Raw genomic sequence first — 144,179 nt, forward strand, 5'->3', positions numbered from 1 at the left:
CAAATTTTTCTGGCTACTTGTAAAGTTATACTTCACCATCATGTATTAAAGCAAGGAATGTGCCTATAATTTTGTGAGTGTGGATTGTTTACTCCAAATTTACTGGCTCACTTAGTCATTTGCAGTAGTGGTGCTGTCATTGGTTCTGGGATATGAGAGAGACAAGATAGGTGAGGTAATATCTTTTTTATTGGAGCAACTTCTATTGATGAGAAGACCAAGCTTTTGAACTCCACAGAGCTCTTCTTCAAGTCTGTAAAAGGTAATCAGTGTCACAGTAAATCCAGGGTGGAACAGATTGTTCAGCATAAGGAGTTAACACATGTTGCAAGAAACCATTCAAAATCTCTTGCAAGTGCATTTGGTATCTGCAGAGCAACATTCTATAGATGCAGTTGTAAGTCTAATAGCCCTTACAAGGCTTCCTCTGTGATATTATGGATATCCTCCAATTCACTTTTGAATCCATATTTGGGGCACTGCATTATGATGTGTTTTGATGGTTTGGATGTTCTCACCACAGTCGCATGAAGTGGAGTTTTTTGATTTTCCACTTGGGCATCATCAAGTAGCTGCATCTTCCATGGCTTGTTCTGATGTGGTTCAGAGTGGTCCGAAGTCTGCATGGCAGGTGGAAACCGAGAGGGCAGCTTGTTGAGTTAGTAATAATGTGCTTGTTTGGAATGGTAGACGAGATCCAGACACTTTGCCATTCCCTGACCAGATCCACAGACATGAGGTGGTCACGTGGTCCATAGTGATTTTTGCAATTTCAGACATTGTTGGGGTATATTATTCATAACCTGCCGGATGGGAAGTTCTGGGTAGTCTTCGGCATGTGTAAGTTCTCGTGCTATGTCTCAATGGATAGCTGGAGGTTTGACGTTTGCAGATGCAGAAAGCCACAGTAGAGTTGTTGATTTTAAAGTTCTCATAATGATTTGCATAGTCTGATTCAGCTGCCTATCCAGAAATGGGGCATGGCAGCTTCTAGTCCACATGGTGCACAGTACTCTGCAACTGAGTACACCAGGACCAACGCCAGTGTTTGTAGCACTGGGACACCTGGATCCCCAGTTTGTTCATGCTAACTTTTGAATAATGTTAACACGAGTCTTTGTTTTAGTTGCTACTTTCTTTACCATTTAACTTTACTGTACCATTCGTAATGAAACGGGTAATTAACATCTCTGCAGTCATAGGATAAAGGAGAGTTCGTGTAATGACAGTGTTGTAATGAGATATAAAACCTGTGTGTCTCACTGAATCTGTGATTTTTGGTGTTTAGCAGAGTTATGAATTTAAGCTCCCAGGCTTGTCTTGAAGGCATTGTGCAGGTTTCTTTTGAGGATGAGGACTGATAGGGCGGATATGGAGTGATTGTTTTGTGGAACATGTTTGACCATGGGTATTAGGGGTTGTCTTTATCATTTTTCTGTGAGAGATCATTTGAGAGCATAGTGATTGTCTCATTTCATGCATGTAGTTGTTATTGGGTCATTTGAAGCACTGGGTAAGGTACACCACATATTGTGATAGGCATGTGTAGGACCCATGGATCTTGAAAAGTGTGTTGTTTGGGGTTTTGGTCATTGTGGCAGTGGAGATATGGCTACAGGTTTTGCATCTGTTGTTCTGGCAGGGTCTGGTGCTGCTTTGATTTGCTACATCTTGGCCTGGGAGGAGCTTGCGTCTGATGGCAAGGTTGTGGTGTGTTTATTTGAAGGCCAGAAAAGGGGTTTCAGGAAATATTTCTTTCAGGATGTAGTCCCCATCAAGCATGGATAGTAATTGTTTGATGATACCCCATATGGGTTCCAGTATAGGGTGGTATGTGACAACAAGGGTGTTCAGTAGTGTTTTGTTTTTCTAACATATTTTGCAGCAGGTTCTCTCAGGGAATTAGGGTGGCCCGTTTCATGATGTGATCTGCTTCTCTGGTGAAGTGTCTTATAAAGTGTGTTAAGGTGTGTACCTCAGACTTTCTCCTTCGAGCATATTCTGTGGTATCCGAGTGCCTGGCTCTAAATAACAGATTTCTTGGTGTATCTGGGGTGGTTGCTGGATCTGTGAAAGTAGCTGTGGTGATCTGTGGGTTTCTTGTATATAATTGTCTGTAGGGTTCCATTGCTGATGCTGGCATGGGAGTATTCTGGAAAGAGTTTGGTGGGTGGGTGGGTGTATGGTAATGGTGGTGGTTGAAATTGTGGTGGAAATCCAAGGGTGTTTAAGTCATCTGATCAAGGGACGAAAATATCATTTCAGGTCTATCATCAGTTTTGTGTTGCATTTTTCCAGAAATTCTTCCTCAAGGTGGCCCAGCAAGAGGTTGGCATATTGGGGAGACACCTTAGTACCCACGGCTGTTCCCATTGTTTGGACAAAGTGGTTGATTGTTATAAACTGCTGCTGTAAGTATTATATGTAATCAGGAGAGTTGGTAAACCAATAGTCTGACGCAGATTTCCTGTGTGACATCTGGCAAGTCACTTAAGCTCTCTGTGCCTCTTTCTCTTGGGTACAAAATGGAGAGAGCTCTCCCATCGGCATAAAAAAACCACCTCTGCCAGCAGCATAAGCTATGTGGGTGGGAGAAGCTCTCCCACCCACATAGCACTGTGGCCACTAGCACTTTTGCCGGCCGAACATATGTCACTCTGAGGGATGGAATAGTCACACCATGAGCGACATAAATGGTAGTGTAGACATAGCTTAAGGCACCTAAATTTGGGGGTTTCTGAGCTTAAGCACCTTCGTGGACCTGGCTCTTTGTTCTGTACAAGGAAAGGTTTTGTTACTTCAAATCGTTGTGTGGCAAACTTTCAAAAGTGGTCTCTGTTGTTGGGTGCCAACTTTAGACAGCTAGAGACTGATTCTGAGAAGTGCTGAGTATGTGTAGCTCTGATTGACTTCAGCTGTACTTGTGAGTGTTCAACACCACCTCTGAAAATGAGGCTGAAGGCTGTCTCAAGGTAGGGTCTCAAGTTACCCAGAGTTAGAGGCCACTTTTTAAAATTGGTCCTGTATATCATTTGAAGATTTGAGTCATAGGATTGGGCCTACCATAATCAGGAATGGATCAGCATCCTATCCAAGGAGGGGCATTTGAATTACTTGACTGTCCTTTCCAAGGGAAGAAAGTGGCACACCAAAGAAGTTCCCACAATGTTTTATAGTTTCACTCTTCTTATTTGGTACCAAAGATGGTCATGAAGTAGTTTTGACCGTTTGGACTCACATGGCTAGTTTTGGCTGCATTACCTTTACCAAAATACTGTAGTATTACACAGTACCAACCCTAACCCTTCAGTAACACTGTAGGCAGAGGCCCTGTCTACACGGGAACTGTGTTAACATTTCTAGCAAACCATGCTTGAATACACTTAAATGCAGGCTCCGTGCTGGGCTTTAACTTGACCTTTTTAGCACATTAAAGGCAGCAGCCCAGAGCATCAAAGATATTTAGGTTCCTAAGTCCTATTGAAATCAACAGAAGTTTGGGGCCTGAATACTTTTGAGGAACTGGGCCTGCATGTCTTGTCTACACTAGACTTTTGAACATGTTTTAACACCTTAGGGCTTGTCTGTGCTAGAAAGGGTATAGCTATACCTGCCACTCCTCCTAGTGTGGACCGAGCTTATACTGGCAAGAGTTGTTTCGCTGGTATAATTTATACCAGCTCCCCAACCAAAATAAACTATAGAGGCAAAAAGACTTTTTTTTCCTAGTATAACTGTGTCTACACGAGGGCTTTTGCCAGCATGATTGTCAGTTAGGCTTGTGATTTTTCCCATACACACCCCTAACCAACACAGCTATGCCAGCAGAACTTTTAAGTGTAGACCAGGCCTCAGTCTCGATAAAACCATCTGGTCTACTCACAGTGTTTGTGCTAGTTTAACTATTGAGGTAGTGGGTGCAATTTTTTACCCAAATAGGACTATACCAAGTATATAAAGCCTACGATGTCTTGAATTGGTATAGCCTATTCCCCTTCCCTTATGGAAATAAGCTATAGTGGTAAAAGTACTCTTATACTGGTATACCTGTCCACTTGAGGGGTTTGTACCACTAAATACTGGTATAGTTAAAGTGGTACAACTTGTGTGTAGACAAGACCTAAGGGTGTTTATCAATAGGAACAGTACAATCCACTAGGGCCTGGTTTACACTTAAAACTTAGGTCAACATAGCTACAGTGCTCAGGGTTATGAAAAATCCACACCCCTAAGTGCCATCGCTACACTGACCTAACCCCCAGTGTAGACACAGTGAGGTTGATGGAAGGATGCATCTCTTAAACCCTTAAACTCAGGGTTTGAGTAATACATATTGCTTAGCACGGCCCTCTGTGCAAAGGTGAATTTCACCCTGAAATGGCTCTAGTAATATCACTGATAATGCATACAGATCCGGGATTCTATATGAGTATTTTTTATTTAAATATAGGGACGATTTTCATACAGTGGCCTACATGCAAAGAGGAAGCTACCTTTTTCCCTTCACAACTGCAGCATGTAAACAGCAGTCCTGTTGGCTTTCTGTGCTCGACTGTTTGCATCTGCATTTGCAAACAGCATTACTGTTCTCATCTACATCTACATTTTAACAAATATTTCTAATCACAATGACCAAACTAGGATAGTTATAGAAAAATATCCCTTCATAAACATTACATAATGCTAGAGGAGAATCTTCTTAATTGGCACTCTGATGGAAAGTGAAATATTCGAATTAAGAGACGAGCCTGATAATCAGGGGTTTGTGGGAATACATTGTCTTGGGAGAGATCACTTTTTTTATTTCCTGAGTCACTTTTAAAAAAAGCTTTGTAGAAAACATTTAAGAACTATATTAAGGTACAATCAACTCATTTAGTAGTCCATAATAGAGCACTGACACAGCCTGAAGTGAACAAGGGCCCCACTGTAGGAAATGAATCCCAGCAGATGCTAATTCACACCTGTAAAGTGCTGTGAATAGAGTAGTGATTGTAGAATTCTCCCTTCCTTCTCCCTCTGATTGACCATTAAGGGGTTGAACAAATTTGTAGTGATAGCAGCTTAATGACCTATTGAGGAAAACTTTAAGTGGGAATTGACGCAGGAATGGAGAATGAACAAGCGAAATATGATGCTTCAATTCCTGAAGCAGCAATCAAGAAGCAGTGTGGCTGCAGGGGCCAGGGAAAGTGCTAGTGGCTTTGATTTTTGGCCCTAGCTACGCTATTAATACATCTGTGTTATACAGCCCAGTTTTGCTTCTACAGCGTAATAGATGTAACCATACTTAAGGAATCTCACTAAGGCTTTGACATAAGAACTGTGTTTGTTCCAATTGTACTAACTCTCTCCTAGCTGTGTGTCCAGCCTATACATGCACACTGGGGGTGTGTAAAGGCCCTTCACTGGGCCTCAATCCTCAGAAAGCCTCAGGGGTGCTTAAATCAAAGAGAGGCTCAAGGCATCATTTTGATCTGAATACGAAATCTCCCAAAGCTCTGGGTGTCCAGATGCAGGGGCAGAGTTGGGCAAACATTTTCAGACAAAACCTCTTTTTGCTGAAAAATGCAGATTTGAGTTGACAAACACATTTTGTGAATTCATGTTCAATTTGCCAAATTGCTTCTGTCAAAACACCCCTAGAATGTCAAAAAAGAATTAAAATGTTTTGTTTCACAATTTTCAAAAACAAAATATTTTGATTATTTGATTCAAAATTAGTTTGTTTCAAATTTTACTTCAATTTTATTTTAAACAGTTAAAAAATCAAAACCAAAATATTTTATTTGCTCCTCAATGAAATTTGTGACTTTTCAGTTTGCTGAAAAAATTTAAACATTTTCATTTTGAGTTGACCCAAAACAAATTCTCCAGCTCCTCCAGTTCAGCCAGCAACCCGAAAAATCAGTTATTCTCTCAGCTCTATTACAGGGGTTCTTATCTCCAGTTTTTAGATTGACTAATGAACACCCACTCTGTCAGATGTTATAGCTTATGCTTGTACATCAACCTAGACAATTCCACTATTTTAAAAAATCCCAAGTAACTAGCTAGCAATTTTCGTATAACACATACTCCAATTAGCAAACCATCTCTTTGATCTAAATGTAGTTAAAGTATAAAGTGGGTGGGTGTACAACTTGTTGAAAAAACATTACTCAGAGTAGTTATCAGTGGGTCACTGTCAGATTATGGGGCTGTATCTAGTGGGGTCTCACAAGGGTCTGTCCTGGGTTCAGTACTATTCAATATTTTCATTAATGACTTGGATAATCTAGTGGAGAATATGCTTATAAAACATACAGATAATACCAAGCTGGGGCGGGTTGCGAGCACTTTTGAATTCTAATCCCATTTCCAAAGGATTGTGACAAATTGGAGAATTGGTCTGAAATCTACAAGATTAAATTCAATAAAGGCAAGTGCCTGGTCCTGCATTTAGGAACAAAAAAATCAAATGCACAGCTACAAAATGGGGAATAACTGGCAAAGTTGTAGTACTACAGAAAAGAATCTGAGCATTATGGTGGATCTGGGGGTTATAAATTGAATCTGAGTCAACAATGTGGTGCAGTTGCAAAAAGAGTTGATATTCTGGGGTATATTAACATGAGTGTCATATATTAAGGGCTGTTATAAAGAAGACAGTGATCAGTTGTTCTCCAAGTCCATTGAAGGGAGGACAAGAAGTAATGGGTTTAATCTGCAGCAGGGGAGATTTAGGTTAGATATTAGGAAAAACTTTCTAACTATAAGAGTTTCTAAGATCTGGAATAGGTTACTAAGTGAGGTTGTGGAATCCCCATCACTGGATGTTTTTAAGAATAGGTTAGACAAACACCTGTCATGGATGGTCTAAGAATACTTAGTCCTACCTCAGTGTGGGGAAGGAGGGCTGGGGCAGGACTAGATAACCTCTCATGAACCTTTCCAGCTCCTCATTTCTATGATTCTACACCTTCAGGAACAAGGACAGAGTAAGTAAATGCAAAAATACTGCTAAACAAATAGGAACTGTCTCTTTACATTGTGGCAGTTTACAAGCCCAAAAGGAATGAATCAATACCTGTTGACAATATAAAGCTTACTATTTATAAATGGACTGTGCCATGCAGCCACTGATTATCATTAGACTAATTGAAATAGGACTAAATAAAGCTTCTACTCTGTGTCTGCCTATGTGCTGTTTATCAATAAAGAACTAGCGTTCGGTAATTTCTTTAGTACTATATGCTTCTTTATCACGAAGTCTGCCTTATTTATTGGTCTCTCTCTAGTGACTAAACCAAACTGCATCAACAATGCATGAATTTACTTTCCTGTTTTTCTTAAATTTGTTAAAAGAGCAAACTCTTTTCCATTAATTGCAGCATATTCCTTCAGCTTTGGAATTTCAAAATGGAAAGGTTGCTTAGGGGACGGCATAGGGATATGTATAAATCTGAAAACACATTGAACTCAGAGAGTGAAATAAATAAATGCTCTCTCTGCAAGAGAGCAGTTAGTTTCCAGTAGGAGAACCTGAATCTCACACAAGCTGCATCAGTGTTCGCCCTGTACCACAGATCCTAACATATGCAAAGTAACAAAAACATACCAGCAAACTGCAATGTCTCTGGTACTTCTAATTGCCATCTTCTCCTGTTGCCCTCTCTAGTGTTCTCAAATATGTATAACACCTACTTCTGCTCAGTAGCAGAGATGGTCAAGAATTCTTTGATTAAACATTTTTCTGTCAGGAAATGCCAGTTTGTGACAACTGAAACATTTTGCGTCAAAGGGTCTGTTTCAACAAAACTTTCATCCGGAAAGATTTCTCAGGTCCAGGATAGAAGTTCTACTCAAATCCAGAGCGAGCGGGTGAAAGCACCTGCCAGCAGTTAAGGCGCACAACTGGGATGTGGAAGACCCAGGTTCAGGTCCCTGCTCCAAACCAGGTAGAGCAGAGACTTGGAGCTCTGTCTCCCACATCCCAGATGAGTGCCCTAACCACTGGGCTATTTGTTCTTCTCCGGTCTCTCTCTCATATTTTTCATTAAAAAAAATCTCTTTCATTCCAGTGTGAAAAAGGAAAAAATTCAAAAATTTTCCAGGGACAGGAAAACAGTTTTCCACCCAGCTCTGCTCATCATTTGGCATTAGGAATGATAGCTGCTGATCCACCTCCCTGGTACCATCAGCTCCCCACCCCCGCTGCACACATAGGCTTAGCAAAGCCTCATGTGTGAGGTCCATGCTAGAGGGAGCAGTGGCCAAGCCAAGGCCCTGTGGAATTTAGCTTGTTTTGTCAGCAGCCCCCCTAGAGTCTCAGGGATCTGCACAGTCTGGTGGGAGTCCCTAGTAGTTCAGCTCCAAAGTAGAAGCACTGACAGGGCACCTTGGGGGTGCTCCTGGTGGCCAGAACCAGTGCGGGGCACAGGGCCTTGGTGCAGCAGGCCCTGAACCCTTTTCCATGGGAGAGAATTGGGCAGGACAACAGGAGGGAAATATTGCAGCGGTTTCTTTCCAAAAAGCTCTGTCCTGTGGTTTTTTTATGTGGTGGGGGGAGATCTGGCCCCTTGTCTTATTAGAACAGCTGGTACACCGTGGCATTCCTACTCCTCTCTTCTGTAAGTTATCATTACTTCTGGAGCACCACCGGCGTTCATGGCATCCTCTAAGCCAGGGGTTCTCAAACTTCATTGTACCGCAACTCCCTTCTGACAACAAAAATTACTACATGACCCCAGGAGGGGGGACCAAAGCCAAAGCCCAAGGGCTTCGTCCCCAGGTTGGAAGCCTGTAACCTGAGCCCCACCACCCAGGGCTGAAGCCATCAGGCTTTGACTTCAGTTCTGGGCCGGGGGGCTTTGAGCCTGGGTGGTGCAGCTCAGTCTTCAGCTTCAGCTTCATCCCCAGCAAGTCTAATGCCAGCCCTGGTGACCCCATTAAAATGGGGTCCTGACCCAGAGTTTGAGAACAGCTGCTCTAATCGGTGAGGGGTGGCAAATACAAAGCAGGTCCCTGCCCCAGGAGCTGACGTACTAAAGACACCAATAATATCTCTCCCTCACTTTTATTTTTTAAGTGAACCACTTTGTGCCTCAGAGTAAAAGAACGTACATTGCATGGAGCCATCCAACCAGTCACGCATACCCAAACCTGTCAAGTCTCAGGTTCATTTCGTGACTTGTTTCATTGTACTGTTAGAAAATGTGGCTATACCTTCTACTTCTCCTGCTGTGTTAGTCCCATCCTCACCCCTATATTCCTCTGCATCTTTTGCTGCTGAAACTTCCACATAGGGAAAGCCAACATAGGGAAAAAAACAGGTTAAAGAATATTTAGATAAGTTAGATGTATTCAAGTTGGCAGGGCCTGATGAAATTCATTCTAGGGTACTTAAGGAACTAGCTGAAGCAGTCTCATAATTGTTAGCAATTATCTTTGAGGACTCATGGAAGATGGGTAAGATCCCAGAGGACTGGAGAAGGGAAAACATAGTACCTATCTTTAAAAAGGAGAACAAAGAGGACCTGGGGAATTATAGATTAATCAGCCTAACTTCAATACCGGGAAAGATACTGGAACAAATTTTGAGAGATCAGTTTGTAAGCACCTAGAGAATAATAGGGTTATAAGGAATAGCTGGCATGTCTCAAGAACAAATCCATGCCAAACCAACCTAATTTCCATCTTTGATAAGGTTACTGGCCTCGTGGATGGAGGAGGGGAGCTGTACAAGTGAAATATCTTGATTTTAGGAAGGCTTCGGGGACAGACCCAGATGACATTCTCATAAGCAAACGAGGAAAATGAAATTACTATACGGTGAATGCAAGACTGGTTGAAAGACTACTCAAAGAATAGTTATCGATGGTTCACTGTCAAACAGAGGATGTATCTAGTGGGGTTTCACAGGGGTCTGTCCTAGGCCCAGTACTATGCAATATTTTCATTTATGACTTGGATAATGGAATGGAGAGTATTTATATAAAGCTGGGAGGGGTTGCAAGTACTTTGGGGGAAAAGATTCATATTCAAAAAGACCTTTATAAACTGGAAGATTGGGCTAAATTCAACAAGATGAAATTCGGTAAAGACAAGTGCAAAGTACCACACTTAGGAAAGAAAAACAATCATATACTCAAATACAAAATGAAGAATAACTGGCTAGGCAGTAATACTACTGAAAAGGATCTGGGATTATAGAGGACCACAGATTGAATATGAGTCAACAACGCGGTGCAGTTGCAAAAGAGACTAATATCATTTGGGGAATATTAATAGTGTCTTATGTATGACATGGCAGGTAATTGTTCTGCTCTACTCAATACTGGTGAGGCCTCAGCTGGAGTAATATCCAATTCTGGGTGTCACTCTTTAAGAAAGATATAGACACACTGAGGAGAGTCCACAGGAGAGCAACAAAAGTGGTATGTTTTAGAAAACCTGACCTATTAAGAAACGTTAAAAAACTGGGCATGTTTAATCTTGAGAAAAGAAGACTGAAAGGTGGACCTGATAACCGTCTTCAAATATGTTAAGGGCTGTTTTAAAGAGGACAGTGATCAATTGTTCTTCATGTCCACTGAAAGTAGGACAAGAAGTAATGGGTTTAATCTGCAGCAAGGGAGATTTAGGTTAGATATTAGGAAAAACTTTCTCACTGTTAAGGTCTGGAATAGGCTTTCAAGGGAGGTTGTGGAATCCCTCTCTCCGGAGGTTTTTAAGAACATGTTGGACAAATGCCTGTCAGGGATGGTCTAGGTATACTTGCTCCTGTCTCAGTGCAAGGGACTGGACAAGGTAACATCTGCCGGCTGGAGCTGAGCCCTTGCCAGCTTCGGGACACAGGGGGAGTGAGGGCAGGGTTTTGGGGGCGGAGTGTGGGCCGGGCCATGGCCTGGGATAGGGGATGCATAGCCTCCCCTGGCTTTCGATACCCTCTGCCCATGTTAATAACATAGTAAAAGTGCCCTGATTGGTTAATAACTTAGATTTGTTATTAAATCGCATGTTTTAATATGCCTGCAAAGAGCCACAGGACACACATTAAAGAGCCACATGCATCTCAGGAGTCTCAGTCTGAGTATCACTGATCTAGTCCAATAGCCTGCCTCTGACATTAGTCAGCATCAGATGAAAGTGCAAGACACCCTGCAATAGGCAGATGTGGGATAACTTACCTCCAGGGAATTTTCCTCCTAGCCCCCAATAATTAGTGCTTATGCCCTAAGGCAGGAGAATTTATATCCTTTTCAAAACTCTTCTTCTTCTTGTTGTTGTTTTTAAACATATTACTGTTCTATCTGGGTATTCTTGTTATCCATAGAAATGTTTGATCCTTTTCTAAAGTCTGCTAAGCTCTTGGTTTTAATGGCACATCTATTTGCATGGGTCAAGGTGGGCTTTTCAGGGGGCATCAGATTCTGGTTAGAGCTGAAGTTTTATGTTGTGCTGGCAGTTTAATTTAATGTAATTTATGGCAGGGGCACTTAGATGTCCACTTACACACACACACTTTTTTTTAGGAATGGTGTCCCTAGCCTCTGTTTGCCAGAAGCTGGGATTGGGTGACAGGGCATGAATCATTTGATTATAACCTGTCTGTTCATTCCCTTTGGGGCACCTGCCACTGTCCACTGTCAGAGGACAGGATACTGGGCTTGGTTGCCCTTTAGTCTGACCCAGTGTGGCCGTTCTTATGTTCTTAAACCTAAATAAATCAATTTCCAGTGGCAATTAGTGTCACAGACTCCTTGTGTGTTGTGTGAAAGTGAATTTCTTTTAATCAGTTTTGAACTTGCCAGTTTCACTGAGTGTCCCCTTGTTATCAGTTGATGTGACAGGATGAATAGAAGATCTGTCTACCTTCTCCAAAATGCAAGTAGCCACCTGGGTCCTCCTCCATACTGGGCTCCAAGAGTTGCTACCACTTCTGCAGCTGGACCATAATTTTATGAGCAAAAAGGCTAATGTAGATATCCTCTAAGCATCAGAGCCAGGACATGGAGCCATGAACTGCTGCTTCACAACACACTCATTCCATACCTCTCTGATACCCCAGTGAGATAGACAAGCTCCAAAGGCTCACTGAGGGAAAACTGCTCACGCCAGAAGCACCTGCTTCAGTTTCTATACCAGAACAAGCCCATATTGTCCATGTAAATAATGGAGGTATATTTACAAGCCACTGGCAGTTGCACAGGATGCCAGCTGTTTCTCCCAGGGAGTTTGACAGGATCCCTGGTGAATTCTAATTCTGATCAAGGTCCTAAATCTAGTATCATGAATCCCAGGGACAGGAATACCTGAATGTGATTGGGCAGAAATTCCTTTCTCTCAGCTTCTTTGGACTGAGGGAAAGCAGCTGAACCATAATGGTGGCTCAGCAACCAAAGCCAGGTGGTTTCTTTAACCTTAAAATAAAACCAATGATGGGAATGCATAAGAGGCCTAGCGGGGTCAGAGAGGGAGTTGGTATGTCATGTTACAAACAGTAACTGCTAATGAGAAGCAAAGACTGAGTGCTAGAAAAATTAGACTTTGCTATGGACCATGGGTTTGTTTGTTAACTGCATGAGAGCAAACAGAGCTGGGGATTGTGGACTATATTTTAATTTTAAAAATGCTGCATCATGAAAAACTAAAAATAAAACCAGGAACATGAAAGGCTTTTTTAGCCTGGAACTTCTGCCAAATGAGTCTGGCCTGCTGGGCTGACCCCTGCCTTTCCTCCCAGACCTGCTAGTGTTAAGACAAACATTGGAACACCAAATAGTCAGAGGGGGAGGAAAACATAAGGAACAAAATAGCTGTCTTTTGCAGTTTCTGTTTTCTGAAGCATAAAGATATATTAACTAGAATGTCCTAAGTCTATACTCCCTCCCAAAGAGAGAAGCAATAAAGAAATACTAACAAGCGTGTCGTATCTCCACTGAACATAGATTTGCACTTTCCCAGTTTTCCCCATCTTGAACACTCATTGCGTTCTAAGTAGCTTCATATTTTCTGAAATTTCTATGCACAGTCAGCAACTATGACTTGTGTAGCAATTAACTTCCCTTTACAGCTCATCATTCATGGTGGTGAAGATTTGAATTCTCATACTGTTTCATGTGGTATAAATGCAGATAAAAGAGTTTGGAATGATAAGCTTCCACTAATGGAAAGTGCTAATACTGGCCCCACATAGAGGTAGGAGGCAACAGTAATTAATTGTCCCCTCAGGCTTGCCCTACCTTGCACCCCATTTGCCAGGGGCCCTTGCAGCAGCTGGATCGTAGGAACTCCTTGGCCATACCTTCTCCCTCCTCAGCATACCCTGAACATGCCTCTTGCACCAGGGGCTCCTGTGAAGGGAGGGAAATTTATAGCATGCAGCTCTCACTCTGTACCTGATGGAAACGGTTCTCTGTCGGGAACTGTAGAAGGAGCACTGTTGCTGCCCAACCACCCTCTTGAGTGTGGTGCAGCTGTGGCTTGCCTCAGTTTCCCCTTCAGCAAGTTAACAGTGAGATCACTTATACAGCCGAGTCAGGGAGAAGCAAGACATTCGACAGCAGTATATCTCCCTTTAGTAAAGCCTTCTGAAAAGAGAACTTATGTGGTGGTTTAAAGGCTCTTATCTTAGAGCCCAGATAAAACAAATTCTCAACAAAAGAATAAATAGATAAAACAATTCAACAACAAAAGTCTCTGGGTTTCAACTGCAGCCAGGACCGGCTCTAGGCACCAGCAAAGCAAGCTCCCCTTTATTTTATTTATTTTTTTTTTTTTGCTTGGGCAGTTGCGCTCTCGGAGCTTGGGGTGGCAAATTTTTTGCTTGGGGCGGCAAAAAACCTAGAGCTGGCCCTGACTGCAGCTTCTGCTGCTGTTAAGGCCACAAGCTTCTCCACTGCCTGGAGAGCTCTGCAGTCTTCCCCCTGCTTGCTCAGGATCATTCTCAGGTCTCCCTGCCCACAAACCTTTGCAGTCCACTCACTATCCCTGCCCTAGAGCACAGCTCCTATCTACCTAGTTCAACCTCCCTGGAGCTTCCCTCCTCTAGAATTTCCTCTTTTCTCAGGAGCTTTTCCAACTGAGCTCTCCTAAGGGCAAGTTACATTTAAAATGCTGCATCATAGAATAATAGAATCATAGAAGATTAGGGTTGGAAGAGACCTCAGGACATAGGCGCCAACTTCCTCTCGGCCCTGTGGGTGCTCAACACCTCCCACCCCAGGCCCTACTCCTGCCCCACCCTTGTCCCGCCCCAGTTCCACTCCTTCCCCCAAGTTCCCATCACTGCCCCACCTCTTTACCGCCTCCTCTCCAGAGAACGCCGCATCCCCACTGCTCCCGGAAAGTCCTAAGTGCCGCCAAACAGCTGTTAATGCAGGGGCAGGAAGTGCTGGGAGGGGGAGCACCGGGGACATGGTGCACTCAGGGAAGGAGAGGGCGGGGGGAGCTTGGCTACCGGTGGGCGCGGAGCACCCGCTAATTTTTCCCCGTGGGTCCTCCAGCCCTGCAGCACCCACGGAGTCAGAGCCTATGCCTCAGGAGGTCATCTAGTCCAACCCCCTGCTCAAAGTAGGACCAACACCAACTAAATCATCCCAGCCAGGGCTTTCTCAAGCCAGTCCTTAAAAACTTCTAAGGATGGAGATTCCACCACTTCCCTAGGTAACCCTCCTAATGAAAAAGTGTTTCCTAATATCCAGCCTAGACCTTCCCCACTGCAACTTGAGACCATTGCTCCTTATTCTGTCATCTGCCACCACTGAGAACAGCCGAGCTCTATCCTCTTTGGAACCCCCCTTCAGGTAGTTGAAGGCTGCTATCAAATCCCCCCTCACTCTTTTCTTCTGCAGACTAAACGAGGCCAGTTCCCTCAGCCTCTCCTCGTAAGTCATGTGCCCCAACACCCTGATAATTTTCGTTGCCCTCCACTGGACTCTCTCCAATTTGTCCACATCCTTTCTGTAGTGGGGGGCCCAAAACTGGACGCAATACTCCAGATGTGGCCTCATCAGTGCCGAATAGAGAGGAATAATCACTTCCCTCAATCTGCTGGCAATGTTCCTATGAATGCAGCCCAATATGCCGTTAGCCTTCTTGGCAACAAGGGCACGCTGCTGACTCATATCCAGCTTCTCATCCACTGTAATCCCCAGGTCCTTTTCTGCAGAACTGCTGGTTAGCCAGTTGGTCCCCAGCCTGTAGCAGTGCATGGGATTCTTCCGTCCTAAGTGCAGGACTCTGCACTTATCCTTGTTGAACTTCATCATATTTCTTTTGGCCCAATCCTCCAATTTGTCTAGGTCACTCTGAACTCTATCCCTACCCTCCACCATATCTACCTCTCCCCCAGTTTAGTGTCATCTGCAAACTTGCTGAGGGTGCAAACTATCCTATCATCCAGATGGGGTACTCGGCTTGATACTGAGACATTGAGCCGTTGATCACTACCTGTTGAGCCCGACAGTCTAGCCAGCTTTCTATCCACCTTATAGTCCATTCATCAATCCATACTTTTTTAACTTGGTGGCAAGAATACTGTGGGAGACCATATCAAAAGCTTTGCTAAAGTTAAGATATATCATGTCCACTGCTTTCCCCATATCCACAGAGCCAGTTATCTCATCATAGAAGGCAATCAGGTTGGTCAGGCATGACTTGCCCCTGGTGAATTGATGTTGACTGTTGCTGATCACCTTCCTCTCCTCCAAGTGCTTTAAAATGGATTCCTTGAGGACCTGCTTCATGATTTGTCCAGGGACTGAGGTGAGGCTGACCAGTCTGTAGTTCCCCAGGTTCTCCTTCTTCCCTGCAGCTGTGCCGCAGTAAGCTTAAGGGAATATGCTCCTATGCCAATGGGAGAGCTCTCCCACCAATGTAGTTAATCCACCTCCATGAGCAGTAGTTATGTCAACAGGAGAAGCCCTCCTATCAACAAAGCACTGTCTACATGCAGAATTTTTCCCACCCCCAGCAACACAATTATACCAATATAGGCCTGTAGTGTAGACCTGGCCACAGCCTTTCATCAGGCCCAGCTGCTCCTTGCTTAATTAACTGCCTTCCAGCTACTTAGGGAGTTAACTAGTAGGTCAGTGTTGGTTCATTCTCTTCAATGGAGCCTGTCTCCAGTAGACTGGGCACCTGATTCCCTGTAAAAGGCCAGCCCTGTGACAGACACAAATGAACTGGGGCCCCATTATGGGTGGCCTTCTGAACTGAGTAGGTTGCAGAAGGCTCTGGATACTGGCTATGCAGCTGGGGAATCTGTTTATGAAACACACTGTCTTGCTGCAGAAAGGTATTCTAGCAAGTTGAAGAAATGCCAGGGTGGGAGAGGGTAAAGAGAACAGCTCATAGAACAGAGCTCCCTATACCACTCACACCCCGGAACCCGTATCTTGGACCTGTTTTACCCTCCCTCCCCAGCTACATTGCCTTTAAGACTCCCACAATCCAAGGGATAAAGCAATCCGCTTGCACAGCCTTCTCTATACATTTTAACACCCCATATTTATTTTTTTTTCTTATAGCCAGAAAAGTGAGTTGAATATATTTTGGGTATCCATTAAGGTAAACCCCACATGGTTAACAGTGTGTAACATAAAGATGTATAACACTGGATTGTTTTAATTTCAGAATTTTCCCTCATTCCACCTTATTTTTACTCCCCATATTTACTTTGTTCCTGAGGATGTCAATATTTAGAGAGCCAAATAAAAGATCAACATATGAATTCATAAATGCAAAAGGACTGTTATTGCCAATAAGATGAAAAAGGGTATAAATAGCGTTCTAGAAAATTATTTAAAATCAAATCTATTTTGTGGGAAATAGGCAATTGGATTGACCATTCTAATGGCAAAGAGATTATGCTGGTTGAAATTAGTATATCCAGATTTGAATTTTCTTATCAAGTGAAATAAACACACAATTTGCTGAGCAATTTGATGTTATCCAAACAAAGTTTGGCTGGAAAAATGGTTTGACAATAATTATTTTCACACAAACAGTGCTATAAGAGACTGAATTTGAACTTTTGGAATGAGTTATGTTATACCTATTTTTAGTGATCTCTGTATTTCAAGATTCCTCTCCCAAATTGAGAGGAGTTCTAGCAAGATTTGAATGTGACTTTATTTATTCTTATGTTTTCAGATCATACAGTGAGTCTTAGGCCAGATCTACACACCAAATTACTGATGTAACCAAAAGTGTGTTTTGAACTCAGTTATATTGGTACTAAGTCCAGTGTGGATGCTCATAATTTGATTTAATCATGGCTTATATCAGTTTAGTTGAGGGGAATTCCTTACGGACATAAACTAAATAGACATAACAGATATAAACTGAATTAAGGGGGTCCTCACAAGGCTTTGCACCCGTTTAACTAAACACTCCTTTAGTTAAGCCGCTGCAATGTCTATGTGAAGACCAGGCCTCCAGCCCCAGGCCTACAAACCGTTCATGCAGGCAGGCCTCTTTGCCTGCATAGAGCAAGTATAAGATCAAGGCCTTATTGAGGTACACAAGGCTATGCAGACACTCTAATTTCAATTTAAACCAGTTTTATTTCTGTTTTGCTATGCTTACGCTACTTAGCCTATGTTGTCATAGCCCCTTAGTGTGGATGCATGGTACGCTGAGAGAAGGAGTTTTTCTGCCGGCGTAAGAGGAACATTTCGCTGAATGATGTTAGCTATGTTGACAGAAGTGCTCTTCTGTTAACATAGCTGTGTCTACACTGGGGGTTTTGTCACCATAGCTGTGTTACTGGGGGGCGGGGTCCTTTTTCATACCCACCATCACCCTGGGCGGCAGGTGAAGCTTCCCCTTGGGGAGACTAGCCCCTGCCCCGTCTCTTCTGACTGAGGCCGCACCCCCCACTCACTGCTCTCAGCTGCCCTCCCCGTAGTCCTTGAGGGGGTGGACACTGAGAGCTCGGCTCCAGCCAGGGTCAAGCTCTCAGCCCTGGGCCAGGACACCATGGCAGAGCTCTCAGCCCTAGCCAGAGCTTCAAGCACGGATCCCCTCCCCAGTTCCACACACGGCCCCGCACCCATTCTGCCACCACTCTGCCTCTTTCCCCTGAGGCCCTGCCCTCCGCTCGCTCCTTTCTGCCCCCGAACCCTCCTGCGGCCCCAACACCAGAAAAGCTCTGGGTCACAGCGGAGAGTCACAGCTCCTTCAGCCCTGGGGCCATGGGGAGATTTTTCTGGGGTCCCCAAATTCTCCGGGGCCCATGCAGTAATCTGTGTCCCCCCCGGCCCCTCCCCGGTGGCGCAAGGTTTGAGGGGGCTCAGCCTCCCCCAGCCTCCGTTATGTGCCGCCCATGCCCATCACCAACATAGCTATGCTAATATAAGTTTGAAATATGGACCAAGCCATAAGAACTGGTTTAAGCTAAACTGCAATAAGCCACTCCTAAACCAAAACTAGTGTCCACATAGGGCTTTGCTCTTATTTAAAATCATAGTTTTGGTTAAAACAGTGCAATGTTTTCATATACGCAAGCTCTTAGTGTCTTATCCAGCCCTACTATCTCCTGTCTGCTCCCACCCAGGGAACTACCCCTCAATTAGTCATAAAATTATCATAAGACTTTAGTTTATTTAGATTTATCAAAAGATAATAAAGATGCCTGTCCTAAGCTCCAGCCACATTTGACAATTAAACATAAAAATCTGCCAAGCAAACAATGATGAAACCTGCAGCAACTGACCAACCGTCACAGCAAAGGGAAAAAATGTAGGGGGAAAATATCCCACCCTCCCAAAAAATCAACTCGCAAGCAACATCTTCCCAAATGACAACAGGTGTCAGATTGCCTTGGGATCCCTTGGCGATTTTACAAGATTACTGGTCAAGGATATATACACACCACAAAACTCTGAGCTAATAATATATATAGATGGGTGGCTGCCAGATATGCAGACTCAGAGTTACAGAAAAGACAAGAGCTTCCAGATAAAACTGGGGGTGTTTCAGAAGAATTTGGGACATACTCTAAGGTCCCAATCATGCATTGAGCTCCGTGTGGACACAGAGTTCTACCCATGCTGAGCTCATTGCGGGATTGGGCCTAAATGACGGACAGATGGCTTGAGATTGGTACCTTGCACCAAGTGTGGCTACCTCATTTAGGATTTGAGAAAAGAGATCATTCAGATTCAACAGAGACCAAAAGAACATACATTTCTCTTTATTATTGGTAAAGTCCAATTCTCAGTGTATACTAAAGATAAAAGATGACTTAAATAAGTTAAGTTTCAGAGTAGCAGCCATGTTAGTCTGTATTCTCAAAAAGAAAAGGAGTACTTGTGGCACCTTAGAGACTAACAACCTTAGAGATTAACAAATTTATTTGAGCGTTCCACTGAATGCATCCGATGAAGTGAGCTGTAGCTCACGAAAGCTTATGCTCAAATAAATTTGTTAGTCTCTAAGGTTCCACAAGTACTCCTTTTAAATAAGTTAAGTGGCTGGAATGTACTTATTGGACCTGGCTTTTTTGTCTGTGATGATACTCTCTATATGGAAAAATTGAGAAGTATAATTCTTGATGATTTTGTATAACTGTGTCATTAAACAACCTAAAATAAACAAAAAAATGCTTTTAGAAAGCTTGTACCATTTCTTGTTCTTGTTACAACCATTTGTCACTTTCTGTCCAAGACCCACTGATGTTTTCTATGCACCAGAAGGGGTCATCATACTGTAACTTATTCCTTGCTAAGTTCATCTAAACACAAACACTGTCAATAGTTCCCTACATCAGCCTCTAGGGGGAACTCAGTCTCCAAAGCCAGGCAAGATTGCGAAAGGGTTTTTGTCATGTAATTTAACAACTGCTATTGCATGCCTGTTCATTTAACCTTTATATCCGATACTGCAGGAAGAGGGATGAACAAATTTAAGACATTGACATTATGTATACTACAGCAATCTTCAAAGACACCCTCATCTCTTTACAAAACTTGAATACATGATTCATGTCCAATAACACTAAACCTTATATATGCGGCTTTGTTCACTGGATCTACAACATATAAAAATTCATGGGCACTGACGTGTGTGCATATATATTAAAACATTAAAGTTAACAGGAGTACAATGAACCTATGTTCATTGCTCAAGGAGGATGATTTACAATGGTTAGGGGAAGCATACCTTTGAATTTCCTGCCTTTTCTGAGACTAAAAATCTCAGTTGTAAAGTTGCATTGTAGTCACGTACCTTGGACACCAGTCCTGAGCTTGAAGTAAAAATCTATTCAATTTTGTAGCATATCAAGAGCCTGCTGATTCTCTTGATGGCTGAAAGAAGGAGACGCTGATGATGATATCTGGAATATCTTCACACCTGTAAATATGGCTTCTACTGTTTGGTAGCAAGGAAAGGCAACACTTGAGTCAAAAGGTGGAAGAAATCAACAATCAGAAGACTCCTACTATAGAGAGCAGAGACCCTGTTACCCAAGGCCCACAGACAGCCAGGAGGAGGAAGGGAGACAAAGGCCTTGTCTACATGGGAATATGCACCAGTTTAACTTAAATCAGTTTTTAAGCCAATATAGTTAAGCCAGTGCAAAAGGCTGAGTAGACACTCTTTGAATCCCTTCACTGGCTTCCCCTTTTCTATAGCATCAAACATTCACTTTCAAGGCCCTTCACAGTCAACCCCCACCATACCTATCATCTTTTATTCTCTCTAAAGCTGTCAATACCCGCCTCCAGCTGGCCTGTGATGCCAGTCTCAGCTGCTCGCTTGTTACATTTTCTAACATCTTCATGCTTTCTCCCAGGCTGCCCTTCACAGCTGGGTAGTGTTCCTTGTAAAAATCTGCAAAGCTACCTACCTTCAAATCCCTCCTCAAAACTCCTCTGCCAGGATGCCTACCCAACACTTGATAATAGGTAGGCTGCCAGTGTGCAAAGAGCACTGGCTGTCACACTAAGCAGTGCTGTCGTATTGTTTCTTTGTAGTCATCCGTCTGTCTGTACCCATCTGCTATCTCTTGTCTTGTACTTAGATTGTAAACTCCTTGGGGCAGAGACCTTCTTTGGGATGTGTTTGTACAGCCCTGAGCACTATGGGGTCCTGGTCCATGATTATACAAATTATAAATAATAGCCATAATTTTTCAGTTTAATTTAAACCTGTTCCTGGTCAATGTAAACCAAATCACTCTTACGCTGAAATAAGTTTCCACCTATTCTGCTTTATCAATTTAAATTCACATCTTAGGTTATACCAGTGCAAATTTCCTGCTTAGATAAGGCCACAGAAAAATCACTCTTCTGACTCCCAATAAGATCTGCAGGAATGATCTTAAAAAAATTCACAACTGATCTCACTGCGAAGAATCTAACTGCAATGAAATTGACAACCTGTGCACTCCTAATATCTGGGCCAGTTATGTCTTCTAAAATCCAGTAATCCAAATATGCCTTTTAAAAACTAACTACACAGACTTTAACTGGATTCTTTGTTTAGCTATCCTTCAATCTGTTAACTCCCTGCTGTCCAGAGAGTACTTGGCAGGATCAGGGCCTAAATTAGATTTAAAACAGCAGGGTTACAATATAAAAAGGACATGATAAGACAAGGTAAACATGGAAGATCATGACATACTATTGTGTTTGAACCTATTCTGTTACTAGCACTTAAGTTTTAATTAAAAAAATTAATGCCTGGGACAGTGTCCAGAAAGAGGGCTGAGGTGGATTTAGCAATTATTTTGAAGGACAGATAAAAGACAAATGACTCATAAATGAGAAGATAGCAAAGACAGTTCAGCAGCTGACCTAGGTCTGAGGAAATCCCATTGCTGGCTCTTGGTTTTTTTAGCTTTCAGTATTAATTATTGTATCACTTCACACCAGACAGTGCTTTTCATGAGGGAACTCAGTGCATTCTTTTGCCATGTGGCGCACTGGTGTCCTGAGCAGTTATTGGTGATGTGGACTAGTTCAAACCTACCATTCTGACAATTATTCCGATTGCTATGTTGTTACATACGCCTATCATCATGGTATCTGTCACAGCTGTGAATGTCCTTTTTGAAGCTTTCTTACCATTTAATCTTCTCTTTTACACATCTACGAGAAATACAACTGTATTTAGAATCCCCTTGGATTGCAATTCAGGAATTAAGGAGAGCCTGTGCAAGGCATCTGCCATATAATTAATTGTTCCACGGCCTTCTTTTTGGGCATAAACTGAAATCCGGATACTAAACAATGTTACTACTATAAATGATTCTTTACATATTTTTAAATAATAATTAACTAATGAAATTACAAGCCCAAAGAGTGGGGGTATAGGGAGGAAATAAATTAAATCTCAGATATTGACTTTTACTTATTAAATATATCAATTAGAGTTCTATCAAATTTACAAAGAAAAAGTTTGAATTTCACCAATTCCCTCTCTCTTGGGTATTTCTAAGGCACCTATCACTGTGATTTCTAATCACCTACATGGAGATCATTATTACTTTTGACATAGATGTCAAAGGTTAGATATAAGGGGGAAATATGTCTTGAATAACACATGTCCAGCCTTTAATTTCTAATAATCTAGGAGGAGTTCACTCTGACTTCAGTACCCCTAAATTATAGTTATGGTGATCTATACCAAAGTAGCAATATTGATACCTAAGGAAACCTACTAAAGTCTAAGACTAGAAATAAAAATCTTAGCTATCAAACAAGAAACCTTTGTTGAAATTAAGCCTCAATCTTTTGAATATTTATAGTAAACAGAAGTGTTTATAATATTATTTTTTTTCTAGCAACCCATCAGGTTTATAGCCATCAGTCAACTCAGATTGTGCATACTGAGAGTAGAAAGATCTCCTGCATGACTGTCACAAATATAACCTTGCTGTTATCTTTTGAAGCCTAGATCATTGTTATCTCTTCAAATACAAGGAAGTCTTTTTCTCTTTACACTGATTGAACTGTACCAAAGATTTACCAGGTATTCTCTATACAGCTTTTAGATAAACATTTTTTTTTATCTGTAGCATCCACACTATTTAACAAACTGTTACTTATTATCAGGGACAACAGAAAGGCTAATGGAATGTTGGCAAAGCCTGTGACAACTTTGTGCCAAATATGTGGAATTTCTGTAAGTGGGGAAGCTGGATTTTCATTTTCTATTCTATTTGGCCTTACTCTTATTTTAATATTGAATTTCTGAATGCTGAAAATGTACCTGGTGCTGGACAGACCAGAAGGGAGACAGGAAGTTTAATGTTTAAAAAGGACAAACAAAATAATACTCCAGAACAGTGGAGCAGGGTGAAAGTATAATGGTACCAGAATGTTTTTCTTAAAGGTGACCTGCAAAGGACTTTTTAAAGATGGCGCTTGTACCTCTGTTTGCTTCTTCATGATATATAAAAATGGTATGAAAAAATTTTTTTTTACTGTTTTCCCTCTTCTGCTTGTTTTGTACTTTGGAAATATCAGGAATATCAAATCTGGTCTTCTGTAGCTTTGCTGGACGACATCCCTGGGAAGTCTTGGGTGCGTATTGTGATCTCTAACACCTTAGTTTATTGGAGTGAAGGTACTGAATCTTTGTGCAAAATGTTAATCACTGAAGTTAAAAAGATGTTAACAAAAACAAACTTTAAAGAATCTAAGTGCTCTTCTACACATAGTTTTGTAATAGTTTAACTACATTTGTATTTAAAAAAAACAATTTGAGTTAAATCAGTGCAATCCCCTATTGGGGACACTTCACACTGGAGGCTGGGTCACACCCAATTTAAATGAGTTGTTAATGCCAATTTTTTTTAAATCAGTAGAAAACTATGTATAGATAAGTCCTGAGGGGGGAAAAAAAACCCTCCTACCCCCAACCCCTCTCAGTTTCTCCATTCACACACTTGATTCTTGTGATGTCATAATTTCATTAGTACTACGGACATAGCTTTCCAGCCTTGACACAGTGTTACCTATTCTCATTATATTTGATGTTTTACTTAAAGCCCCAGCAGCTAGTGACAAGTCATGAAGTGAGAATCACACCTTTAATTAAAAAAAAAAAAAGTTTCTAGCCTTCATGGTTGTGGAGAAAAGCTTAAAAATACAATCTGAATGCACTCCAGAGGCTAAAAACCAGAAGGCAAATAAAAAGAATCCCAAATGTATTGTTTTTAAATCTTATACTTTTGACTCAATCACATGATTCTGAGGGGCTTGAGTGAAAATTTTTGAACATCTGGGTTTGGCAACACTGTAGGGGCCTGAATAAGCATGTAAACAAATAAAACAAAAATACCTTCTTCCAGACCTCCTCTATGCATCATATACAAAAAAAGGATACCAGCCCTTTTCCCTCCTCACCTTTCCAGAGCACCTTAGGGTAAATCTTCACTGGAGACTTAACTCAGGGGATCAACACATGGGCTAGCTTAGCCTAGGTGTGAGCAATCACACTGCAAAGCCCTACTGGAGTTCCTGCATCCAGAACTGGTGCAAGCACATTGTGGAGGCCCAAAGCAGGAATATTGTTGGGGCCCCCGCCACAAAGTACTGAAACAGGCAAGCTCTTATAATAAACAGCAAATAGGGGACCCACTTGAGCTACGCAGGGCCCTATGCAATTGCTTAGTCTGCTTATGCTTAGACTGTCTCTGACTGCATCCTCACTGGTGCTGCACTTCCCAAGGGGTGTTGCTAATGCTACTGGGGGCATTACCCACAGTTCTTTGTCCTGCAGTGTGATAAGCCACTTTTGTGGGAAGGTGCTGGAGGATAACCAGCACTCAAATGGTTTAGCCTGCTTCCTCACTGCAAAGGTTTTAGCCTGCAGCCCCAGATGAGCCAGCCAGCCTGCGTTAAAAGCACGACTAAACTTGGGTCAGACGGTTGTGTGTGTGGATGGAAGGGGTTTGGAGCAACACCCAAGTAAGACCCTGAGTTAACTCCACAGTGAAAAATCTACTCTTAGATTATGCTTTGCTAAGAAAACTAACATTTGTAGATTTCAGGGGGAAAGCGTGTGAACCTAATACCAGCTATCATTAGAGAGTTGTTCAAAAGTATTAGTGCAAGCCTACTCTAAAAAGTGACTATGTACAATGGTATCACCTTGCTCAACAGATCGGACCATGTAGAACAGACCCCTGTGTGTGTTTAAAGAATAGCTGCATACCTTAGTGACTGAAATAAAACCCTGGTATTATAAGCACTTATGTATGTGCTTAACTCCATGCAAATGAATACAGCCATTGGATTCAGTCAGAATACCTGTGTAGATAGGCGTTTGCAGATAAGGGTTTAAGATTTGACTCCTTTTGGAACTGCAAAACCAATTCGGTTCATAAATTCAGATTACAATAGGTTCAAAAATGAAGTGTCTTTTCTGCCGCTGGACCACATTTTGTGTGAATCCCACAAAACCCTGTGATTTGTGACTTCAGTATCCAACCCTTTTGTCTGTCCAACTTTTTATAAACTGAAGTTGCTGAGACTAGGAAATGTTGTCCTCTATTAACAAACAAACAAACAAACAAACAAAATCAGATGGAATATTTTATCATTTGCAAGTTTTAAATAGGCAGCATTGTTACCATGGAATGTCTTTTCAAATGAGCTGAATTTTAGGATACGACAGCTATCTCAAGCTGTGCTTGACACATGCTAGATATTTGTTACTTTAGACATAAATGGACTTGAGTTTATATCCCAATGAGATGCAAAAGGGGATGTGTGCCTTGTAACAGATTCAAACAACACTGCACCAGTCATTCTCTCACAATTTTCTATGCCACCAGAAAGGCTAGTTTTATTCTTTTTAAAGCTTATTCTGGAGTAAACATTAAAACCTATTTGTAGAATGGAAGTTATAAGAATCTATCTTTATTTTTAACACACTTTTTGTGTAATCTTGTTAGGAGCTGTGCAGCTAAATGACCTCAGGCCATGTTATAGATCTCACAAGCCAAACCGGGTCAGGTGTTCAGGTCAATATTTGCATGGGAGACCACTAGGGAAAATCCAGGATTTTTAAGAAGCTGTATTGATTTTGACCTTGTCCTTTCTACAAAAAGGTATGTTTTTACTCAAGTTAAAATCCAAATGAAGGACAGGAACTTGATCTCCTAAGTGCTAACTCATGTGAAAACTACAAACTGCTCTGTCTTTCTTCACCAGGATTATACCTCAAGTTAGTTAACTCAAGGGAACTAACTCCAGTTAAGAATACACAGTTTTTCTATAGTGAAAATAAGGCCTTCATGGGTAGCCCTCTCAATAGCTACACTAGGAAAAGAAGAAAAGGAGTACTTGTGGCACCTTAGAGACTAACAAATTTATTTGAGCATAAGCTTTGTAAGCTACAGCTCACTTCATCAGATGCATTCAGTGGAAAATACAGTGTGGAGATTTATATACATAGAGAACATGAAACAATGGGTGTTACCATACACACTGTAACCAGAGTGATCACTTAAGGTGAGCTATTACCAGCAGGAGAGCTGGGGGAGGGGGAAAGGGGAACGTTTTGTAGTGATAATCAAGGTGGGCCATTTCCAGCAGTTGACAAGAACTTCTGAGGAACGGGGGTGGGAATAAACATGGGGAAATGGTTTTACTTTGTGTAATGACCCATCCACTCCCAGTCTCTATTCAAGCCTAAGTTAGTTGTATCTAGTTTGCAAATTAATTCCAATTCAGCAGTCTCTCGTTGGAGTCTGTTTTTGTATTTTTTTTTTTTTGAAGAATTGCCACTTTTAGGTCTGTAATGGAGTGACCAGAGAGATTAAAGTGTTCTCCAGCTGGTTTTTGAATGTTATAATGCTTGATGTCTGATTTGTGTCCATTTATTCTTTTACATAGAGACTGTCCAGTTTGACCAATGTAAATGGCCCCTCTGCCATGACAGGCTGAGGTAATCAAAGCTGACACACACGGGATTGCAACCTCAGGTCTGTGAGTAGCAGCAGTGTATGATTCTAATTTGAGGTGGTGATGGCCTGAGACCCTGATTGAGTGGGTCACTTGAAACCAGGAAGTTGCCAATTAGCCAGGTAACTGACACATAGACACATAGCCTGAGTCACAAGCAGTGTTGCCAACTCCCATGGTTTTATTAAGTCTTGAACTATTTGGCATTTGTCTTAAAGCCGCAATGCCTGGACTCAGGAATACAGGGCAAGCTCAGCTTTCATTTAAAAAATGTTTCCAGCTTCCACGATTGCAGAGAAAAGCCTGAAAAACGTGCCCCAAATGCCCCCCAGCAGGAGAGAAATGCAGAGTCTAGGTTGGGGGAGCTGGGAAGGAGACATCTAGACATCCTGCCTGGATACTGAAACTAGGGGTACAGGGTGCTGCAGCACCCACTGGCTTGAAGTGGTTTCCGTTATACACAGGATTTACAGTTTGGGTCAGTGGCTCTCAGCACCCGCACTATACAAATTGTTCCAGCACTTGCATGTGCTACAAAAGCCTGGCATTGCCACGGGCAGCTGCAACTCTTCCACCTCCCTAGGAGACCGCCATGCACAGCGCGCTGTGTGCACGCCACCGGCAGAGTGGGCTGGGCGACCCACAGCACAGCACAATGCGGCTCACAGAGACTACAAGACCCAGGGTGCAACGCGGCGTATAGTCTCGAGGCTCCAAGCCGCACTGCATGCCGGGGGCTGTAGTCTCCGCCGCTCGCTACTCCGAAGGATTACGCGTTATGCAAATTAGGCGCCCCTCAAATTAGCATAAAGCCACAGCCGCGGAGCCGGGCCTGAAGCAGAGGAGGCGTGTTCGACACTGTCACATGCCTCGCGAGCCGCGCTCTCCGTCACTCAGCAACGGCGCGTGCCCCTGCTTTCCATCCCCCCTCCTCGCGCTCGTCACGGAACGTCCCTTTCCCCCGCCCTCTCCCCCCTGCTCCCCGCGAGCCGCCGCCGGAGCCGCCTCGCAGTAGCTGGGAGCCGCCGCCGGAGCAGCCATGGCCGAGAACGCCGCCGCCGCCGCCGCCGCGGGCCTGGAGAACCACCGCATCAAGAGCTTCAAGAACAAGGGCCGCGACGTGGAGGTGAGTCTGGGCCGGGCCGGCGGGTCCCGCTCCCGCCGGAGCCGAGCTCGGCCGCGCCGCCTCCTCCTCCCCCTCCTCCGCCCCGGGCGGGCTCGAGGGGAGGGGCCCGCACCCCGCTCCGAGCCGGGCGGCCGGCGGGGGCGCAAGGAAAATGCCCTCCGGGTTTTTCTTCTCCGTCATGCGGGCGCGGCCTGGGGAGGGAGTAGGGAGCCCGGCAGGGGGTGCGCGGCCGGCCGGCCGCGCCTCCCATCGCCGCCCCGCCGCGGGCCTGCAGCCGCCCATGGCGGCCGCCGTCTCCTCGCCCCACGGCCGGGCGGAGATGGGGGGGCTGGGGGCGCGGTCGCGCCGCTCCCCGCCCCGGCTTGTTCCACATGGGGCTGTGTGAGGGGCTGGGCCTGCCTGGGCAGGCGGCGGGATGCGCCCGTGTCCGTGTGGCCCCCTCCTCTCCCGGCTAACCAGCTGCCGCCTCCCCTCCCTGCCCGAGGCTCAAAGGGATCGGCGGCGCTTGCAGGGGCTGGACAATGGGGCTGGCTGCCTTTTGTGTCACCCCTTCGGGTAGTAACAACACCCCTTCCCCCAAACACCCGGCCGCAGGTCCCTCGCACGTCGGGGCTGGTGCGAAAGGCTGCTCTCTCAAAGGTTGTAGGCCTGCCTAGGCCGGGCTATAGGGGCCAGTGGCGAAATTGCAAGGGCCGCTCCCACACTCAGCTGAGCTTTTTTATCACACACATGGTGATGGTCGCTTGCTTTCACTCCCAATTCTTGCTTAAATCCCCCAGTCTTTAAAATGACACCAGAAGGTTCTTGAAATGACGGCAGTAGCTTAGCAATGTAGATCTGCTGAGAGTCTCCAGCTGCTTACATCAAGCAGCACAGAGGGATATCCTTCCTTAATCCACCTTTCAAATCTGAAATGCTGTCTCTTTTACAAAGGTAACTGAATCCCCGAGGATATTGTTTAGGTCTTTTGACTCCACTACCCTTCAATACCATAAGCACCTTTTATTGTAGCCACTGTGAAAAAGAGGAGAAATTCTGAGGGGCTGACATCTGTCCTTTTCTAGCTAAAATAATGAGGAAAATATCTCTCTGAAGTGAAAGTTAATCTAGGATGAAAAAGGGAATGGTGAGCCTAAATATACTGTTAAAGTATTTTGACTCCATTTGAGTGTGTTCCTCAATTATGTTGCTGTATTTGATGATTATAGTATTTAAATAATCCAAAATAGACTTTGAATTTACACCCTTTTAAGGTAAATTTTGAGTTGGGGCAGAATTCACACCCTTACTACTATTGTTTGGGTGGAGGCAGTGCTTTGCAGACCTGGTTTAACAGGAGCCATGTCTTTGTAAAGATGACATTCAAATTGTAAGCTAGTCTTATCTTAATTTCTGTTCAAGTTGGTGGTGGTAAATCTCCCTTGCACACAATGCTCTTTCCATGGAGAATGCGATCTTTTTACAGAAAGGCTTTCTCTCTCCATTTTTGGGAGACAATTTAACAGTGATAATTAGATTAGCCAAAAATGTCCCACCCTTACACCTAGTAATTGGCCTCTGTCTTTTGTTTTTTTTCCCTCATTTTCAATCTTGGGCTGTATTTTTTTTGTTTGCCTCTCCCTCTGTCTTTTTCTTTTTCTTTCTCTCTCCCTGTTGAGAATACTGGCTTTGCTTCAGCAGTGCTGATCTTAAGCTTCTGCCTTCCCAATCACTGGCCTGACTGGTTGAAGAGCAAAGCAGGGGCAAACAGAGCAGTTTATGCTATGTGGGGACCCTCAGTCATTTAAAATTGCCTGATATGCAGATGTGTTTGAAACTGACCACTGCTGAGAGGGGATTTGAGGGCTTGTCTGTATGGGGAAATAGGCAGGCATAGGAATAGTTATACTGGAATAGCTACAGTGGAGTAACTCCCTTATGTGGACACACTATTCTGGAATAATTACTGTGCTTTGGAAGCCTAGTTATTTCAGAATACAGTCAGTGGAGTTATACCAGAACAGGCTGTAGAGACAAGCTCTGAAGTCTTACTTTTCAAGGTGATGGGTCACACTGCTTAGCGCTTGTCAAGTCGAAGGGTGCAGCCATGGTAAGAAAAAGGGTGCTTAGCTTAAACCTGGTAAGGAAACCTGTTTCAGTTCAGCATTGATGCACATACCTCAAAAATATCCTTCTTGAAAGGAAAAGTATAGAAGTATGTAAAAGTTGCTCATTGACACAATTAATTTAAGGTTAGAAGTGTGTTTTAAATGAAACTTAGAATCTGATGGGGGTGGGGGGGCAAAAAGAATCAAAATCCTAGAACATATGGCTTGTTTTTAATGTCCATGTTCCAGTAACTTTGTCATTCTTTTTCTCGCTGTCCAGCGTATCTATCTTGAAGTAAACAATAGAGGTATCCTTTTTAATAGCTCTACCTAGCTAGCTATTAGGCTACCAGAATATCCAGGAGATTATTTTAGAAGAATAGTCCTTGTTTTGCCCCAAGACATTATGTACTTACTATCTGGTGATGCTGATGGATTGAGCTGTTTCTGAATAAAAGGTACTGTTTTTTTTACAGGGATGTTCCATTGATTTGATAAACTCTATGCTATACTGGGCAAAGCAATAGAGCTCTGTGTGGGACTAGCGTAGAGAGCCCTGCAGCAGGACTGAGATCCCACAGGACCTGCTGTTATAGTGGGAATGGGATTAAAAATAGTACCACACAGGGCTCTACAAAGCAGTTGTCTCCGATAAGATTGTCAATCTGGTAACTGATATGGTTGAGAATTATTTGGGCTTTGGCAATTGTACTACAACAGAGATGTCCTCCTTTATAGGAGATATTAAAAAAAATTAATGCTCATTGCTGTAGATAACTTTAAGTAAAGAATATCTACTAAAAGCATGATCTAAACTGTTGACCAAGATACTCCATAGCAATTTGTCATCAGTTTGATGGTTACTGACTTCTTTCTGCTAACCAGGCTTGAATGAATGTAGAGTATATTGTTTAAGTAACCCTCTTCCTTTAGCTTCTATTCAACTAATATTATTGAATACTGTAAAATCACTTTTGGTCAGGTACAAAATGTTCTGGCAAACCAATATTCTTTTGTCAAATTATAATTAACATTGATATTTTCACTGTTGGATCTGCTATGCTGTAAAACCTCTTCTTGTTATAACCTGAGTAGTCCTTACACTTTTTTTTTTTAAGGGAAGAATCCTTCTATATGCAAAAGGACTGGTTCTGTTGTACAGCAGGGCCAGGTCTTTGAGAGAGAGCACAGTGGGACTATGCAGTATCCTGTGTACCACAGAGCCAAGTTTTGCAGTCCCACCTCTGTAGGAGAAAAGAAAGGGATATGTTGGTGAGCAGTTGTGTGGCCAGTGGATTCATGAACTGTACAGTCCGCTGACTGCAAAAGGACGGACCACTGGACTGCCCTGGTTCCAGACTTGGGGAAGAATTGTCTCCCTACCCCTGTGCTGGCTGCCCGTGAACACAGCCAATCTACTCAAGCTATGCCCATGGACTCAGAATTTCAACCTATGTGTAGTACTGTTAATATCTCAAAAAAAGTGGTCCTTCCACAAAATGGATTAGTAACAGTCTAACACCAAATTGTAACCATGAAATTAACGTATGTTCTTTGTTTTATAAACAACAAAAAACCTTAATTGTTGCAAATTGCGCTGTGAAGTACTTTTTAAACATTCTTTTCAGTTTTAAAATATATAGGAAAAGACTCAGATTTTCAATTTCTCAATATATGAGCAAATGCATGGCGTTTGCTTGTGAGAGCCTGCAGTGATGCAACACTTAAGTTGTGTAAGCCTTTTTTGGAGTTTGTAACTTTGCTATTTAAACTGGGCATGTCCTGTAAAGTCTCAAAACCACTTAAAAGGTATGTCTACACTAAAAGCATTACAGATGCAGTGCTGCAGCTACTCTGCTCTAGTGTAGACAAACTCCTCCTGTTGCTGTAACGTGTTTCTCTTGCTGTAGTATATCCACCCCCTTAAGAGGCAGTGGCTAGGTTGACAGAAGAATTCTTCCTTCGACCTAGCAGTTTTTATACTGGGGCTTACTTAAGTTGACCTAAGTTTTAGGTGTAGGCCAGGCCTTGTACTAACAAAGTAATATAAAGTACAAACTGTGATATATTTTAAGTACAATCAAACCTTTTAATTTAGAAAAGCAGTTATAAAACATCAAGTGGACACTGAAATTGCAACTAAACTGACTTTTTAAAAAAATGCAATTTTGATGTTGAGGTTTCTAGTTTGCTCTCTACCTGCAACCCCTGCACCTGTTCCCTCAACCCTATCCTGTCCCAGCTGCTAACTTCCCTGACTCCTGTCAATCCTTTCTTGCCCTGCCTTAACTTCTGGCCTGGTTCTGGTCTGTTACACTCATATTTTTGTTTAGAGCCATAAATAGCACCCATGCACAGTCTCATGGTGTCCTGCCAGTTATTTAAAATTACAGATCACACCATTTCAGTTAGCTCATCCCTTCTACCAACAAGCAGTCATAAATAAAAACATACAAAAAAGAAAACCGTTAAAAGAAAGTTACGTAGGTTGCAAAGTAAAATAACAAAACAACCCTTCCTACCCCAAAGTCAGGAAATGTGTGATCTGCAAGGTTGCCCATGCACCCTTCTGTGTCCATCCTGCACATTCTATGTGAGGTGGGGAAAAAGTATGTGATCATGTAATTAAAATTGTTACAAAGCATTACATAAGAGGCGAGAATTAAGGTTGCATAGGCAACTATTTAAGGCATTTCCTAACTTTTGAGAGCTTGACTTTGCAACCTAAATTTTTGTAACTTTGGAGATTTTAAAAATGTCTCTGCCTTTCTCATATACAACTGTAACAACCCAAGTCACGAATCAGAAGCATTTGAACCCTGAACTATCTGCCCTGCAGCACAGGTTTCTACCACTTGAGCTACATGATCCACTACATTAGGTGGTAGCAGGAGATGGCTACTTTCCTGGGGAGGGGAATGAGCTGCTGGTGTTACCCCCAGAGTCTGGGGGTAGGAGTGAGTAGGAAGAGATTGGTACGGCTGCATTTGGGACTTACAGAGGAGCTCAGCTCTCTCCCCCATACCTGGAGTTCAGGGATTTCCTTTTTCATACAGTGGCTCCAAGAAGGGGCTGGATTGCAGGGGCATGGGAGTGTAGCCTAGAGTAGTTAAGCACTGTAACAGGTTACCTAGGGAGGTTGTGGAATAGCTCTCAAACCTGTTCTTAAAAACTTCCAGTGACAAACACTTGTCAGGGATGGTCTAGATCAGGGCATCTCAATCTTTCTTTCTGAGCACCCCGCATACATGCTATTAAAAACTCCATTGCCCAGCTGGTTTTCTGCATATGAAAACCAGGGCCGGCGTTGGGGAGTAGCAAGCAGGGCAATTGCCTGGGGCCTCATGCATCAGCACCGGAATGGGAGGGACAGGGGGGCAGGGGACCATGGTCCTCCCAGTTTTTCAAAGTGGATGGACCTGTCCTGTCCACTTTTCACCCCCATCCTTCCTTCCCCCGGAGGCCAGGGGGAGGGGTGTGTGTGCTGTGCTGCAGACCATCTATCTGAGAGCAGCGCCTGGCCCATGCCCAGGGCAGGTGGAGGGTCTGCATCTCCTCTCAGCTGCCTGACTGCTCAGCTCTTACAGTGGCCAGGCTGTGGTTCCGATGCCTTGTCCTCTGGCTGTAACTGAGTTGCGGGGGGAGCTGTGAACCCTCCATCTGCCCTGGGCGGGGGCCCAGGGGCTGCTTTCAGTCCCGCCCCCCTTCCCCCCCCCCCGACCCTGGGCAGGTGGAGGGTCCATGGCTCCCAGCCCACTCTGGCTTCTGGCTTGGCTGAGGGTGGGGCTTCAGGCAGAAGGGGCAGGGGTCCTGGCCCATAGCTGGCATCATGCTGCAGGTGCCCCCCTGCAAAGCTACATTGCTCAGGCTTCAGCTTCAACTGCGAGTGGTGGGGCTTAAGGCAGGGGCATCATCCCCATATGGGAGGGCCTTTGCTTTCAGCCCTGGACCCCAGCGAGTCTAATGCTGGCCCTGTTTGGTGGCCACACTGAAACCTGCTTGTGGCCTTCCAGGGGGCCTCAGATCCCTAGTTGGGAACCACTGGTCTAGATAATACTTAGTCCTTCCTCAGTGCAAGGGTGTGGACCAGTTGACCTGTCATCCCTTCCAGCCCTATGTTTCTGTGATTCTCTCTCTGCCATTGTTCTTATGACTCTGCTGGTTTCTAGGTGTTCGCAGTGTAGTGTCTGCTTCAGCTGTTGCAACTTTGGCAGCTGTATGGGCCCAACTCTTCAGAATGTTTGCTCATGTTCAGTTATTTTGGCATGCTGTCAAAATTTTCCTGCTGATCGGGGCAGTGTCAATTTTTTACACCTTATTAGTCAGCCAAATCTGAACAGAATTTCATGCAGTAAATGAAAGGTATGTCTCTAGATCAGGGTCTCTTTTTCTGCCAAATTTCAAAAGCCTTCTGCAAGCAGTGGAGATGTTAGAGCTTCTAAAAAGGGTTGTAAGAGTATTTTATAATGGAAAGTGTTAAGCAAATAAGTATTGCTACTAGTTTCCCATATAATAACACTCCCACACATGGGAGAGTGAAAAGCACTAGCCACTGATTCTGGCCTCTATTATGTTAAGGGGAACATAGCATCATTACTTCAGCTGATCGCAACTGATACAGTACATCGTCTCAGAGAGAGCCTATCTCATGTTGTTCCCAGGGCAGTCGGCGTAGATCCCAGAGCACAGGTGTCGTGTGCTCTCTAGGACAAATTGTCAAATGAATGGCTGCCCTTCTATACCCATTCCCAAATAGATTTAAAATGTAGTCCTATGTAGAGTGCATCTCCAAACATACTGTGGTCTGCTCAATCTCCCTTGACTCAAGTCTTCAGGGTGGCTTTTTGAGGAATGGATAGACAAGAATATGCTTGTATTTTGAAAACATGGGGCTAGAAGAGAGCAAGAGGTTAGTGAAGGATAGCTCTTCAGGAGCTGCTTCTCTGGAATAATTCACCCAGTTCTAGTCTACCTCACAAAACAGCTAATAGAACACAGTGGAAAATGTTTAACTTTTCTGCTAAACTAAAATGTTAAACTTCATGGAAGTCAAATCTGCTATACAGTGGAGTCGCATCTTACATGGGGGTTAGGTTCTAAAGTCAGCGCGTAAGGCGAAAATTACGTATAGTCAAAATTACTCTTGAAAAATCCCTTAAATCGCCCATAAAGTACAGTATACACTCCATCACATTAAGATTGGGATCAGCATCCATAGTGCTATGTATCTGAGAACATAAGCCTTCTGTACATGGCCTTGAAACAGCGAATCACTCCTTGGTTGGGAGGATGGAGGGGGTATTGTGGGGGAGAAAGACTACTTCAACATTGTTATGCACAAACTGGAGTGACGCAGAGTGGCCAAGAGCATTGTCTACGATCAGCAACACTTAATGCTGCCATCACCCAAGCCGCCTTATTTGGTTGCCAGAACACAGGCAGGAGATTTTTGTTCTTGCCTTTTAGGGCACAGGGATTTGCAGCTCTGTAGAGCAAGCCCAGCTTTATTAAATGCCCAGTTGCATTGCCACAAAACAGTCACATGGTCTTTAGCTGCTTTGAAGCCAGGGGCTTGTCTTTCTGATTTCAGAGTGTAAGTGTGGTTTGGGCATTTTTTCCAGAAGAGTCCAGTCTCGTCAGCATTAAAAATTTGTTCCAGAAGATGGCTCTTTTCTTCTATGATTTTCTTTAATTGTTTGGGGTAGGCTTTTGCTGCCTCTTCATTGGCAGATGCAGTTTCACCAGTAGCCTGCACGTTTTTGAGGTTGAAGCAGTTCCTAAAACTGTTAAGCCAACCTTGGCTTGCTTTGAATTCCTTCTCATTAGAAGGCTGTCCCTCTTTGGCAGGAGGTTTGAACAGCACGTAGAGGCTAAGATCCTTTTCTCGCAACATGTTGCCATCGATAGGCACATGTTTATGGTTCATGTCTTCCAGCCATAAGTTTAATGTCTTTTCAGTCTTCACAAAAGTCTTATCACGCTCCTGGCTCGTCACCTTAGTAGTTATTGGAGCACTTGATGCCATGCCTTGATGAATTTCTCTCTTGAATCTTAATTGCATAGATGCTAGATTCGTTGCGGTCATATCTACGCCTGGTGTTGGAGACCAACATACCACATCAATAAGGCTGACACAGCCAGTTTTTCCTCCAGCTTTGGAACAGATTGCTGTTTCTTCAGTTGAGCACCAGATGAAGTAGTTGGCTTGTGTTTAGGGGCCATGTTGTACAAAAAAAATACGCACAGTATCTTTAAACACTAGAATCGCACTCAGTGTGGCGAGATGCTCACACTATGAGAGGCACATGGGAACTGAGATCGACTGAGGGAACAGCAGATTCACATCTCTCATCTTACGCTCACTCACGCATATGGTCATTGGGTGGAATGGTGGGCAGAATCGCCTGCACTATTTACAGGTATCTTTTTTCTTTTTGCAGAGCGCGTATAGTTGAATTCGCATAAATTAAATACATGTATGATGTGACTCACTTGTACTTTCTTTGATTAAAAACATTTCAAAAATCTTATGTAAACATTACTTTTTTCAGTATGTTTAAATACTACTTTTCTAGATTTGCTAGAGTAAGATCTTTGTCAGTTTTTTTCTGAAGCTACAAGTGAGCATCTTCAGGTAAAGGGAAACAGCCCCTCATAATGTGCAATGGTGTGAACTGCATGGAATTAGTTGAAATATGGGATTGACTAAATCAAATTCTTCACCAGTGATTGACTAACTCTTGGTAGAGTAGTGACAGAGTCTTAAAAAAAGCATACTATATAACTGTAAAGGGTGGAAACGTCAAGTTTCTAATGACATAGCATTTGCTTCTAAATACTGGCTGGTTGTACAATATCCATCTCTAAATCTCATTCCAGTTACTCTTGCTTTTCTCTTTATTACCCACTCAGTTCTAACAACTTTAGCAGCTACTACCTCTACCATCTGGAATGCCTCTTAAGTGTAAAAATTAATCTCTAACTCCATTAGCACCCTTTTTTGGCTGGGAGACAGAGTTGTCAAAATTAGTTTGGGGAAAATGAGGTAGTAATTTCTTTCAGGACCAAAAACTGTTTGGACCATTATTATTACAGTAGTCCTAAAAGGTCCTAATCATAATTCTACAGCAACTCTCTCAAATTCTTAGGAAGATAAAGTCCCTATTCCGGAACACATAGAATCTAAAAAGACACATGTACAAAGAGCATGAGAGAATATGCAGCAGACAGGTAAAATGGTCAGGCTGATGGACATGTCATCTTCAGTTTTTTTTTCTTGCTTAATTTTGTTTGTTGGTGTTGTGAGGCCAGGAGTGGGGTGAGTATGACAGGAAGGGAAGTTGTCTGGGGCAGGAGCTGTTTTCTAGGTCAGGGGTTCTCAACCTTTCTTTGAGGCCCTCTCAGCATGCTATTAAAAACTCCACAGCCCACCTGTGCCACAACTGTTCTGCATATAAAAGCCAGGCATTAGGGGGTAGTAAGCAAGTCAGTTGCCTGGGGCCCTGCATAGCTAAACTGCTCAGGCTTTGGCTTCAGGCCTAGGTGTGCTTGGGGAGGTGGGGCTTTGGCTTTCTGCCCTGGGCCCCAATGAGACTTATGCCAGCCTGGCTTGGCGGACCCCCCCCCCGAAACCTGTTCACAGCCCACCAGGGGGCCTTGGACCCCTGGTTGAGAACTGCTGTTCTAGGTTACATGTCTGAAGTGTCTCACACTGTGGAACTCTGATACTCGACTGGGGTACCTAGGATCTACTGTAATAGTATAAGTTACAGGCTGGGGGAGAGCAATGGTCTCTGGCTGGGCTTTTCCACACCTCACTGTTAGGGGAAGTCTCTGCACTTCTTGGGGCTGCTGGCTCTGCCTCTGCAGGTGTTGGTGTGCTTCCCCCAGCTAATGTGGCTAGGGTTCTGGGATCACATGCCTACTCTTTCAGGACAAGTAAACTTCTCCAACCATTTTGAAACTTTCGATGCAAGTACAGCGTGGCTACTAAAATACAGCAAGCACAAAATACCACCTACATGTTGCACAGACATTTGTATTACATGAGTCAAATTATTTGAGCATTTCTCATTGAATCAATCACCTTCCACTGAAAATTTATTTTCCCCATATTCCATCACTTCTGTGGCTGTTTTTGATAGTGACTTCAACTGCAATTCTGTGTCCATGCTTTTTTATACTGGTGATTGTCAAACTACAGAACAAATGGTCCTCTGAGATAATTGGTGGAAGTTAACACTACTCTTAGTTATGTTTCTTTCTGCTTGCAGACTTGGTTTCTATGTGATAGACTGTCTTTGCAACAAGATCTCAAAGGTTATGCTTTTCAAGAAAATATGGAAGCTTTGCAGTATCGATGTACTCGAAAATTAATAAAAAAATTTCATTGTTGGGTTCCATACTCAGTAACGGATATATCCTACTTGTTCAATTTGTTGGGATTTGACAGAAAAAATTAATTTGAAAATCTTGTGTATCTTCACCAGTAGTAAAGTTTTCATGGTCCTGATCATGCCTTCAACACCTATGTAATCCTTTAGTCTTCAATGGGCATAATCTGAAGACCAGTGGAGATCAGATATTACTGTGATACCTTGCCTTGTGGGTAAGGTTGCGGGGTGGGATTCTGGAGACCTAGGTTTGATTCCTGCTCTGCTATAAACATCCCTTGGACAATTCACAATCTTTCTGTGCCTCAGGTACCCATCTATAAAATGTTATAATAGTACTTCATAATGCCCCTCTGAGATGTAGAAGATAAACACAGTAATAGTGGAAAATACAGTAGGTGTGTGTGTGTGTGTGTATGTATTACACACACAACATGAAAAATGGGTGTTGCCATACCAACTGTAATGAGACCAATTAATTAAGATACGCTATTATCAGCAGGAGGGAAAAAAAACTTTTGTAGTGATAATCAGGGTGGCCCACTTCAAACAGTTCACAAGAAGGTGAGAGTAATAGTGGGGGGCGGGGGGAATTAGCATGGGGAAATAGTTCTTAATTTGTGTAATGACCCACCCACTCCCAGTCTTTATTCAAGCCTAATTTAATGGTGTTCAGTTTGCAAATTAATTCCAATTCTGCAGTTTCTCGTTGGAGTCTGTTTTTGAAGCTTTTTTTGTTGGAGAATTGCGACTTTTAGGTCTGAAATTGAGTGACCAGGGAGGTTCAAGTGTTTACCGACTGGTTTTTGAATGTTATGGTTTTTGAATGTTATAATTCTTGATGTCTGATTTGTGTCCATTTATTCTTTTGCATAGAGATTGTCCTGTTTGGCCAGTTTACATGGCAGAGGAGCATTGTTGTCACATGATGGCATATATCACATTGGTAGGCTCGTTCACCTGAACATCTCTGATAGTGTGGCTGATGTGATCAGGTCCTATTGTTGGGTCATATTAAAGAAGTTCTGTATTAAAATCACAAATGAGTTTGATTCCCCATAGTTTAGGTTCCAGGGTATTACTAATTAAGAGGTCTCTTGGTTTTTAGTACTGTTTCTCTCCCTCTGTGTGAAACTTGCAAGCTGCTAATTGTGTTAGTACATTCTAAGATTGAGTCTGTTCTCAAAGCAATTCTTTGTAACAACTACTCACACAGAGAGAGACTCAAAGCAATAGTCTGTAACAACAGAAACAGCACCCAGAGACTCCCCGCCCTTTTGTTGTATTCATCTCGCTTTGTTAACGGTTAAATAGAGGATGGATGCTTGGTGTGGATAATAACTGAATGAATGAGCAGGGAATTGCCAGCCTAAGAATCCAATGTCCATCAGCTGAAGAAGGCGTCAAGTGGAAATAACCAGAGGACCCCCTGAGGGCAGACTGGAATCCACCCAACAGCCTCAAGAATGGGAGAATCAAAGAACAAGATAACATCTGGCAGCACGGAGCAGTCAGGAATGTGCCATCTGTTGATTCAGCAACAGCATGATGAAGCAATTCCCATAGACTGGCATAGGAAGAAATTCCTATAAAAATGGACTCTAGAAAGTGAGAACTTTGGGGTCTGATTCTGCAAACCAACTTCCAGGAGCATCAAATGAGCATCTGACAAGGCCCTGCTCCCTCCTCATGTCCAGGCCACCTGGCTGGCCAATGGCTTGGCATGAGCAACTCTAAGGCTAGTAACTATGATAACAACCTTGCAGAACGTGTATGTGTGTATGAATGAGTGAATAAATATGAAATTGAATGGAAGTTATAGCTATAACATAACTGCTTACTATGATTCTTTCAGTATTCACAATAAATGTGGCATTTTGACTTTTCCCCTTTAAGATCCTGCTGGTTTTTATGTTATTGGTATAACACTATGATGTCCCTTGAATAGATATGTGGACAGAGTTGGCAATGGGCTTTGTTGCCAGGATAGGTTCCTGGGTTAGTGTTTAGGTTGTGGTGTGTGGTTGCTGGTGAGTAGTTGCTTCAGGTTGGGGGACTGTCTGTCTGTAAGGGAGACATGCCAGTCCTCTCAAGATCTGTGAGAGATGGGTTGTCCTTCAGGATAGGTTGTAGATCCTTGTTGATGCTTTAGTTGGGGGCTGAAGGTGACTGCTAGTGGCGTTCTGTTACTTTCTTTGTCGGGCCTGTCCTGGAGTGGCTTTCTCAATCTTTCTTTACTTCAGCAGGTGGGTATTGTAGTTTTTAAGAACACTTGATAGAGATCTTGTAGGTGTTCCTCTCTGTCTGAGGGATTGGAGCAAATGCAGTTGTCCCTTAGAGCTTGGCTGTAGACAATGGATTGTGTGATACAGTCTGGATGAAAGCTGGAAGCATGTCGATAAGTATAGCAGTCAGTAGGTTTCCAGTATAGGATGGTTGTGAGGTGCTCAGATACTACGGTTCCGAGTGTCATAAGAACCTAGATACCTAGTGTAGGATTGCTAGGTGGCCTCTGAAGGCCTAGTCTCAATACAGTTAGGGCTTGTCTACATTACCACATGGGGTCAGTCTGAGATGTGCAACTTCAGCTACTTGAATAGTATAGCTGAAGTTGATGTATGTAGTATCTTCACTACAGTAAGTCAACAGCTGACGCAGTCCCATCAGCTCTGCTTGTGCTCCTTGGTCCCGTGGAGTACCGGAGTCAATGGGAGAGCGCTCGGCAGTCGATTTAGTGTGTCTATACTAGACTAGCTGCTGGATTGATTGCTGCCCGCCGATCCTGCGGGTAGTGTAGACAAGCCCTTACATTAGATAAAAAAATCTGTGGCCAGAATTTGGTCTAATAATCTTTATTACTGGAGACCCATGAGATGGAAAGAATACACCTTGACTGATGGAGCCTAGGATGAGTCAGTGGGGCTGGCAGTTAAAAAAACAAACAAACAAACAAAAAAACACAAAAAAAAAACATCCGTTTAGTAGCAAATTGAAGGAATTGAATCTAGAAATCCAGTGAGACAATGAATATGGAATCCTGTAATAACTCTTCTAGTCACTCTTAGAATAGACCCACCCTTTAAATTCTGCAGAGAACACTGGCCAGAAACACTTTGGAGGGCACAGAAATTCCTTACCCATGCATTTCCCACATGAGTCTGTCAGGGTATGGTACTTTCTGTTTGACACATAATTTTTACTCATTTACTCTTAGTAATTATATGAAGTAGTATATTAACACTTTTAAGAGTGAATATTAAAATATAAATGTTTATACAATAAGCATTTAGATTTGTTACCTAAAGACAAACTTCAAGACATACACCACTGACAGAAGATGGGCAGTGTGGACGTGAACATCTGCAGTAAGTACTGCAGTGGCTGTAAGTTGACCTAACATAGGTTGACTTAATTTTATAGTGCAAATATGACTTTAGACTCCTAAGTCTCTTGTACTTTTGAACATATAATTGTAAGTATCCAACCCATCCCCCTTCTGCTTCAAAATCCACAATATAACCAACCAACCCATAGCACCATATTCACTTCCCATCCTAACTTTACCAACCAAGCACCTGAATCTGGCTCCTGCTCTGCTACTGTGGCATCAGAAAAGAGATTGAGTTTTAAGCATTGCTTATTCTCTAGGTGTTCCAGTTAGTTAGTGATGGGGCAGGCTGGGCTGGCACAATGGTTACCATAGTCTCCAATTCTGTTTATATTGCTGTGATTGGGAGTCTTTCATTACAGTACATTTAAAGTGTAGAATTCTAACCTAAGACTACACCTTGGCTCTGTATAATCTTGATCCTCATTGTAAATGATTGAAAAAAATTGTAGTTAAAATGGAAACAAATTTTAGTTACTGCCAAATTAAACTTGATTTTATGGACAGAATTTAAATTTGATATTGAGCCCCCTTTCTGTGCCCAAAAAATGCAATTTTAATTTATTAAAAAAAAATCTTGAATCATTACATCTCTTCTCTCTCAGGATGACAAATGAGGTAATATCTGAAGAAACAGTTGGTGACTACTTTAGATACACTTAAAAAGCAAAATTTGTACTGTAGCCAAAGTGGAGGCAAGTGTATGTTCCAGGGGCCTAGAATTCCTATTCTGTAGTCCCTTAAGAATAATCTTGTATGATTTAGTAAAGTCCATATGTAGGATAATCTAAAATGGATTTTTAATATGAATTTTAAATATTTTGTGTACAGCAGTGGCACAAAAAACTTTCTGAATTTGATTCTACACTTAACTATGGTACACAGCACCAGGAATAGTTATCCCACACCAGTTTTAAATGGTGTTTGTAACAGGTTCAAATAGCTGTCCAAACAGTTTGGCTGGTCAGTATGGATGGGGTCAAGCTTTTTGTATACAAAGTTGTTGGTTTTTGGGGGGGGGGGGGGGGGGGAAAGGGTTGTTGAGTTCTTTATTCTGTGCCAGGACATTGTTTCTAAACTTGATTCAGTCCTATCTTGAGTGACATACATATTCTATACTACAAACTAGCATCTTCATTTTTAGATTTTTCTTGTCATAATTTCTTCTCTAAAAATCTTAATACAGAATATACCTCTTTTGCATAATGCAAGTTTAAAAAATAAATCTTGGCGTATAGGCTACCATTTCACAAATTGTAAATGTGTGTTTTTGCTGCAGAATGTCTTAAATTTAATATTTAGGTAAAGGAATAAGCATAATCTCTTCAATCTATAGAATTCAAGTTTAAAGATTCAATAAATCTTAATTCCTATCCAAAACTTCAAAGCAATTTGTTTTCTATGTAGGCCAAGTTCATGACAAATTTGCTTCTGTGGATCTAATGTTGTGAAATAGGAAATGCTGGTGTTGGCGACATGGATTTAAAACTGGTTTGACCTGAACAGGTTATTTCAGAGTAGGATTATTAGAGCTGACATTTGGTCTCAGCATTCATTCTAGGGGCATCCTTTTCCCCACAAACCTCTGGCCAGGGTTTTGCTGATAGAAAACATTTATATAGGGTTGCTTGGGCTGTTAAATCAACCTATGTTAATTGCTGATATTTTTTTAATCTCGGGATTAATTGCAATTTTTTTAAACTGTCTGCCTTAACACAAATATATTTATAGTGCAATCAGGAAGGTATAAGGGGTTCACATGGAGATCTTCACATACAGTACTGATAAATCCAGTGCGACTTTTCAGTGAAGCTTTTGTTCTATATGATGGAACTTTGTCTAAACAAAATTAGAGTGGAAATGGTAAGGAAAGACTCTTGTCATGCATGCTTCATGTCAGATTTTAAAGAATATCTAGAGATTGATTCCTGTCCTCAAATAATAATAATAAAAAAAAAAAAACCCCTAACCCATTTTAAGTGTAGGCACACCAGATTTTTGTTTATCTCCGTGTCTTCTTTCATTAAAGTTTCTTATCTTGCTGAAGAAAATGCTAAAGAAATAACTTAAGCAATGTTTATTTCAAATTTCAACCTCTACTTTTAAAACTGCCTATTTCAGAGCTTGGCACCTCCCTGTTGAAAAGTTTTCATATTAAATCTTAACATTTTTATAGGTAATTTGTCCATTATAGATACTGAATCGGAAGAGGAAATCTTATTTCTTAGTAGTGATATAAAATGTCATATGGACTTAACTGCCAATTAAGTGCCAGATCATTTAGGATGTCCTCGATGTGTTGTAACATTACTGCTAACTTAAATGAGCACTGTTGTGCCATAATAACACTCGGTGAATAGTTTTTTGCCTCGCTGTACCTCAGGTGAGCAACTGTAGTATGATGCATAAGTACACGATACCTTGTGCAGTGTGGTCAATTTAGAGACTCTGGGGGATATAACTTTGTTTGGATCACTGTTGCTATGCTGAATTTCCATCTCAGAAGGCATAGGATCTAATTACTTTGCACTTTCATACATTTTTAACTTGTCTTGGCAGTGGCTCTGATATAAAATAGAACTATAACCTACTAATGAGTAGGAGAAAATTAGTTGTAAAATAGATTGTGGCTCATTTTTCAACTCAATCAGTAATTTTTGGGAAATTTGAAAATTTCAGTATCTGTTACAGGAGTACTTGGTCCCTAAGTTTCTAGTGTGACAGTGTATGCATCCTTGAACTCCTCTGATTGGGATGAGAAAAATGTTTTGAGAAAGTTTATGGCAGATATAGAACAAGTGTGTATCATACTGCTGCCAAACTGACAGTGCCTCTGCTTCTAATTTGTAGGTGTAGTGCCAGAAGTATGGTATTCAGACCATGGTACTATCATGATTCTAGCACTGAGCAGGAAGATCATATTAGTACTTTGAAAATAGTTACTTTCTTTATTTTTATGTGCCATTTCAAATTTATCCTGAATCTAGGACTTTTTAGAAAGCTCCTATTAACCCATTGAGTATTTTCAGGTTTCAGAGTAACAGCCGTGTTAGTCTGTATTCGCAAAAAGAAAAGGAGTACTTGTGGCACCTTAGAGACTAACCAATTTATTAGAGCATAAGCTTTCGTGAGCTACAGCTCACTTCATCAGATGCATATCGTGGAAACTGCAGCAGACTTTATATATACACAGAGAATATGAAACAATACCTCCTCCCACCCCACTGTCCTGCTGGTAATAGCTTATCTAAAGTGATCATCAGGTGGGCCATTTCCAGCACAAATCCAGGTTTTCTCACCCTCCACCCCCCCCACACAAATTCACTCTCCAGCAAGCATAGATAAAAGTTTTGTACAGATGTCCCCTTAAATAGTGTCCTGGGACAAAAATAGACAAAACAGGAATTAGCCATACTGCTTTTAAAATCTGTTCAGAGGAATAAACTGCGGACTTTTTCATTGACCTGTAGTCTAATATTTATATTTAAATTATACACGGAGAGATCCAGGTTAGTTCAGTTACAAATAAGTATGCCATTGATATGCATTTGTCACATTGTGTATTTTTTTAAACTGTCAATTATTAAATTAGCTTAAATTTTTGTGACGAGCACTACATATGTTTGTACAATCAGATCTCCTGGGTACTTACCAAAGATACAACTAGTAATTCATTAAGTAAGCATGCATATATATTTAAATATTAAATCACATTCTTCATTTAATACACTAAGGCACAGTAAAGGGAAGACTTATTGAAAAAATACATTGTATAACAAATTTATATTGTATATCCAGTTGTGCAATATGAGGAAAATATTTCAAATGCCATATTTTACATTTGTTTTTATAGTAAATACTGTATGTTTAAAAGAAGCAATATATCACTGTGGTGGTGAACGGAGGACTTCCAGCTCTTTGGAAAGGTTATCACAAATGATCTACCTTAAATGTGAAGTGTGTTTTGCATTTTAACTTTTTAAACAGTGCAAGCCTCTTTCAAGGCTTTGCATAGTTTATTTCAAGAACGGTTATAACTTCTTGGAGTAGACTTCAAAATTTTGATGTAACTAGACATTTTAGAGACTGTCCAATGGCTAGACTTCTGTTTTGGTTTCTTATGACATGCCTATCACAGTTAACTTCACAGACTCCTGGTTTAGACTTTTAAGGTTTTCCTTCTTCTGTGGTCAGTACTATGTTCGCTTTATAAAAATAAATAAATAAAATGTAGTGAGTAACTAATATTTAGGTGTAAATATCTATACAAGATTCTAGGTCTCAACACACAATTAGTAGTACAACAGAATTCCTGTATCATTAAAATAATTCAGATAGGAACTCAAACAAAAAAAATCCTTTCCACACAGTCTATTTAAAAAAAAAAAATCTTACAGCGTGCTTGGAAGGTCACTAAATTCAGGCTATTTTTAATAAAAACAGTGCGTTGGGGCAGGGTGAAGAGCAAGTTCGAGTCCTGGCATTCTCCTAGAGATTGCCTTGCCAGTAGCCACCTCTTTTCATTTTAAAAAAAAAAGGGGGGGTGGATTCCAACTCTGGCCACCTCAGCCATAGCAGTATAGCACAGGGAGAAGGGCAGTACCTCAGTTAGAGAACATGCATTGTTTGTGGGAAGCGAGGTCAAAGTGCACTTCATGCTGAATCAGAAAATGTTGAGGTTCATGGTTGTTTAGTTATGGTTGGGGTGATGTCATTAGTATTGGGCAAGTCTGTTTAAAAAAAAAAAAGCCTTGTCTTTCTGTGCACATGGCCTTCATTCACTGTAGATAATTGTTATATGGATCCCAGTGGCTGAGGCCTCCAAGGATGCGGTGGAGTTTTAGATGTGGTGGGCAGACCATTTTGATCCTTGAAGATAAAGATCAAGAATTTATAGGTGATGTGGTTGCCGATAGAAAATGGAATGAGCAAAATACAGGGACTTTGTGCTCTTGGTTACCATGTGGCTGAGGAGGTACTCTGCTGTGTTCTGCACCAGTTGCTGTTTTTCAGAGTTGATGTTTTCAGATCCAAGTACATAGTATTTCTGTAAATGAATTAGAGGGTGCAAGAGGCAATATGATAATCAATGATGGGATGCAATCTCTAAGCCAGCTGGAATAGTAGAGTGTTTCTCAGAGATGTTGCTATGAGAGCCCAGTGTCAGGGAGGAGTCTAAAAGGACCCACAGATTGCAGTCTGTCTGTACATTTATGTACGTACATCCTCCACTGGCACTGTGGTAAGCTCTTCAAAGTGCTTCCTTGTACCTACACACATAACCTCAGTCTTAAGTGGGTTAAGCATCAGCCAGCTTTTCTTGTCTATGTGCTGATCTCAGGCAGATATTGGGATAACTTGGTTACAGATGCTGTAAGTTGTGAAGGACAGATAACCATACACAGGTAAAACAGCTAACATTTGAACTCTAGTCAACTTTTTTCCTGGTGGTTACATCTAAATATTTATAAGACCAAAGAGAACTGAGCCTTGTGGCACTTCACAAGGGAGTACTATATTAAACTATTCAAAAAGCTTTCTATCCTTCAGTGTACTTGTTTTCTGCATTCATAATGAAGCTTTTTACCATATTTGTGGGGTATTTTATTTTTTTCTTTAACCCTGTGGTTCCCAAGATCTGTGCTGGGAAAGATTCCAAAATTGATTACATTTTGTTTATAATTGAAGTGCTTTACACTAAGCCCTCTTCTGTTGTAGCTTTCTGTGAGTAGCTTCATTTTAAGTAGCTTAGGAGAACACTGTTTACAAATCTGTGTACACTGTTTTTCTTCATATATAATCTTGATTTTTTTTTTGCTTTGCAGACAATGCGAAGACACAGAAATGAAGTAACAATTGAACTGCGGAAGGTAATTTGATCTGCTTTTGCTTATTAGCTGGAAATTGTCATAATTTTGACATTCATCTATTACTATTGTTTCTACTACAAGCCTCTGTTCAAGGCCCCATGTCCTACAGAGAATATTAGGCTTAAATTGTCTTATGGATTCTAGAAGTATGAAGTATTTCTTCACTTCCCCACTCCCTCCTAGTTGTCTTGCCCCCATTGCCTACTTTTAGCTCAGCTCAGCTTAGCTTAGTCAACTTATAGCCATTGCTGTGTGCATTTAATGTGGCATAAAATTCAGTTTAGTATTTCTGCCACCAAATTTTCAATGTACCTTTTGTATTGCAAAGCATTAGAGAAGCTGTCAAGAAGCTGTAAGCTTGAAACTTTGGAATGGAGCAGTTCTGGCACTTCAGAAGGTGTGGGAGGTCTTGTTTTTGGCTCTCAAGCCTGATCTGCAGTACTTAATTAGGTTGACATAAGTTGCCTTGCATCAACCTATTTGTGCATGTGCCTACACTCAAATTTATCTCCAGGTGATGTAAGCACCCTGTCACACCGATACAGTCTATATACCCACCTCCCCAAATGGTGTGGAGCCATGATTGGTCTATTGAGGTCAATGCAGTGCAAGCATAGACACTGACCTGTGTCAACCCTAACTGTCCTCCACCATCAGTCCCACAATGCCCCATTCCCTGCAACAAGTGACTACTCTGGCCACAACTGTAGACTTTCTCAGGAGTCAGAAAGCCACCGTACCCCCTCCCACCCATGCCATTTAAACTCCCCCATGTGTTTTTGTTTTTTAAATGCCATTTTCTGATTGCATACTTTGGCAAGCACACCTAGCAGCTCACCCTTGTGTGCAACTGCCCAACTGACTGTGGTGGGTCCATTCACTAGATGTGGTGCTGCCTGCAGTAGACAGGAGGTATTGGATCTTCTGCCTGTGGGAAGAAGAGGTTTCAAGCACAGCTATAGATCAGTTGTAGAAACATGGACATCTATGAACAGATTGTACATGGGATGCCACCCAACGGGTATAATGGGAATCTGCAACTATGCAGCATGAAAGCAAAGAAACTTCAGTAGGGAGATCACAAGGCCAACAATAAATGAGGTGGTGCCCTTTACAACAAGCTGCATACCATTCTTGTTGGAGACAAGTCAGCCCTGGGGCCAGTATTCTAGGCAGTAAAGCCAGCATAGAGGCCTGTACGTATCAGTGAGGCTCATTCAGAGCCCAAATATCTCTAAATGTGAAGAGAAGTCTGAGGAGGAAACTAAATGTCACTCCTCAAAAGACAGCATAAGGCCTTCTCTACACTACAGAGTTTTGTCAACACACGTTAAGCAGACAATAAAAAACTGGGATAATTAATCACTTGTACATGTTCACACTAAGCTCCTTTTGTCAGCAGAGTGCGTACACTCTTGGTGCTCTAGCATTGACAGTGAGAGCAGTGCACTGTAGGTAGCTATCCCACTATGCTACTCGCCACCTTCTAAAGCTAGGAGTTGTGGGAAGGCAGAATGGATCTCAGTGCATCATGGGTTTGGGTTCAATGTCCCATGCAGTTCTTTGTCCCAACATTCCAGGGACTTCCAACTGCATTTCATGGAATTTTTCAGTGGCCCCTCTTACGTGCCTGCCATCTCAGTCTGAAAGGATGGATCCTCCACTGCTCTCTACTGTTCTGAACACGTCGCAGACGGTCATGCAGTATATCATGAGCACCCAGTCTGAACAGGAATCAGAGTTGCCTGACCTGCTATGTGCCATGGAAAGAAACACCAGATTACTTTTGTCCTTCATGAAGCAGCTGAATACTGTGGACTCTCACGTTTGGGCTCAGGAAACAAGCATTGAGTGGTGGGATCGCATCATTATGCAGGTCTGGGGTAACAAGCAGTGGTTGCAGAACTTTCGGGTGTGGAAAGCCACCTTTCTAACTGGCAGAGCAATAGATGGCACACTTATTCCAGTTTGGCCCTGGACCATCCTGCAATGGAATACATCAATAAAGGGGGTACTCTGTTTTATTGCTGGTTCTTGAGGATCAGCATGGGCGTTTCACTGACAACATGGGGTGGTCCAGGAACATGCATGACACAAGTATCTTCAGGAACACTGGCCTGTATAGAAAGCTCCAAGCAGCAACTTTCTTTCCTGACCAGAAGATTCCAGTTGGAGATGTTGAAATGTCCATAGTGATCCTGAGAGACCCAGGGTACTCCTTACTCCCATGGCTCATGAAGCCTCACATGGGAAACCTGGACAGCAGCAAGGAGCACTTCAGCCACAGGCTGAGCAGGTGCAGAATGACCATGGCATGTGCCTTTGGCAGATTAAAGGCAGCGCCAGTGTGCTTTTATGGCAGATTAGTCCTAAGTGAGAGAACATTCCCATGGTCATAGGAGCCTGCTGCACACACCATAATATTTGTGAGGCTAGGGGTGAAAAGTTTTTCCCTCAGGGTGGAGTGCGAAGGTGGATTGCCTGGCTGCTGAATTTGAGCAGCCAGATACCAGGGCTATTAGAGGGTCACAAGCGGAAGCTATTCAAATTGGGGAGGCTTTGAGGCGACATCTTGATACTGAGCCCCAGTAATGTCATGTCATACAGCACTCTTGTCATGTTTTGTTAACTTGCTGTCTTGCATGAAAATTGTGGTGATTCATGACCAGGATTTTTAGTCAACAAATGATCAAACTGCCACTGTGTATTACTAATAGCAGCAACCACCATGTGTAGGAGATTCTGAAAGATAACCAATCTTTATTAGAGTTTGTTTTTATTAAATGCCAATTAACACACACACGAGACTTGGTGGGAAGGGTGATGGCAGTGTTGTATCTCATAACTGTGTAAGTCAAGCTGTCATTTTGGAAGCTGTCCAAAGGAGTGGAGTGAATGGAGTATAGAGACATTCCAGGAAGTTGCAAGGAATGTTTGGGAGGAGTTTGGGGCAGGCATGGAAAGCAGTTCTAGATCAGCTGCAGGAGGGGGACAAGCACATGTGTTCTATGTGGGACATGATTAAGGTTTTCAACATCTGTTTGCTCCTCATCACTTTTGTCATCCACTGCTGACCCTTAATGCACTCCTCATGCTCCTTTCTGTCCTTCAGGGTCTTTTTCCACGTAGTGTTCTTTTTTTTTTTTTGGCCTCCAGGTATTGTAGCATCTCTCTGAACATGTCCTCCTTGCTCCATCTTGGTCGCTTCCTTTTATCTGGTGGATGCGCTTGGCTGGAGTGTTGGGGGTTCCCCCTGAAGGTCATATCTGCAGTAGCACAAGAAACAATACGCAGAAGCATGATTGTTAGTTCACACACAGCATTGAATCGCTATAGTGAAATACACCTCTTAACATACCAATCACTTTCTCACTGTCCTTTGGCAAGCAAACATCTCAGCGAATGCTCTGAATATGGCGAGTTCGGCCTGGGCATTCAGGAAGGGCCAAAGGGTCTAGGTGGTTTTTAAGGGGATCTGTGCAGGTGACTAAGGACAATATTATAAATTCTGCCACTGTTTTCCACAGGCGGGGGTGATTGAAGCTGATATCTTACTCCTAAGAGTATGCAAGGGTACATCTCCTTACACATGCAGTTTCAGATCTGGTTCCTATGCTGTTCACCTGTGTGCTGCTTTGGTCCCTGCACAAGTGATTGCTGAGTGGCGTGGGCAAGTTTGCTACAATGGGAGAAGGAATAAAGCGGCTCTGCCAAGGAACTTTCAGCAGAGGATTGGCAAGTACCTGGAGGAACGTTTCCTGGAGATCTCTCTGGAGGTTTCCCATGAAATCTCAGTGTGTATCAACACACTGTTCTGCCACACTGCTTAACTGCACAGGGGAATATGGCGCATGCAGAAACACAGCTAGTCTTGCACATTTCTATCCCTTCACCCATTTCTAGAACATACAGAGCAAAGAACATAGTTACCTCTTATAACCGAGCAGCATCAACACAAAAAATCATTTGCCCAGGACTCTCCTTTCTTGCATCATGCGCACCAGAGATGGACTGCTGGGACTGGCCAGACCCCTCCAGAGTGGAAAAGAGGTCCTGACTCGCCACACCACCAGACTGTGATGTGTGCACCACCTATTCATCTACGACTTCATCCTTGAAGCTGAGTCCAGTGTCCGCTGCCTGCTGCCCCATCGAAGTATCCACTGGGCTTTTGGTGGTGGAGGTGGGGTTGCTGCGAAGGATGGCATCTAGCTCCTTATAGAAGTGGCAAGTCTTTGGCGCAACACCAGAGCGACAGTTTGCCTCCCTTGCCTTCTGGTAAGCCTGCCTCAGCTCTTTTATCTTCATACCACACTGCACAGTGTCCTGTTTGTGGCCCTTATCCAAGAAGCCATGAAAAATCTGCCTGTAGGTATTGAAGTTCCTACAACTGGAGTGAAGCTGGGACTGCACAGCCTCCTCTTCCCATAGTGCCAGCAGATCCAACAACTCAGCTGTGCTCCAAGTGGGCGATTGTTTGCTGCATGGAGTCGTCATAGTCAGCTGGAAGATGTGATGTGAGCTCTCCATGCCGAGCGAACAGGAAGTGGAATTTCAAAAATTCCTGAGCCTTTAAAGGAGCAGGGGCAAATGCCTGTGTACCTGGGTGCAGGGCAGTGGAGTTCAAACTGCTGACCAGAGCAGTCAGGATGGGCATTGTGGGATACCTCCTAGAAGCCATTTATAGCGGCATAACCAACCGCAGTGTCTACGCTGACATTTTGTTAATCTGACTTTGCCACAAAAAGCTCTTGACCTCTTGTAGAGGTGGTTTTATTTTGTCACGAAAGCAGGAGAGTTGTTGGCAGAAGTAGCATTGTAGTGTATACTTCGCCACTGTTTTGTTGACAAACCATGACTTTTTGTCAACAAAACTATGTAGTGTAGGCAAGGTCTAAGTCCTTGACCAGACAGGGAATGAGAGATCCAGTGCCAGCCTTGGTACTGGTATCTGCAGCTGAAGTCAGCAAGGGCCCAAGGTACAATCTGGAGGAATTTCAATCACCTCTAGACATTCACCATGCCAAATAAATGACTGGTACCAATGCCATATTACTCCATAGCACTGCCATTCAAAGAGGAGATACACTCTGCCATCCTTTTTGCCTGCGTTGGACAGAGATCCTCTTTCTGCTTCCATAGTGACCCGAAGGATGTCACTGGGGAGCCCTTATTCAGTCATGTCCCAGAATGGGGCAGGAGTGGCACTGAGGCAGACACCCTGAACCAAGCCAGTATCTATGAGCATGTCACCTTGCTCATGTTGGCCTTACTGGAACTGTCGTCATGCATCCAGGAGCAGATCCCTTTCCTGTGTTTCCAGAAAGGGTAGGAGATCATGTTCCCAATGGCTTTATTGATTAGGCTGCCCACATCAGAACCACGTATCTGCTCCGAAGAGCAAGAAGCAATGAAGGAATTACAGCAACCCTTGTCTTATCTGTGGATGAGACAGTGACACCAGCCCTAGCAATTGTTTACTTTTAAAGCTTTTTAGGACCTCCTGTCTTGCATTGCAGATACCCTGCATATTGCAGCTGTATTTATATACATGAGAAGTCTCTCTCAATTTCTTTGGTATTTTGACAACCATAATGCGAGCCAGAGTTGCCCTCCTTGTTAATGAATGGATCCTGCAACCAGCCTAAGGACTGTAGCAAATATTCCACACACACTTCCGCCCACTTGGAAAAGAGGTAGAGAAGAGATGTCAGGTGCCCCCAAAGGGCTTTGAACACCTTTATGCCTGTCCAAAACCATGGTCCATGGTTGTTTTGGCAAGACAGGAAAAATGTGTGTCCACAAAAGGAACACTGAAGGACAAAGACCCCAGTGAGTTGTAACTTTTAGAGTGCAAGGCATATTCATCAGCCTCTCTCCAGCTTCTGTTGGCAAATTACCAGGGCTTATTTGCCAAGTACAACTTTCTCACCTGGAAGAATGCAAAATCAAACACCAGAACAGGGATGAGATAATGGAATATTAAGGAGGGCGAGATGGTTGTGGGAATGTCACTACTGGCAGCCACTGATACATCTGGTACAGCTGCATAGTCCATGGCTGTCACTATGACACAGACCTCATGGCTCTAGGAACCTGGCACGCTGCACAAGGTACAGGCCACTGTAGAAGACCTGCCTTTCAGGGGAATGGAGCTCTTCAGACAGAAAACAGACTAATTATTCTGCTCCCTTAAGGACTCAAGGTCAACAGTATGGTTCTCGGGGATTTATATTTCAGCCCCCCTATACTAAACATTGCAAGTACCATTCCCAGCAGAGGACACTGTCCTACTCTTGGGGACACTAAACAGAGTATCCTCAAAGGCAGCCCAGGTATTCCAGGGGATGGCCATCTTCCACCTCCTCTGCTAACCTGGCTCCTTCTGAGGCAGCAAATTTGACAGGAGAATTGAGTCTCCCTGGAGCCTGGACCCACCTTCAGGAACCATCTTGCACTCTCGGGGATTGGTGGCCATCATAGCTGACACAACTCCCTACCTGCCCCCTTCCCTGTTCTTTTTCAGGTACCCTTTTCACAAGAGCCTAGCACAAGCAGAAGCGACCTTATTGCTTCATCTAGGAGCCAGAGAAGAGGTACCTACTGAATACAAAGAGGCTTCTGCTCCCATTTCTTATCCTGAAGAAAAAATAAGGGACTTTCTTCTCTTCTAGAGCTGAGAAGACTGAACAAATACATATGCTGCTTCAAGCCAGATTAGGTCATCCTAGCTATGTTGCTTAGGGCATGAAAAGTCCTCACCTCTGAACCATGCAGTTAAGCTGACAACTCCCAGTGTAGACAGTCCTAGGTCAGTGGAAGAAAGCTTTCGTCAACCTAGCTACCCCCTCTTGGGCAGGTGGATTAACTACAGCAATAGGAGAATCTCTCATCACTGTGGTGAGTGTCTGCTTAAACCGCTACAACAGCACAGCTGCAACACTGAAATTGTACCACTATAGCAGTTTAAGTATATACACAGCTTCAGATTCAGGATGGCAACGCTTACCTCATTCATCACATCTCTTCAGGCTCAAGACTGGTTCATGGCTCTCAGCTTACAAGAGATGGCTTCCACATAGCAGTCTATCTAGGTTACAGGCAATACCAAAGATTCACAATGGAGCCTAAATTGTACCGGTATTAGGTACTACCATTGGGGCTTTTCACAGCACTCAGTTATCAAGTGCCTAGTGGTAGCAGGGGTCCATCCTCAGAAGGAAGGCTATTCATATTTATCCTCACCTTGATTGGTTGAGGGCACATCCCAGGAGGAGACAGCTGCAAGCCTGTAATATGCCATTTTTGTTCTTACGTGGGTCTCCTGGTCTAATATGAAAATCCTTCTCTTATCCCATCACAGACAGTAATTCAGAGGAGCCTTGACCATGTCGACAAGCACATACTTGCCTGAACATAGATTCCTGTCAATGCAGTCACTGTTAGAATAGAAACATACATGACTATGACAATGCTGATGCGTATGGAGTTCAGCTGTACGTTAGTATTGCTCGTGGGGGAATTCTGTGCCACTTTGCATGCACAGAATTTGTCCCCCGCAGAAAAATCTCTTTCTGACAGGGAAGCAAAGGGAAGCCAAAAGAGCGGTCATGCAATCCTCCCAAGCAGTATGTTTTGGGTGCCCAGGACAGCTGGCAGAGAGGTAAATCACTGTGGGGCAGGGGATGGGACTGGGGAAGACCCAGCTGGTGGCTTCTACCCTGCACCTGGCTCAGGTGCTAGTCCCACCTGGGCTGGGGAAGATGGGACTACTTCCCCCATGGCATCAGCAGCCATGTCAGACCCACTCCCAGATTTCTCCTTTGGCTCTGCAAACTCCCTTACCCCCCACGCTTCATGCACCTCTCTGCTCAGTTGCAGGGGGAGGGATCATTGTACAGGGAGCTGCTCCCCCATCCGCCCAACCCCTATGCAACCCTCATACCTAGGGCCTCGTGCCTAGCTTCACCACCCCCTGCACCCAGAACCTCTCCCCCAATGAGCTACAATCCCCCTGAACCAGGACTACCCTGATGAGGCACCTGGATCCCCACACCCTCCCCCCGAGCCCCACTACTCCAGTGTCTGAACCCCCTCACTGTTTCCCCCACAGCCAGACGCCCTGCTGAGCCCAACCATCTTCACCTTGCCCCTGCTGCAGCATCCCATTACCGCTGCACCCAGAATCCCCCACTGAGCTGCCCATAACCAGGTTGTCCCACGCACAACCCTCTCAACCCACACCTGGATCCTCCTACACTAAGTCTCTCCACACTTGGATTCTTCCTTGTTGCACCTGCCAGCCAACACCTGATGCACTTGGCATGGAGGGGCAAGGCCCTGGGGTGTGTCTGGGGCAGGCCAGTTCCTTGTGCTGTGTCAGGGTTGGGTGCAGCCTCACCGCTGAATCTGTGCCCGGGGGGCGGGGGCGGCTGCACAGAGGTGGGAAATCAGTGGCCTGTACTCCCCAATGCCATGCTGGAGCTTCCGCATTTATTTGACAAATAAAATGTGCAGAATTTTAAAATATTGTACACAGTTTTTTTGGGGGTGCAGAATGCCCTCAGGAATGTAGTACATACATGATGCTGCCTGCCAGATTTAACCTACAGTTACACCCACTCTGGCTCAGATTGATCTATTCCCCAGCAAAACACCAGACAAGTAAAAATGCCATGGTTCTGCCTCATGTCATCGCAGAGCTGAGATCACAATCCTAGCAATGTAGGTCTGAAAAGGGACCTCAAGGTCATTTAGTTCATCCACCTTCCCCTCTCCCCATCAAAGCAGAACCAAATATATAGTCTTGCAGCATAATGTAGTAAAATCTTATTCTGTGGGCAAGTTAGTGATAGAAAGGTAGGAGAGGTGTCATTTGATTTGTAAAAATCTGCAGAATCATAATTTCACTGCTGTTATCCTCTGTGGCATGGTATGGGGGCTTGCTGCCCCTCTGGCTCTCAACTCCAAGTCCTCCAATTGATGAAAATTTTGATAATTGTCATTAGAAATGGGACAAGTTGGGTATCATTCAAAAGCCCTTCCTCCCACAAATACAATGGTACCAAACATAACATCTAGAATAGTTGTATAGATATACATTTGAGAAAAAGTTTAAAAAACAACATTTTAAATGATACTTTAACACAGAGATCTATTGCTTACATAAAGAAAATATTTACCTTCAATAAGCCTAGGGAAGCTAGTCTTGACAGGTACGACTAAAAACATTTGTTAATGTAATCAGTGTCATCGCTGTCTAAGGCAGCACTGCCAAACATGTTATCACGTGGATCCTTGTCCACACATCTCCAGATGAGGCTAGCTGCTAGCCAAACACTGCAGGGAGGTGAGCATCTAGTCTTTGCACCTGAACATTTGATTAGCTGAAAGATTGATTTGGGAGCACATGATCTTTCACACACAACTGGTGTGATCAGTCTATTCTTCATGATCCATCCATGCTTGATAGGGGAGGATGGTTTTGATCTTTCCATTGCCTGAGGATTTGCCCTTTTTTATAGCAGGTATAAATGCAGCCCTTATCAGTGGGAATTTTCCTCCATTTGTCTGCTTTGTGGAAAACATCCACCAGTGTAGCTCTGCATAATGTCATAATTTTGGTCTTTAAATGGTAAACTTTGCATACAAACAGCTAATCAATTATGACCTTGTCAATAACTGTCTGTCATTCTGATCACCTTCGGCGTGTGGAGGGTGACTTTGGAGGCTAAATCAAATGTCTTCCAGTAAAATAATTTGGTCTTTCCAACAGTTATTTGTAGTGATATATTACACATATGTAGCACAGTTGTATGTGTTGGAAACCTGCCTTTCACTCAAGCCACTTGCACATGAGGCTTTGCAATAAAATGACAGCCTTGTTCTCTGTTTGAATACTGTCATATTTGCTGGTGAGTAAGTCACCATGACCACTGAAGCACTATTTAAAGTAGTAGTACAGGTCATGTGGGATTATTTTTTCGAGTTTGGCATCAGCTATGGATCCCTGCAACTCCCATGTACTGCAGGACAAAATGCTTTTTCATAAAAATTCAGCAGCTGCAAAGATCCTTCATATTACTGTTGATGTCAGCACTTTCTTTTGATAGCCCCATGTCTTTTGCAGCTTTTAAGGACATGCGTTGTGATTCATTTATGCAGCTAGGATTGCTAAAAAGTACATCTGTATCCTACAGTTCATCTTCAGTAAGTGCTTTAAGAGCCTTTCTACTAAGCATTTGTTCCTCTTCAATCCTGTTCAAAGCACATATTTCTCTTAACTTCTGCCTCAGCCATCACCACTACTTTCCCATCCATTAGAGCCTCTGTAAGGCAATTTATGAACTCCACAGTTTGCAGCAGTAAAATCCGTATTTATTTCTGTTGCTTTTACCTGTTGACATAACACATTAGATATTCTTAGTGTAGCACTCAATATATGTCATATGCTTCGAAATCTTTTGGGTCAATACATCTACCTAATTTTAATTCCATGAAACGTTCTCACTAAGAATGACTGTTTCATACAGTTTCTCATCTGTCTCTTGTTGAAATTGTGCTTAATGGATGCCTTTGGGATTCTGGCTTGCTGCAGAAGAAGCAGCTGTTCGTCTTAAAATGCACGCCATGGGACCTAGTATAAGGCAAGTCTTGCCCATGGCTGGCACTTATGCCAGCATCTTAATTTTTGTTTGTTTGTTTGTTTTTTCCTGATGCTTACTAACCTTGCCAAATTCTGTTTCTGGGACCAATTGTAGCATGTATGGTGCCACAGAGCATTGTGTTTAACCAGTCCCTCCATGGTGATATTCACCAAAGATTCAGCTACTGTTGGTACTAATCTCCCCATTGATGTGTAAAAATGATAAAGACTAAAGTAAAAACCAGGATTTTGTAATAAATTACTTTTGGAGTGTAATTATGGTACATGAAGTATGTTATGTAACTGCATAGCATTTGTAGTGGGATTCCAGTAATTTATGGCTGGATGCTGATGTCTGTCATCTTTATTATGCAAAAAAAGAGTTACAAATCAGTACTGTTGAACCCCTTCTTCTTTGTTTTGCTAATGATGGCAAATCAATTTGAAGTACTCCTTTGATTTGTAGTATACTGTAGCATTAAAAAACTTAATGAAGTATCCTTTTCTGAGCATTAACTGATAACACAGTATTCTCAGTTGAGGGCCAAAATTTAACTTCGTAAGGGCGGCATGTTTGATATGCCCGTGTTAAAGTATAATTAAAACACAACATAATTGTTCTAGATTTGTCATGTTTGCTATCATTGTATTTGTGAGATAAAGGGCTTTTGAATGATACCCAAGTCAAGCCATTTCTGACTGCATTGTATTGTCAAAATTTCCACCAACGGAAGGATCTGGAGCTGTGAGCCAGAAGGGCAGCAAGTCCCTTGAGCCACACCCTGGAGAGTAACACCATTGAAATTTTGATTCTGTGTGTGTTTTTTTTTTTTTTTACAAATCAAATGACAACTCTTTCCTTTCTGTCACTAGCTTGCTCACTGAATTACACGTGCTCCCAGACTACTCGCGATGGGTTTGTCTAACCCAGTGGTTCTCAACCTGCGGGCTGCTTGCAGACCAATCAGCACACAGCTGTGGCTCATGTGACATCCTCAGGGCCGTACAGGTAGTTTATATATTGTGTGGATACGGCCCATATAACACAGAGAAAGCTGCATATGCAGCCCACAATGGTAAAAAGGTTGAGAATCACTGGTCTAACCTGTTCTTAACTTCCAATGGCAGGGATTCCAAAATCTCTCTTGGTTAAACTATCCTAGAATTTAATGTCCTAACTATAAGGGTAGTTTTTCCTAATATTTAACCTAAATCTCCCTTGCTGAAGACTAAGCTGATTGCTGCTTGTTCTGTCTTCTTTGGATGTAGAGAACAATTGGTCACTATCCCCTTTGTAATAGACCTTAACATACTTGAAAGCTGTTATCAGGTCCCCTCTGTCTTCTCTTCTCAAGACTAAACATGCCCAGTTTTTTAATCTTTCCTCATAGGTCATGTTTTCTAAAGCTGTTATAATTTTTTGTTCTCATCTGGACTCTACCCACTTTGTCCACATCTTAAATTGTGGTGTCAAGAACTGGACACAGAATTCCACCTGAGGCCTCATCAGTCCCAAGTAGAGTGGAACATTTACTACTTCTTGGGAGTTGGTCCCTAAATGTATTCCAGTTTAATGGGACTAAAATGGGAGGCCCAGATAATCTCCACCAAAGAATATTAAAGGAACTGGCACGTGAAATTGCAAGCCTAGCAGCAGGGATTTTTAATGAATCTGTAAACTCGGGGGGTTCTACCCTGTGACTGAAGAATTGCTAATATAGTTCCTATTTTTAAGAAAGGAGAAAAAAGTATTCTGGGAAAGTACCAGCCTGATAGTTTGACCTCCATGTAGAACTTGCAAGAGTTGAGAAGGAAAAACTATAAGGGGCACCAATAGTCGAATCTTTAATTAGTTTTGCTGCCACTTATCACAGTTTGTAATACAGACCTTCCTCCTGCTGCATCCACAGCTGATGCTTGAATCAGGGTGCAGTGTGCCATAAATGTGTGGCTAGATCACCAAGTTGCAGCTTTGCAAATGTCCTGAAATGGGACACCCAATAAAGATGCTGTAGAGGCTGCTTGCATTCGCATGGAGCACACTGTAACAGCCCTGGGAGGGGTAAGTTTTGCTATTTTACTGCATTCCAATATGCATCCCAAGACCCACTTAGTAATTCCCTGTGAGGGTATAGCTTAGCCCTTTGCTCTTTCTGCTATGGATGCAAAGAGCATCAGAGACTTCCTTATGGTCTTGGTTCTTCGCAGGTAGAACTCCAGGTCACATCTGAGGTCAAGGAAGTGTAGTTTCTTGTTCTCAGGGCAGGCATGGGGTTTCAGAAAAGACACAGGTAAATGAATTGACTGGTTGATACGGAATTCAGACAACCTTTAGGAGAAATTTGGGATGTAGCAAGCACTGTTCTTCTCCTTGTAGAATACTGTCCGAGGAGAGTATGCCATCATGGCCGGTAGCTCACTGACCCTTCTGGCCAAAGCAATGGTTACTACGAATGCCACTGTCATGGCGTACATTACCAGAGGTTCAAAGGGCAGGCCTCTGAGAGTTCACAGGATGAGGTTAAGGTCCCAGCAGAGTGTGGGTTTGATAACCAAGGGGAAGGTTCTGATCAAGCCTTTCATAAGCCATACTGTGTTAGGGTACATGAAGATACAGTATCCCTCCACCGGGGAAGGACTTGCAGGCTAGCTAGACTGCTCTGAGCTCCAGCAAATGTATGTGCAGTCTGGCTTCTCATTGTGTCCATGTACCCTGGGCTGTGTGGTGGTCCAGGTGGGCACCCTATCATGTAAGGGAGGCATAAGTCACAATGGTGGCCCTCAGTAGGGGAGGAGTGAAGGGGGTTATTACCAAGACCTTTGATGCATTGGACCACCAGGCAAGAACTTTGGAAGGAAGATAACTCTGGAGTCAATGTGGTCCTGGTCGGCCTGTGGATTGAGTGGAGCCAGGCCTGGAGGCAGAGCCATGCGGCAGTAAGAGGGAACTGGAGTAGTGTTGATCCGCAGCACCCCTTATATCCTCATTCAGGAGCATGAGGGAAAACACTGCATGTGTGAGTCAACAGACACTGCTTGGAGAAAACTTCTGGACTCGAGCACATGGCACGTATAGATTCTCTCAGACTTTAAGGTCAGAATGGGGCCATTGTGATCTAGTGTGACCTCCTGTACGTTGCAGGCCACAGAACCTTACCCACCCACTACTGTAATAGACCCCTAACCTCTGAGTCACTTAGTAAAGTCCTCAAATAATGATTTAAAGACTAAGTTACAGAGAATCCACCATTTATACTAGTTGAAACCTTCAAGTGACCCAGGCCCCATGCTGCAGAGGAAAGCAAACCGAACCCAACCCTCCCTTCCCCTAGGGTCTTTGCTAATCTGACTTGGGGGAAAATTCCTTCCTCACTCCAAATATAGCCACCAGTTAGACCCTGAGCACGTGGGCAAGACCCACCCACCAGCCACCTGGAAAATAATTCTCTGTAGTAACTCAGAGCTCTACCCATCTAGTGTCCCATGCATTATATGCATTTCCTTTGTCTACAAAAAAAAAATCAGTTATCTTTTCAAAGGAGATCAGGCTGGTCTGGCATGATCTATCTTTTGTAAAACCATGTTGTATTTTATCTCAATTACAGTTTACCTCTTTGTCCTTAACTACTTTCTCTTTCAAAATTTCATACACTGACTTCCACAAGATGAGCTACCTGTCAACCAAGTCAACCATGTGTAGAATATACACTTGAAGGAGAAGAGGAGGTTATTTACTCTAACTGGAGGTTCTTAGTCATGCATGGTCCCTATATGTATTCTATTACTCACCCTCTTTTTCCGTCTGCTTTCGGCTTGATTACATTGCAGTAAGAGGAGGAACTGGAGTGGCTGCAACTCACACTACCCCTTTTACTCTTGTTTGCTAGCATGAGGGGAGACAGTGTGTGTGGGTGTGTCAAAGGACACTGCTTGGAGAAAACTTCCAGACTCAGGCACATGGTATCCATGTACACCCACAAGTGCAGATAGGGACCACATCTCTCCAAGAACCTCCTAGTTACAGTAAGTAATCTCCTCTTCCATGTCTTACATACTATGCCCCAAAATAGTAACCTGTTTTTGCAAAGGCATCACATTGTCTCATATTCAATTTGTGGTTCACTATAGCCCCCAGATCCTTTTTCTGCACTAGTACTGCCTAATCATGATAGTGACAGGATCCCAAGAATGTGTGGGGAGGGGTGCAGTTCTCACCCTCCACTGTGAAGACTTCAGTGGTTGGAGAGCCCACATGGACAATGGTCATATGCACATGACTTGGTCCTGAGAAGACTTGGGGCTCCAAGTCATGGTCCTGGAGTGCAGGACCATCAGGCTAGTCTGCATGACTTCCTTCCTGTTCAAAATTCTACAGAGTAGATCATGATGGAAAACCTCTCTGTGATGCACTACATCACCAAGCAGGGGGAGACACGCCTGTCTAACTGTCAGGAGGCCATCAACTCTGGACATGGTGCTAGTGACCTGGGATAACCAGGTAGTTCATCTTGTGGAAGTCAGCAACAAACAAATATGAAGAGATCCTCAGCACACAGTCCGTAGCCAATCACGAGTGGTCCCTATGAAATTCTATGATACAGCCTAGATTTCATCGTAGAGAGGTTCCCATGATAGACCTGTTTGCCACCCAGGACAATGCCAAGTGTCAGTTTGTTACATAGAGGGCATGAGCCTGGGATCATTGCCAGATGCCTTTTTTCTGCAGCAGAGTCCTGAATGCCTTTATGCCTTTCCATCTATATCCCCCGATACTCATGGTAACTTCCAAAATCAAGAAACAAAGCCACTAGTCTTCTCATGGCTCTGTCCTAGTTGAGGCAGTTTTGGCTGACAGACCTGCTGCAGATGTCCATTCAACTGCCGATCCTGCTCCCCGACTGTCATACACTCCTGGCACTTGACAGCCTGGATGTTTGTTGGTTGAGTGCCAGACATAGACTGCTCCAGACATGTCAAGAGATCCTGATACAGAGCAGGAAGACTACCACCAGATAACTCGTTAATCAGAACGGAAGGGCAGCTGATTGGTGCCGGTCAGCAGCACCTGAACCCTGTGCAGGCTTCAGTACTGCAGTCCTCTGACTGCTTGCTGCCTTTGTAATGTTCCAGCCTCTTCAGTCTACTGATTCATCTTGCAGTGAGCTTGGCTTGCCGTCTGCCTGTACAGTTGTTCTGGATTCTCATCTAATGGCATCAAACTTCCTCAAGGCCCTGTTAAATGCTTAGTCACCGGAGAACCTGCAGCTGCCTGGGACATCAGCATCATCCTCTTGACTTATGGGCTGCCCTTCGAGCCCACTTATTAAAGTGTTCCTAACTTATTTTTCCTCTGAAGACCCTTCCTAGCTGTGGTTGTTTTAGCCAGGAGGAAGGGCAACTGCTGAACACTTATGGCTGTGACCCTCCCTTCACGACACTTCATAGGGATAAGGTGGTGCTTAAACCTCACACCAAGTTTATCACAAGGTGGTCTCTGAATCTGATGGAATTCCATCAACTTGCCTGTTTTCTTCCTGAAATCCAGCTCTTGGTCGGGGAGAAGTAGTTACATACACACACTGGGTGTTTCAGTAGTGTGTTACATTACTACATTGACAGAACAAAGCATTCTGTCTCCCATTTTATTTCTGGCTGCTTAGAGGGCCAGGCCATCTGATCACAAATAATATTTAAGTGGATAACACAGTGTATCTTGCTGGGTTACTAGTTGACTGGTGTACCTCTTTCACTGAATATCAAAGCTCACTCCACCAGAGTTCAGGTGATATTCTTGTTCTGCTTTAGGAATATACCAATTAAGATCTGCAGAGTGGCAATGTGGAGTAACCAACTGACTTTTATCAAGCTTTAGGCCTTGGACTTAGCTACCAAAGCAGATGTCAAGTTTGGAGTGATATGACACTCTTCTAATGGAGCTGATACTCCCCATGCCACCATCCAGGAAGAGTGCTGTCCCCAACAGTGGAATCTAAACTGACAGATACTCAAAGGAAGAACAATGGTTGGTTACCCTACAGTAACTGAGGCTATTCAAACAGTTGTAATCCACTGTGGATCTCACAATCCATCTTCACTTTAGGAGTTCTCCACTCCCATGGGACTGAATTGCAAGGAAACTGAGGGATTATCCTGGGTGCTTCTCCTTTATGCCCTTGCACAGGACCATGAGGTGTCACAGGGCACTTTCATGGTCTCAATGTACACTGCTGTTCAAAATAATCTGATCTCATGTGCATGAGATTCACACTAACAACATCTAGAAGAGCCACAGTTAGTGCATGGTATGTAACCGTTGTTTTTCACATCTAAAAAACTACTTTGCTCACTACAAATAAGTGATTACCATCACCAGTCCTGTTTTTGCAGGCTAGAAAATAGATGCCTCTGCTTCCGTTAAATTTAGATAGTCCATTTTCACTAAATTCTTTAGCTGTTTCTAGTCTGATCTTCCTAGCTTATGTTTCTCTGGCAACACTTGGAGAAAATTAGATCTAATTTTCTCCAAATATATAGTTTTCTTTAAACACTTTAATGCAATCCTCATTCCCAAATTAATAAAACTAATTAGTGTAAACACCGGGGAGACTTTCAGCCCAGTTTTGAGTTGGGTCCTGAGACATGGAGAGCGATAGAAATATGGCCTTAGCCACTTTTGTATCCTCCTTTACGGCCCAGAATTTGGAGACCAGCCCAGAGTATTCAAAGCACACTCCACTGCAGCCATGTTCCGTTCTTTCCCAGGGAGCACCGCTACACTGGGGGCTGAGTGGGAGGGTGGCATAGGGCTCTGTGCCAGCCCTAAGCTGGTGGGGTAAGTCCCAAACATCATGAGATTCCCTGATGAGGAAACCTGTCACTGGAGTGGCATAAAGGAGACCGATGCAAGCCTAGCAATCCACAGCTTGAATTTTGAAGGATCTGACAGATCAAATTTGCAATAAAACAATCTGTTTACTGAAAGGGAAAATCCAGGTAACTTAATACAAATATGTTCTTAATATTGTTTTCTGAATTCTCAGATTTTAGTTTATAATTTCTTGAATCAAAGAACCTGAAAGAAATCACCATCTAAAGAAAATTCTGAAGTTGTCTCCCAATTCTTCCTTCCTTTACATTTTCCTGCATATAGGTTCTGAAACAAAATACATACTTAAGTGCCATTGAAATCAACTCAGGGCTGGTTTTGAGAACAGATGCCTACTTTTCATCCCCATCATGTGCCTTTTGCTTAAGGTCCTCCAATTCAGCAAAGCATTGTGGCTATATTGGGGGCTTAAACTGGAGGCACACAATGGGGATGAAAAGTAGGCATATGCTGCATTTAGTGCTATTTTCTTTACCATATTGCTGTATGTAAACCTTTTCCTTTTTCTTTTTCTTTTTTTAAAGTTTCAGTTGCAGAGTCTATGATAAGTGGCAGCAGAACTAATTAAAGATTCGACTATTGGTGTCCCTTATAGTTTGTCCTTCTCAACTCTTTGCATCTTCTAACAAGGACAATCACAGCAGAAGTTGGCCAGAAAATGTATGGAGTGTTGAGTCCTAGTGTAGCCTACTTCTCTGCCTTGAGGTTAAGCCTGTTACAGCTTCACTGCTTATGTTTCTTGTAGTCTAAATGCACGTGGGGACCTTCCTGCGATGGAGTTATGGTTGAGTGAACAGAAATAGGAATTCTCGTCTGTGTTCTGCCTTTTAATAAAATATAAATTAAAATTCCAATAAAAGGTATTACCTCATCTACCTTGTCTCTGTTAATATCCTAGGACCAACATGGCTACAACAACACTGCATTCTGCATTTCAGTCACGGTGGCCTTGTTTACACTGCTGGTGGTTGCTCTCTTGTAGGCTTCCATAGGTGAAGCTGTATCAGTGTTGACAATAGTAGGGAATTTTTGCAAACTTTCTCTACTGTAGATAGGGCCAGTAAAGGCTTTCCCCATGAGTCTTTATGGGTGAGGTATAGAGTAATCCATTTTATATTGCATTGGTCAGAGATTGGGGGTGGGCCTAAAATTAAATTAATGTGTTTATAATACAGCAGGATGTCACCTATGGAAGTTTTAGTTTAGTTACAGGAAATATTATGAAAGAGCTACAATTAGCACCAAAATTTAAGCTTTGCTTGGAAGGCCTTGCTTCGTGTCAGTTTTCACAGACAAGGATCACTGTCACTGGAATTGTAGTCACTGAAACAGAAAAGAATTACTGGCATGAATTGATTCTCTTTCTCTTCTCCCCCTGCCTCCCCAAATACCTGCCTCTACTTCTACTTTTTCCTATCTTTGCTTGCTGTTTTTGATTTTTGTTAAAGTCCAGCTTCCTCAGTGAGTGTATTTTGCTTTCTTGGAACGCAGAGAAGTTTTGTGTAAGAGTAGCTCATGGTGTTACCAACCAAAAGTTCAAAAATCACAAGCCAGGCCCCCTACCCCCCCATCATGGATTCTTTTTCAAAGATTATTTTGTGGGTCATTTTTTAATTCCCCTTGCTCAGCCGCAGTGTGAATGTTGCACCCCTCCCAAATTTGTAAAATAATATTATTCTGGCCCCCCTGGAAGGAACTCTTCCAGCTTCTTCCCTAAACTCAAAATTAATTCTGTGATTTGCCACACAACTGGCTCTTGCCCTTCAGTGCACATCTTGCATTGCCAGGGGATCTTGATCCCCTTCTCCCATGCCTGGGAGGGTAGTTGCAATTAGGTTCTCTTCTCTCTCTTCCTAGGTCTCGTGGGGCAACATCAGGTTATTCATCCCCTTTTCTCTCTCTTTCCAGGCCTGAGGGAGGACAGCTCCATGGGTTCTTCATCCTCTTTCGCTTTCCAATCCTGCTGTTGCACAGAGGGGGAGGGGAGGAACAGAGGGAATATTGACCCATTTTTCACAGGCAAGGGGAGGAGCAGTGCTGCACTGAGTTTTCTGTGGCTTCTTCCTTCTGCCCCTCTTGTGAGAATGGTGTTAGCTGCTCCCTCTTCCTTTAGGAGTTGAGGACTTTGGAGGTAGCATAATGGCTTGTCTGCCTCAGGCTACAGCCCTGATTGGATTGCTCTTTCCCAGGAAGTGGGGAAAGCAGCCAGTCAGAAGGTTGTTTTTTCTCTTTCACTCTCTATCGTACTCTCTCTCCCCTCCCTGCCTCCCCTCCCCCCTCCCCCCCCCCAATGCACAGGGCTGGAAACCACATGAAGATCTGAGCTGCTTGTGTCCTCATGGGACTGGCTCCAGTAGGAGCCAAAATCTCATTATTAGTTATGAAATTGTGAGAGTTAGCAACACAGCTCAAATGCAGTTCTCTAATGCTGAGGATGCAAAAGGGAGATGGCCTGGTGATCTCATGGTAGCACATCAGAGTTCAACAGCAAGCTTGAATTTTTTGGTCCCTGTGAAGACAGAAACTGAGAACACTGTGGCTCCAACTCCTAGCCATTCTAGTGCCTGTCTGAAGCAAGTTGAAGGAGCAACAAAGGACTATGGAGAGAATTCTAGAACTGTCCAACTCCATAGAGCCTGCATAAGAATAAGCTCTTTAGGATAGAGAGAAAGGGCATCTGAGAAACCTACCACATCCCCTAAACGATCTTTCCTTGCCACTGAGCAGGGGAAACAGCCTTCCCAAATCAGGTCTTTCATGCTGTTCATGATTCACACAAGCAGTAGGAAAGACAGTTACATTTACTCAACTCAAGAATTGCCAAGGCTGAAACCAAGTCCGTGTGGTATTAGTATCTGTTTAAAAGGATATAAGCAAATACTTCGTCAAAAACTAACTCAGCCAAAGAGCAGCACCATAGGCATTTGTTGCTTGCCTAGAGTAGAAACGTTTGACACAAGTCTGTATGTGGACTCAGTCCTTTAATCTGTGCTTAAAATGGCTTGTGTGCACAATGCCCATTTTTAACATTTTCACAATTAAACCTGACAAAAAATTTTAAACACTCAGAGCCTGTCTGCACTACAAGAACCGCCATGCTTTTGATTTTCTGTCATTATAGAGCCTGTTGCTGTGGCAGACAATTTTGCTAGGTGGATGGTTCTTATAATGCAGATAAAACCTGACTGGGGGTTTTAACCCTGAATTATAGCCTGGGCAGAAACTAAACCATGTTAGTATGTTTGTGAAAACTGTCCTGGGCCTCCTGATTTGTGTTTGGCATGTATACAGGTTATGCTTTCTAAAGCACAACTAGCCTGGTTCTTGAAATAGAATTGGGTTTTCTAACGGTAGTGTCACATGAACTGCAGAGGAAAATAAACTTACGCCTTTTCCAAAACACTGTGATGCATAAAGGAGGGTTTTTTCATTTTGGGGGCTTGTGTTTCGTTCCCTGGTTGGAAAAGCCTTAACATACTGTTATTCCCCCATCCCAGTTGGAGAGTGGGAAAGCTATTCTGTTCATGTACAACTTACGATGATGTTCAACTTGAGTTGTCTAAAGAGTCCTCCAACCAAAGAAAGGGAAATAATGTCATGATTTTTCTAATGTAAAAATCAAATACAGAAAACATCTAAATAAAATCAAGCCTGAACTATCTTCATGCATCATAAATAAGGGAACAGTCACCATATCCAGTAAGGTGTGTATAGCTGTGATGGGATCCCCAGGGTACAACCTCGAACTGTGGGACTACTGTTTCCCCCTTAATCTCCTAACCTAGGCTGGCTCTCACAATGCTTTGCTCTAGTGACAAGCAGCAAACACCTCCAGGCGCAGTTATCACTCAGCCACCGGCATGCAGTAGCTGACCCAGCTACATTGCATGAACGCTCTTCAAGCCTCTAATGAACTATATGCAAGGAAACACTAGCAAGTCTCCCAAGCCCCCAGCCTTGCACTCCAGAAATATACCATCATGCGCTGCTTAAGACCGTCTTTTGAACAGTGCAAACTTATTAATTAGGTCACTACTTTGTCAAAGGAAAGTGGACATGAATCAGCCTTTGTAAACAGAACAGATTTCTGAAGTACTTTTGATAAACTCACTGGTAAGGATAAAACATTAAAATAAGTTTGACTACAGAAAGATAGATTATAAGTGGTAAGCATGAAAGGTCAGAGTTAGTTACCAAAGAAAATAAAAAGTAAACATGCAATCTAAATCCTAAACCTTATTAGACTAAGCAGTATTTGCATCAAGAAGTTTTTCTCACCCCACTGGATGTTGCAGGTAGGTTACAGCCCTTAATACACAGGCTTTCCCTTTAAGCCTGGGACCAGTCTCCTCAGTTCTAGTGTCTGTCTTTCTTGTTTCCTTCAGCGTAAATGGGGGAGGAGAAGGGTAATCTCATGATGCCACTGTCTCATTTTATACCCTCAATCCATATGCCTGGAAAATACTAGCCCAGGCATGTCCTGGTGGGCCTTGCTAAATCAGGGGATGTCTACACTGGCAAGTTTCTGCACCACAAGTTGTACCACTTTTATTAAACCGCTGTTGCATCACCACACTGCTACTTGTGATAGTGGAGTGCATCCACATTAGAAGCTCTTGCAAGGGCAAAGAGAGCAGTGTATAGCTATCCCACTGTGCAACTGGCCACAGGGTGCTTTGGGAAGGATTTGCAGTACCTCATGGGGCAGGCATAGTGTCACATGACACAGGTTTCCCAATCCCATTGTTTCATGGGCATCCTACTACATTGTTAGCTGCTTTTCAACTGAAGTGTATGGGGGGCAGAGTGTGTAACAGGGAGTGTGTGTGTATGGAGGGGAGAGACTATGTTTTGGGGGACAGAGAGTGTGTCAGCATACTGTCTTCAGAGTAACAGCCGTGTTAGTCTGTATTCGCAAAAAGAAAAGGAGGACTTGTGGCACCTTAGAGACTAACCAATTTATTAGAGCATAAGCTTTCGTGAGCTACAGCTGTAGCTCACGAAAGCTTATGCTCTAATAAATTGGTTAGTCTCTAAGGTGCCACAAGTCCTCCTTTTCTTTTAGCATACTGTCTTGTAAGTTCAGACAGCTGCAGGAAGCAACTAGTTCTGAGGCAGGAGGAGGGGGGAAACCACAGCCCCCGCCTCCGTCCCCAGCTCTCTGCACAGCAATCTCTCTTTCTCTCTCACATACACATACATAGACACGCGTTCCTGCACCTGCCTCTGTGTTCAGCAGTAGGAGCATTCCACATTAACGGTTTGCTTTCTGTCCCAGAGCAGATCAGCACCCCATGCAATGGCTGTCAGAAATGGAGCTTTGAAAGGGGAGGGGCGCATGCCTCCAGGGCAGCCAAGTTCAAAATAACAAGCAGAGTGGCCACTTGAGGGATTATGGGATATTTCCAGAGGCCAGTTGATTGCTTTCTGCACTGTAATATGTTTACACTGCCAGTATAGCGCTGGAGCCTCTGTGCTTTAAGGTTTATGACTCGTCAAGGTGGTTTTTTTGCTGCAGCTGAGGAGTTTCTGCACACTAAATGGCTTGGCAGTGTGTACACCTCGGGAGTTACACCACAGAAAGCTGTTTTACTGTGCAGTAACTTGCCAGTGTAGACAAGGCCTCACAGAGTTGAGCAATCCCCATTGTGTGATGCTTGTGCAACTCTCCTACAGAATTGTATATCTCTTGTTTACAACTCCCTTGCTGATTAATGGTCATTTAACGCCCACCTGGGTGTGGGTCACCTCCTTTGTTGTCACTGGAGAACTAGCTGGGGATGACTCCCAAAGTCACAACATATTTCAGTAACCATACAGCAGAATCTCATAATTGCATACACACTAATGATATGCATATTTTGACAGAACAGTGGGTTTCAGCACATCATGACCTTTCATATGGTATTTTACAAGGCATGCTTTGTATGAAATATCACAATGACATATGAATGATGAATATGGGGGTTACAGGGTGCTCTTTTGAGGTATAGTGTGACACCATAGCATGATCGTTTGGAGGGGAGAAAGTGTCTTTCTTTAATTGCTTGCATAATGGGGAATCAAAGTTTTTGGAATTAAGACAGTGCAGTTTGCTTGTTAAATATTTAACCCAAAATGAAGATGGAAGTATAGTACAGTTGCAGGAAACTATGCACAGAACAAAAGATAGACCATGTCTAAAATGTGGAAGAGATAGTTTTTTCTGTGGAAGAGAGTTTTTTTCTGGTGAATAAACAAACTTGGAATAAAAATCTCAACTACAGATAAAACATGTTCCTTTGGCATAGTCAAAACCTTTATTTGAGTTTTTTCCTCGTCATATAAAGATAGAAAACGTAGATGATAAAATGTAGTAAGCAAGCTGATTAATCAGACTGAACATTTTGTGGATGCTTTAACATTGAAAATGCTGCTTAGTCAGAGAAGCTCTCTGAGTAGTTACTAAATAAATCACTATGTTGCAGGGTACTGTTTTGTGAGTAGAAACTGTTGTTAATGCTGCAGTGACCAGGGTCTGTCAGTGCCAGTGTGTTGGAGCATGTTTGCTTACACCTAGGATTAAAATAGATGTAATCAGGATATCTGAGCAGCTTGTAATAGTCTTATTTACAAACTAATTTTAGTCTCATTTGACTAGGACATCATTATTCATTTCCAATTTAAGTGACTGTTGAGGCAGAGCCATGTGTGCTATAAACTCCATGTAAAATACTGACATTTCAACTGAAAGGTGTTAACTATTTTATGCAATGGATTGTGGTATTTTGTCATGGTTCACAAGATACATGCTTATATAGAGATTTAAATCTATTTTAGCTTGAGACAAAATGAGTGACTTACAGCTGCCCTAATGTAAAACCAGTCTGGAGTTCCAAATCTCTTTATGTAAACAATCTTATGTAAATATTTTTAAAGTACCTCTGTTTGACTAGTCTGTATTGATAAGCATTAAAGTGTCTTTAATATCTTTAGAACAAAAGAGATGAACATCTTTTGAAAAAAAGAAATGTCCCTCAAGAAGAAAGTTTAGAAGACTCAGATGTTGATGCTGACTTCAAAGCAGTAAGTTGCTTGATTCTGAATCTGCTTCTAAAACTTAGTTTCTTTGGTAGTGGCTAGAAGACGTTTGTTCTGTTATTCCCTTGAGTTTGAGTCTTATGTTCATTTTGAAATTGCCTGAAGATGGACAGAAAAGGGAAATCCAAGCAGGTACAACTCCAGTGAAGTAGTGGAGTGGCACTGTTCACCATCATTCAGATGTTTAGTCGACAATGTTTCAGCATTAAATGTCATTTTAGTAATTTGTTGCTAAATGATCTCTCTTTCTTTTCAAGCAAAATGTAACACTAGAAGCTATATTGCAGGTATGTTAAACTTAATATCTACAGTTTCTTGAATTCAGAATTTAAGTCTCATTTGATGGATTTCTGAATTTTTTATTTGTGTATTGCAGAATGCCACAAGTGATAATCCTGTGATCCAGTTGAGTGCTGTCCAAGCTGCAAGGTAAAAAAAAAAAAAAAGCAACATGTACACAGTTGCGACAAAAATTTTCCTTAATGAAGTTATGTACTCATCTGTCTTATTTAATTTTACAGAAAACTGTTATCGAGTGACAGAAATCCACCTATTGATGACTTAATAAAATCTGGAATTTTACCAATTCTGGTCAACTGTCTAGAAAGGGATGATAAGTAAGTATACATTTTTTTCTTTTCCACCTTTCCTCAAGTTTTATGATTAAAAGGCAGCAGTATTTCAGATGCAAACTTATGACCATGTCCCACGTATGCTGTGGCAGAAATTCCACAGCAACATTGATCTTGGTTGCTGCACTCTTCGCCTGGCTGCCTGTTTCACCAGCCTACACTTTTGGCTCCCTTCACTCTTTCTGCAATATGGACTTCAGCTCTGGCTCCACTGAACACTACAGGGAGCATGTGCTGCTATCTAACTTCTCTTTATAGGGAAAGCTGGAGAACAAAAGGTAGCTGCAGGCAAGTCACAGCAGGGCAGAGTTCAGAGGGATATGGTGAATTCCTTTGCACCTTAGAAAAATGCCAGATTCCACAATCACAGAATCATGGAGTCCATGGCTCTGATTGGGGAGTTGAGGCAGTCCATAAACCCTCAGCTATTTTTTCAGACTCTCTTCACTCTCAGGCAGGCATCACTGCATTTGTTTACACTCACTTTGAGTTTTCAAGGTTACTTCTGCAACCATAAATTAGAAACATTTTTAAACGCAAACAGATTTTGGAGTTCAGTTCTGCAGCTGCAGAATCATAGAATACACAAGGCCCTGCTTGTGACTTGCTCAGCAAACCATCTATTATAGAAATGCCTGGTAACAATTTCATAATTAGTGTTGCATTATAAAATAGGCTATCAGTGCCCGTTTTTCTGCAAAAGTAGATGTCCAACCGGTGTGACATTTCACACAGTTCATTTTTGTCCTTTGAATTTTCAGTGTAGTTTTTATATGGCTTAGAATCATAGAATCATAGAATATCAGGGTTGGAAGGGACCCCAGAAGGTCATCTAGTCCAACCCCCTGCTCGAAGCAGGACCAATTCCCAGTTAAATCATCCCAGCCAGGGCTTTGTCAAGCCTGACCTTAAAAACCTCTAAGGAAGGAGATTCTACCACCTCCCTAGGTAATGCATTCCAGTGTTTCACCACCCTCTTAGTGAAAAAGTTTTTCCTAATATCCAATCTAAACCTCCCCCACTGCAACTTGAGACCATTACTCCTCGTTCTGTCATCTGCTACCATTGAGAACAGTCTAGAGCCATCCTCTTTGGAACCCCCTTTCAGGTAGTTGAAAGCAGCTATCAGATCCCCCCTCATTCTTCTCTTCTGCAGGCTTCTTCGTAAATTTGTAGTAGGGAGTCTTTGAAATTGGACTCTGGATGAAATTTTTCTTGGGCAGTTCTCTTATTGTGATCCATATCTTTTTAAATATTGTCTACAAAATTTGAGTAGGGATATAGATCTGATGCAGTAGGTAGTTAAAAAATTAAGTTGGAGTTAGGATCATTTTTAGCTGCTCTTCGTGTTATAATTGAAAGTTTATGCACTGTACATACAGACCTGACTGATGGGGAGAATAGGGAACTGAGTGCACAGAAGCCTGATTGATGGAGGTTGGGTGCACGTAAAACCTCCACCAGAAGCCATGATTTACTGTCACTTTCTCTTACAACAGAAGCGATTATGCACAGCTATTATCTGTTAGCAGATGCTCTTTTTGTGTCCACAATACCCATTCTTTTCCTACACCACCTCCAATTAAGAATGAACGTTATCTAGGAAGCTATTTCACAAAAAACTCCAAGAAGCAGTTAGGGTTACTACCTGTGCAACATACCTGAAACAAATCAGTGAAAGCAAGGAAATGAAAAGTTAAGTCATCTAATAATACATACTCTGTACTCCTGCACCCACAGGCACACATCTTACTATTATCAGAACTACCATACCATGCTCTGGAACCTTAATTCTGCCCCCTTGTATAAATGCTAGCCCTCCATCACTCCCTTTAACCACAGTCTACACACAACTCTTTGCCAAACTATTACTGTGTATTTGGCTAGACACATGTCAGATGCAACATGTGTGGTCTCAGGGAAAATAAATACATACACTCTATATACACTCATATTCCTAATTGATCCACAGAGCTTCTTTAACAGGCTTTATTTATATTCCCCTGATCTCGTTGGTGGAAGTGTGATGGCATTTTACTGGCAATCAGTGATACGGGATAGACCAGTTCTGTGATGCTTTTACACTGCAGTGCTCCTGTGACAAATTTATTCTGCAACTTTCGTCCTTTCATTAATCCCAACAAATGGGGTCCGTTGTAGGTGTGCGCGCTCGCTTGCTCTCTCTCTCTCTCTCTCTCTCTCTCTCTCTCACTCACATAGTTGCCAGGACTGTGCTTTATATGACCAGACCATCTGTTTGGTCCAGTTATTCTGTAATTTAGTGATCATAAATGAGCTGTTTATGTTAGGCCATCCAAAGTAGTCCATCTAGAGATGATTATTTCTAAAAATAAGTCAAAGCTGAAACTGTGCTATGTTTATTTTTCTTCCTTTCAGATTTCTTCTTTTTGAAAATAAGAAATATGCAAATGTAAAAAATGAATATAATATATATCTAATACCTTCTTGATCAGCAGCTCTCAAACTTTAGCAACCCGAGGACCCCCATTTTGATCTAAAATTTTTCATGGATCCCCAAGTCGGGTTCTAATTTTCCCCAGGGGTGCTCAACCCTTGCTCAGTCCCAGGCCCTGGCCCCACTCCATGCCTTTCCCCAAGGCCTCACCCCCACCCCACCTCTTCCTGCCCTTACCCCTCCTCCTCCCCACCTCTTTCTGCCCTTCCCTGAGCGCGCCCCATCTCAGCTCCTCCCATCCCCCTCCCAGCGCCTTTTGCACACCGCTGAACAACTGTTCCTTGGCGTGCGGGAGGCACTGGGAGGGAGGGTGAGGAGTTGATCAGTGGGGACAGTGGCCGTGGACGTGACTCACGGACCCCCTTGGAGCTGGACAGGACTCACAAACCCCCTGGAGTACCCTTGTGGACCCCCAGGGATCTGCGGACCCCAGTTTGAGAACTGCTGTTCTAGATAACTTACAGTATTTTACAGTGAAATTACCAACACCGTGTTAGCCAATGCAACCAATGTTTTTTCTACCACTTATAGAAAAAAGCAAACTAAACCCCACAATCCCCACTGAAAATGTGGCAAAACCAAGGACCCTTGCATCTTGCTTTCAAACATTCACTCTGTTGCACAGAGAGATTATGGGCATTCCATAATGGGTGTTCTGAGAGCAGCCTGCTTCTGTTTCCTCACGCTACTCTACAGGACAAACACATTGAGCTGACCAGCCCTAAAAGACTTCAGTTGCAAGTTAAAACCTGAAATGGTCTGTATGATCATTTAAGATGTTACATGACAGTTAATTTTCTCCCCTGTATTGTCAGTATCTACTTTAACTGTGTACAAACTCTTGTTTTTGAGCCTAACTCTCCCCCCAACCTAACAACTTCGGACTGAATTTATGTAGTGATTTCAACAAGGGCAGGAGGGATTTGAAGAAGTTTGGTTATTTTTCTGGTATTTGCTCCCTGGGCCCTGTCATGGGCTACAAGAATTGCAGAGGCAGCACACTCATCCCTTGGGGAAAGATAATGGACTTCTCCAACTAATTAAGGAGTGACATGGCAGGGATGGAATCCCTGGCTAGAAACATGGTGATCAGTACAATAAGTATAGCATGTGTGGTGGGGAGGAGTGTTGCAGATCTTAAAGATATGTAAGACAAATGCCTGCAGGTTTTGGAAACGGCAAATACAGTCCCATACTTCTGCATGCTTGTCACCCTCTTGTCCGACCTCCGTCAGCTCCACAGGCCAATCATAGCTGCTTCATGTGATTAACAGCTGGTCCCATAACATGTGGAACAACTAGTGCTCCCTTCCACTTCACTGGAATGTATGGGGTTAGAGCATGCAAAGTCGGAGCAGGCTGAGGAATAGCAGCTCCTGCCCTTCCACTCCCCACCCAGTGAAGATCCCCCAGTGATGTTATCTTCCCCCCAGGCCTCAGATGGGGACAGAGATCACCTAGTGCTGGTCTCTCCTCCCTCCCAAAGCTTAGGGGAAGGGGTATTTGTATCAGCTGTGTGTGTGGTGGGCTCTGCAGTGTGTGTGGATCTGTCAGATATGGGGAGGTGCCTCAGTTGTGGGGGGTGGGGAGGACAGACTCAATTGGCTTGTTTTCAGCAGTGGTAGGTAGTAGATGAGGCTTTGGGAAGTATACTTTCCCCCCCCCCCCCATTCTGGCCTCTGGATGCTTACTAGATCCACCCAAAAAAACCCAACTACTAGTATTTAAAAAAGTCTTGTGTAGATTTTTTGTTGTTCCTTTAAACTTCTCAAGACTTCTGAAATGACTAGTCATATGGTTTTTTTTAACTACAAAGCACAGTGTTAAATTCTGCACTTTCTCTCTCTCTCTATATATATACACACACAGCTAATAGCAGTAGAGGGCAACCATATAATAGCCTAACAAGCACATTTCAAATTACTGCGAGACTTAATTTTGTTTGTTTGTTTTGTTTTTTTACAGTCCTTCATTACAATTTGAAGCTGCGTGGGCACTGACTAACATAGCATCGGGCACTTCTGCACAGACCCAAGCTGTGGTACAGTCAAGTAAGTGCTAAAAGTTGCTCATTTTTGGGATATGTGGATGTTGCTGGGTAAAGGTGAAAAGTGTCTTCCATTTGGAATTTTATATTAAAACCATGAAAAAGAAATTAGTAGAAAGGTGCTAGAAATAATAGTCATGCTTTTGCTTGTAACCCTTAAGGTATTTCCCAACAAGGATTAGTATTATTGGGGGGGGGGGGGGGAGGGATAGCTCAGTGGTTTGAGCATTGGCCTGCTAAACCCAGGGTTGTGAGTTCAATCCTTGAGGGGGCCATTTAGGGATCTGGGGCAAAAATTGGGTATTGGTCCTGCTTTGAGCAGGGAGTTAGACTAGATGACCTCCTGAGGTCCCTTCCAACTCAGATATTCTGTGATTAGGAAATTGAGGCCTGAGTATGGAAGGTTGAAGAGTCATCTTATGAGCATCACAGAAACTGTTAATTCTTTGTCACTCTTAAAAGATATTTCCTGAAATTGAGTGCTATTACTCTCCGCAGGACTAGAACCAGAAGGCTTAATGAATAATTATTCCTACTTTAAAAGATGCTATAAATTTTATAGTTTTAAAAATGCTTTTAAATACAGATAGCTGCGTCATGGTTGCACAGTTGAAGTTAGTCAGGAAATGTAATTGTTGAAGATTTCAAACTGAACCTGTGCTCATGTTAAAGCTGCTATTATCTAGAATTCTTGTGCTCATCATGACATCCTTATGTGTTATGTCATAAGCAGTGATATATGAAGTTGTGTATTTAAGCAGAGTAATAAGAATAGGAAATCCGTACATATGACACAGCCTAATAAATGGTTTCATGTACCTGACCACTGAGAGGCATGAGGGGAACATGTCCTCTCCCAAAATCTGGTTGGATGTCCTGCTCAGCTAATACCTGGCAGGGAAAATGCAAGGGTAGCATCAGTCCTGGTGTCTACTGTACTTTTAATGCGAGGGGAAGGGAAAGTGACTCAGGTGTCAATAGCTATATTTAGTTTCAGGAGAGAAAATGAGAATGAAAAGTGCAATGTCTGGAGCTTCTGCTGTTTCCACAGGAAGAGAGGGGGAATAAGAAGCAAAACTGCCTCTGAGCTGCTGCTCTTTTAAGGGGGATGGGGAGTGAGGGAACAAAGGGTGCCTTGCTGCTGTTGTAGAAGGAAAGAGGCTGTGCTTTTATTTTGCTCTAGCCTAGGTACAGAAGGAGCTAGGAGGCTGCTGGCAATCAGAAGAGAACACCAGAAAAGGGGCAAAAAAAAGAGATGGGGACGTGTAATAATTGATTATTTTAAAGAGGTGAAAACAGGGATGATTTTATTGATTTTTAGAGGGGCAGATAATGCATGCAATGTAATTTGGAAGACAGCATTAATTTTGTTTAGGAGAAGAGATGCATTAATTGGCTTGGTGGGAGAATACATTTTGTGGGGGGAATTTGGTGTGGAGAGATTAATTGAGCTAGAATTTATTTATTTATGGGGCAAAGATATGGAGGGAATAGCTGACTAGATGTGACTGAATGTGAGGTTGAGGGGGATGGGAACTGAAGGATTTGAATTACTTTCCTGCAGTTTGGCCTGTACCTTCCAGAGGAAAAGGGGAATGAAGGGGTAAAAATGGTAACTGTAAGCTTCCCCTCCCTGCCTATTTCCCATGAGCCCAGCTACCCTTTCAGCTGCAGCTTGTGTCTCAGCAGCCATGTTCATTTCTTTCTTTGCATTTTGGTGGGGGGCGAGGGTAAGAGGGTGGTAGCTATATTAGTCTCATAATTAGATATTTTCAGCAGACGGTGGTGGTTTAGCCACAAGCTGCAGCTGAAAGGCCAGCCAGGCTTGTGGCAGACAAGATGTAGAAAGGAATTAAGTCCAAGGAGTCTTTTTTTTTTTTTTTTAAGTTAACAAATATATTCAGAATATCAAAGAAAAGGTGTTTTTAACTTTCCCTTGTCCTTCCACTAGGAACTGCTTTTCATAGTCAAAAGGTACATTGCATAAATCCCTCGATCAATTTTTAATATTAAATTAATGAGAGAAAAAAGGAAAGGAACATAAACTCTGGCAAGTCAAGTGTAAAAGTACATTTAGGTAGGCAAAAAAAGAATTTGAAGAGCAACTAGCAAAAGACAAACTAATTTAAGTACATCAGAAGCAGGAAGCCTGCCAATCAGTGGAGGCAGTGGATGATCAAGGTGCTAAAGGATCACTCAAGGAAGACAAGGTTGTTGCAGAGAAGCTAAATGAATTCTTTGCATTGGTCTTCATTGCAGAGGGTGTGAGGGAGATTACCACACCTGAGTCATTCTTTTTGGATGATAAATCTGAGGTACTCTCCCAGATTGAGGTATCAATAAAGGAAGTTTTGGAACAAATAGATAAATTAAACAGTAATAAGTCACCGGGACCAGATGGTATTTCACCCCAGAATTCTGAAGGAACTCAAATATGAAATTGCAGAACTACTAACTGGGTATGTAACCTATCATTTAAATCAACCTCTGTTACCAGATGACTGGAGAATAGCTGATGTGACACCAATATTTTAAAAAGGCTCCAGAGGCAATCCTGGCGATTACAGGCTGGTAAGCCTAACTTCAGAACCAGGCAAATTGGTTGAAACTGTAGTAAAGAACAGAATTATCAGACATACAGATTAACACAATTTGGGGAAGAGTCAGCACTGCTTTTGTAAAAGGAAGGCATGCCTCACCAATCTATTAGACTTCTTTGATAGGGTCAACAAACATGTGACATGGGTGAGCCAGCGGATATAGTGTACTTAAACTTTTAAAAAGCCTTTGACCAGCTCCCTCATGAACTTCTCTTAAGCAAAGTAAGCAGTTATGGGATAAGAGGAATCAGTAACTGGTTAACGGATAAGAAACAAGGGGTAGGGATAAATGGTCAGTTTTCACAATGGAGAGAGTGGTGCCCTGTAAGGAATCTGTACTGGGACCAGTGCTGTTCAACATATTCAAAAATGATCTGGAAAAGGGGTAAACAGTGATGTGGCAGATGATACAAAGTTTGCAGACGATACAAATATAGTCAAGATAGTGAAGTATAAAGCTGACTTTGAAGAGCTACAAATGGATCTCACAAAACTGGGTGACTGGGCAACAAAATGGCAGATAAATTCAGTTCTGATAAATTCAAAGTAGTACACATTGAAAAACATAATCTCAACTATGCATACAAAATAATGGGGTCTAAATTAGCTGTTACAACTCAAGAAAAAGATTTTAGAGTCATTGGGTTAGTTCTCTGGAACATCTGCTCCATGTACAGCAGCAGTCAAAAAAAGCTAACAATGTTAAGAACCATTAGGAAAGGAATAGATAAAATGGAATATATAATGCCAGTATATAAATCTATGGTACACCCACACCTTGAATACTGCTTGAGTGCTGGTCTCTCCATCTCAAAAAAGATATATATTAGAACTGGAACAGGCACAGAGATGGGCAACAAAAATGATTAAGGGGTATGGAATAGCTTCCATGTAAGGAGAGATTAAAAAAAACAGGGACTCTTCAGTTTGGAAAAGAGAAATGCAAGTTTAGAATTTGCAGTGTTGTCAAAATTGCAGAGAAACCATAAAATCCCAGGATTGCACCTGCAGTTTTTCCTCATGTCTCAATGCTAAAACAGCTTTTTCAAGGATTTTGATACTATTCAGTGAGAGAGTTCTCATGCAAATTATCCCAACAGGCTGTTTGCTGTCAGGCTAGACAGAGTATATACAGTGATTTTACAAAAAGGGCAAGACTTAGATGCCAACTGTGTGTGCTCAGTGATTTTTCAGTTACTACTTCTTCAATTGTCTTTTTCCAAGTCTAGTAATGTCTGTAGTCCTTGGAGTTATTTCCATTCCGGGTGTCAAACTTCAGCTATTTTTGCTCCAGCTCTATTGAAAATAAAGTATAGTTAAACTTTACACTTTTTTGTGGAAAAAACAACAAAAAACCCTCTAATTTTGTTCTTTAATTACTTAAACAGATTTTTGCAAAAATTCACCTTCTGTTGGAGGGCAGATGTGAAACATTTCATCCCACTTCTAAAAACACAAAAGTTGTGCTATCAAAAGAAAAAACACTTACTTGATCCTCCCCAATCCAGACATGCTGGCTCCGTGTTCCAGCAGAGTTCTTTCATTGAGCCATTGATTGTAAAGAAAGGCAGGCAAGAATATTCCATTAAAGTAGGACCCGGTGATCCAGGTAGGACTGAATGTCACAGCACCCTAGGGAAGTGAAGTTTTTAGGTGTCAGTGTGTTAGATGTCCCTCATATCTGTTGAGCACTATTACTAATCTTGAGGCAACTTTAACAAATTCATTTGCAGTTCGTCTTAACTACGTGGAATTTTTCCATAGATTTTGTTCATTAAGCTGTTCAAATTTTTTGGTTTACTACTACCTCATGTTAAATTATCAATAATAAAATAATTGTTGTGTCCACTAATAATAAAAATTTTAAAAAAATATATATTGCAAATTTTCTATTTAAAAACTCACTTTAATTTTCTTAGCTTTTAGTATTTTAATGTTTATAGCACTCACAAGAGAAAATACTAACTCATTCACCAGCTTATTAATCAGTTTTAGTTTGCCTGATGGGACTACATGATAAAGTATGATAGTGTGCAAATTAAAAGTTTTCCATTGAGACTCCTCATGCTTTCAAGGAACGGGTTGTGTGAGGCGAAGTGGATGCCTCAGGGGGAATAGTACCAATATGAATTCTTAAAGAGGTGGTTTTTCCAGGTCATGGTTTTTGAAGCACATTGTCAAGGCAGCATGGGAAGCTTATGTTTGTGCTCTGGTTATGCACCTGGTTTGTGGGTAAATAGAAGATCTCAATTTCCAGGATGCTGGACTTTGTACCTTTAACTTAAAATTTTGTTTAAATGTATTGACTCCCACCTTTTGGGAGGGGAGGGGAGTGGAGTTTAGGTGCAGGGATCATTGTGTAACATTTGGTTATTTTCTGAAAAGAAACATTTTTGAGAATTTATGTATAGTGCTAACTTAAATTGTGAGGTCTTAATGTCAGGCAAAGTTATGGAATTATATAAATGTTTAATAGTAATAGACTAAAATAATGTGTACAGTTTCTTTTGTGTTCCACTAACAGAGCCAAATCTTTTCATTCTATAGATGCAGTACCCCTCTTTTTGAGACTGCTTCACTCACCACATCAGAATGTTTGTGAGCAAGCTGTTTGGGCTCTTGGAAATATTATAGGTAAGTGTTAACTGTATTTTCAGAGGTACTTGAAATTAAATCAGGGGACACATAAGAATTTTAGATTCTGACTTTTGAACATTGGCATTACCATATGAGACTATGTTTCCTCTGTATTCTCTGGTTTCATATAATTTTCCACATGGCAAGAATCCATATGTATATACTAATTATTAAGTTTGGAGAGTTAGTGACTTCATTTGCCCTAAGAAATTTTAATATAAATTTTATGCCTCCTAAAATATTTGTATTAAACAACAGCTTTTGGTACTAAACTTCTGGTGAGGAAACATAGAATATCAGTATCCCAACATAAATCATTGCATACATTTCAAGGTTTTCCATCTTTAATGTAATTTTTTTTAAAACAATTTTCATTTCTGTAGGTGATGGTCCTCAGTGTAGAGATTATGTCATATCACTGGGAGTTGTCAAACCTCTTCTGTCCTTCATCAATCCCTCCATTCCCATCACCTTCCTTCGGAACGTCACATGGGTCATTGTAAATCTCTGCAGGAATAAGGACCCCCCACCGCCTATGGAGACAGTTCAGGAGGTAAATAATTACGATAGGACTGATTTTTAAACCTTATCTTTGGGCTATAGGACAATTTTTTTTTTTATGCTGCTGTATGTGCTACAAAGTAATGCATGTTTTATGATACTGCCTGGTATTAATTACCAATTAATAGAAGTATCAAAGTGGTCTATTTATGTAATCTAATTGGAGGTTATAACTAAGCTAATTTATACCATTTGAGAGGGTGAATACTCACTAATTAGTCTTTGGAAAATATGTTGAAATAGACTGTTAAAAAGTGAAGACTGTAGAAAGTGTTAACTTGCAGAGTTAGTTTAATTTGCAGTTTCATACTTCCACCAAACGAGACTACTACAGACATGGTTCTGTACATACAAATAGCTATTCAAATGAAATTACTTCTAATTATGTGAAATGTAAGTAAATTAGTAAGTGGATGTGTCATTTTAATATATATTTTAAGTTTTGAGTACTTATCAAAAATATATAGTGTCAGTGATATGTCCCCATTTTAAAACGGAAGCACCTGAAAATACTTGACTGCCCAGATATATGTGGGGAGGGGGATGCAGACTTGAAGACAGTTTCTGCCAATTGTAAAAAGAGGGATGCTGTTTTACTGTGGGTCATACTACCAACCTATTTAAAGCTCTACTTTGTTTACAAATATATTTTGATGTCTATAGTCTTTGAAGCAGTTTGAAGTATCATTTTAGTGCAAAATGAAATACGATGGAACTTCAGAATTGAGAGACAGTACAAGCAGAATACTTTGGTTTAAAAGTGAGAATTTACCAAACAAGAGTTTATGTATTGTAGTAAGAGTGACTTCGCTCTGGCTCTGCACAAATGCATGGAAAAAAAAACAACATTTTATCTTGATCCTAGTAACTTCCCATTAAGTTTGCTTGTTTTCCCTGAAAATGTTCTCTTCTCTCTCACTCTCCTTTAAAGTATAGCACTGCTGCAACTTTATTTTGCATTTGTACAAAATTCCTCCAAAATATTTAATTTTTTTATGACGTTTGACTGAATGCCATTTGTTAGGAAACATAGGTGTATAATACATGAATAAATCCTCAAACCATACTGTTCTACATGTCCTACTGTAACTTGCTTTTACACAGCTGGTGTTACTTTGTGATGGACAGGTGCCACTTTAATTATTGATAGTTTATTTTTTTCAGATTTTGCCAGCATTGTGTGTTCTTATATACCATACAGATATAAACGTAAGTAAAAACAAGACAAATACCTTAAAATTTTGAGTATTTGGATATTTTTTCTTTGTTTCTCCAGAGACAAAAATGTTTATGGATTGTATTTAAATGGTAAACTTGTTTTGTATGTTAACCTGAGTATAATTAAGTAAACACACTACTGTCAGTATTTTCATAATGATAGATTCCGGTCAACAGGAGAGTAAAAGGGGAAGCACAAACATTATTTCTGAAATTTAGAACCTTTTTACCCTTTACATAGTAACTGTGTACACAGAAGTTAACTGTGTAGGTTGCAAAGTCAAACACTTGAAATTTGTGAGATGCCAGATTTACGTTTGCCTGTGCTCCCTTAATTCTGCCTCTTGAGTGTCCAGTTTATGAAATGTACGGAGCACAAGTCCGATGTGAAATATGTTAGTTATGGTCATGTAATTAGACTGTATCATAAGATATGCAGAAAGAGGCAGAATTAAATTTGCAAGGGCGGCATAAATCTGGCCTAAATTTCCTAACTTTTGAGTGCTTGACTTTGCAATCTAAATAACTTAACCTAGGAAATTGTCTACAAAAACCTACTTTTTAAAAAGCAAAGAGGTAAATTCTGTTGTGCAACTGAAACAATCCATCATTCATACTCTTTAGGATTTGAATACCAAACCTTCAGCACTGCAACACACACTTGAGCTCCAGAAATAACTACATTACCTAGCCACAGGACACAACTGCTATGCCAAAGGGAGGAATGGGCTGCTGGGGCAATGTGCTGGGTCTTAGGAGGAAGTGTGGCTCTCTTCCCGCCCCGGGCTTGGGATAGCTCCAGTTTCTTACCCCTTTTCGTGCCCCTGGTGGAGGGTAGGAGAAAGGGGACATTAGGGCTATGTGTTGAGTCTGGGAGGTGGTTCAGCAGTCCCTAGCACAGTGTGATGTGTAGGTGCTGCTGCTGTTTTGACAATGGGCCTGGCTCTTTTGAATGTTCGTGTTCAGTTAATGTTTTAGCATGTTGTCAACATTTGCATGGAACACAAGTGAGAGATGGGAAATTGCGACTTCACAGTTTATAACTCAACCAAACCTAAACAGAAATTCAGGGGTCAAAGAAAAAACTTCTCTAGTTCTGTAAGATTTCTCAGCCAAATTTCAAAGGTCTTCGGCAAGCACTGGAGAGGTGAGAGCTTCTCAAAAACAAAAGGTTGCAAGAATCTCTTTAATGGAAAGTATTAGGCACCCTAAATAATAGGGGTCACTACCAGCTCCATCTATAATATAAATCTTTTATCCAGAATAAACCCAGTGTATTAATATGTGTACCTATATTCGTGCATCCTTCACAATTAGGATTAAATTCACTTATTACTAAATGTTTACCAAATTCACTTATTACTGCAGTGTAGCAGTCTCAAATAGACTGCTGCAGCTGTTTAAAAGCACCAAGTAACATTGCACAACAGTTTAGAACAGGAGGTGAATAAGACCTCTTCTAACTAAAATTGCAGTGAGAATTTTAGATCAGAATTAGACTAGTCCTCTGGACTCAGTGCTCAACTCTTAAAACCAACACATGGTCTCTCTTAATATGACCATAAGGCAACTTCTGTCTTAATCAACAGATAGTAACTCCAGCAGTCATCCTCAGAAAGTGCTGGGATTGGTTCAGTACTGTCTCAAGGGAAGAGAGATCCACCTGCAGAATCACTACGGCTACTTCATCACCTAGTTTTTCCTTGATTGTCTTCCATTGAAATACTGACCAGGCCTAACTGTACCCCAAAAAGTGTTTTGGTTTTTTTTAAATTAACCTCCCCCCCTCAAAGTTTGTGAAGAGAACATGTGACACATTTGAACTGTTGATGGAACAAATGAGCATCTATTTCACCATTGTAGTTGCCATCATAACATTCTAGCTAACTGTTTGTTTCTCCTGGTAGCATTTCTGAGCTCTCCCTATTGCTAAATTGCATGCTTTTTTTTTAAAAAAAGACTTGTGGAGTGTTGATCACACAATTCAGGTGCAGTCTTACACTCAGTGTGTTAGCTGTCTGTTCTTTTCTGCTTCCTGCAGATTCTTGTGGACACTGTTTGGGCTTTGTCCTACCTAACAGATGGTGGTAATGAACAGATACAGATGGTCATTGATTCAGGCGTTGTACCTTTTCTAGTTCCCCTTCTGAGCCATCAGGAGGTTAAAGTTCAAGTAAGTCTGTTTTTTGTTTTCTTGATGGCACTGAATAATAGTTTTAGTAAGTTATGTGCCATGTGTCCTGGGGAAAAAAAAGTTTGAGTGGTAAGACTAGCATTTACAATCATGTTAGTTAATTAGATTTAAAAAAGGATCCCAAAGGCAGTGTCCCTACTAGGAAAAAAGGTATGTTTTTGAAATGTGTTACTATCCTTGTGTAGATGGGGAAACTTGTATTTTAATGTGTTTATTGGTGGGGGTCAGTCCAAGGCTTCCTCTCCTAAGGTCAACCCCTGCTAGCTAATGCAAATTGCCATGTCTACACTACACAAACCTAAAGTGGGAGGAGGTGATGGTAAGTAGTGAACTGGGGATGTAGTGAGGGTGAGAAGTGATGTTGGGGGATTGGGCCCTGATACATTAATCCAAGGTTTTTGGTATAGATATTGGTCTGTGCAGGTCACTATGGTCTTGTTGAAAGGTCTGTCAAGCCCTAGTTTAGTTGTAGGAAACTCTTCAGATTAAATTCTTTTCTAATATGTAGATATTTTTAATTTCCATAGCCTTCTGTTGAAGGTATATGTACAGTCTCTTGGTGTGACCCTTGTGTGTAAAAATGAGTACAAGTTGTGCAAGAATGATACCCATTAAAGTGTCTTCCATTGAGTGGTTGTCAACTTCACATTCCTTTTTAAAAGTATAGTGAGACTTGTGGTACCAAAATATTTTTTACTCAATCAGTGTTTTTATGTTTTGTCTTCTATAATCTGTAATGCATTTTTCTCCAGTCTAATCTTTTTTTACTCTTGCCTTATCCCTAAATTTTCAGTCTGTTTTGTTCAATGATGTCCTGAGACTCTTGGCTCCTTATCAGTTCTCCTGCTCTCGTACTTTTGTTGATTCTTCTTTTGAGCTTTCAAATCCCAGACATCTTTTTAAAATTATTAAAAATATTAAATTATAACAAAGCAGATCTTCAGATAGCCACATCATTAAGTCTTATAAATGTTCTATGGTAGAAAAAACTTCAAGTTGATGAGAACTTAGGAAAATAAAAGTAAAACTTGAACATGTTAGGTATATATGATATGACACATAGTTTTCATACATTAACTTACCATAAAGAATATATAATGAACAATCCCTACACTTCACTCTAATCTACAAAGGTTTGATAGATCATTTAGTAGGGCATCAGAAATAGATTACCTAAAGGGTCATCTTTTTCCAATCTATTTAACGTTGAGACTGTTTGTAGCCATTGTTCTAGCAAGGGCGAAAACCTTCAAGTTTTCCTGAATTTTAATCCTCTGTTATTTGGTGCATGTAATACTTTGGGTATAGGAAGAAGAGTGGGTGCTGTATATGCTGATACCTAATCCTGGAGATAAGTATGGTTATTTTGGGACCTCTGAGTGCCAAAATAAACTCAGATGCTATAATCCTCTTTAGTAAGGAGAATTGGTATTTCCATGTAGAAGGTAGGGAAACCAATCTAGTTTAGCCAGCTCAAAAAAAAAAAAATATATTTTTAATATATTGTCAGTTGTAAAACATTAATTACTTGACTAATGAATAAAGAGCTAGACCCTACTGAGAGCAATTTGAGAGTCAGTACTTAGTAGGAAGGGGAAAAATGGGGAGTTCTGAGTTGAATAGCTGTCTGGGGAGATACAGAAAAAGCATGGGAACATTGAATGTAACTCAGATCAGACCTCTGAATTAATTGGTCTTCTCAATCACCTTCTTCTCTTTCAGTTTTAAGTTCCTTAATCTTTCAATAACTTTGTAATCTTGCACTCTCCTTGACTTTTTCACTCAAGAAAATATTTGTATTCTGCTTTTTCACTTTGCGGAGAAGTGGTGCAAGAACTCCACCATGCACACACTCAGCATATTGCTGAACATGGTTTTGAAGATACAATGCTAAATTATATTTCGGGAAATGACTGGCTTAAAAGGACACTGTCATAGTTTTTTTAGTGATCCTTGTTTTACCGCAGGTAATTATAAGACATTACTGCATGCCTTATATACTTTTTTTCTTCAAATGTAGACAGCAGCGCTGAGAGCAGTTGGCAACATAGTAACTGGTACTGATGAACAAACACAAGTTGTTCTCAACTGTGACGTTCTCTCTCACTTCCCAAATCTTCTGACGCATCCAAAAGAGAAGATAAACAAGGTATATTTTGGTTTTATTTTCATTTTTGTTTGTTTCTAGGTTCACCTTTTAGGTTAACAAAACAAAATCTCTCTCCTTTTGTAGCACGTGGCAAGCAGAATTCCCAACTACTTTTTATTTATTTTATTCTTTTTAACTTTAGGGAATAGTTTAAAACAGTTTAAAGCCTTCCATTAATAACCACGTCTGCATAGTGGCCACAAACTATTCTCTTGGAGATATGATTGGCAATCCCACTTAAAGGGACTACTTTAATAAGAGTGTAAAATACTGTCTTTTCACATAAAAATGTTACTTCTGTAAAATTTTACAGCATATAAATACCAAAGGTGAGTACCTGTAGGAGAGAGATGGTTGGAACTCCTCTGCTTCAGACCAACAACGAAAGCAATATTGAAACCTACACACTTTTTTTTCCTTCAGTTTTCACTCCTGGCAGACTTATTTATATAGTGCCAGAGGTGTGCACAGATTTTATAAGACTGTGTGATCTGGTGGTCTGATCCACAACTGAGGAAAATTAAAACCCACTCAAACCAGTTGCACAGATCTAGTTCCTTTTTCAGGGCTTTCTTTAGAAGCAAATGTAAAGCAACCCAAAACAGATTTACTTCCCAACAGGGCTGAAGATAAAAAGCTATCTCCAGAGCTTCATAGCCCTCCTCAATAGAGGCTTCCCATTGTGTGCTCTTACTCACTGTTCGTGGCCCCCTCCCAGGCCTTCTGCCTGGCAAATGGAAAGGCATCTCCTAGCTCCTTGGGAGATGCTGGGTCTCTCCTATTTGCTCTTCTGCTTAAAAGGCAGGAAGCCTTATATCCAATTTCCTCTATGGCACATGACTAGGAACAAGCATGTGACCTGAAACTACTGCTCCCAGGTGTAAGGGCCCAAGGGCTGTAACAGGCGTACAGGGACACGCACTGTGGCTCCAGTACCCTATTGTACATCCTATCTGTTTCAAGGAGCTTGTGATATAAAGATACCTATCCTAAGTGTAATCTTAGCATTGAAATACAGTACTTTGTTTCACTATATGAGAATTGTGAGCCATCTGCATTGCAGTTAATATTCACAAATAAGTATTATCACTTTCAGTTGAGCCCGCAGGAAAAACAAATGTGCCCTTCAAAATATTATAATTACTAGCGTATCACTCATCCAGCACTATAATATTTGCTCCGCCACCTTCCCAGTTATGGCCCTCTCTAAAGTTTTTACCTATGCTTAATTTTGGCAATTTCAAGACAATTACCGTTTATAAGTAGCATATCTGTTAGTTCTGCTAAGATGGTTTCCTGAGCCTCATTTGAAGAAAGGGAAGGCCATTCTTAGTAATTGCCCAACATAAGTGTCATTTTAAAGGGAAGATGGGGTTTTCCTTTTTAGTGGGGGAGGAGACGGAGGTAGAGGGATTTTTTTTTTTTTAAAGGGAGAAGAGAGCTAAATGCCTTCTAGAAGCCCCATTTTTATACCAGGAATAAATCATACCCTCTACTGTGGCATCTGAGGGGCATCCTGAGGCTTCTGACAGCAACTAGCATCCTACCAGCTTCCACTGCAGGATGTGTATAGCAGAGGGAACCCTAAATGTTGACCACTAATGCTGACCAAACCATTGAAACTTCTCCATATTGCTTAAATCAGGAGCGGGCAAACTTTTTGGCCTGACCACATCAGGTTTCGGAAATTGTATGGAGGGCCAGTTAGGGGAGGCTGTGCCCCCGCCCCCTATCTGCCCCGCCCTTGCTTCTCATCTCCTCCCCCACTTGCCCCAGGACTCCTGCCCCATCCAACCCCCCCCCCCCCCCCCGTTCCCTGACAGCCCCCCAGGATCCCTGCCCCATCCACACACACCCCCGCTCCCTGTCTCCTGACCGCCCCCAGAACCCCTGCCCCCCACCGCCCCATCCAACCCCCCCCTCCTTCCTGACTCCCCCCCCCCCGTTCCCTGCCCTCTGACTGTCCCGACCCCATTCACACCCCCGCTCCCTGACCACCACCCCAAACTCCCCTGCCCTCTATCTAACCCCCCCTTCCCCCTTACTGCGCAGCACAGAGCACCGGTGGCTGGCAGCGCTACAGCCGTGCTGCCCAGAGCATTGTGCCTGTGTAGTGTAGTAAATTGCTCTCTGTAACTGCTACCAGTAGCACATTCCTATGCAGAGCAGTTTAATACACTACACTGGCAGCATGCTGAGGCGGGGGGGGGAGGCGGAACAGTGGGGGAGGGGCCGGGGGCTAGGCTCCCAGGCCAGGAGCTCAGGAGCCAGGCAGGAGGGTCCCGCGGGCCGGATGTGGCCCACGGACTGTAGTTTGCCCACCTTTGGCTTAAATAGTCCTCATGGGGAATGGAGAAAGTGCCTCTGCTAGGATGGGAGCAGTTAGTTCCCTGCCGATCAAACTGCTTGTTTGAGGTTACTCAGTATGCAAACTACCTTCTTTATGGGAACGATCACTGGGGTTCTGAAATCCCATTCCCTCCCGCTGAGACAGGCAAGCTCACTCCAGCTAGTGTGAAGCACCACCCCCACTGTTCCTCAGACGTTCTTGTCAACTGCTGGAAATGGCCCACCTTGATTATCACTACAAAAGGTTCCTCCCCCCTCCCCCCCCCCGCGCTATTAGCTCATCTTAAGTATCACTCTCCTTACAGCGTGTATGATAACACCCATTTTTTTATGTTCTCTGTGTATATAAATCTCCCCACTGTATTTTCCACTGAATGCATCAGATGAAGTGAGCTGTAGCTGACGAAAGCTTATGCTCAAATAAATTTGTTAGTGTCTAAGGTGCCACAAGTACTCCTGTTCTTTTCACCCGGAGGAGAGCAGACCTGTGGCCTTCTGCCCAGCTTCCCTTTTTCTGTCACTGCCTTTGGTGTTTTCAGGCAGACATGGATTCCTCTGCTTTGAAGAGAAGGGGAAAGACAGCTTATGCTTCCTTTCCTCTCTCGTTCCAGCTTTATGTCAGTGAGCTTCCCTGTTGTGTGTGCAGGAAGTGGAGAAGTTTGGGAGTTAATGGGAGGAAGTAATCAGAGCCTTTCCTCTGCTATGGTTACTTATGTTTGTTTAGGTGTGGGTGGGGCGGTTTGTGCTCAGTAAGCCCTGTCTAACCCCGCTCTGATTCCCCCTCCACCAAAAAGACAGGTGAATGGAGAAAAAGCTTCTTATCTTTCATGATACATACACTTACTCCCTCCCCTGTGTTATCTGCAGGGGAGGTCCCCTGGTGACTGCCCTTCTGCTCCCTCTAGCCCCTGCCAATTGCTAGGAGCCCTGAAGGAGTTCTCTCTGACATATAGCTGCAGTTACTGGGCTGTATCCTACCTACTTCTTGCTGCTCCCAGGAAGGAACCCCAGGAGCTTCTTAGATGTCATGACAGGGAGTGGGGTTTATTTCTGGTTTTATTTAAAGGTGGCCTTAACCCCCTGCTTAAAAAAAAACCCCAACAGTCTACATTTGGCAGCTAGTAACCCGGAAGAGAGTGAGGCTCAGGATACAGCTGCTCCCAGGAAAGAACCACATGAGCTCATTATTTTGAGCTTTGAGTTATTTTTCCTTTTACAAAAGGCCCGTCTAGTAGTGTTCTCTGAATCTGCTATTGGAGTTCTTGGGAACTCTTCCCATATAGCCCTTTTCTTTTAACCAAGAACTGTGTGATTTCCTTGAGACTTGGTTCTGCTGCTGAATCACCTGGAAGAGATAACTGAGCAACATGAGGATTACCTGTCTGCCCAGCGAGGGGGGCTGTCAATGAATTGCACCAACACCACTCCATGGTCCAAGAGGACAATGGAAATAGGAACTGAACCCAGGTTTTTTTGTGCCAGTGCAGAAGACTGCCACTGACTAAATATTGGTTATTTCATTTTCAACCCTCTGCGTGCGACCCTCCCCCCTTATAAATTAAAAACATTTTTTTGTATGTTTAACACCATTATAAATGCTGGAGGCAAAGCGGGGTTTGGCGTGGAGGCTGACAGCTCGTGACCCACTGCATAATAACCTTGCGACCCCCTGAGGGGTCCCCACCCCCAGTTTGAGAACCCCTGGCCTGTATAGTTTGCCAGATTGAAAATGCAGTCACAGAAGCCAAATTTACTCTAGAGCTCACTGAATGCCTCTGAGGGCTTGTCTTCACTACTGGGACCTAAGTCATAACATAGCTGGAGTCAGCGTAGCGTAGGTCGATTTATCCGGTGTCTTCACTGCACTGCATTGATGGGAGACGCGCTCCGGTCGACTTCCCTTACTCTTCTCAGAGCGGTGGAGTAATGGGGTTGACCAGAGAGCGCTCTGCTGTCAATTTAGTGGGTCTTCACTAGACCTGTTAAATCTACCCCAGCTGCATCGATTGCAGCGTCATCGATGTCCCTGTAGTGAAGACCAGCCCTGATTTTTTTCAGGGAATAAGTGTTTGTCAGACAAGGAACACATAGTGGAACAGATGGATGAAGAATTGCTCGACTTATTTAATGCTTTATTTTTGTGTCATTGCAATTCATATGTAATGCTTTTTAGCCATGTATAAAGACTTAAATTATTTCTAAAGAAAGGTGGTTTCTCATTTTGTCTGATTGTAGGAAGCAGTTTGGTTCCTTTCCAATATCACAGCAGGAAACCAGCAACAAGTTCAAGCTGTAATAGATGCTGGACTAATCCCTATGATCATACACCAGCTGGCTAAGGTCAGTCAAGCTGTCAGTTACGCAAGTTTGTCATCATCTTTTTATAAATCTGACACAGGGAATATCTGAGTTAATAAGCTTTACAGATAGATGCTTGCTAATTTTAATGAATTATCAATTTTACCCTTCAGGGGGACTTTGGAACACAAAAGGAAGCTGCGTGGGCAATTAGCAACTTGACGATAAGTGGAAGAAAGGATCAGGTGCGTGTGGCTGACTTTTCAAGTTGTTTTTAAAATGTAGTGTATTGTAAGATTAATCGTATATAATTCTGAAGGCATTTTCCCCATATTTAGGTTGAATATCTTGTACAACAGAACGTAATCCCACCATTCTGTAATTTACTGTCAGTAAAAGACTCTCAGGTGGTCCAGGTGGTCCTGGATGGGCTGAAAAACATTCTGATAATGGCTGGTGATGAGGCTAGCACAATAGCTGAAATTATAGAAGAATGTGGAGGTAAGATTTTATTTGTTACACTTTTTAAAACTTTTATTTGCTATGGATCACTTTGTCTTCCTTCTTCAGAGCCAATGCAATACTTAAGGCAGTGTTTCTGAAATGTGGCCACCGTGACCACATGTGGCCCCCACTGGATTTTTTTGCTGCCACAACAACCTCCTAGGCAGTGATTTGGTGGGGGGAGGCAAAGCAGCGGCCCCTCCGTGCAGTGCCCAGCTGTTGCTGGCACTGCCAGCGGGATCAGCACACTCCACCGCAGTCTCCTCAGGGGATCTGGGCAGCGCTTCTGGAGACACATGGGGCTGGTGTACATGGCACCGGTGGAGCCCGGGACTTTGCAGGCAACCACTGAATTCTTGACCCACTTTTCTGGGGGTGGCGGGGCTCAGGCCTTTAGCCCCAGGGCAGTGGCAAGAGTTGGTGGCTGAACTGAGGCCACCAAAAAATGTGTTGTAAGAACCCCTGACTTACAGCCATTGACACATACCACATAACACCAGCAGTTGGGCTTTATGTGGTATTGAATATGTGGATGAAAGTGTCAGAAAGGGAAAAAATACATTACCTTGTAGACATTGTGGCTTTTTTCTATTTAGTGAAACTTATTTAGAGGGATTTTCATATTGGAGGACACTTGGTGGCAGAGTGGGGTGAGGACATACTTCCACAGACCAGTATATTTCGGTAGTAGCTTTCTGTATCTTTTTCAGATTTGTTTTAAAGAGAGCGCTATTTCCACCCAACTTCTGCCTGTGCTTTATCCTGCAATAAAACTCATGGTTTTGCATCACTCCATTGCAGTGGGAATGAATGTCAGTATTTTGACTTCCCTGCAGAATAAAGTAGGAAGAGAAGTTGGGCTTGAGGTAGCAAGTCCCTGTTAAATCACAGACCAGCAATTTAGATATGATGGCAAGTTAATTTTTCAGAAGTAAGTTAGAGATAAATGAATGTCTTTAAAAAGGTTTTTCCCATGTACATAAATTTCTTGCTCCAAACTGAAGTTATGATTTTAAACTACTCTAGCTATGTTATTCTGTGACCTTGTTTGCATTTCACTCTTGGTATGCTACTCTAATGTGGAACCACTTTTAGCATGCCAAGATGTACAGTGTCTGTATGGGACAAAGGATACAGAAATGCAAAAACTTTGCTTAACTGAGTGCTTCACCTAACTTACATAAAAGGGAATGGGACTGCAGCAGCCCTTGAGGCTTTTGAGAACAGGTTTGAGTCTGAGTCATCATTAAAGTGGGTGGCCCATGGAAACGAGCTGTGCTGAGACCTGTAGATTCCACAAGCCACACCTCTGTCTCAAAGATGAAGATGACAACTTTGAAAGAACATTCTGGGTCATGTTTGGAAACTAGGCTCCATCGTGACCATCCTTGTTGTCCAGTTTGTCTTGAGGTACTAATGTAGGTAAAAGCAGTATTTTCTTATGTCTAAAATGCTAACCCAAAGTAGCTACTAACAAACTTAATTTTAACCTGGTGAACACTTTTATTCCTGCTGTCATTTGGCCAGGTTTAGAGAAAATTGAAGCCTTGCAACAGCATGAGAATGAGGACATCTATAAACTAGCATTTGAAATCATAGACCAGTATTTCTCTGGTGATGATGTAAGTACATTAAAGAATGCTCTGTGTGAGATTATGGATGTATGAAATGTCTGGTGTGAATGCTTTTGTACTCCATACTTTAATTTAGTAACTACATTGTCAGCATTACTTCAGTCATCCCCCTTTATGGACATGGGTTGTTCAGAGGATATTTTCCTATCTTTTTCTGTACAGCTTGTCTTAATTAAAAGTTTAAGATACTTTCTCAACCCTCCCTTCTCCCTCTGTAGTTTCCTTCCCATCTGTGACTTCTTTGACCTGTCCCTGCTCCTGCTCCATCTTTTTTATTCCTTTCTTGCACCAAGAAACTGCCTCAAACAGACATTGACTAAGACGGGCAATTCATTTTTGCCTAATAAACCAGTCAAAGCTAGCCCACACTATAACACCTTCTTCTAAAGTTGAACAGTTTATCATTAGAAGAAAATATACCTGCAAATCAAGTTTTATATACTTTATAGAAAAATAGATTTATTTTAGATATTATGATTAACACCACACTGTCCTTAAAAATTGTTAGATGCCAGCAGTTCTCCTTCAGATTACTATTCCAGGCCTCACATGTCCTGTGTAGAAGCCATGGAACCATTCAGAATAGTAAAACTGTTAAGGGGTGCATGTATAATCCTAGAATTCAGTGCCAAGAAAAAGAGGTCCCTACCCCATTACTCCCTCAGTTCCACACTTCCTACTGGCTTTAGTTCTGTGACCACAAATCTGTTTTCACTGTGCAGGATTAGTTGGCACAGATTGAATCAATAGTTTTTATGGTGATCAACATTTTCTTGGACATTTTTGTCCTGAGTGGGATTTTGTTATAATTGCAGGTATAGCAACAGTTGACTGCTTGGTGATCTTGTTCCTCCAAAATATCAGTTTCCAACAATCAGATCACCATGAAATGTTAGCTCAAGATATGTTTACTCAAATGACTTTGAGGCTTCTTTAGAAGATCCACTGTGGGATGAAGTCCTTCCTGTTGGAGTGCTTGGTGGAGAGAGGAGCTTTCTCCTGGAGATTTGAGTGGATTGCTTCTACAGTCTAAAGTATCTGAGTTGGAGGCCCTACGACCAGACAGAGGATCCAAGACTTTTGGGTCTGTCCTCTGGACGTAAAGCAACTGAACTGTTACAAGGAGGAGGGTGAAAAATTGTTCTCAATCTGAGGATAGGACAAGAAGCAATGGGCTTAAATTGCAGCAAGGGTGGTTTAGTCTGGACACTAGGAAGAACTGCCTAGCTGTCAGGGTAGTTAAACACCAGAACAAATTGCCTATGGAGGTCATAGAATCTCCATCACTGGAAGTTTTTAAGAGCAGGTTAGACAAAACACCTGTCAGGAAAGGTCTAGTAGTTACTACTTAGTCCTGCCTTGAGTGCAGGGGACTGGACTAGATGACCTGTTGAGGTCCCTTTCAGTCCTACACTTCTGATTCTGTGATTCTATGCACCTCGGATTATAGGGAATCCTGAGTCACTGTCCAGAGTTTCTAAAAAGTGTGTAAAAGTTCAAGGGATTTATTTGCATGAGAAGCACCAAGATGTAAGTTAGTCGTATCCAAAGGTTTGTTCAGGTCCAACCCTGCCTAGTGCATGCATTTCTTGAAATCCTGGGATGTCCGAAGCATTTACATTTACGGAAGATACTGCTACCTGCTTCTTATTTACAGTGTCACCTGAAAGTGAGAACAGGTGTTCACATGGCACTTTTTGTAGCCGGCGTTGCAAGGTATTTACATGCCAGATATACTAAACATTCGTATGCCCCTTCGTGCTTCGGCCACCATTCCAGAGGACATGCTTCCATGCTGATGATGCTTGTTAAAAACATAATGCGTTAATTAAATTTGTGACTGAAATCCGTCTGGGAGAATTGTACGTACCCTGCTCTGTTTTACCCGCATTCTGCCATATATTTCATATTATAGCAGTCTGGGATGATGACCCAGCACATGTTCATTTTAAGAATATTTTCACAGCAGATTTGACAAAATGCAAAGAAGGTACCAATGTGAGATTTCTAAAAATAGCTACAGTACTCAACCCAGGGTTTAAGAATCTGAAGTGCTGTCCAAAATCTGAGAGGGACGAGGTGTGGAGCATGCTTTCAGAAGTCTTAAAAGAGCAACACTGAGATGTGGAAACTGCAGAACCTGAACCACCAAAAAAGAAAATCAATCTTCTGCTGGTGGCATCTGACTCAGATGATAAAAATGAACATGTGTCAGTCCTCACTGCTTTGGATTGTTATCAAGCAGAACCTGTCATCAGCATGGACACATGTCCTCTGGAATGGTGGTTGAAGCATGAAGGGACATATGAATCTTTAGTGCATTTGGCACATAAATGTCTTGTGATGCCGGCTGCAACAGTGCCATGCGAACGCCTGTTCTCACTTTCAGGTGACATTGTAAACAAAAAGCGGGCAGCATTATCTCCTGAAAATGTAAACAAACTTGTTTGTCTGAGCGATTGGCTGAAGTAGGACTGAATGAACTTGTAGGCTCTAAAGTTTTATATTTTTATTTTTGAATGCAGTTTTTTTTTACATAATTCTACATTTGTAAGTTCAACTTTCATGACAGAGATTGCAGTACAGTACTTGTATTAGGTGAACTGAAAAATACTATTTTTTTACAGTACAAATATTTATCAAAAATAAATATAAAGTGAGCACTGAACACTTCGTATTCTGTATTGTAATTGAAATCAATATATTTGAAAATGTAGAAAAAAATCCAAAAATATTTAAATAAATGATAATCTGTTATTTAACAGCACAATTAATAGCATGATTAATCGTGATTAATTTTTTTAATCACGCCATTAATCGTGATTAACTTTTTAATCGCTCAACAGCCTTAGTTTAAACTCCTTATTCAACATCCTTTCTCAGGTATTCTCCTACAATCTGCAGCCTCTGAGAGATTTGTCTGGTCGAGCTTTCTCTTTATATCTTTTGGATAAGGGGTCGATAAAGTTAAGCCATTTTGGTAGCAGCCCTAACTTTGGGAGTGCCAGTTACCAGGCATGCGCCTATTGTCTCTGCAGGGAAAGAGTCTGAAGTTTCTGTCCACTAAAAGTCAGGTGAAAAGATGTTTGTATTTCAGATTCTGCAGGTAGTCTTTAGCAATGACTAATGGTTTTGAGGTAGTTTTGGTTGATATCAGGTAGGTTGTGTTCCAAAGTTAATGTCAAAATGGTTTAACTTCTGTGGGTACTGATGCATTTAATTCAAAACTAGATGAGATGGGGAGAAGTTAGACCAACAGGTCTGTGATTAAAGTTGCTGGGGTTGCCTTGAGCATCTTTCAGAAGGAAGCACTCCTCCTTAGAGTCCTGAGGTATACCACCACCATTATTTTCTGGGGTTTCTCAGACTCAGTTAAAGTCCTAGTGTTGGAGACCCCAGGGTATAGCCACTAATTAAGTCGAGGGGATGGAAGGCCATAAGGGTCAAAGAAGTCTCCCTGCTGTAGGCTTAAGGGCTTCTTTTCAACCCCCCTTAATAGAACTCAGGCCTGGCTGGTTTAAGTAAGCTCTTTTGCTCTTAAAATAATGTTGCAGCTGTAAATAATGCCTCATAGTATAAGGTTTGCTGATGCCAAGTTAAAAATAACAAAAAAGACAGCTACAAGGCCAGACAAAATGTGCTAGTTGTTTAAGTTGCTAAAAATGCTTGTTAAAGGTTGCAAAAAATAAACATTGTTATAACCCATATTAAAAAAAGCAAAGCATTTATGCAAAGCTTTAATTAACTAATGTATAGTACAGTAACATTAAAAAATATAGAAGTGTATATATAATAACCTGCTCTAATGTGCAAAATTTAAAATTTCTCTCCCTGTACCTTTCTTTAAAATTCCAAATAAACTTTTCTGCTTCTCCACCCCATTGTGTTTATTAAGTAACACAAACCAGGCAACAAACCCCTGCTGTTGTTTGCCTCTGGGCACTGGGTGCCGGCAACACTAGGGTTAGACATTCTGGAAAATCCTTTTTTAGCCATCTGACAAATATCGTTAGCTTCAAATTTTTCAGCTTCTATTTCAGCTCTTTCAGAGCAGCAGTTTTGAAAGTGCAGGAGGACCTCAAGACAGTCCTGACTTCTGCACAGTTTAGGACCATTTGTGCTGATATTTTTAGGCATAGAAGTTAGCCTCCAAGTGGTTGGATCCTCGCAATCATAGACTAGGTGATCCTGTGGGAATTCTGCACCAAAAAAATAAAAATTCTATTCACAGTATTTTGAAATTCTGCAAATTTTATTTGTCAGTAAATAAATGTGGAGGCTCCAGCATGGCAGTGGGGGAGCGCAGGCCACTGGCTACATGGAGATGGAAGATCACCTTGTAGTGCACTCTTCCTCTTCCCCAGACACGGACTCAGTGGTGAGGCTGAACTCGCCTGCCCCAGAAACATGTCGGGGGCCCTTCCCTTCTGTGCCTGGCGCAGTAAGTATAGGCAGGCAGGCTCAGCCCGGCAGGATCCAAGTACAGTAACTCCTCACTTAACGTCGTCCCGCCTAACATTGCTTTGTTGTTACATTACTGATCAATTAGAGAACATGCTTGTTTAAAGTTGCGCAGTGCTCCCTTATAACGTCGTTTGGCAGCCGCCTGCTTTATCCACTGCTTGTAGAAAAAGCAGCCAGTTGGAGCTAGCTGGTGGGGGCTTGGAACCAAGGGTGAACCGGCAGCCCCCCTGTCACTCCCCTAAGTTCCCTGTGCAGCAGCCTGCCCGGCAGGCTATAAATTTGTGGGCAGTTCAGCTGTCCCTCCCCCCACTGCTGTGTGCTGCTCTTGCCCTCTGCCTTGGAGCTGCTCCTGGGAGCCTCCTGCTTGCTGTGCGGGGGTGAGAGGGGTGCTAATGTCGGGGTGTTCTCCGCTCCTGTACCTCATCTCCACAGAGCAGAGGCGGGACACGACAGGGCTGAGGACGGAGCTTACTGGCAGCACCTGCTGTCTCAACTTGCTGATCTACTTAAAAAGGCAATGTACTTAGAGTGGGGTCAACGTACTTAAAAGGGGAATGTGCATCTCTCTCACACACACACTGCCATGCTGTGTCTCCTCCCTCCATTCCTGCTGCCTTGTAGAGTGTGAGGCTACATTAACAACAATGTGTTAGCCCTTGAGGGTTCAGCCGAGTGCTAGTTCACCATTTAACATTCAGGCATTCCCTGGGAAATACCTCACCCTCTGACTCCACAACCTCAACCAAGCTTCACAATCATCATTATTGTGTACAGTATTAAATTATTTGTTTAAAATTTATACTGTATGTGTATCAGAGGTGCAAGTAAGCCAGTACGGTCCAGTACGTCAAGAGCCGGTACACCGTGCCAGACCGGACCAGCTTCCCCAGGCTGGCGATTTAAAGGGCCCAGGGCTCCCTGCAGTGGCCGAAGCCCCGGGCCCTTTAAAGCGCTGACAGAGCCCCGGGGTAGTGGCAGCAGGGCACCGGCGGTGATTTAAAGGGCTCGGGGCTCCCAGCTGTGGAGCCCCAGGGCCTTTAATACCTGGGCCCTTTAAATCATGATTTAAAGGCCCCACCTCTTCTGGTTGAGGCCACACCCCCTGCTCAGACCGTTAAGTCCTTTAAAGTTACTTTCACCCCTGGTGTGTGTGTGTGTGTGTGTGTGTATATATATATACATATATATATACATATATATATATATATATATATATATATATACACATATATATATATATATGTATATATACACACACACACACATTAATTCGTATGGGGAAATTGGATTCACTTCACATCGTTTCATTTAAAGTAGCATTTTTCAGGAACATAACTACAACATTAAGTGAGGAGTTACTGTATGGAGGGTCTTGGTGTGGGGGATCCATGTGCGGCAATCTGGGTGCAGGTGGCCCAGTAGAGGGTCCAAGTGCGAGAGGGATCTGGATGCACAGGGGCTCGTTGCGGGGAGATCCAGGTGCGGAGGCAATGGGATTCTGCAGGGGGGTCCAGGTGAAGGTAGTTGGGGCTTAGCGGGGTGCGGGGGTGTCCAGATGCTGGGGGGAATGGGGCTCGGTGCAGTGGGGGTCCAGGTGTGGGGGGCTCATCAGGGTGGTCAAGGTGCCTATGGGTTGGGTCTCGGTGGGGTGTGGTTTGAGTGCAGGAGGCTCAGTGGGGGGTGGTCTGGGTGCAGGGGCGGGGTCTGGATCGGGGGGGCGCTCAGGTGGGTCTGGGTGCAGGGGTTGAGGCTCAGCAGAGTCTGAATACACAGGGGTTGGGTGGACGGAGGGTGATCTCTCCTCCCACAGCTGAGGAGTGATGGGGGCAGGAAGCGGGGATGGGGTGCAGAGCCAGGGGAGGTTTCTGGAGGTGGATCTGCCCCACCTGCTCTGTGCAGGGGAAATGTGCTCCTCCCCCAGCCCAGTCGGGACTAGTACCTGAGCCCAGCGTAGGGTAGGAGCCACTGGGTGGGGCTGGGGAGGGCTAGATACAGGGGGGCTCTGGATGCAGGGGGTAAGGCTTGGCAGGGTGGGGGTTCTGCATTGCCCGAAATGACATACCTACACTGCTGGGGAGGGGCAAGTGACTGCTCTTGCAGCTTCCCTTTTGCTTCCCTGTCAGTCATTTTTCTGAGAGGAAGCAAAGAAATTTGCGAGGGACACGAATTCTGCAGAATTCCCCCAGGAGTAAATAGGACAATGATTCAGTGGATTGTGTTTTGGTTTTTGGGCAGCTCTGTTATAACTTTACTGGATTTTCAGTGTCAGTATGTCTTAGGGTCCTATGAGGAGCCACAAAATAAAGCTAGACAACACTCTTCAGGTGATTATTTATAACAAGTAACTATCAAACCCAAAACAGTATTCTGTCCCTTTTAAGGACTAAGGCAAACAACCCCAGCCCTCTAACAGGATTACACAAATGAGGGGAAAAGAAGCTATGCTTAGCTCACCTGCCTGACAGCACTAGAGCTCCCAGCCCAGAAGCATCTTTTTATTTCTTTCCCCACCCCGTGGAATGTCTTCTACTCCCTTTTTGGAGGAGACTGGAGGCCACTGATTCTCTCTGTGCTGCTAACCCTACATTATTCCCTTGTAGTTCCCTGCAGTAGAGCATGCAGCTGTGGTCCTTTTCTTCAGAAACCAGACTAACCCTCCCCTGACTTCCTAAGGGATGACAGACCCCTTGTACTAAAGAAGTATCAACTGTGGCGTGCTTCTTCATAGAAGATGACAGTGCTGCTAGTCGTAGTTCAGTCACACTTTACAAAGCATTGTATCAACTCTGAATCCAGATTGGATCCTCAGTTTGGGAAAGTGCTCCAGGTCTTCTTAATTAGCACTCAGCTTTTCTGCTGAGGATTGTTGCTGCTTCTGCAGAGCTTCATTGGGATCCATTAAGAGTAATAAGTATTGTCATGAAGGAGAAAAGTTATTTGTCAGTAACTTGTTCTCCAAATGTATTGCTCTGCAGATCAACAGACTTTCCTCCTCTCCTCTCTTTAGGAGTTAGTGCGTTTCCTGAAGTAAAGAGGAACCAAAGGATTTTAGGAGTCAGCACTCCAAAATCCTAAGGCCTTGTCTACACTACACAGTTTTGTCAACAAAAGTCAGCTTTTGTCAATAAAAGAGTGGAGGTATACATGCTGAAACACTCCTGCCGATGTAACTCCCCTGCTATGCCGACATAATAAAACCACCTCAACGAGGGGTGTTGGGCTTACATCAGTATTGATAGGGCGGCACAGTGTCTGCGTAGATGCTGGGAGCCGGGGCAAGAATGGACCCCGTACTCAGCTGGGAGCCCCGGGCGACTTCTCCCCCTCCCAGCAGGGCAGCCAGGCTCCCGGCAGGGAGCTGTCAGCAGAACCGAGACCAGGCTTTCCGCTCCCCACACTCCCCCTCTTAGGTCGGTGAAAATACTCCTGGTGAGGACACACACCACTGACCCAAGGAGGGTAGTGTGAACGTCAGTCACCACAGTAATTAATGCAGTGGCTCTAAGTCAACCTAGTATAGGTCGACTGTATGCTGCACTGTATGCTGGAAATCAGATGTACATAGTGTAATGCTGTTGACGGTTTTAGCCTTCACTAGAAACAAAATGTTACCTGTGTGCCTAACTTTAAAACTCAGAGAGGGGAAACTGAATCATGGTTCTTCTACACTGATGGTTTGCATGTGACACCAGTAAGACAGCTTAAGTTTGTTTCTTGTGTAAAATAATATAGTATATTCAGCTGGGAGTTTGAGAAGTTTAAAAAAATAAATCACTCTGAAATAACTTAACTTAGATTCTTCAGAATCCAAGAGAAAATACTGATTACCAAAAAAAAAAAAATAAGAGAGAGACAAGAATTCCTATCAGCTATAGATAAAAATCAGTTTAATACAATTGGTAACCCTGAAAAAAGCACAAAACTAGTTTTTATATTTCACTAGTAGTGATTAGCTGATATGACTAGAAAGCTGAAATTTCAGTCTTAATTTTGTAGTTGAGTCTTTGCTGTAATTGAGTGGTAATGCAATCAATAAGGATTTGATGCATCTGTTTCCTTAATGGCATTAGAGCAAAGCATGATTTTTCTTTTTTAAAAAAGTTATATTGAATTGGCTAAAATTATTAGCATTTCACTTTTTAGTAACAAAAATTTCAGTTGGCCAATATTTATGAAATATTTATGCATCCCTGTATGTGAAATGACTTGTATAAGGTGTTGGGTTTGTATGGATTACTTTTTATTATATCTTTATAGATTGATGAAGATCCCAGCCTCATTCCTGAAGCCACTCAAGGAGGTACTTACAACTTTGACCCAACCGCCAATCTTCAAACAAAAGAATTTAATTTTTAAGTTCAATACAGTGCAGCTTCTCTGTCCCACACCAATACGAAGCACCACCAAATGGCTACCAAGTGAAAAAAAAAGGCTCCAAGACACACATGCCTCCTCGTTTTGATGCTTCTAAAGCAAGCCGTGTATCGGTCACTTTGCAGTTGCCAAAAGTCACTATCACGTGGACTGTAAATGCATATGCATGATCTCTTAAACTGTTTTAAAATTCTTTTTAACAGTCCCAATTACCTTCTTTTTTTGCCTTTTTCCCTGGTGCCACATGCTGACAACCGCAATCTGCAGTTTTGTTAAGAAAATTTCATAGTGGTGGCACATCTGCTTTCCACGGAAAAGTAACTTCTTTGGGAAATGGTGCGCTGTGGATCAAGACACTTTGGTATGATGCATACATTTTGGAAGACTTTTCAGGGGCACAGTTTGGTCTGAGCCTCCATCGTCCTCCACAAACATATTTTCATATACTTTATGTGGAAGAATAGATTCAAAAATGAAAGCCAAATGAATTTCATTGGTGAAACTGAAATAAAAGTAACTTACACTTGGCAATTGATTAAACAGTTAAGTTTAAAAAACAAAGTACTTCATCTATCAGTAATTGATGTGTGTTCATTAACTGCCTCAGAAACCAGGGTTGGAGAATGAACTGTAGATTTGGACTGGTAAAGCTTTTGCCGTTATACCTAATTTTTGAGAACAGCAAGCCCTATTTGACCACTCACTTCAGCCTGTGTGTTCCTGCTGTTTTGAAGTAATCAGATGCTGTGCATGGTATTTTACCTGAGCTACAACCTGTTATGGACTTAAACTTCTGTTTAAGCTGAAAGCAAGAGTCCTTGACTAGAAAAAAAAAAAAAAATCTGTCCAAAACCGCGCATTGGTTAAAAGGAAACTTGCTTTCAACTTCCAGTAGTCAGTATATTTCATTTTAAATTGATCATTGGATAAGGTTGATTTATATTGGGTTTAAACTGTGGAGCTTTCATGTTTACTGTAATTTAGTCTTAAACTATTTTTTACTTAGTAACCAGTGCTTATGATGATGTGGTTGGCAACAAACCAGCAGCTATTTAGAAGCATCATAAAAGTTTCATTCTTGGAGTATTGGAAGAGTAATTCAGAAATGAGTCTAAAACCATATAGTACATGATTTAAAAAAATTACAAGCTAGTTGATGTGTGAGGCTGTTTAGAAGCTGCAGTTTTTCAGAATAAGCCTGATATGCAGCACACATTAAATAACTTTATATAAGCTGGTAATATGAGAGGTCGTTGCTTTTGGAAAGTCGTCTGGCCCAGTTATTTTCAAAGGGATTTGCTTTTGGTGGGGTGAAGATGAATAATTTGAAACTCTGTAAGCTATCACACAAGCTGGTTTTGTTGCCATTGTTTACTGGGTGTAATTTCCCAATGCATTGATGTGAAGGGATAGGAAAATCTAAACTAATTTAGTTATTGGATGTGGGTTGTATTTACTGTGATGAAGATAAGGACAGATGCCATCAGAGCTTTGTGGATCAGCTGTTTTTTTTCCACGGATGAACAACACATAGCAGGTGTGCATTCATTAAATATATATCTGCCAAGGTGGAGCCACTTTAAAGAGCGAGCTGTCTTGTATCTTAAATAGATACAAGTGTATGTTTAAAATGCAAGATTTTTACTTGCTAGATAATCTGTTTTAATATAGTGGTTTGGCCTCTGATTATTTATAGGTTTTATAAATTTTAGAATCAATTTCTCTTTAAGGTGGCTCAGATTTTTCAACTCTTGTGCACATAAAATTGAGTTGAAGTTCATTGTGCCTTTTTTCTTTTCCCAAAAGTTGAGTTGAAGCTTCATATGGTAACTGCATCCTAGTCACATACTATAGTCTAAAATCTTTAAACTGTGTGGTGTTCGCTAAAACTAAACAATATAAAGTCAAAGTTAGTAAGGTCACAAAGTTTTGTGAAATTAGAGTTCCAGCTGATGATGATGTGAACAAATCTTCCCCCTCTTAATTCTCAGTTTAGTTCTCTATATGCCATATAGACTGACAGTTACCCTTTTCAGCCTGCACTCGCTATTTTCCTAGAGATTACATAAAAATTGAGATTACATTCATGATTTTCCATAACTGTGAAGATCTAATTTTTTTTCTTGCACTCAGTGCATCACATTAAAAGTGAACATCGAAGAAGTGAGTAAAGCACTACAAAGCATTTGCTCATTTCTTTCTGTTGTGACCTTATCAGCTTTTGATTGGGATTGCACCATTTCATAGTTAATAAAGGAAACCAAGTATATTGCTGCACTTTTAAGTTTTCAGAAGTGTTTAAAAATTGCATTGTTTTTATTATTTTTTTAAACTATCAGTTAAAATAGACTAAAACGTTCTTTCAAAAGAGGCATCTAAATGTGTTCCTAATTTTGTATATGGGCTTAGGTTTTGTAACCAATAAAAAGCTGCTATCAAATACTATAAAACATGCAAAAACTTATTTTGGAAACTATCAAACTGTCTTTTCAAATTGATTTAAGGGTTTTTCTGTCTTTGACCAAATTTTAGCTAGTAGAACTCCACATCAAAGTTTGAAGTATGTTACTTAAACAAAATAAGCGAATACAGTAATCTTTGAAACTTTGAATAATGGTCTAGTGTGGAGTTTCATATTTGCTAAAGAGTTGACCATCTAGTGGAGGAAGGTTGTGTGACACTCATAGTAAGTGGTGTGAAGGCAAAAGTGGTGCTTTTCAGACTGCCAATTTCCAGCAGTTTTGTAGTTACAGAGGAAGAAAATTGCAGTAAAGCTAAAGGCCAATTTATTCTGTCACTTGTCTGAGTCAAATGGCATGTGTATGTGGTATACATATATGCTAAATTAGGGAATAAATTACAAATAATTCAAATGGGGAAGCAAGCAGACTTTTTCATAGCACTTTTTTTTTTTAACACTGTAGCCTGCTAGAACTTCCAGAAGACCTTCCTTTCCAGGTTGCAGGTATTTATGTTCTACCCACTTATTCATCATTGTCTTTTAAAGATTTATAGGCACAAAATGTATAGGCCCTGTCTTATCTTATTCTCTGCATGGTAGGCTCTTCTGTAAATTTTTCCCTTCGGCTTTAATACTTACTAAATTCAGGCAAAAGCTAAGTCCCATTTTCAAAAGTGATATAGGTGCTGGGGACCCATCCTTTTCACTTTGATTTTTGACAATGTGACCTGGGCTATTTAAGTCATTTAGGTGCTTTTGAAAATTTTACCCTATAAACTGTTAACCATACAGCTGGTCCTGCTTACGAAAATTTGAGAGCTACTAGGTTAGGATTTGTTTTGCAATTTTTTTTAACCAAAATGTCTTGTATCTTTTACAAAGCATCTTACAAGAATGTCTTCCTTTTCTTTTTCAAGGTGACGTAGCTCTTCAGTTTTGCTTTATGGATCTGTTAAGCAATGGATGTGTGAGGAGATGCATTGACAGACGTGTTTTTTTCTAAATCTCAGAGGAGTTTGTCAAGTGGTTCAGGCCCCAAATTTGACCTACTTATTCTAATCTAATGCAGAATATTTAAAATTGATATTAATTCCATTAAAAAGCTTTCTACCTAAATAGCCAAGTTCAGTTGAGTTCCTCTGTTAGTGTTGCAGTAGAAATGAACCCTTTTTCTGAGATACTGATTATACTTATGCTCACAAACATAAATAGGAAAAAAACGATGTATTAAACTGGAAACAGAAATATTTGCAAGATGAACATTTAAAATTATTAGGCTGGGAGTATATTACCCAAGTTTCTAAAAACAGTATGAAATCACTAGAGGTTGTATTTTAACGTTCTTTGCTTTTGAGAGACAGCTGGCAAATAGAGATCATCAGATATACAAAATATTTTGGATTGTCTTGTCTTTGTAAAACTAGAACATTTAGAGTTGCTTTGGTTTTGCTTTTGATGAAGCTTTACCATAAACTGTTTGGTGATATACTTAAATGCAGTAGTTGAAGTAAATATATGCAACATCTCAGAAACTTTATTAGAAGAATGTTAAGGTTGCAGTGTCAAGTAATGAGAATTTAGGTTGGGTGTCCAAACTTTAGTTCTTCTCCCTTGTCCATATGCATTAGGATACAGTCTTTAACTACACGGTCACATACTGTATTTTTCCACAGTGCCTCAGTTAGTGAATTGCTAAACGATTCAGTGTTTCTCTTTATCTTCCACATTCAGAGTGTGGCCCTGTGTTTTATTTATTGCATGCCATACAAACCTTGCACTGATTACATTAATTTCCTTATGGTGTTTCTGTGGTACTCTCAGCCATAGTATCTGCATGCTTCACAAACATTAACTTAATCTTCACAACACCCCAGTGAGATTAGGTGGTGGTGTTATCTCCATTTTACAGCTGGGGAACTAAGGCACAGAAATAGGCTAAACTTCTTTAGCCTATAGACTTTTTTCTAAATCACTAATTTTGGATGCCCAGCTTGAAACACCTAGGGCCTGATTTTTCAGAGTGCTTAGCATTTATATAGCACTTTATATATTCAAAGCACTGCTCCAGTCAACTTCAGTTGCATCTGTGAGCACTCAATACTTTAACAAATCTGGCCCCAGGTGTGTCATGTTGGGCACCCAGAAAATGGGGAATACACAGTGAACACCTGTGAAAAGTCCAGTTTAAGTGACTTGACTAGCATCACAGAGAAACTCTGGCAAAGGCAGGGATAGAATGCAGCATCCAGGGCAACATTCGGTTGCCTTAACCATGAGACTATCCTTTCTCTTCCAGCAATCCCTTGCTTCAGTAACTACACATCTTCTGACTTCTGCACCAAATGAAGCAGGGATCCTACAGACGAGCTTCTTACAGCACCCTGATTCATTCTCAGAGCACCTCTGGTCTGCTTCTGTTCCTATCCATCCCTGACTCCTGCAATTCTCTATTCTCAGTTTTCCCCTAATACATGTCATTCCTCTACATTCCAGTATAGCAGCCTTCTCGCTGCCTTGATGTCAGCAAAAACAAAGCAAAGGAAAAAGTGTCTCTGCTATTGGTTCCAGTGCCACCGTGGCTGCCGGGCCACTGTGAGAAGTAATTGCAGGGAAAGTCCTCTTCAGTCTCTGCAGTCTTGGGATAGAGCATGCTCAATTGCTCTGTGGGAAAGTCAGGCGTCAGTCTGGCCTGAAGGAACTTTGGGGATGGAGCATTCTTAGTGTATCTGGAATCTTGGAGAATTTATCTACCAGTCTTTCAGAAGACTCATCTCTACTGAACACAGGCAAACAGATTTTTCAGAGGCTTATAGCTTGACCAAATGTTGGCAGTTTTTTGTGGGCACAGAAAAAGGCACATCCCTGTCTCCAGAATCACCTCCTGCCAAACTTTGTGCTTTGGAACAGGGACTTGGAGGCCTGCTAGAGCTTCCGAATATAACAGCTGTAAGAATTTGTTTTTACACGGGCAAAACAATGTTTTCCCCATAACCTTTTTTAGCCAAAACATTTTAATTTTTCCTACAGTTGCATGAGAATCTCAGTTTTCATTGTTTTTTGGTTCTTATGATTGCAGAGAGAAACTTGAAAACATTAACCCTAAAAGCTCAAACTGCAAGACAGACAAATCCCCCAAATGTAGTATTTTTTAAAATCTCATTACTTTTCATTAAATCTCGGGGGGAGGGGTTGGGACCTGATTCATGATTTTTTGTAGGTTTGAGGTTGATGATACTGTTTAATCCTCTCCAAGCCAAAAAAGTGATCTTTCCATTTCTACAGTCTGATACACTTTACCTGGAATTCTGGATCACTTGCTCATACATCAGCGGAAGGCTGTAGGCACTGAAGGTTTTGGCACTAAGGATTCCTGATATCTTCTGCTTTTCCTTGTTCTCATTCAGAGCTGGTCAAAAGAACAAGCTGCTGGAATGTGACCTAAACAGTTTCAAAACTCAGTCTGAACTTAGAAACCAAAGTGGTGATGGAAGGGGCAAAAAGTCTCAACATTTCTGAGTGCTGCTGGTCTCTGTCCTGAGGGCTGGTCTACACGTGGAGTTGTTCCTGATAAACTCCGTGTGTGGATACTTACTGTGGAATAAGTGTGTCCATACATGGAGTTAATCAAGAAAAACCTCCATGTGTAGACAAGCCCACAGCTGTCCCCAGGACATCCAACTTTTAAATGAGGAAGTCTGTTACATTTGTTAGCAAAGGACTTTCAATGCCAAGTAACACCTTGGACAAGCCAGTACAGTAACCTACAAAAGATGTAACTTCTGTTTAATGTTTCAGCAAATGGGTAACTTCTGCTGGCCACCCAGTGGTCCTCTGCTGTCAGTCAGCCCAAACCTAGTAAAGGCTTTTGAGATTAGAGGGTAGGCTGCTGCCCTCAACCAAACCACCTCCACCTAAGCAGTGCTAATCTCACACTACAATCACTGCTGCTCTGCCTCCCAAGAGTATTCCTTCTACATTTTACAGATCCTTTTAGAAATGACTGGGAAAAGTTTCATCAGCTATTCACCAAGGACAAGATCTCTGGAGACAAGATGGGTGAAGTGTAATATCTTTTATTGGACCAACTTCTAATACAAAGATACTCTAATTTTCATCTTCTAATAAAAGAACCTTGTCTTTAATATCCTGGGACCAACATGGCTACAACACAGCAACCAAGATCTCTGGTCTGACAATCTATTCCTCTCCCACTCTGCTAGCTGGAATCCCTCAAACCACGGTGAGTATGAGTCTGTTTGGGTTTTTTTTTTGTTTTTCCAGAAAATGAGGACCCAGACTCACCTGTTCAAGGAGTTCTTAACTCTTTTGGCTTGAAACCTACAGAGTGGCAGTCGTCTCATGATCCACCATATTCTAGGATTTGGGTCCCTGGAATGACTAGGAAGTTTTCTGGGTGCTGTAGGATGTAGGGGCTGGGTGTAGGGCTGCTGGGTATTGCTAGGATAGGTGTGGGGGTTGAAATTAGGATTATGGTTGGAGATAATTTCCTCCTTCTCCCTCCACAGTTCTTTGGCTGCACCATTTACAGAGGTGGTGAAGTACTCTGCAATCTCAAGCAGCACTGGCTTGCTTGCCTCACAATTGAGTGTTCTGTGGGAGGTTGGAGGAAAGATGGGGGAAGAGCTCCACAGTGATTGGATTTGGGGGGGAGGGCAGGGAGTGGGATGGCAACAAGAGTTAGTTTTTACCTCAGGAGATGAGGGGTATTACACCCCCGCCTCTCTATCGTCTGGCTTTCTGCTCTAGCTCCCTGCTTTGCTCTCTGGATTTTGGCCTGCTGCCATTGTTGGCATTGGTGTTCAAGGCTCTACCCTTCTGTGCCAGCCAATCAAAGACCTCTTCGCCATCAACTCATTTCACTTCCTCTGAATGAGCTTGGGGAGGAGGGAATGCTAAGTAGCCAACAGGGGTAGGAAAATGCTGTAACTGCTGAGGAGCAACTAGCTTATGTCTGAGATACTAGGGATAGGAAAACTGAAGCCTGGGGAGGGTGGACTAATAGTGTGCCCACGGCACGGCTGGGAGGTGTAATTCCTAGTTCGGGTAGCTATACACACGCTAATTTGGCTCAAGCTACTGCCTGAAACTAGTAGTGTGGCTGTTGTACAGTCAGTGGCTGGGGTAGTTGCCTGAGTACATACCATGGGGTTGGACAGGATTGTATGTGGGTGGCTTGCCTGTGCTGCCGCCCATGTAGCTGTTGCTACAGTATATTATCCTCCCATTTATCCTACACTAAGCTCCCCATATTTCCACAAAACTAATGATCATAGTAGAATATTTATGAAAACGAAATATTAGTAATACTTTGGGTGATGACCTACAGAGGATCCTCTCTTCTGAGAGTACTGATGGTAATTGTGTATGCTAGCAGCCTTTCACCATAGTTGGCTTTTGTTGACCACCCTCCACAGAACTTAGCTAAGTTGGGAATCTGCTTCTTGACAATGAGAGCAGTCTGACTCCAACTGAGAGTAGCAAAGATCAAACCTGTATGACTCTAGTGCCAGCCTTGCCCAATCAGGGCTTGAGCTATTGGAGTGCCTGGCCTTGAGGTAGTGTTCTAGGTTTGTCACCCTACACCCCTTTCTAAAGAACTCGAGAGTCGAGGTATCTTTAGCCCTAAGTAAATTTTTCTGGTTCTCTCTATGGGAAAGACACCTTTTTTTGGGCTGGGGAGGTGGGCCACGGCATGCGATTGGTTGGTCTCTTAAAACCTGCCTGGCACATGGTGACCACACAACCGGTCTGCTGGGATGAAGGTATGAGATACATTGCAACAAGCTGGAACTCAGGTATTGAGATTATTGTTCAGGGATTTCCTGATCTGCAAAGCAGTTTTAGTCTGGCCAATACCCCAATTGGTGGTTTAGCTGAAGAAATATGGATGTGAGCTGAATCCTAATCCGTAGGAGGAATAATTTCGTTTTTACCTGGGAAGAATTTGGAGCCATGGCGCAGCCTCCTTTGGTTAAAGATGCATACCCCCAAATTGGGAAATTCAATCCATAGTTTAGGGCTTCCTGGATTCCTTGCTGATACTAGCCTCTCACTAAGAGTTTAGTGCTTCTCATCTCTGGCAGGCTAAGAGACTCCATCCAATCATGGACAGTTATTCAGGCTCTTGTCGCCTCCCAGTTGGACTACAGCAGTCATGAAGTACCATGACTACCTGGTCATGAAGTCATCAGCCTTAGAAAACTCCCAAGTGGCACAAAAAAACGATGAAGTGAGCTGTCGCTCACGAAAGCTTATGCTCAAATAAATTTTGTTAGTCTCTAAGGTGCCACAAGTCCTCCTTTTCTTTTTGCGGATACAGACTAACACGGCTGCTACTCTGAAACAAAAAAACCTACTACATCTTTCATCATCAACCCAGGTTTATCACAAGCCCATCAAACATTTCTGTCACTCTCTACCTTGGCTTCCCATGAAATAGCAGGTCAAGTTCAAGGTCTTGTTTCTTACCTTTAAGCTGCTGCGTGGTGCGGAGCCAAGTGCCTACAAGATTGCTTAGCTCTGGGATGAAGAATCATGGTTGTCAAGTCTGCTTCTCAGGCACAAGGGAACTTTTACCACATGGGTAAAGCTCATCTAGGTCAGACACTTTTTTCTCACGGGTTGGTTTGAGACACTGGAATGAACTCCCACAGGAACTAAGAATTGTCACAAATTTCACCACCTCCCACTCCAAGTACAAGGTATGTTTCTTTAGCCTGCCTTCTCTAACCCCCACAAAACTGTGTGTATATTTTAAAAAACTACCAAAGCAAAACCACACTATGATGCACTTACAGCCCTCCCCCTGCAGAAAGGATGAGAATGACTTTTGTGTGACAGATGTTAATTGTGGTCCTAGTTATACTACTGTAATATGCGCAATAGTAATGAAAGTGGTATATGAATTGATATAGAACAGGGTACAGCAAATCACCCTGCATGTAGTCTGGGCTGCTACACAGTTCTCCCAAGGGAGTTCCCCTTTACTTGTTGATCCTGGCCCTGACATCCAGCTGGAGCCATCCCTCTTCAGGCCTAGTTGGTATCTATGTTGAATGCCAGATGCTTCAGCTTTTTGCAATAGCTATGGTAGTACATAGGGGACTAAAGTCTGGAACCATGGTCAACTTGTACATATTTTCCCACTGGGCCATTCCTTTACACTAGGATTTACAAGACTTGAGCAGATAAGGCCAACACCACAGTACACTACTGTTTGGCCCTTTGTGCCTTGTGTTTCCACATCCAAGTTAGTAGACAAATATGGTTCCTTCTAATTTAATTGCATTGCCAGGTCCTCTATCTTGATGAAGGCATGGTGTGAGAAATTAACTAATGGGATTTTAATTCCAGGATTAATGACACCTCATAAAACTTCTATACTGTATTCTTGCATTTGGAAAACTGCTTTTGATGGCAGTGTAACTCCTTTAGGACCACCCTCTGCTCTAAATTTGTCTCCTACTAAAATAGCTTGAAAGGGCTCTGGTACCCTGATAGGCAAGGCCTCTGCCCTCAGTGACACTAGGGGAAAGTCTCTCAAATCACCTTATTTACTTAATGCTGGCTATTTGAAAGGAGCTTTCTAAACTCTCATGGACCCTGCTCTGAGGAGCTCACAATCTAAGGACAGACACACAGAGAGGGAGGTTGGGAAAGGGGGAACAAAACCAGGCAAATTATATACAACTAGATTCACTTTAAGCAGTATGGCAGGAGTGGGTCTTTAATGAGGACTTAAAAGTGGATGTTGCAGATGAACTCAGGAGCATCAATAGCCAAGTGAAAAAAATAACTAACAATTAAATGGCAATGTATCAAATATAAAAATTAGAATATTTTCCTGCACTAAAATAAATGTTGGGCCCTAAGTCTAAAGCATTTATATTACTCTTTTGGTCTACCACAAGCTGAACTGGAATACCTAGTTAACATGCAATCACATTGTCTTTCTATTTGGTTAATGGAAAATAGAAGCATAAGTTGATGGCAAACGTCTGAACAATTCATTAGATACAGATGAAGAGCTAGTAGGATTATGACACAGAAGGTACCTATAAAATGAAACTTGCCCTGAGGTGAAGTGAGTTTTGTTCACTTGAAAACATCTGGTACTACTGGAGACAGGATACTGGACAAAATAGACTTTGGGTGTGATCCAGTGTGGAAGTTCCTGTGTTTAGTTAGAGTGGCTATCCTAAAAGAAACATACTAGCTCAATCACAAGGTACTGGGCTCAAGACAGGAATGGCTGGAGAAAATTCTATGGCCTGTGTAGTGCAATTTCTGGTCAGAGACAAGCTCCGTCTAAAGCTTGTATTCCAGACAGTGGGAGAAGAGTCCTTTTAGCCTCTGATTGTCAGGGCCCCGTTTGCTCTGCCACCGCATAGCAGCCTCAGTTAGGCATGGCCACCGTGCCAGTCTGACAGTCTCTATCACCACACGTTGTCCTTTTTCAACTCCCCGAATAGAACGCTGCGTTCTAGGGCCCCTGTGATTTCTTTTTTCTTTATGGTTGAGTTTGACATTACCAAAGGCAAACTGTATGAGCCTTCCTGCAGACAGGTAGTGACACCCCAGAGCCACCTTCCTGCCCAAGGCAGCTGGTGGGTGCCCATAACCCTAACACCTTCCCCACCATCTGTCTCTCTCTGCCCAAGGCTGACACAAGGTCACAGTGATTTCCCCCTGCTTCTCCGTGCCTCGGGCTGCTGCAGGCTGGCCGTGCCTGACTCTCTGTGCCAGGGGCTGCCGCAGGCTGGCAGAGCCTCTCTGTGCCCAGGGCTTCTGCAGGCTGGCAGCAATATTCCCGCCAATTTTTGACAGGCCCTGTGCGCGAAAAAATTCTTCTGTGCAAATTTTTGTGCATGCGGTGTTTCATCATGTGCGGGGGGTTTAGGATCTGCGTGCAGGCCACAGCTGAGAGGGAACAGTGGCTGGCGGTGCCTCCCCGCCTCTCTGTGCCCGGGCCTCCTACAGGCTGGCAGTGCCCCCTCCCCGCGTGCCCGGGGCTGCCGCAGGGTGGCCCGGCCCCGCCCCCGGCCCTGGCGGTGGCCGCTCTGTGGGCTGGGCCGCCGGCCGCGTGGGGTGGAGGCGGGGGTGGCAGCCGCTGCCGTGGTGAGCGCGGCATGGCCGGGCGCGGGGCCGCAGCTCCCCCGCTGCTCAGCGCGGCGGCGGCGGGCTCGTTGGCGGTGTGCGCGCTGCAGCTGGGCCTGGCCTGGGCGCTGGGCCGGAGGCTGGGCGGGCGCTGCCCGCCGGCGGATCGCTGGGTGCTGGGCTGGCTCTGCTACGACGTGCTGGTGCATTGCACGCTGGTGAGTGCGGCCCGGGCCGGGGGCAGCCCGCTCGGGGAATGGCCGGGCCCACAGTGGGGTAGCGGGAGCCGGTGCTGCGGGAGAGGAAGGGGGGCTGTTCTGGGGCATGGGGCTGGTCAGAAAAGGGGGCGGCGCGGTGAGGAATGGGGGGGACGCGGCTTCCCTAGCTCAGCCCAACACAGGCGGGTATGAACCAGACCCAGCCTGAGGCAGTTGCCAGAAGCCCTCTCCCCCTTCCCCCCCCCGAAACAAAACACAGCTGCCCCCCGCGTGGTAAATGCACCCCCATGTCTCCGCGTCATGGGCAAACTACTCTCCTGGCGCAGACGCTGCCTCGCACTATTACGGCTCAGTACTGGGCGTTCAATATTTCAGCGGCCGCAGACACAGGCAGTAACTCCAGCTGTCAGAGAGCCGGTTCCTACTTTATCAGTGGCCATGGCCCTATAAATCTGACTACCCTGGGCAAGAGTTTGGAGGCATCCTGGTTTGCTGCTGGTCTTACAAGTCCTCAGCCTCTTGAGTCACTGAGGCTTCTGGTAGGATTTGATCAGTTTTACATTTTTAAATACTTCAGAAGCCAAGTCAATGTGCCCACTCGGCAAGCTGTACCGGACAGGCGTGTGGGGGGAAAACCTGCTGCAATCTTTTTTTCACAAGAAAATTAAGACCACCGAGTGGTGGTGGAACTTGTAGGCTGTGTCATCTTCTTAGGGCTTTGTAGCTGCTCTGTCAGTTTCAAGTCAAAGTCAGAATGATTTGTTTAATTGATTAGAAGAACTTAGTGAAAACTCAGTTTTTCTCCCAGTTCATCCACAGAAAGATTACTGCTTCACTTGATGTTACAGAGAAATCTTAACTCTTGCTGAAATTTAGAGGGTAGCTGAAAACATTTAAGTGAAACTAGTTCTTGTATCCAGCCAAGCACTGGAAAAATCACTGTGTGTTTGAGATTTGGACCACGTATGTCCTTTGTAATCAAACAGCCTTTCACATGTCTCAGGAAATCAAAATGTTATATTCAGCTCTTTTATCACGTCTGGGACATCAACCACAACACATGCAATCAGTTTCTTTGCGCTTCTGCAGCACATCATGACTTGCATCACTAAGTCCTGAGACAGACCCATGAATCCAAGCACTGGGCAATATCTTACGGGTGATGGGCTCACTTCAACAAATGCATCTTGCCCATAGCACATAATTACGTCCTGATTTTCAAAAGTCTCACTGACTTCAGTGGGAGCTGAAGTTGCTCATCACCTTTGAAAATCAAGCTGTGAATGTGCAGGGCAGCGCTCCATTTAATACTGTGGTCAGATTTTATACAGAGTTCAGACTTGGTTGATATCAATATTTTACACATCTTTAACAAAGCATCCTGAAAACTTTTCAGCTGACAGTCAGTTGCTTTCACAGAACTCCACCTGCCATCCTACTAGTTCCAGAAAGTGGCTTTGATCTCATGACAACACACTCCTTTCAGATTTGCTAGTGACATGGTGAGGAAATGCACAGATTGTAATGATGGAGCAATTTCTGAGGAATGTTATCCATCACTGTCAACTAGGTTCAAATTATGAGCAAGCATATGGGACATAAACATCAGAAGAATGTTTGTTTATGTAAGCCTGCACTGCGTCTTTCAGTGATCCCCTACAACCTGTACTGCGGACCATGAGATTGGGCACTGCTCTGCCCCTCTCCTTTCTTCCCCACAACCTGATGATGTTGGCTCCCATCCCTTCCTTCCTTTTGCTCAGGGCTGAACTACTGCGTGGAAGAGGTAGTAAGTGGAAGCTGGCAGTCTTCTCTGAGTTCCACCTAGCCTGATCTAGGCTATGTTTTCTAGGTATCTAACTGCTTTCCACATTAATTAGATTGGCAATAACATAGTCCCTAGTGGCCTTCATAGAATCTCTATCTCTCTCTCTCTCTCGCTCCTTTTTTGGGGTTATAGAAATTTCTGCTTGGGGAGGCAGTTGTTGTGAATATAGATTCAGAAATTCCAAGGCCAGAAGGGACCATGGTGATCATCTAGTCTGACCTCCTGTATAACACAGGCCATAAAATTTTCCCAAAATAAACCCTAGAGCATATCTTTTAGAAGATACATACATTTAAAAATGGTCAGTGATGGAGAATCCACCATGACCTTTGGTAAATGGTTCCTATGGTTAATTACTCTCACTATTACAAATGTATGCCTTATTTCTAGTTCGAATTTGTCTATCTTAAACTTCCAGCCATTGGATCATGTTATACCTTTCCCTAATCGATTGAAGAGCCTATTATTATATATTTGTTCCCCATGAAGATGCTTACAGACTGTAATCAAGTCACCCTTTAACCATCTCTTTGTTAACCTAAACAGATTGAGTTCTTTGAGTCTATTGCTATAAGGCATGTTTTGTAATCCTTCTTGTGGCTCTTCTCTGAACGCTCTCCAGTTTATCAGCTTCCTTCTTGAATTGTGGGCACCAGAACTGGACACGCTATTCCGGCAGTGATCACACCCATGCTAAATACAGAGGTAAAATAACCTCTCTACCCCTACTTGAGATTTCCCTGTTTATGCATCCCAGGATCACATTATGTCACCGACAGAAACTCTTTTCTATCCCTTCATTGTCTAGGAACCATATCTTCAGCCCTCTCAAAAACCCCAAACAGATGTCTCTTGCTATATGACCAAAAAGTCATCAAATTTGGGCTTGTTGGGACCAAGGTGAGGAGCAAGTTCCAGAGTCCTGGAGCCCTCACAGACAATACCCTTCCAGCCTCCTCAACTGTTATAACAAAGGAGATCTCAGCTTGAGTGCCTCTCCTGACAGCAGCTGTGATGGCACAGCAGAGGGAGAGAGGCGATCCCTTGGATAGGCCAGTCCCACCACTTAGAGCTTTGTGAGTCATAACCAACATCTTAAACTTCACAAAGAGGCCAATTGGCAGCCAACACAGATCCTGGAACACTGGTGTCATGCTCCCAGTCTGATATCCCATTCAGTACGTGAGCTGCTGCGTTTTGAACCTGTTTCAGTCTCCAAATGGTTTCCAAGTGTAGCTCCACACAAAGCACAATGCAATAGTCTAGTCTGGAGGTAGCAAAAGCCTAGATAACCGTTACAAAGTCTGCATCCAAAAGGACAGGTCAGAACCTCCTAGCAAGACACAGACGGCAAAAAGCTGCCCAGGTTACTGCTGTAATGCTGTTGACACACTGCAGCGTGGGATGTGTCTAAAAGCATTCCTTCCCTGCGAACCCTATTCCCTAAAAGGACTGCTTTTATGTGTGCAAAAGTTTTCATGCTCATTCAGTGCTTGGCACCTCTGCTGCAGGTGTAATTTTTGATGGTTTTTGGGGTAGGTAACAGATTAAGGTTCCTTGCTCATTCCCTGTAGACCTCCAAACAGCAAACTGATTTGTAATAACTTCCTTGCTGACCAGGTTAGAGTCAAACCAAGGGCTTACAGATGAAAGGTTCCCTATTTCATTTGTAATCCCTTGAATCATCTCATTCCTTTCCCCTCATTCCTCTTTCTTGTGCCCCCTCAGAGCCTCTCCACCTTCTTGGACTGTTTCATCAACTGCCAATAGGGGTTGAGCTTATCAACATTCAAATAAAAACCTAAAGATAAATACGATCGATTGGGTCTTCATAGTGATCGCTGCTTCTCAGTTCAGTCCTGTCACATAGTGACAGTCCTTAACAGCTGCAGCAAATTAAATCTTTGGATGGCACACAATCAGCATCCTTGCCCATTTTGTCCGAATGGAGACAGTACTGTGTGAGATGCATTGGCAGGAATGGTAAGTAAAATATTTGATATATATGGCCTGGATCCTGGCTGATGTGATGCTTAAGCAAACTGCTGCTATGAGAAGCCACCTGTCTTCTTGTATAGTGTCATAAATATAAAGGGAAGGGTAAACCCCTTTGAAATCCCTCCTGGCCAGGGGAAAGCTCCTCTCACTGTAAAGGGTTAAGAAGCTAAAGGTAACCTCGCTGGCACCTGACCAAAATGACCAATGAGGAGACAAGATACTTTCAAAAGCTGGGAGGAGGGAGAGAAACAAAGTCTCCAGACTAGACTATTGTCTGTCTATATGCTGGTTTCTGCCGGGGATGGACCAGGAATGGAGTCTTAGAACTTTTAGTAAGTAATCTAGCTAGGTATGTGTTAGATTATGATTTCTTTAAATGGCTGAGAAAAGAATTGTGCTGAATAGAATAACTATTTCTGTCTATGTATCTTTTTTGTAACTTAAGGTTTTGCCTAGAGGGGTTCTCTATGTTTTTGAATCTAATTACCCTGTAAGATATCTACCATCCTGATTTTACAGGGGGGATTTCTTCATTTCTATTTACTTCTATTTTTATTAAAAGTCTTCTTGTAAGAAAACTGAATGCTTTTTCATTGTTCTCAGATCCAAGGGTTTGGGTCTGTGGTCACTTATGCAAATTGGTGAGGCTTTTTATCCAACATTTCCCAGGAAATGGGGGGTGCAAGTGTTGGGAGGATTGTTCATTGTTCTTAAGATCCAAGGGTCTGGGTCTGTAGTCACCTAGGCAAATTGGTGAGGCTTTTTACCAAACCTTGTCCAGGAAGTGGGGTGCAAGGTTTTGGGAAGTATTTTGGGGGGAAAGACGCGTCCAAACAGCTCTTCCCCAGTAACCAGTATTAGTTTGGTGGTGGTAGCAGCCAATCCAAGGACAACGGGTGGAATATTTTGTACCTTGGGGAAGTTTTGACCTAAGCTGGTAAAGATAAGCTTAGGAGGTTTTTCATGCAGGTCCCCACATCTGTACCCTAGAGTTCAGAGTGGGGGAGGAACCTTGACATATGGTATGTCTGTCTGTCATGTCCAACGAGGACATCATGGCAGCTTGTGTCTTCTTGTATCGTAGCACAGGCCCTGAATTCCTTCCCTCATCTCTCCCAGCAGAAAATCAGTCTGTTCACTAGGGTCATGTGTTTAAAATGCAGGTCATTTTTCAATGTTACGAGAAGTTTAATATTGAGATCAGGTATTTTTTAATTGATTTTGTTTCACCAAGAGTGCCAGTTGCAGCATATAAATAAAATATACCACAAGTGAAACGGCTAGATTTGTTTTAATGAGGTCTGAGGACAAAGTGGGCAATGGGTTGACATTGTTGTGTTGGGATATATACACCATCCTGCCTCTGAAGGGATTAATGTGGGCCTCAAAGGCCAGTTAACCCACCTTGTTGCACCTAGAGGATTAATTAAAGCCCAGCTGAAGAAGGAGTTGGGTGATGACTATAAAGAAAGGGAGCCTGGAGCAGAAGGGGGCTGTAGGGAGAAACTCTCTGGAACTAGAGAGTGGAGAAGTTAGGAGGGTAAAGGATGAAGCCCAGGGAGAAAGTTGGCCCTGGGCGCCTTCCCTAAGTAGAGAAGTCTGGTAGGAGAGACACAGAGCAATATGGGAGGTAGAGCAGGCTGCAGTGGTGTGCAACCCTGATAAAAGGGTAAGGTGTGGCAGGTGAGAGAGACCTGGCAGATGTTCGATGGAGGAACAGAGCAAGGGAAATTTGAGACATGAAAGGCCAAGCCTGAGGAGGGCAGAAGTTGGTTTGTTTGTACTTTTGGAGTGGGATTTATTAGGGGATTCTATGGGAGAATCTTGCGAGTCCTGGCTCTGAAAAAAGGGTGAACTTAGAGAGGCTGTGGAAGAGACCTGCTGACAGACTACGGTAGGAAGAAGTCCAGGGAGGCAGCAGAAGGGAGTCGCTCGACGGAACAGACAGTGGCTGGAACCCACTGTAGCGGGGTGACCAGGGTTTCCCTACCAGCTACTGGTGAGGTGACAGCCCCTGAGATGGGGATAAGCTCAATTGCGAACCCTGAGAGGAGGGTGTGAGGACAATGGGGCTGAAGACCTTTTGTAAGGATTATTGTAGGATTCTCTATAACCCCAGAAGGGGTAGAACTAAAATGCAAACTGGCCAGAGGCCCAAGTTGCGAGAAGAGGCAGATCACCACAGGACTGGAGCAACCATCAACAAGGGGATGTACCAGCAGTGAGCCAACCATTCTACTATTGTCCTTTTCCGGTCTCATAATTTTATTACTGCTTGAGTTTTGTGTGGCTTATGTGACTTAGCAATACTAATATGTCACTAACATATCATTAGAAAAAAATATTTAGCCAAGGGGGTTTTAAAAATATTAGGGGGGCAGGGATATAGGTTACTAATATATGCACAAGGGACTAATAATGCTTCATTTTAAGTAGAACAGTTTGCTTGATCAGTTTTTGCAATTGGCCCAATATCTGCTTTAAAACGCTTACAACCCTATCCCTCTGTTTTTCTGGATTCCTTTTTTAAAATACAGTTTATTCTGTGTTCTTGTTCAGTTTTGCTAATGAAGATGCAGCTGCTGCACAGAATTGTATTTAAAAAACAGGGGTCCCTGAGAATAGGAACCTCAGGTCGAGGGGCGCTTTACCATGTCATCAGAAATTAAAGACCAGGTCTGTGAACTTTACTGACAGGATTTCTCATCATAAAGACTAAACTAAACAATCTAATCTAGGAATTTATATGGCCTCCATCACTGTAGTACCTGAGCACCTTATCTGAGAGTCCATCAAAAACATACTTAATGATAGATTTGAAATATCATCAAATTATGCAAAAAAAACCAAACCCCTCAAACCCTCCTGTGTTAAAGCTGAGAGTGGAATGATGAGAGTTTTGTGCTTTTTCAATAGTAATTCAGCCATATTGTACATGTTGTGTGTTTTGTCTTTGCTGTTGGGTACACGGGTTTCTCTTTGCTGCTTTCCTACTTATTATGTTCAATATGGATGGACTGAAGATTGGGCATGGAGAGTCCGAGAGTGCTGCTTTGCCTTAGATATGGTGATGTCCTGTTCTTTTGCCAGCCCCTGTGACTTTCTCTTCCTGCCTTTCTGTCTTTGCAGCAGGTGGATGAAGAACAGTTGCTGATGCAGTTGTGCCTCTCTCTACTGTGTGTCATAGAATATCAGGGTTGGAAGGGACCTCAGGAGGTCATCTAGTCCAACCCCCTGCTCCTCATTCCTTGCAAGAGGATGGAAGAATACTGAGCAAAGTGGTTGGGAGGTCAGGGTGGGGCCAGGGCCCAGAATGGAAAATTGTGCATCGTTGTCATGGCTGAGTTAAAAATCCAGTACGTTTTTCCAAATCTGCCAGGATGCAACCATGTGTGTTTATGTTTTTTTGTTTGTTTTTTTCAAACAGTCCTAATGAGGAACTCTTTCACCTCTAGAAAACCTTCTTTAATCCAGCCCAGGTTGTAATTCCCTAAAGGTGTTCTCACGTGAAGGTTGTTCAGTGCCTTCCGACTGTAGAATGAACTGTTGGTCTCACTACAGTTCCTAGTGGACAGATATCACAAAGATGAACACCTCATCAGATAATTGAAGATAAATGAACTATCCTATGCTATCTAGAGGTGATCCTTCCAGAACAGGGTTGCAGCATGCTGGTACAGCTCTGCAATGAAGCCTGCTCTTCTGGTGCCTGGACTGTACTGCTCTGAGCAGAAATAAACACCTTCATCCCGCAGGGCTGCCAACCTGGAACTTTGCCCAGTGCCACATTTGACAGAACTGTTCCCTCTTGTCTCTTATTGGTGTTCTCTCCAGAGGGGCTGACATGGCGTTCCCTGTTCTTGTAGTCATCGGTATGATCCCCCGCAACTCCAGAGCTTTTTATATAAATACATTGGTACTACTCCTAACCACTGGACTTAGCTCTCACCAGAATTGATTATTCTTAGAATTTATTCATAGGGTAACCTTTTTTTAAATTGTAACTAGAGTGAGGTCAGGTAGTAGTTCGTACCCTTCATGCTGTTAATACAAGGATAAAATTGAAAACAACTTTATATTATCAGGGAGATTTCAGAGGCTGCTTGTCTTTCTTTGCTGTCACAGTCTTTGATTCTCTTACGTTCTTATGCTCTGTAACTTTCCTTTCTCCAACTCCCTTTCACTTCCCTATCACTGGTCTTCTTACAAGCTTTTCCTGGCTTACTATGAAACATTCCTGGCTAACAGTTAACCATCTCTCCTCCTTTTGGTGCCACTGCACTCCTGTCAGAGCTCTCTTCCTTCACTCACCAACTGAATACTGGAATACTTTTATGTTTTCTGACTGAAGGTGTGATATAAGTGCACGATTATATTATAGTTGACTCTGGATCTTGGGAAAGTGGGTTTTGTAGCCAGTTGAAATTTGCAAGTTTAAATGTCTTGGTTCTGATGTCAAATTTGTTGGACACCCACAATGTGTTTGCCTAGGGGGCTTATGCATATGAGGGAAATGGAAAAGAAGTGTGGAGAGTAGACCTAAAATACTACAGTTGATGCTTTACAGCTCGAAATGGTCCTATTTCTTTAAACAGAGGGGTCTCAGGCACTACAGGATTACTTGAATGCATGCTGGTTGATTATTGTATAAAATGCATTGAAAGGCATGTCCAGTATGTGGCACTGCTGAGGTGTTTACACACCGGATTTCTATATTTATTAATAGTTTCCTTATCTAATCTATGACATTCCTAGAATGTCCTACACCATATTCTGAGTGCTAATATGAATGTTGTCTTGCTTCAGTGAAATTAGAACATATTTCTGCCTTGTTTTCCCCCCTTAGGAGGGCCCCTTTGTGTACCTGTCTTTAATAGGAACAGTGGCAGAGTCAGACAACATATTTGCCTCTCTGTGTAAGTATCATTTTCATTTAATGATGGCAGGAGTACTTGTCAGGTGTAGGGGTATTGGGTGTGGTGGCACAAGGAACCGTAGGGTGCATATGTGGCCCCAACAGATATTGGTAGCCAAAGAATCCAATTTCATATACACAGTAAGAGTGGATTTCATATGGACAGTCACTCAAAGAAGAACAATTGTTTATTTTTATGTGTAGGGAAAGCTTTGAGGAACCAGAATCTCATGGTAGTTTATATCCCACATTTGGTTTACTTTATGCCCCGATGGGGTAATGTCCCCTTTAGTCCAAATCATCTGTTCCAAAAACAAAACCCAGCAACCACTCTGCCTTTGAGAAAGTAAGGAGGAAAAACCAGCATTATTAAGGTCTAATGTGATTATACCATAGCCTCTGAGTTTCCTCTGCAGTAAGTTTATGCTGCTTGTGATGACATATGAGTGGCTAAAAACACACTGCTGGAACAGCATCTTGAAGAGACTAATGTTTAGGCTGATTCATTGCTTGTTAATTTAATGAAGAGAGCAACATCATTCTGATTTCACATCCGCTCCCTCTGTGATGAAGTCTAAAGCTGAGATTTTGGGAACTTAATGTATCTAATTTTCTTGATATTTGTTCTTACTGTAAAGAAGTCTTGTTAGTTAAAATGCAGCATCTGTGACCCTTATATCATAATAGGGCTACAGAACAAAATGACAACTTCTGTTTTTAATGTTTTGTTTTGATAAGCGGCCTGATCCTGTCATCTTTGTGCACCCAAAATGCATGGCTTAGAATGGGAGTTCAGGGTGAGACAGACAGGATTATGCCAATTTTCTTTTCAAAACCCTTTATACTTGGGGCATCTGTACTATACTTCAAAACAATCCCAATTATGGTTGTGTCTTCGCAATGCTATTTTTGCAGACACCGGTCCACATTGTTAATAAACATACTATAGCATGAACTGATAAAACTGAATAATTGTCTTTGCACTGCAGAAACTAACACAAACTTGTATATCAAACAGCATTAGTGAACTGTTCTGTCATTCTAACTCAATACAGACTGTCACTCAAGGACAGCTTGACTTACTTGACTTTTGTTTCTTTAAAGATTGTTCTGTTCCCTCCATGATGCCAGTGTGTTATATCATTAAATATTGAATCCTATTTATTGAATATCTTTTCCATTAGGACAGTTTTTTAATTAGAAACTTCTGCATCTATCCACCTAGGTATTTCTGTGGCCTTCATCACCATAGTATAAGAGAATCTGCCCCTTCAACTCTAGGGGAAATTATTTCTCTGTCAATTATGGTAACTGGCTCTGTAGACAAATGTGTGCAGTCCATTTGCAGTTACTGTCTTATTTAAATGTTGATTCCTTATGGATGTAAACTAGAAAAGGAGTCCAATTCTTCCCTCATTTAATATAGCTAGTACGGCTGCAGGTGTAACTGAAATCAGAATTTGGCTGGAGCGCTGTAAAATATAAAACTAATTTTAAGGTGTTGGGGGAAATAGCTGAGTTCTAGAAACAAATCTTCAGGATTTGTCTAACCACAATTATCCCCAGTGGTTAACAAGCTTTTTCATTTTCCTCATGTGTACTTTAGGAATAAAGACAGCACAAGTAAAGTCTTTTTCTAGATTTTGGTGGGGTTTTTTTCCTCTATAGAAGTTACCTGATGAACATGGATGCCTACATTCAGGGAAAAATTTCCTTTGAAAGAAATCTATATAATCCATCACTTGAGCAAACAAACAGTGGTAATCTCATTTCTGAAACACTTGGATGCTCACCTCAAACATCATTTCATAAAGTAAAATTTTTAGTCACCTAAGTCCATTGGGTGCTTAGGTGCTTTTGAAAATGTTACGCATAATCTTCCATCAGTGCAGGGGAGCAATATTGTCTGTTCTCCCAGACTAAGGAGTTATCTTCTTGAATTGATTATACCGGTAATAGAATTAACTGTTATGTTAAATTTTTTAGGGAAAGAATATGGAAGAGCAGATGCAAGGTGGCTTTATTCTGATCCAACCATTGTGTCTCTGGAAATACTAACTGTTGTTTTGGATGGCCTTCTAGCTCTGATCCTCATTTATGCTATTATCAAAGATAAGTACTACAGGTAAGTCCTGTTAGAAATCCAACAATTACTTGGTGCAAAGTACATGAATAGAATAGATTCTTGCATTAGAGTATGTTGGCTGGGAAAAATTGTGTATTGTAGAAAACTAGGATCTGAAGTAACACTTGGGCTATTGGGCTGCCTTCAAGCTGCAGAAGTCTGGGACACAGGAGAATATTATGAGAGATGACATTTGACTATGCAGCTTTGTGTGCTGTGCAAGAAGTTGCTTAATCTGTTTCTAGCGAGTATTTCAAGGACAATTGTAACAGTAGGCAACCATGTTCTACTAACTTTATATAACCTGAGCCTCCACTCCAATGCTTTAGCACCTGCAAGGGTAGAGCCTGCAGCCCCTAGATGAGTCCCTTTTGCTGATTTGGGATGGTTGCAGGACAGCTATCTCCACCTGATACCTCCTTGAGAGCAGAGGATCTTTCACCCCTAGGAACATGCAGGCAGCAATTGTGACTCCCGGATCAATCAAGAGATCCTAATTATAGTGTCATTTAAACAATGTACTGTCTTAAAAGAGATTACTTTTAGTCCCACCTGGGCACAGCTAGAGGAAGGTGCCAAAACTTAAGCTACAAAGATGAAGGGTGGGTAGTTATGTTCTTACTTGATATTATCGGTGTCTCCATTCATAGCTGTTCCTTGGAGCTACCTGCTAATAGTAGTCTGAAAGTCAGTGATCCCTGTTCTAAGATGAGACTATCTGCTTTTTGAAGGGAAACCCAGTATTTCCAAATACTGTCCCCTCCTGCATGGGTACCTAGGTCAGTTAGTTTCACTATACTTTGGTTTGGAGTATGTGCAGTCTTGTTTTTCTTCGTTTCCCTCGTTGGAGTCTTCAAGCACAGAAACTGGTGCTGGTCCCTGTGTGTATTCCACATGTGGGTACACATGCACTTCATGCTCCTGAGACTGGAGAATTGGCAAGTAGTGTCCGTTGGTCCACTCCTGTACCCTGGCATTCCTCATGCTCAGTACCCAGGGTATGAGGTAAGGTGAGGTGTGGCCTGACGGCCTCCACAGTTCCTTCCCACCACCACATGGCCTGAGTTGGAATCCTCTGGGTCCAAAGCAGCTTTATCATCTTACCTGTAAACATATTGTAAATAGTTCTTAGAATTTTACTGTTTTTAGTGCTTTTCTAGTAGCTTTTTAGTTACTATAGAGTAGTTTTTCCCCATCTCAGGGACCCTTCCCGGTCCCCTCTCTACCCCCAGGAGAAGGTCTGTGCCCAGAGTTCTGGGGTTTAAGAACCGTATCTCTGGCCCACGTTCCTTCTCTGCCAGCAATAACTATCCACGCTGTCTTTATTGCTTGGGGAGGCTCGCATCTCTGCCAAGTTCAGCTTCTGCTGCTCCTTCCCTACCCAAACCCAAAAGGGAGGAGAGCTTCAGCTGAGGATGCAGCTCATGGAGAAAGCCAGGAGACCCCAGTGAGATCCAGGCTGGGAGGATCCTCCTGTACATCGGCCTCATTCTACAAGCAGCTTCCCTCTGAGCACTATCTCTGGAGCAGAGGCCAGGTCTGTAAAGTCTAAGGACTCATTGTTTCCGGCCTCTCATTAGGCTAAGGGGCACAGTGATGTACTTCCCCAGTGCACAAAATTCTCTGGCAGACAATCTCAGCAGACACTGCTCCACAGACCACGAGTGGGAAATTCACAATTCAGTCCTAAATGAAACCTTCACTCAATGAGGAATGCCATCCTGGGACCTGTTCACTTCCCAGAAGAACAACCTATTCCTCTCCAGAGCAGTACCAGCTCAGGACTTCTATCATGAACAGAACATCTGAGGTATGCCTTTTCTCCCATTCCACTGCTCCTCAGGTTCTGGGGAAAATTTGCCATGAGAAAACATAACTCTTTTTTATTGCACCCAAGTGGCCCAGACAAATTTGGTTTGGTTCTGAACCTCCTCAGAGTGTCAACCCACTCTCCCATCAGCATTCAATCCTTCCCACTTCTGCTAACTCAGGAGAACAGTGGGATAAGACATTCCAATCCAGACTCTATGGACCTCATAGCCTGGTATTTGGATGGGCGTCAAATCTAAAGTGTTCATGTTCAGAGGTCATTCAAGCTCTTTTCAACCATGCCAGAAAAGACACTACCAGAAGATATATCTAGCTGCATGGAGGCATTTCTCTATCTGGATGCAACCGAACCAGTTCTTTCCAGACACAGCAGGTGTTCCTGCTATTCCAGACTACCTCATCACTCTCAAGACATCGAGCCTTTCTATCAGCTTGCTTCAGGTCCACCTAGCAGCTATCAGTGCCATCCACCCTCTGGTAAAGGACTAGTTTAGTTTTACTCACCTGATAAGAACCAGATTCCTGAAGGGTCTCTCTAGAACCTTCCCGCCAGTAATGCAACGCCACAATGGGACCTCAATCTCGTTCTCTTACTAATTACAGAACACCCTTTGAACCCTTGGCTATGTGCTCAATGTTCCATCTGTCTGTGAAGGTCGCCTTCCCTGTCGCTGTCACGTCAGACAGGAAGGTGAATGAACTGGCAGCGCTCGTGGCCAACCCGCTACACACCATATTCCATAAGGAAAAGGTTTCCTTTTGCATTCGCCCAGAATTCACCCCAGAGGTGTAGTCTCCGACTTTCACATCAATCGATTAATTCACTTACCGGTATTCTTTCCAAAACCCGATGCTTCCAATGAGGAGAGGAGGCTTTTTTTTTTTTTTACCCCTCCATGTCAGACGAGCTTTAGGTTTTACCTACAAAGAACAGAACCAATTAGAAGAACACTTGGACTTATTCATCCCTGTAGCAGAGTGATGATGGGAACAAACGTTATCTGCTCAAAAGCTGTCTAAGTGGATCTTTGGCTGCATCATCTTCGCTATCAGTTAGTCCAGCTTCCTCCCCCAGATGGGATGAGGGCCCTTTCCACTAGACCACAGGCAACCTCAATGGCATCCCTTTGAGAAGTACCTATACTGGACATTTGTAGGGCGCCTACCGGGTGTTCCATCCACACCTTCACAAAGGATTACACTTTAATCCAAGCCTCTTCCACAGATGCAACCACTGGGACCGTGATATTACAGAGCTCTGTACTGCCCACATTCCTGCACCTCCCTCCTGTTTAAATACTGCTTACCAGTCATAGTCAGCCACATGTGGAATACGCATAGGGACCAGCACTTGAAGAAGAAGAAATGGAGGTTACTTATTTCGAACCTCCAGTTACAGGTGTTTGGTCCTGATCTGTTTGTATTCCACTACCTGCCCTCCATCCCATCTGCTTCACATCACATCTGGATTTGTGGTAAAGAAAGAACTAGAGCAGAGGGGGACAAACTACAGCCCGCGGGCCACATCCGGCCCACAGGACCCTTCCCTCTGGCCCCCGAGCTCCTGCCAGGGAGCAGGGTCAGGACAGGCTTGCAGAGGAGCCAGCCCAACTTCCCAGCAGTGTGGTGAGCGGGGAGAAGGCTACCCCTGGCCCCTCCCCTTCTGCTCCCTCCCTCCCTCCCTCACAGTCACAGTCCCCCCTGCACCTGGACAGCGTGGCTGCAGCTCCAGCTGGGTGGCACGGCTATAGCGCGGCCAGACCTGGTGCTCCAGGGTGGCACGGTCAGGGGGAGTTCGGGGTTGGGGGAGGCGAGGAGCAGGAGGAGTTGGCCCTCCTCCACCTCCAGCATGTTTGGCCCCTGTCCACAGCAGCCAAGCCCAGACAGGGAGCAAGCCCTGCCCGACTGCCAGGGAGAGCAGACAAATGAGCAGGGGAAATGCACAGGGAAAGGACTGAGCCTCCCTTTCCCTCACCCCACGGGTAACGTGGGGCGGGGAGAGCAGGGAAGGTTGGATAGGGGCCTGGGGGGACCGAGGGGGGGGCGGTCTGGGGGTGGGGAGCAGGGGAGATTGGATAGGGGCAGGGGTCCTGGGGGTGGTCGGGCACTGGGGAGCAGGGGGGATTGGATAGGGAACAGACATCCCGGGGGGATGGTCAGGGGGCGGAGAGCAGGGGTGTTTGGATAGGATGCAGGAGTCCCAGGGGGCAGTCAGGGGTGGGGAGCAGGGGGGGTTAGATGGGGGTGGGAGTTCTGGGGGGCTGGAATGGGGGCAAGGGCCAGGCCACACCTCGCTGTTTTGGGAGGCATAGCCTCCCCCAGCCTTCCCTACCTGGCCCTCCATACAATTTCTGTACCCAATGTGGCCCTAGGGCGAAAAAGTTTGCCCACTCCTGAACTTGAGAAATGGTCAGTCTGCACCTCCCCTTATACTTTTGATACTGAGCACAAGGAAGACCAGGGCGCAGGTGTGGACCAATGAAAGCTATTTGCCAATTTTCCCATCTCAGGCACATGGAGTGCATGCTTACCCCCATGTGGAATACAGGTAAGGATCACACATCTTGAAGAACCTCCAGGTACAGGTAAGTAACCTCCGTTTTCTTCTTAGAGTCTTCTCAGTTTGAAGGCTATTTGGATAAGAAAATAAATAATGGGTTCATGTATATTTATATACACACAAGCACCTTGAATTAGGTATAGCACTATTGCAAAAATTCTGTTTGCCAGACAGTCAGTCCTGTCTACACGACAAATTCAACAGTGTTGAGAACCTTGTTACCAGGGCATGTTAAAAAGTTTTATTTTGTATGGAATCTAAATGTGGTTCTTTAGTATAGCTAGAAGCTGGGGCCTAAGCAGCACTGGTAGATTAAGCATATTTCATCCACTGATGGTGGCTTAGTAAACTCTGTGAGTTTAATGTAAACGTTGCTTGTAATGATTAGCAGACCAAAAAAATTATCTGGTTAAGTTGTACAGGTTAAAAAGTATATTGGTGCTTTGACTGACTCTGTCTGGCAAACAGAAGGATTGCAATAATCACTCACACATGGCATGGGCATAGCGACGAGCACTCGAAGAAGAAATGGAGGTTAGTTACCTGTAACTGGAGGTTCTTTGAGATATTTGGTCCCTATCTCTATAATGTGAAGCATTATATAAGTGCTAGCATAAAGTGGCCAAAAGTTTGTTGACAGTTTTTTTCAATGAAAAATGCTGTTTTGTTGACACCAAAATATTTCTTGGAAAAACATAGGGTTTGACAAAAATTTCAGAAAGAATGTTTCTCAGGTCTAGGATGGAATTTTTGGTCAAAACAGGGGAGAAAGACTCCAGAAAAAGATACTCACCTGAGATGAGATCCAGGTTCATGTCCCTGCTCTACCTAATTCGGAACAAGGACTTGAATTTGTGTCTCCCATGTTCCAGCTGAGTCCCCTAATCACCAGACTATTGGCTATTCTGGGGTGGGTTTCATGATTGTTTTGGGGAAAAAAACTTCAAAGGTCTCGTTTTTGTTCTGCATCAGAACTAAAATACATTTCAAAACATGGAAAATTATGTGTGAAACAATTGATTTTCTGGACAACACTAATTTTTATTGCAGTTGCCTAATTGTTTGTTCTTATTCCTCTTTACAGGCATTTCATACAGATTACATTGTGTGTTTGTGAATTATATGGTGGTTGGATGACGTTCTGCCCAGACTGGCTCATTGGAAGTCCTAACCTAAACACCAGTAACTGGCTTTATCTGTGGGTCTACCTGGTATTTTTTAATGGCATATGGGTAGTGATACCTGGACTTTTATTGTGGCAGTCTTGGTTAGGACTTAAGCAAATGCATCGTGAAAAATCAAATACTAGAAAGAAGATTAGATGAAGATAAGACCACTTCATTAACCCCATTAATTGAGAGATTTTAAATTGTGAGTGTAAGCAGCATTATTGTTTTTGCAGAGACGCAATCAACTGTTCATCTTTGTAGATCACATGTAAATTTTGTTGTAGGACATTGTATTTCAGGCTGATCCTTTCTTAAGAGGAGGAAAATAATTTACATAATGAAGTATATAAAAGTACTCAAACCATTTGCCATATTATTACACTGCATACAATAATAAACAATATATTTTATAACAAAGTGGCGTGCAGATCTTTTTCTTTTATTCCCTCCTCAAAATAAAAATGTTTTTATCCCGCTGGAATCCTTTAACTGCCTGAAGCAAGCAAGCAGTGAAATAATCAAGTTGGCTTTAAGACCTGATTCCACAGCCCTGTTCACCCTTCAATCTCCAAGTATCATCAAAGTTCAGAGTTTCATTTATATCTGTAGCAGATTGTTTCTCATATGTCAAGACTCTTAGCAACAAATTTTTACTTATATGGAAAAGTATTAGTAATGCAATCTGTCTACTTAAGGTATTAAATCTGAATGAGAACTTGCTGCTTTATCTGTGCCTCAGGAGAGGGTTATGATAAATGCCCTCTGCCTTTCCTTCCCTCCTCCCCACATCCCTCTAAAAATGTCCATTTCACAATTTAAACAGACCTGACTGGCTCCAGGGATGTATTTGCTTCTGGGTGTTGAGACTGCATATATGATTTTACCTTGGATTAAACATTTCAGGTGCTGGTGAAATTTTACCTATACTATATTCCGAAAATGTTTCCTCTATTTGATTTCATCAGTTTCATGTTCACAGATTAATTCACAAACTGTGGAGACTAGATAAGCAGCAGCATTCTTTGATGCAACAAACAGCTTATAACAAACAAATGAGTAATTTAGTTTGTTCAGAAAAATCCATATGCTTTAGAATCATAGAATCATAGAACATCAGGGTTGGAAGGGACCCCAGAAGGTCATCTAGTCCAACCCCCTGCTCAAAGCAGGACCAATTCCCAGTTAAATCATCACAGAGGGTATATGGAAGAGTTTTACCTTCTTTTCTTTTTCCTTATCAGGGAAGGAAATAAAGTGTGTGATATCTATACATTGGTGAATATGGCTCACTCTTTACAGGAGGATAATAGAGGACTTTGCCATGAGCCCCATAGAAAGGGAAGCGTATTATTCCAGTGTTCCATAATGTGCCGGGAAGCTGAGGCAGGACAGTGTATCACCCCAAGTGCAGCTGTTCTGCCTGGCTTATAGGGAGGCGGAGCCAAAGCTCAGTCCACTCCCCACCCTTGTGAGCCCACCTGAAGTTGCTGGTGCAGTGGCTCTGCTGAAGCTGCTTCCCCTGTCATGCAATGCAGGTATACAATGCAGTGGAGTAAAGGGGCACCGTACTTCCCCGTGCAGGCCTGCAGAATGGGTTAGGAACTAGCCCCAGATAAAGAAAAATCAATCCACTGGGCATTCTTAGTTACAATACTTTTTAAATTAGATGGTGGGGTTTTGTCAGTTACTTTTAGACCACATTGCTCTTTATTACTCGGTATGTTTGATATGTACACTTGAGCAGGGTAACTTGTGTCCAGAAAAGGATTATTTTTGGAAGTCCAGGCAATATTTTAAGTGCATGTAAGGACACTGCCACCACAAAACATTTGTTGCTAAATCCTTTAGTCAAGTACGACTGTCCCAATAACCAGGCTAACTGCATCTCTGACCTCTCCCTGCAGCGGGCCCCCATCAGGTCTCCAGCTGCTGGCCATCACCTCTCTTGGGGTAGACTCGTGATTCTCCCACTCTCAGACCAAGTCTTGAGCTGCTAGACCCTGGTACTAGCTGTGATTTCCTCAGCAGGTCTGACTTATCTTTAGTGCCTGCAGTTCTGCCCCTCGGGAGCTATGACCAGTAATACCCGTTGACCAAACAGCTTTCTCAAAGCACTGTATTGGTTATTTAGAATCAAAGCATTTCAGAGAAAAACATCTTAAAATGATAGCCAGTCTGTAGGCATGCCTGCCTGCCCCTAAGGCTTACCACCTCCTGGAAGCTGCAGAAGGGCCCAGCTCCTTCAGACATTGCCTCAGAACCTGTCTCTGTGTCCATGTCAGTCTGTTCCCCACACAAACAGCTCACTGGCAGCTCCCCCTCCCTCTCTCCAGAGAGTCTTTGTAGCCATGTAGTGGTCTTTTGATTTCTCGGTTCCCAGCTTTGGCAAAAAGGCTGTGTGTCTTTGGGCTGGAGCCTGGAAGTAGCATCTTCCCTGCTGGTAGCCTGTAATTGCCCCCTAAGTGTGTGTTTGGGAGGCTGCTTATCTAGACCCATTCTGTGGCTTTTCTGGGGGTGGGGTTTCCAACAGCCTGCTCTTAAGATAGATTGATACACTGATATAGGAAAGTCCTGTAACTCAATTTAGGTATACAGTGACTGTCTCATTAATACCATAGGTACCTGGTCAGTAAAATTATTATACATTAGTATTACTAAATTACATCCACCACTGCTACTACTGCCCCACTCAGAGAAGAGTAAAAATACTCTATGATGCTCTGTTAGAAATAATTCTCTTTCGTTGAAACTCATGGATTATTGCTGTGAGGTATGGACGTCACTGAGTAATAAAGTGAAGGATAGATTGTCTCTTAGTTTAGTGGGTTTAGTTTTGTTTGGTTTTAGCTTATCGTAGTCTCTGTTTGGGAGGTGGTGGGAAATTGCTTGTTTAAAAAATAATCTGATCTGTGTTGCATTCAAGAAAATAGTTTGTTAAAGTTTTGCTTTTAAAAAAAAAGGCAACTAAAATAGCTCAAACTATTCCAAAGGGGGGGGAGGGGGGAAATAACTATCAAATCCGTGTATACACTGGAAAATTTGCATAGTGTCCCTTATCAACAGCATTACAAAATCCTCTATGGTGTCTCAAAGGGAAAAAGAAGAAAGGGATTTTTAAAGTGAGACGTGTTTCCAAAGGAGGAAGAGTCCAAACAGATGGTGTTGCACATGGAAGAGCAACTCCACACACTGCAATGCCTTGGGGAGTTGAGAAGAGAAGGGGAAAGCACACAGACCAAGACTGGAGGAGAAGAGAGAATGAGTAAAAAGCAGGTAGCGATAGAGAGGCAGGTTGGAGAGCATTAATCTGAGAGTCAAGGAACTAGGAAGTGAGAGAGACTGATGTGGTCCTTCCAAAATACTGTATAGCTGACGCTTCACTTCTCTGTGCACTATGCCCCTGGGGGTCCCTGAGGGTATTCCAGGGAGTCCAAGGGCCCCGCTGATCAACTCCTCCCTCTCCCAGAGGCTACTGAAATCAAACCGGGAGATTTTAGGTGCTAAAAGTCCGGCAGTACAGTAGGGCTAAGGCAGGCTCCCTACCTGCCCTGGCTCCGTGCCACTCCTGGAAGTGGCCGGCACGTACCCTTGGGCGGGGCGGGGGGGATGGGACAGACAGTCTCCGTGCACTGCCCCCGCCCCACGCACTGACTCCACAGCTCCTATTGGCCAAGAACTGCAGCCAATAGGAGCTGGGGGGGGTGGTGTCTGTGGGTAAAGGCAATGTGTAGAGACTCCCTGGCCCCCCCCAGGGGCCGCTGCCAGAGGGATGTGCCAGTTGCTTTCAGGAGCCACCCCAGGTAAGCCTGCACCCCTCACTCCCGCCTGCACCCCCTCCTGCACCCAAACGCCCTGCCCCAGCCTGCTGAAAGTGAGTGAAGGTGGGGGCGAGTGAGCGACGTGGGGGGGAGGGGGAATGGAGTGAGCAGGGGGCAGGTAGGGGCGGGGCCTTGGGGGAACGGGTGGAGTGGGGGCAGGGCCTGGGGCTGAGCAGGGGGGCTTAGAGGTCCCTGAAAATTTTTAAATCAAAATGGAGGTCCTCAGGTTGCTAAGGTTTGAGAACCGCTGCACTATGCATATGCCCTAACATTCAAACACCCTGGCCACAAGAATAGCTTGGTAGGTGAGACTTCAGAGCTCCACACGTACCTCTTAATGCTAATATTTTAGATTCCCCAAAGATTCTGGTGTAAACAAAGACAGTAACACAGCCTGGCTATTTATGGCTGAGGATGGCTATCATTAAGAACAGCACTGTGGAAGGTATTTGAAATGCACAAGATGATTTACTGGTCCTACAAAACAATAGTGTTGGACACTGAGTGGATGGATTTATTGGAGATACCCAGGGGTCTTCATATTAATTATTTTTATAAGATGTTAATGGTAGTAATCAAGAATTGCAGTCACCTTTTCTGAGATGTCAGTTAATTTTTACTAAAATCTACTTAGAGGAAGATGATTTACTGACTGTAAAGCTTTAAAGTCCTGGAACTATTTTTAATATAATCCTTATGCACTAAATATATTAATCCTGTGAAAAACAGAGGGATAAATATTTTCAGTATATTTAATGGAATAAAAGCACTTCCAAATAATGGTTTTGTTTCGTATAATTGCACGTTTTATCTAGCAAATTGAAGATTGAGAGCCATAAGGAATAAGTCATAAGAACTGTTCATGGTAATAAGTACTATAAATTGTTATATTTCTGCTAAAGGAAAAATATCTTGTTTCCTAAAGTAAATAATTGCTCATAACTGCTGAAATGGTGTGTGATTTGATTCTAAGAGACATTTTTGTTTGTTTTTAATCTATCAAGAAGATAATCTACAGTTCAGAATAAAAGTCTGGGGTAAGGGTGACAAAATAACCTAGTCAGGTGGCTAGTTATATATCAAACTCCACAAGTCTCATGATAATGATACTTTTAAAACTTTGGTAAAGTGAGTGACTATTTGATAAAATGATCTAGCACTTAAAATGGCAACCAATTTTACCACTTTTGATGAAAATTACAATATTGTTTAGATAAAGGCTCAATCCTTTTTTGTGAAAGCCAAGATTATAACAGGGTTCAAAAAAGAACTAGAGAAGTTCATGGAGGATAGGTCCATCAATGGCTATTAGCCAGGATGAGCAAGGATGGTTTCCCCAGCCTCTGTTTGCCAGAAGCTGGGAATGGGCAACGGGATGGATCACTTGATGATTACCTGTTCTGTTCATTCTCTCTGGGGCATCTGGCATTGGCCACTGTTGGAAGACAGGTTACTGGGCTAGATGGTCCATTGGTATGACCTAGTACAGCCATTCTTATGTTCTTATCCTGCTCCATTTGAAGTCAGTAGATGTTTTGACAATGAGGCCCTGAGATGGCATGGGCATGGTAAAACAGTTAGCAGAAGCAGGATCTGACATTTAATACATTTTTCCATTGCAAGGGAAAATGCATCGGGGGAAAAAAAGCAAAGTATATGTTGCCACTTGGGCATGTTATGAACCAACACAATGCAGATAAATTCAAGAAGTGCTGTAAATCAGCTCAACAATATGAATAGTAAGTCTCAAGAAAAATCTCTAGACCAGAAAATGAAGCTGGTGATAAGTCCCATGACATCCTCTGAGACAGGAGACGCTGTCAAGTCACTGCCTAGAGGGAAGTGAGAGTTTTTTCTGTAAGCAGGATGTTGATAAGTCAGCTTAAGATGCTTAAGGTCCCCACTGCTGGGAAAATAAATCGGCCTCCTACATGTGGATTTACATATTTAATTAATGTGCCTTATTAAAAACCTGTTCCTGCTTCCATTGGCTTCAGCACAAGCAGATCTGGCGACCTTAGCTGGGTTTTTAAACATTCATCTAATGGGAACTTCTGTTTTTCCTTTAGTCACCAAAAAGAAAAAAAAAAAAAGTAATTCTGTAAAGTTGTATTTAACGTGCATAACAAAAGCCAGTGACTCTGTCCTTGAGCTGCTGTCAGTCAGTCTGTAATTCACAATGTTGAGTCTAAGGGCCTGGCTACACTTGCAGATGTAGAGCCCTTTGAGTTAAACCCACCTTCGGAGAGCACAGCAGGGAAAGCGCTGCAGTCTGTCCACACTGACAGCTGCAAGCGCACTGGCGTGGCCACATTTGCGGCACTTGCAGCGGCATTGGGAGCGGTGCATTATGGGCAGCTATCCCACAGAGCACCTCTTCCCATTCTGGCGCTGTGGCTTGTGTGAAGGGGGCGGGGGGGCGGGACATTCTGGGTCCTGTCCCAATGCCCCGTGATGCATCGGTTCGCATCCCAGCAATCTCTCTGCTTCCATCCACATTTGGCGCCATCTTTCAATGTTTTTTGTACTGCGCGCTCTATCTTCCCTTTTGGACTGCGGGAATGGAGCCCGAACTGCTGAGGAATATGTTGACGAATCTCGTCAGCACGTCATGTTTGGCAGTTGAGTTATTCCTTAAGATCCAAATTGACAGTGAGGGCTCCGACAATGATATCGACGCGAGTAACGCACACGACACGAGATTGCTTGTGGCATTCATGGACGTGCTCACCGCCATGGAACACTGCTTTTGGGCTCGGGAAACAAGCACCGAGTGGTGGGATCACATCATCATGCAAATCTGGGATGACGAGCAGTGGCTGCAGAACCTTCGGATGAGAAAAGCCACTTTCATGGGACTGTATGATGAGCTCGTCCCCACCCTGCGGCACAAGGACACGGGATTGAGAGCTGCCCTGCCGGTGGAGAAGCGGGTGGCTATTGCAGTCTGGAAGCTGGCAACTCCAGACAGCTACCGATCGGTCGCTAACCAGTTTGGAGTGGGGAAGTCAACCGTCAGAATCATGTTGATGCAAGTCTGCAGGGCCATTAATCGCATCCTGCTCAGAAGAACCGTGACTCTGGGTAACGTGCATGACATTGTGGCTGGCTTTGCACCAATGGATTTCCCTAACTGCGGAGGGGCGATAGACGGGACACATATTCCAATTCTTGCACCAGCCCACCTAGCCTCTGAGTACGTTAATAAGAAGGGGTATTTCTCTATGGTTCTCCAGGTGCTTGTGGATCCCCTTGGGCATTTCATTGACCTTAACGCAGGCTGTCCTGGAAAGGTGCATGACGTACGCATCTTTCGGAACACTGGCTTGTTCAGGAAGCTGCAAGCCGGGACTTTTTTCCCAGACCAGAAGATCACAGTAGGAGAAGTCGAAATGCCCATTGTGATCCTTGGAGACCCCGCTTACACTTTAATGCCGTGGCTCATGAAACCCGACACAGGGAGCCTTGACAACAGCAAGGAGAAGTTCAACAACAGGCTGAGCCAGTGCAGAATGACTGTGGAGTGTGCTTTTGGACGTTTAAAGGGCTGCTGGCACTCTCCGTATGGGAAGCTGGACCTGGCTGATGACAGCATCCCTGCCGTTATATCCACGTGCTGTACCCTCCGTAACATTTGTGAAGGGAAGGATGAAACATTCACTCAGGCATGGAACTCGGAGGTTCAACACCTGGAGGCTGAATTTGAACAGCCAGAGAGCAGGGCTATTAGAGGGGCCCAGTGCGGGACTGCAAGGATTAGGGATGCCTTGAGGGAGCAATTTGAGGCTGAAAGCCACCAGTAATGTTTGGTGCCCTGCACAGGAGTGAAGTGCAGCGATTCCAATGTTGTTAGGAATCTGTGTTTGCTAAGTATGATACACTGACTTGCAGTGTCTATTGATTTCCTGGGCTAAGGTATCTTTTACTTTATGCAATAAATAATAAAGAATGTTTTCAAAGCCAAAAAATCCACTTACTGAAAAGAAAATGCATTTATTGAAAAGAAACACAACTGCTTGGGAAACAGAAAGGGCAAGGGGGTGGGGTGGGGAACGGTTCAATCACAGATTTGCATATGTCCTGTTATCATACACAGCCTTCCTGTCTGAAGTGCTGTGCAATGAGTGCTGCACTTCAGGATGGTTATACTGCATGGTGATGGGGGTTGAGTGGAGCGGGTAAGGGTCGTAGTTTTCCGGGCTGAGTGGTGAAGCTACAGGTGTTGGAGGCAGCTGGTGGCGATAAGAACCCAGATGTTGGGGATAGTGGGTTGGAGGTGACATGGGGGCACAAGGGAAAGAGCTTTGGGATAAGGGCTGCAGGGTGGGGCGGGGGGCACAGTAGTGCTCCGCTTGCATGGCTACAAGCGCCTGGATCGAGTCCGCTTGGTGCTTCATGATGCTTATCAGCTGCTCCGTGCTTTGCTGCCGGAGCTCCTCACTTTTTACCGCACTCCTCATTCTGCAGGCGGATCCTCCTTTCACTCTGTCTCCACTCCTGCAATTTTTGATTCCCGTTAAAGGACTGCTGCATGACTTCAGGTAGCATGTTGTCTTTGCTTTTACGTGGCCTCTTCCTAATTCGTTGAAGTTTTTCGGCTGGTGCTAACACAGACAATCTCAAGGTTGTATCTGTAAAGGCAAAATGCAACAGTTAACAGAGGCAGCATTGTTCACACCAGACAAAGCAATAATTCCCCTGTACTTTCAGGGCAAGCACAGTCTACATAATAGTATAATTTGCCCGTCCCAAAGTGAGCGCACATAACCCCCGGGAGTCCCAAAATGGGAGTAAGCACAGGGTCAAGGGGGACTGATTGTTTCACGGCCATACTGTCCTCTAGGTTTCTGTGCCTTGGGGAGAGCCAACAGCTGCAGGGGCCCCCCTATACTGAACTGTCCCCACATTTTCCACAGGAGTTCGTCCTGGAAGATATCTCACTGCTGAGAGTGACGTGGGAAGCGAGGGAGGGTCTTCTACTACAATGCGGCTTTTGCCCTGGCCCATATGTAGCTTGCCTGTGTGCAGCAATGGTCCCCCTGCCCCTCACGGCACAGTGGCGCGGACAAGTTAGCCTTATTGGGACAAGGACCACAGTGGCTCTCTGTAGCCAGACAGCCAGCCCCTCCCCCCCCCCTTCAGATCAGCATTGCTGGAAACACAGGAGGAAGCAGGAACAGGGCACTTAACATATATTCCAGCACAGCCTTTGAAGCTGTGAAAGCACAGGTGTGCTGCTACAATGTGCCTCTGGGAACAGATACAACGATTAAGCTCACAGCAGGCAGAGGCCCTGTGACAGACATGGCTCTTAGCCCCAACTAAATAGCGTGATGCACACACACCAACATCCTAGGTGGGAAAATATTTACCCTGATAAAAGAAATGTCCAGTAGTCAAAACTTATTGTTTCTCTCCTTTGCAAGTGTAAACTACTCTTGCGAAAGCTGGCGTCACCCCGACAGACCAGCCTCAATTTGGCATAAGAAAGGAGAAAGAGAATAAAGGAGTACAGAGGTATAAGTAGGGGACCTACAGCACCATGATTTTTGAGTGCTTTTCACTATCTATCTGCTGGTCAGATAAGTGACAGCCTCCCAAGGCTTCTGCAGCTAAGAGGGTCCCTACGCCTTGTCCCTTATTCGTATTTCCGCGGAATTGAGTGACCGATCCTGGCTTGGCACCGCTGGAATCGAGAGATGCAAGGAGGGTAAGAAGCACCCACACCTGATCTCCTATCTTTAGTGTACACATATTTTGACATAGAGCTCTATACTTTGTTTTCTTTCTTTGGGATTGTGGCTTCAGTTTTGTAACTTGTTTGTGTGTGTAACATCTCTACATTTAAATAAGTAGGCACTAGCAATTTTGTAACCACATGATTAGAATCTAGCTTAATAAATTTTGGTAACCATTTATGCATAAGCCTGACTTGTTTTCTCTGGTTTACTGTAAAGCAGCCAACACAATTAAAGAACCTCAGCCGTTTTGGCTCTAAAGCCTGGCCATTAGGTGAGAGTACTAAGAGCCTAGCGTTGAGTTGTGCCGCCTCCACGGGGCAAACTCTTGGGGCACCTGTCAGTCAATCCTGGCTGCCCGCTGCGAAGGAGCTCTGAGCTCTAGCAGTTAAAGTCACGGGTGTGGAGAGGCTCTTAGTGCTGCCATTGGGGCACCTGTCAGTCAGTATTGACTGCCCGCTGCGAAGGAGCTCTGAGCTCTAGCAGTTAAAGTCACGGGTGGTTAGGACCTTGGGGCATCCGTCAGCCTAGCCCGGGCTGCCCGCCGCGAAGGGACAGTGCGTCCTAGCGGTTAAAGTCACGGATGGTATAAACGGGCATAGCTGGCACCTCACCAAACATCCTTGGCCGTCGGCTAACACTCTCCCAATAAACCTGCGGAAGTGCATTGCCCAAGTACTGGCTGAGACTTTGAAGAGATCACTGAGGCCTATTACCGCAATGTGAGAGAGCACGTAAACGCCCTATTCCACATCTAGCCATGCTTGCAGCCCTAACCCTCCTCGCCCCAAGAGCCTGCGCCAAATAACTTCCTTCCCAAAATAAAAGCTGCTTACCGGGAACCTCCTCTGGTGTTTGTCCTTCCCCAAGCACCAGCCGCCGCGACTGGCTACCTTCCTCCTGGCTTGAGAACAGCTCCTGGTTGCATGCATCTAGGGATGCTGGGGTGTCTCCCTCCTCCTCAGCACCCTCGCTCCTGCTTTCCTCCTCCTGCCTTGTTGAACTGGGCTCTGAAGTGTCCATGGAGGTACTGAGAATGGAGGTGGGGTCGCCCCCAAGTATCACGTCCAGCTCTTTGTAGAAACGGCAGGTCGTGGGGGCAGCACCGGAGCGGCTGTTTGCCTCGTGGGCTTTGCGGTAGGCATTTCGCAGCTCCTCCACTTTAACCCTACACTGCAGAGCGTCCCGCTCATGGCCCCTTTCCAGCATGTCCCTTGATATCTGCCAGAAGGTATCGTAATTCCTATGGTTATAGTGCAGCTGGGACTGGACAGCTTCCCCCACCCAAACACTGTTGAGGTCCAGCACCTCGCCATTGCTCCATACTGGGGATCGCCTGGCACGTGGAGGCATGGTCACCTGGAAAGATTTGCTGAGAGCACTCCATGCCTGGCTGAGCAGGAAGGGGATTTTCAAAATTCCCAAAGAATTTAAAGGGCGGGTCTGACGGTGGGTCACCTGAGGGCAGGGCAGTAGAGTTCAAAGGGATGACCAGAGTGGCTAGAACAGGCATTGTGGGACACTTCTGGAGGCCGATCAGAGCGCATTAACAGAACAGGGCATCCACACTGGTGCCGCAGTGCTCCAGCGGGGATGCATCAAACGTTATTCCACTCACCGAGGTGGAGTACCAAGAGCGCTCTAGCTGTGGAGTCAGAGCGCTCTACATACCTTGTCATTGTGGACCCGTCATGAGATAGGGTGCCCGGGGCTGCTTTAATGCGCTGTAACTTATAAGTATAGCCAAGCGCTAAGTAATGCAGAGGTCTGAGCAGTCATGATAGTGTGTTGCATGCGACGAGTGCTGCAATATCCAAGTGACAGCAGGTGAATTGAAGGTGGTGCTTTGGCTTGAGAAGGAGATACAGAGCCTTTTAG

General features: G+C 43.1%; 2 protein-coding genes across 5 annotated transcripts; both read left to right on the top strand.

Moving 5' to 3' along the window:
- Positions 1–27,740: 27,740 nt before the first annotated feature.
- On the top strand, positions 27,741–107,397 carry KPNA3 (karyopherin subunit alpha 3). 4 transcript variants are annotated; one of them, XM_073343558.1, is made up of 19 exons: positions 27,967–28,038; positions 28,818–28,971; positions 30,406–30,583; positions 47,732–47,776; positions 72,283–72,372; positions 72,645–72,674; positions 72,764–72,816; positions 72,909–73,004; positions 77,461–77,546; positions 82,690–82,776; positions 83,163–83,332; positions 84,505–84,549; positions 86,600–86,731; positions 88,773–88,901; positions 93,486–93,590; positions 93,722–93,793; positions 93,887–94,049; positions 95,580–95,674; positions 104,408–107,397. In XM_073343558.1, exons 4-19 carry the CDS (start codon positions 47,735–47,737, stop codon positions 104,504–104,506), a joined length of 1,494 nt encoding a protein of 497 aa, XP_073199659.1. In that variant the 5' UTR covers positions 27,967–28,038; positions 28,818–28,971; positions 30,406–30,583; positions 47,732–47,734; the 3' UTR covers positions 104,507–107,397. The 4 variants fall into 4 exon arrangements, with proteins under 4 accessions (XP_073199667.1, XP_073199638.1, XP_073199649.1 ...); XM_073343548.1 differs by lacking the exon at positions 28,818–28,971 and having other exon boundaries at positions 27,951–28,038; XM_073343566.1 differs by lacking the exons at positions 28,818–28,971; positions 30,406–30,583; positions 104,408–107,397 and adding an exon at positions 96,502–97,306 and having other exon boundaries at positions 27,741–28,038.
- An 8,552-nt stretch (positions 107,398–115,949) lies between these two features.
- On the top strand, positions 115,950–133,128 carry EBPL (EBP like). Its single transcript, XM_073343580.1, has 4 exons — positions 115,950–116,320; positions 124,993–125,062; positions 127,048–127,186; positions 132,661–133,128. Exons 1-4 carry the CDS (start codon positions 116,135–116,137, stop codon positions 132,899–132,901), a joined length of 636 nt encoding a protein of 211 aa, XP_073199681.1. The 5' UTR covers positions 115,950–116,134; the 3' UTR covers positions 132,902–133,128.
- Positions 133,129–144,179: the final 11,051 nt, after the last annotated feature.

Source organism: Lepidochelys kempii, chromosome 1 (assembly GCF_965140265.1).
Source record: "Lepidochelys kempii isolate rLepKem1 chromosome 1, rLepKem1.hap2, whole genome shotgun sequence".
NCBI lineage: Eukaryota > Metazoa > Chordata > Testudines > Cheloniidae > Lepidochelys > Lepidochelys kempii.

What these genes read in the sequence shown, in the direction of transcription:
- KPNA3 (XM_073343537.1), top strand. Translation starts at nt 27,952, where the DNA reads ATGGCCGAGAACGCCGCCGCCGCCGCCGCCGCGGGCCTGGAGAACCAC. An exon ending in CCAAGCTGTGGTACAGTCAA is followed by an intron (nt 77,547 to 82,689) that starts GTAAGTGCTAAA and finishes TTCATTCTATAG; the next exon opens with ATGCAGTACCCCTCTTTTTG. An exon ending in TCATACACCAGCTGGCTAAG is followed by an intron (nt 93,591 to 93,721) that starts GTCAGTCAAGCT and finishes TTTACCCTTCAG; the next exon opens with GGGGACTTTGGAACACAAAA.
- EBPL (XM_073343580.1), top strand. Translation starts at nt 116,135, where the DNA reads ATGGCCGGGCGCGGGGCCGCAGCTCCCCCGCTGCTCAGCGCGGCGGCG. An exon ending in TGCTGGTGCATTGCACGCTG is followed by an intron (nt 116,321 to 124,992) that starts GTGAGTGCGGCC and finishes TTCCCCCCTTAG; the next exon opens with GAGGGCCCCTTTGTGTACCT. An exon ending in CAACATATTTGCCTCTCTGT is followed by an intron (nt 125,063 to 127,047) that starts GTAAGTATCATT and finishes TAAATTTTTTAG; the next exon opens with GGAAAGAATATGGAAGAGCA.